Source organism: Vigna angularis, chromosome 7 (genome assembly GCF_016808095.1).
Source record: "Vigna angularis cultivar LongXiaoDou No.4 chromosome 7, ASM1680809v1, whole genome shotgun sequence".
NCBI classification, from domain to species: domain Eukaryota; kingdom Viridiplantae; phylum Streptophyta; class Magnoliopsida; order Fabales; family Fabaceae; genus Vigna; species Vigna angularis.
In genome coordinates, this window is record NC_068976.1 from 15403940 (window position 1) to 15547661 (window position 143722).

At 31.3% G+C, this 143722-nt stretch overlaps 13 protein-coding genes and 1 non-coding gene across 39 annotated transcripts; 8 read left to right on the forward strand and 6 right to left on the reverse strand.

Annotated features, from left to right (window-relative positions):
• Positions 1-4954: 4954 nt before the first annotated feature.
• LOC108337324 (heat stress transcription factor B-4) lies at positions 4955-6943 on the reverse strand. The gene is made up of 2 exons (XM_017573824.2): positions 6468-6943; positions 4955-5881 (listed from the first exon to the last, which is right to left on the reverse strand). The coding sequence occupies exons 1-2, from the start codon at positions 6798-6800 to the stop codon at positions 5069-5071; spliced, it is 1146 nt and encodes a 381-aa protein (XP_017429313.1). The 5' UTR covers positions 6801-6943; the 3' UTR covers positions 4955-5068.
• An 8549-nt stretch (positions 6944-15492) lies between these two features.
• Positions 15493-21027, forward strand: LOC108337535 (triacylglycerol lipase OBL1). Its single transcript, XM_017574089.1, has 5 exons — positions 15493-15875; positions 16078-16271; positions 16511-16544; positions 19884-20494; positions 20609-21027. The coding sequence occupies exons 1-5, from the start codon at positions 15569-15571 to the stop codon at positions 20885-20887; spliced, it is 1425 nt and encodes a 474-aa protein (XP_017429578.1). The 5' UTR covers positions 15493-15568; the 3' UTR covers positions 20888-21027.
• A 169-nt stretch (positions 21028-21196) lies between these two features.
• LOC108338684 (uncharacterized) lies at positions 21197-26131 on the reverse strand. The gene is made up of 9 exons (XM_017575718.2): positions 25984-26131; positions 25643-25878; positions 25382-25559; positions 25051-25149; positions 24247-24957; positions 23290-23653; positions 22694-22775; positions 21915-22160; positions 21197-21559 (listed from the first exon to the last, which is right to left on the reverse strand). The coding sequence occupies exons 2-8, from the start codon at positions 25841-25843 to the stop codon at positions 21954-21956; spliced, it is 1842 nt and encodes a 613-aa protein (XP_017431207.1). The 5' UTR covers positions 25844-25878; positions 25984-26131; the 3' UTR covers positions 21197-21559; positions 21915-21953.
• Positions 26132-29403: 3272 nt separating this feature from the next.
• Positions 29404-40348, reverse strand: LOC108338673 (uncharacterized). 9 transcript variants are annotated; one of them, XR_008250614.1, is made up of 12 exons: positions 40185-40348; positions 40040-40079; positions 39909-39945; positions 39736-39830; positions 36836-37890; positions 36147-36337; positions 35579-35810; positions 34576-34711; positions 33556-33650; positions 33306-33429; positions 31276-31543; positions 29413-29743 (listed from the first exon to the last, which is right to left on the reverse strand). XR_008250614.1 is itself a non-coding variant. In XM_052880565.1 (12 exons), exons 1-11 carry the CDS (start codon positions 40265-40267, stop codon positions 31481-31483), a joined length of 2151 nt encoding a protein of 716 aa, XP_052736525.1. In that variant the 5' UTR covers positions 40268-40348; the 3' UTR covers positions 31118-31362; positions 31477-31480. The 9 variants fall into 9 exon arrangements, 6 of the variants coding, with proteins under 6 accessions (XP_052736524.1, XP_052736525.1, XP_052736526.1 ...); XM_052880565.1 differs by lacking the exon at positions 29413-29743 and having other exon boundaries at positions 31118-31362; positions 31477-31543; XM_052880564.1 differs by having other exon boundaries at positions 29404-31543.
• Positions 40349-43158: 2810 nt separating this feature from the next.
• On the forward strand, positions 43159-46565 carry LOC108336320 (THO complex subunit 5B). Its single transcript, XM_017572735.2, has 5 exons — positions 43159-43534; positions 43613-43903; positions 44926-45262; positions 45627-45958; positions 46056-46565. The coding sequence occupies exons 1-5, from the start codon at positions 43259-43261 to the stop codon at positions 46326-46328; spliced, it is 1509 nt and encodes a 502-aa protein (XP_017428224.1). The 5' UTR covers positions 43159-43258; the 3' UTR covers positions 46329-46565.
• Positions 46566-46675: 110 nt separating this feature from the next.
• Positions 46676-52194, forward strand: LOC108337024 (glutamate receptor 3.2-like). The gene is made up of 7 exons (XM_017573461.2): positions 46676-46744; positions 46941-46997; positions 47329-47620; positions 49128-50413; positions 50512-50809; positions 51046-51443; positions 51717-52194. The coding sequence occupies exons 1-7, from the start codon at positions 46676-46678 to the stop codon at positions 52155-52157; spliced, it is 2841 nt and encodes a 946-aa protein (XP_017428950.2). The 3' UTR covers positions 52158-52194.
• A 1533-nt stretch (positions 52195-53727) lies between these two features.
• Positions 53728-61123, forward strand: LOC108338473 (uncharacterized). Its single transcript, XM_017575375.2, has 12 exons — positions 53728-54080; positions 54654-54828; positions 54905-54988; positions 55774-56015; positions 56544-56766; positions 57071-57235; positions 57317-57448; positions 57650-57763; positions 58823-58870; positions 59496-59574; positions 60354-60410; positions 60667-61123. Exons 1-12 carry the CDS (start codon positions 53893-53895, stop codon positions 60732-60734), a joined length of 1575 nt encoding a protein of 524 aa, XP_017430864.1. The 5' UTR covers positions 53728-53892; the 3' UTR covers positions 60735-61123.
• A 3267-nt stretch (positions 61124-64390) lies between these two features.
• On the forward strand, positions 64391-74938 carry LOC108337358 (cold-regulated protein 27). 13 transcript variants are annotated; one of them, XR_008250356.1, is made up of 8 exons: positions 64391-64760; positions 65710-65883; positions 66299-66581; positions 67418-67527; positions 67626-67669; positions 69541-69630; positions 74370-74443; positions 74540-74938. XR_008250356.1 is itself a non-coding variant. In XM_052880034.1 (6 exons), the coding sequence occupies exons 1-6, from the start codon at positions 64530-64532 to the stop codon at positions 69572-69574; spliced, it is 876 nt and encodes a 291-aa protein (XP_052735994.1). In that variant the 5' UTR covers positions 64391-64529; the 3' UTR covers positions 69575-70723. The 13 variants fall into 13 exon arrangements, 8 of the variants coding, with proteins under 8 accessions (XP_052735994.1, XP_052735990.1, XP_017429359.1 ...); XR_008250353.1 differs by lacking the exon at positions 74370-74443; XR_008250355.1 differs by lacking the exons at positions 74370-74443; positions 74540-74938 and adding an exon at positions 72894-73326.
• Positions 74939-92593: 17655 nt separating this feature from the next.
• Positions 92594-98766, forward strand: LOC108338691 (abscisic acid 8'-hydroxylase CYP707A1). Of its 3 annotated transcripts, none has more exons than XM_017575733.2 (9): positions 92594-93093; positions 93302-93623; positions 93860-94009; positions 94248-94496; positions 94616-94699; positions 95017-95095; positions 95282-95388; positions 95543-95661; positions 98504-98766. In XM_017575733.2, the coding sequence occupies exons 1-9, from the start codon at positions 92891-92893 to the stop codon at positions 98544-98546; spliced, it is 1356 nt and encodes a 451-aa protein (XP_017431222.1). In that variant the 5' UTR covers positions 92594-92890; the 3' UTR covers positions 98547-98766. The 3 variants fall into 3 exon arrangements, with proteins under 3 accessions (XP_017431222.1, XP_052736831.1, XP_017431220.1); XM_052880871.1 differs by lacking the exon at positions 98504-98766 and adding an exon at positions 97037-97586 and having other exon boundaries at positions 92595-93093; XM_017575731.2 differs by lacking the exon at positions 98504-98766 and adding an exon at positions 97593-97910 and having other exon boundaries at positions 92610-93093.
• Positions 98767-100797: 2031 nt separating this feature from the next.
• Positions 100798-101316, reverse strand: LOC108337025 (uncharacterized). The gene has a single exon (XM_017573462.1). The coding sequence runs from the start codon at positions 101314-101316 to the stop codon at positions 100798-100800; it is 519 nt and encodes a 172-aa protein (XP_017428951.1).
• Positions 101317-103246: 1930 nt separating this feature from the next.
• On the forward strand, positions 103247-105263 carry LOC108337450 (sterol carrier protein 2). Its single transcript, XM_017573982.2, has 4 exons — positions 103247-103503; positions 103594-103654; positions 104765-104867; positions 104970-105263. The coding sequence occupies exons 1-4, from the start codon at positions 103375-103377 to the stop codon at positions 105049-105051; spliced, it is 375 nt and encodes a 124-aa protein (XP_017429471.1). The 5' UTR covers positions 103247-103374; the 3' UTR covers positions 105052-105263.
• Positions 105264-109669: 4406 nt separating this feature from the next.
• Positions 109670-114311, reverse strand: LOC108336353 (protein WEAK CHLOROPLAST MOVEMENT UNDER BLUE LIGHT 1). 3 transcript variants are annotated; one of them, XM_052880965.1, is made up of 3 exons: positions 114247-114311; positions 112184-113322; positions 109670-111930 (listed from the first exon to the last, which is right to left on the reverse strand). In XM_052880965.1, exons 2-3 carry the CDS (start codon positions 113288-113290, stop codon positions 110047-110049), a joined length of 2991 nt encoding a protein of 996 aa, XP_052736925.1. In that variant the 5' UTR covers positions 113291-113322; positions 114247-114311; the 3' UTR covers positions 109670-110046. The 3 variants fall into 3 exon arrangements, with proteins under 3 accessions (XP_052736925.1, XP_017428267.1, XP_017428265.1); XM_017572778.2 differs by lacking the exon at positions 114247-114311 and adding an exon at positions 114069-114220; XM_017572776.2 differs by lacking the exon at positions 114247-114311 and adding an exon at positions 113685-114052.
• A 15164-nt stretch (positions 114312-129475) lies between these two features.
• LOC108337406 (UDP-glucuronate:xylan alpha-glucuronosyltransferase 2) lies at positions 129476-133556 on the reverse strand. 2 transcript variants are annotated; one of them, XM_052879791.1, is made up of 5 exons: positions 133206-133556; positions 132469-132860; positions 132145-132386; positions 130247-130769; positions 129476-130047 (listed from the first exon to the last, which is right to left on the reverse strand). In XM_052879791.1, exons 1-5 carry the CDS (start codon positions 133395-133397, stop codon positions 129612-129614), a joined length of 1785 nt encoding a protein of 594 aa, XP_052735751.1. In that variant the 5' UTR covers positions 133398-133556; the 3' UTR covers positions 129476-129611. The 2 variants fall into 2 exon arrangements, with proteins under 2 accessions (XP_052735751.1, XP_052735752.1); XM_052879792.1 differs by having other exon boundaries at positions 133201-133333.
• TRNAR-CCU (transfer RNA arginine (anticodon CCU)) lies at positions 131875-131947 on the forward strand. Its single transcript has one exon. It is a non-coding gene; the product is annotated as a tRNA-Arg (tRNA).
• Positions 133557-143722: the final 10166 nt, after the last annotated feature.

The following is a 143722-nucleotide window of genomic DNA, read 5'->3' on the forward strand; positions in this document are numbered from 1 at the left end:
TTTTGAGCTAACTTAAACGTTGTATGTACAACTTCCACTCATATTATGAAAGACGAGTATTAAGAGAAAGACAATGAACATTTTGAAGTCCAAAGGTTGAAGAAATTCGTAAAGTTGGAATTGAAATTTTTACACGGCACCTCTTTGACTTTGTAAAGAACATTATTTTTGTATAAGGCAAAGAAAAAAGATTTTACATAATGATTCGAAATTAATCAAAGATGAATTAAAAAAACAAGATATAAGTAGACACAGATTCATAAATTTAATGTTTTAATGTTTTAATTCAACATGGTATATTAATATTAATTTCATATGAAATTGTCCCATATTGTGAGATAATGAGACATTACTATATAATTATGTTCTATGTTGTAGTTGGGTTTTATAATTTGCTTTTCAAATTAAATTTATGTTATATAAAAATTAACCATACCGTAATATGTAGCATTCCTATATTATAGTGAGAGTGATGAAATAGTTAAAATAGTTGTGAACTGAATTTCTTTTCAGAAAAAAAGTGATGGATGCTTTGATTTTATTCCATTGTCCGTTATATGATACATTTTAAGAAAATTATGTTATAGATATTGACATTTATTTACTCACTAATAAAAGAAAGGTTTAATAGGTTCGGAGGTCCTTATATTTGTGGGTTCGTTTCAATTGGGTCCTCCAATTTTGAAAGTGATCAATTTGGTCCCTAATTTAACAAAATTGAGTCAATAATACCCTTTCCGTTAAATGCAATGGACGTCATTAACTTTTTAAACATGTGGTATGTTGAGGCATCCTTTTATTTGCAGGTGGCACAGTTTTATTTGAAGGATGTTTCAACATACCACATGTTTAAAAAGTTAATGACGTCTATTGCATTTAACGGAAAGGGTATTATTGACTCAATTTTGTTAAATTAGGGACCAAATTGATCACTTTCAAAATTGGAGGACCCAATTGAAACGAACCCACAAATATAGGGACCTCCGAACCTATTAAACCTAAAAGAAAAATATAATCAACCTCTAGTTTTTCTACTTTTTTATTTGATAAATCTTAATTTATTTTATATTTTAATTTTTTTTATGTTGAATAGATGTAAACAGATTGCGATGGTCGTATGTGATCACTCGTTAATAAGATCCATATTTAAGATTTTTCTTCAAAAAAAAAAATGAATGGATTTCTTTGTATTAGTACCAACTGGATATTTTTTGTTTTCATAATATCAAGTAGATGTTTGTTTTTTACCAAAAAGATAAAAACATACGAAAGTTAAACTTTTCATATAAAGGCAACCAAAATATTCCGATTATAATTAATATAAATATTTGCTAGTAAATTGTTTACACAAACAATAAGATATAAGTTAGTATATTGTAAACATTTTATTAATATTTAAAGACATAATAATCAGGTCATTAATTTATTATTATAATACTTAATTTTAATTATGATAAAAACAAATAAATAAATAATAAAGAAAAAATTTATTTTTTAACACATTTTATTTAATTTAAACTACTACATATTCCTTTTTTTTTATCTCCTAATTGAAACAAAATATCCTTTTATAACTGTTAATGAAAAGATCTTATACACTAATAAGTAAATCTTCGATCTATATTACTTTTAGGAGACTTCACTTTCATTTATATGTGTATTTATCTCTTATTATTTTCTAATGTATTAACTCTAATTTAAAATCTCATGATTATAAACTTGTGATTCTTTCTTTTTAATATGAGTCTCTTTATTTAATATGTAACTTTGAATTCATTAATTAAGGTCCTAATCATCTTAATCATCCTGTACTTACAAGATTGAGATTAGGGTGTATATAACAAAGACAAACTTTTGAGTTCAACTAAAACATAAACAGTTCTAACTAAAATCAAACATTTTAACTAAGTTATAATTTGGTGTAGCGAAGGTCATGTGATATGAGGTGATTTTTTTGAACTTTCTCTGCGTTCCAGAAATTAGAATAGAAGCTTCTTCATCTATGAAGTCTGCAGAGAGAGAGAGAGAGAGAGAGAGAGAGAGAGAGAGAGAGAGAGAGAGAGAGAGAGAGAGAGAGAGAGAGAGAGAGAGAGAGAGAGAGAGAGAGAGAGAGAGAGAGAGAGAGAGAGAGAGAGAGAGAGAGAGAGAGAGAGAGAGAGAGAGAGAGAGAGAGAGAGAGAGAGAGAGAGAGAGAGAGAGAGAGAGAGAGAGAGAGAGAGAGGAGAGAGAGAGAGAGAGAGAGAGAGAGAGAGAGAGAGAGAGAGAGAGAGAGAGAGAGAGAGAGAGAGAGAGAGAGAGAGAGAGAGAGAGAGAGAGAGAGAGAGAGAGAGAGAGAGAGAGAGAGAGAGAGAGAGAGAGAGAGAGAGAGAGAGAGAGAGAGAGAGAGAGAGAGAGAGAGAGAGAGAGAGAGAGAGAGAGAGAGAGAGAGAGAGAGAGAGAGAGAGAGAGAGAGAGAGAGAGAGAGAGAGAGAGAGAGAGAGAGAGAGAGAGAGAGAGAGAGAGAGAGAGAGAGAGAGAGAGAGAGAGAGAGAGAGAGAGAGAGAGAGAGAGAGAGAGAGAGAGAGAGAGAGAGAGAGAGAGAGAGAGAGAGAGAGAGAGAGAGAGAGAGAGAGAGAGAGAGAGAGAGAGAGAGAGAGAGAGAGAGAGAGAGAGAGAGAGAGAGAGAGAGAGAGAGAGAGAGAGAGAGAGAGAGAGAGAGAGAGGAGAGAGAGAGAGAGAGAGAGAGAGAGAGAGAGAGAGAGAGAGAGAGAGAGAGAGAGAGAGAGAGAGAGAGAGAGAGAGAGAGAGAGAGAGAGAGAGAGTTTTGTTTTTGGGTAAATTTTGGTAATGAGCACGACATGCATTGTGGAGTGAGGGCAGAGTATCTTTTTTTTTTATATTGATAAATTGGAATATTTTTAATTAATTTTTTATCAAAGAAAAACTAACAACTATAAATTTTTCAAATAATATATTGAAAAAATAATGTTATAAAACCTCAGTTAAAAATACTGCTAAAATTAATTAAACCGTTTTTTATAATGAGTCTCTCCAAAAATGGCAAACATATTCTCTTAATTTAATTTATTTATTTGTTAGTTTAAAAAAAAGTGAATATGGGTTCCAGTGAACGCGGCATAGCTGTAGATGGACCCACCTAATCTTAGGTTTATATGATCCATTCATGGTAACATAATTAGGTCTAAATCTGGTCTGGTAAAGCCAATCAACCAACCATAATACTCTGTGTAAAAGTTTGAAGATGCATACACACATTATTCACTGTCAAAACATCACACCAACCAATTTCTCTCTCTCTCCGGTTCTTCCTTTTACCCCCTATTTTTTCAAACATCATATTCAACCCTAGTTAAAGATAAATAATATATTAAATTATATATTTATGGTTTAGTTGATAATTGAGAAGAGTTGATGGGTAAAAAGAAAATAAGAATTCAGAAAGTGGGAACAGTGAGAGGCATGGAATGGAAGAAGAAAGGTATAAGCTGTGTTCCCATGTCAGACGCTGAAAGAAGACAGTAACATACCGCACAAGAAGCTGCCAAACCAAACAACGCTGTTATCTATTATGCCATTGCCAATTTCTTTTACTTTTATCTTATTCATCATTATTTATTAGCTTTTACCTTCAATTTTTTAAAATAACAGTACCATTTTCTATTTACTTCTACAAAACCATATTCAAAAGAGGGAATCATTTGTATAACCTTCTTAAATAGAAAATTTTCGTTTTATAATTATTTCTTAATAAACAATCTTATTTCAATACAAAGTTTTGTGTTACACAATATTATCTATTTAACAGATTCTAATATATGGACGTTAGATCAAATTTTGTAGTTAAACCAGTTAATCCGATCTCCATAACAAAATAAAAATAATATAAATATGTGATAAAAGTGAAATAAAGATAAAAAAATTAAAATTCACTTATTTGTAACTTTTATTCATCTTCCACCACTTTATTTGGTATTTATTTACAAACCTATTTTTCCCTTACTATCAAACTAGAAGTCAAACAAACTATTTCTTATCATAGGATGATTTGAAGGTAATATTTTTTATTTTTAAGGAAGAAACACGTATAACGATAAGAGAGAAAAAAACAACAACATCGGAAGTATCACACAACTATTTTTCTTTTTCTTTTCTTGAAATCATAGTACTATCTCTGATTGTTAATGAATTATTATTGTCTAATGTATAAATTAATGAGAGAACAATGATAGCATCCACAAACAAATCCTACTACCAATGGCATTTTTTATGAATATTTCTTTGTCATTTGCTGTCAGTTCCTTTATTAGTATAATAATAATAATAAATCTTTGTAACATCACCCGTCAGTGGATCAGTTTTTGAATTGCGATGCAAAGTGCTTCGTTTCGCGTACCTCACTTCGTAAACGGAAGCCATTAATGGGGCTTGGTCAAGAAAGCCCCAGAGAGAAAAATCGTGTCTTTTACTTCCGGCCAGCCTGTAACATTCTCAGTCCTCAGCTTTTTCCCCAAGAAAACTGTAAGCACCCTCTTTCTCATTAATGCAACTCATTCGTGCAACTCATAAAAGAAGAACTTCAACCGATGAAAGACAAAAATTCCCATCATACCAATGAGTTGCACCACAGTTCAGAGCATAAACTCAACTCCACCACCCACAGTTGTTGAAAACATTTATACTTTCCTTTAACTTCACATCTTTCCATCCAACCATCTCCATCAATTTTGATGCTTTTCAGTTTTCAATTTCAAATCCACAATAAAATTTAACTATTATATCTCTCCCTTCTTGTCATATCTATACTATACTCCATTAGTATTCCTTTTTAACAATCATTCTTCTTCATCATGACAATATTAGCCAAAATGATAGATACACAATATTCAATATAACCTCCACACACACGCGCGTCTCCATCAACATCAGTTGCCTTCTTCAAAACTTAAACCAGGGATCAAGGAAAAAAATTATATATATATATTTTCATATTTATACATACATATATGTGAAGCGTTTAAAAGGAAATGGCAAGATTCGTCTGAAGTTAAGAATTTGGGGAGGAGTGTGACTAACAGGTTGAAGGGGGCATGAGATTTAAGCCAAACAAATCATCATTTTCCACCACCAAACGCGCCTTATTGGTTTCTGAACTTTGAAGATTGTTAGATCCGTACTCGGAGTGCACCCTTTTCTTGGATTGAAGAGACACTCCGAAAAGCTTGGTCTTGCTGCTGTTACTGCTAGGTTCATCTTCCACGATGGTGATGGAGCTGTTAGTGGGAGAGTTCACAGCACGCGCTTGCTTACTGTTGTTGGAATAACACGCCACGAATTGTTTCACCCGTCTCTGAACTGTTGAAACGTTGTTTATGTGAGAGGGTTGCGATGATATGCTGTTGTTATTGCTGTTATTGCATAGTAGAAGAGAAGGGTAAGTGTTGCTTGGAGCCACGGGTTTGACATGGTTTTGAACAAAGTAGATGATGTCGTTGTAAAGCTTCTTCATGTGTGCGAGCTCTGACATGAGCATGTTGTTGCTTCTCCTCAGTCTTTCGTTGTCCTCAGAAAGTGCAGTGACAGTGTTGTAGCTGGTGGTGTTGTCGTTGATGATGTTGTTTCTACTTGCAACTCCTCTAGGGGGCGAGTCGAACCAATTGGCTAACTCGTCCGAGTCATGTGGAGGGGACACGCTGAGTCTGTTGTGGAAGGGAAAGAAAGGGGGAACATTGAGTCCAAACTGATGATGGTGCATGCCTTGCACCTGTTGCTGATGCTGCTGATGGGTTTTCCTTCTGTGGATCTCGCACAACAAGTGCTTCTCTCCTTTCTTGAAGAACTCATTAGCAAACTCCCATCTATCAGGCACAATCTTTCTGAAACCCTATTTCAAAACAATGTAAAACCGAGTTGGTTAATCAGAAGCATGAAAAAATGTAACATCTTTAAGCTACAGGGATTAAACCGGAACCAAGTCTGGCAGAAGGCCAGTCTCCTTGTGGTAAATCACAGTTTGAATATTCGCCGAAAAGCGCGTTTAGATTCATACAAAACTTATGTATGGCTATTGTAAATCACATTCTGATAGCTCATATTGATCTTCAATGTAAATTTTTGTCTATCGAGAAAGAATTTCAATTCCCTAATGATAGAACAACATAAAAGATACTGTTTTTAAAGATGTTTTATGAAGAGAAAAGAGAGAGAGAAAAAAACGGGTTGAAAAGAGCATTCCATAAAAAGTCATCTATCAGGTTTATTAATCAGATTTTCCATAAAGAATAATCATCACGCCAGAAACACAGAAAGAATAAAATAAAATAACACCAAAACCGGGTTAAAGAACTCTGGGTAAGTTTTGTCTGATATATTGAGTTTCAGGTGATGTTTTGAGAGATATAAAGAAGGTATATTGTATATAAAAAGAATGATGTGAGAAAGAAAAAAATGGAGTGAGTAGAGAGACATACATAGGTGTTGAGTTGGCGAACAAAGCTTGAGAAGTTGTTGTGTTTGAAGTAGTTGGGGAGAAGGTCTCTAGCAAACTCTGGGGGCCGCCAGACAACGAAGGTGGCGTCGTCCTCGCCCCAAGAGACGATGTGGTCGGTGGAGGGATCATCGACAAGTTGATATGTTTTGGTAAGAAAAGGTGCAGGAACTGATTTGTGTGTGTCCAAAGAGAGCAAAATGCTGTCACAGTTATCAAGTAGAAGAGCCATTGAGAAGAGAAGAAAAAGAGATGAGAGAGAAAGAGAGAGAGAGAGAGAGAGAGAGTGATAGTGTGTGAGTGAGTGAGCGAGCATGGGAAGGAATGAAGGAATGGTGCTATAAAGGAGGGGAGAGAGAAACGGATGTGGTTTTGGTAATGAGAAAGAATTAAAATAATATTACTGGTGAGAGGGTAAACTAAAAAATGATGGTGACAGAAAAAGTAGTATATAGACATAAACGTGTGGGAGAATAAGTGTCTGTAAGTAGGTGTGTGGAGGAGTGTGAAATAAGGGTATTTCAAGGCAAACCCGTGACTATATGTTTGTAGGTGTGTTTGTGATTTTATTGTGTTAGTGATGCAGAGAAAGAGTTCAGGTTTTTCTGACACTGATGGCGCGTATCCAATTAAAAGGAAGCACAAGAGAAAGAAGGTGCAGTCTTGGACCCTTCATTTCTTCTTTTCTGACTTTACATTTTTCACCATTCCAAACAATATCAGCTAAGTTGGTGGATTGAATTATTATGTAATCAACAAAGATATCTGCAATTTCAAACCAAATTACTATGTCCCTCGGTAACAGAGAGATTAAAGCACTGCTATATTTCTTCTATCAATAAAATCAATTTAAATATGTATGGAATCTTGTCAAAGAAGATAACATAAGTCTCCTCTTTACCTTTTGTACCTTCCCTTTCTTTCCCTGTTCATATCTCATTTTTCAATTTCTTCCACATTATCATACACTCACATTTATTATACTTCAATATTTACTTTCAATACTCATCAAAAATATTTATGTATTATTTCTATGTATTATTTCCTAGTGGGTTTCTGTGAAAAAAAAATGTATCTTTTCTCTCCTTCAAGATAAATATACAGAGAGCCATGCAAATATGCAAATTACAGATTTTTTTAGTTGAGTCATGACATTCCTCCCTCTTCTACATCTCTTTTTCTATTCCCTCCTTTATAAGAGTTTGTCTTTAATTAATTTAGTTTTTTTTTTCTTTAAATCATACTAATTTAATATAACATTGGTATTATTTTGTTATATCTTTATTCATATATTTATTAAGCATTCCATTTTTAAAAAAAAGTGTCGCATTGAAAATAAACTTATTTTAGTCTATAGTTATGATGATGGATGTTTTTGTTAACATGTGTACATTAAGCTATGATAACTGTAGCTTTAAAACAGAGAAAATGTTACTTTTAACACCCTCCACTTTAATAATAGGATCTTATTTTGTATATTTATTGTATTCTTTTTAAATTTGCAAATAAAAATATATAACAACTCAAAACAGCTATATACTTAATATATAGTTCAAATTATAAAAAAAATGATTTTTTTTTTCTTTATTGGCATTTCATCATAAAAAATTAAAACAAAGCATGTAACATAAAATATTTTTCTGACTCATGCCTTAACTAAAAACACATTCAAAAATACACATTTCATGATATTTTTTTATTAGTTAAAAAATGAATCAAGGTAAAAACTAATGTTTAATTTTGATAACATGGTATAACAAAAAAGACATTCATGCAAAGTTATAACCAAATTTCCCAAAAAAAAAAAACAATCATAATCACAAATGAAAATTCAAATTTTAGTAACAATCCTAAACAGCGAAAGCAATGAGATAAAAGTATTTTTCATTATATATTCATTACTAAAAAATAATACTTAATAAAAAAAGTACCATCAAACTACCGTCATATAATCACATTAGATGAATTCCCAGATTATAAGAGTGTTGTGACATGTTTGTCCATAAAGAGAGAAAAAAAAAGATAACCTATGAATATAAATATAAGAAAAAATTTATACAAACGATTGGACATAAAATTGTTCCACATTTTCAAAATAAGGTTACCTTACAATTTTTTACATATATTTTATTACTTCATACCTAAATAAAGTCACGACAAAGATCGTTTTTATATTAATGATAGTCAAAATAAGACATGTCTTAAATTCAATAAATTTCATTACACTTTGATACTTGGTAGGTAACTGGAATAATAAAAAGTAATAATAAGCACTTTATACTAAAGTGATTCTGGATATTGTTTACCTGGGAACTAATAATATTTACAGAAATAATTTAAAATGGTTATTGGTAAACTGAAACACAGAGTTTTGAAACTTGAACACGATGTGTCAGTGTGGTAATCACTTTTACTTACTATACCTAACTCTATAGCTGCTGCTGTTTCGCTTTCCCTTACTTTTACGTTTAGATTCCACGTTTGGCTTTTCTACAACGCTTAACCTCATTCTGCTCACGTGCCCAGGTGATTCAATTCAATTATTGACCCTCAAAAGTTCCCACCAAAATTTTTACTTACACCTTTTCCACCTCCTTTCTGCATCCCACACATTCACACACCAATAATACCTTTCTCTATACGGTTTTTTATTAAATTATAAAAAATTACAAAATTCTTTTTTTCATAACTTAAAAGGTTATATAAAAATGTATACAAATTAATTTTAATTTATAAGAAAATATTTCTATTTTAACACACCCACTCACTCACATTGTACTTTCTTTATCATCAATCTTTCTTTCATTGTATTGAAAAAGTTATACTAATTCAATTTCCCATACATTTTTTTAATAGATTTTAATATTGCCGTTAAGTACAGCTGTATTATTTGGTTTGTTAATTAGGAAGGCACATATATCATAATTTGGAAGGTCAAAAAGAGAAAAACTTAAAAGTTGCTTGAAGATTTCCTTAATATCTAAATGACAAAAGTGAAAAGCATATTTATTTATTTACTTATTTATTATTTGTAGTGGATGAAAGTGAAAAGAGTAGGGTGGTGCTGGGTAAAGTGCCAATGCAAAACAATAGGAAATTATGTTTTCTTATATAAAATCCAATATTTATCGCCCGTTTATTATTCAACATAATATCTTGTTGATAAATTTGAGACTTGCTATAAAAATCAAGTTTGAAAATTAAAATAGAAAATATGTTATTGTACCATATATGTTCAAGTATTTTTTTTTTATAATAATAACATAGAATCTTACCTTAGTCGAATAAATATCACTCTATTTGATCAATATATACTCAATCCACATCTACTCAATTAAGATAAAGTCATACAAATTATATAATTAATCTCATTAACATACAAGTTAAACTAAAAGATTTACAGTTAATTACGATAATTTAAGATTAAAAAATAATTAAATTATCTAACTTATATTTATTTAGATAATAAATTATAACCAATAAATACAAATAACATATTTTACGAAATACATTAACTACGTTATATAAGAATAATTACTAAATCAAGTTTTAAGAAATAAAGAAACTTATTAAAATTATTAAGCTTTTGCATACCAACCTTGAAGGTCAATAATATCCCAAAAAAGGTCAAAATTATCATTAAAAAATCACAACAAACACGATTGGGCTATAAATGACCATACTAAAGATAGCCCATTTTAAAGCATATATGAGGTCATTTCTTCTTACATATCTTATTTGACACGTACTTTCCTAAATTTTTGTATTTTGAAATTTACTAATCGACATATATTTGTATGTTATAAATAAATTGTACATTTCAGAATGCAAAATAAGAGATATATTATGAATTATATAATTCAGAATATAAATATATTTAATATTATTAATCTAAAATATATTTTTTGTATTTTAAGTTATATATTTTAGTATATAATTTGTTGTATTTCAAAATAAAAAATAAAAATTACATTTTTGATTGTATATTTTGAAATATAAAACCTACATTCCGAATAACACAATCTAGAATACATAAATTTATGAGAGTACAAGAACAAATACATTAAGATACAAAAAGAAACTAACATAATACCCACATTCTGGGCCGGATTAGTATAAGCCCAAATACTATCAGCATCGAAGACGAGGCTTGTGAGTATTTTGCTTCCATAATGTTGTTCAATTAATAAATATAATCAATAAATTATATGTAATCAAAGCTTTGTGTGCATTAGTTTAAAATTAATAGTGTTTTGAGTATTAATTGGTTTGGTTAACATGTATACAAATCTAATTTAAAATTTGTGGTGAAGATAGCAAGAACAATCCAGCTTCAAATCTCGTCCCTTCTCATTCTTCAATTTATTAGGTCTAAAATGTTGTAGTAGATGTCAACAATAGAATATAAAGTAACTATGACTAAATTTAAATTATATAGAATAAAGTGACCTTAAATTTTGTAGTCACTAATAGAAAATTAAATACATAATAGTTTTTAGCTGGACTGGATCTAATAAAATATAGTAAAAGTAGTTATACATAATATAAAAATAATAATTAAAGGTTTGCTTAGTTACTAATATTAATTATTAAAGTTTTGATTACTAAAAAAATTATTATCTAATTTTTCATTTATAATAATTATTTTAAAAATAATTAATTTTTAGTTTATAAATTAGTATCTAAATTAGTAGTAACTGATTAATTGTTTTTTGCCTTGATTATTATTTGAGGATTTTTTTAAGTGTTATAAACAAAATAAGATATTTATAAATGTTTAATTAAATTTAAAATGTTTCTTAATTGTTTATTTTAATTCAGAGTTTTAGATAGAAATCAAGAAATAAATTACCGATGATGGATTCTCAAATATGATCATTTTAATTTTTAGGAATAAAAATAAGTTACTTACAGGAAATAAATATGAAAAAATTTCTAAAATAGTTTTTCTAAACATTAAAATTAGTTTATCCATAACCTGATGTTATAGAAATTTTTACATAATTTCTCTAAAATTTTTATTTTTAACTTATTCACAAGTTAGTTTTAATCAATAGAAAAAATTATTTATTTTTCTCTCTTAAAGGTTTTTACAAAGAATTTTTCCGCATCACATTCCTTTTAAGAAATAAATTAAGCATAAATTATTTTAACAAAAACGTTTGGCAAAAAAATAAAAAAATCAGACCTCAAAATATATGGTAATGGTGTTTTAGTCTTTCAAATCAGAGTAATTAAAATAAATAATATTCTTTGATGACTACATCAATAAAATACTTTTCTTAAATGACAAGATTGAAGAATATGTTTATGTTTTAGTTTTAAGGGTTTGAGATCAAAGAGGATAAACACATTGTGTACGAGTTGAGAAAGGCTCTAAACGGACACAAACAAGCTCCAAGGGCTTGGAACCAACAAATTGATGTTTTTATAAGTAGTATCGGGTTTGAGAAGTGTGCTTCTAAACATGGTGTGTATGTAAAGTGTTGTTACAATAATGAGAAAACTAAGAAGCTAATAAAGTGCCTATATGTAAATGATTTGTTGGTCACAGGAAGCAGTGAGAATTTAATAGTATAATTCAAAGTTGAAATGTTGGATGAATTTTAGATGAGTGATTTGGGCAAACCAAGCTATTTTCTAGGAATAGAGTTCACTAAAACTGAAATTGGCATTATTATGTATTAATCATCTTCTACACAAGACATGTTGAAGAAATTCTAAATGCATAATAGCAACTCATCCAACAGACTAACTGAAGTTGGTTTGAGATTGGAAAAGGAACCACAAGAAGAAACAATTGATCCCAATGTCTATTAGAAAATAGTTGGGAGCTTAAAATACATGTGAAATTCACAACTTGATCTCAATTTCAGTGTTGGATTTGCCAAGAAGATCCTAGACAATCTCACTTAAATGTTGCTAAGAGAATCCTACACTATCTAAAGGCACATATAGTTTCGGAGTTTTATTTCCAAAGGGAAAGACATGCGTTGTTTTAAGTATTATTGCATATTCAGATGGAGATTGGTGTGGTGATAAGTGGAATAGGAAAAGAACAATTAGGTACATTTTCTTCCTTAAAAAATCTCCCATTCGTGTAGCTCAACAAAGGAGCCAGTGATTGCTTTATTCTCTTGTAAAGTAGAATATGTAGTTGCTTGTCAAGCAACTTTCCAAGCTATCTAACCGAATTCATTGATGAAAGGCTTGAAAATTGAACTAGCTTGCAAAATAAAAGTACATGCTGAAAACAAATTAAAAATTGATCTTGCTAGGCAACCAACTTCTCATGGTAAAAACAAACATATTAAGACCAAATTTCACTGTATATGTGAGTAAGTCAGCAATTAAAAGATGGATATTACACACTGTAGGTTAGAATTGCAGCTAGCATATGTGCTAACTAAGGCGTTGAAGTGTGACAGATTTAAGAGTTTGAGGAAGCTCGTTGGTGTTGTGAATTTAATGTGATTCGTCTTTAAGGTGGTTTGTTACAGTTAAGCCAAAAATATGACTGTTATGATAGTTACGGGTTTCATACTTATATAACTACATCTCTTTCTAATTTGTTTTGTTTATAGTGTGTTGTGTATTTAAGCTTGTTTGTTAAGCTTAATAAAAGTTAATGAGATTGAAATATTCCTTCTATATCTTTCACTCTCTCGTATTCCTATAATAATACCCAACGTAAACTTACATTTAGCCTTATAATACCCTGTGTTGTTGTTTTTAAAGGTAATTGTTTGACTTAAAAGCATAACCTAAAATATATAAAAGAATATATCATTTGTAATGACTTTGTTCTACCTATATAAAACACAAATGACCAAAATATGTAAAATGAAACATTCATACATTTTCGTGATTAAGATATCCTAAAACAACCATTGATATATAAAACGCACATCTCAATGATGTATAAAAACTTAAATGCAATAAGAGCAACCACCATGAAAAATCCATTAACAACAAAAGGAAACACTAGTTTCCCAATAACAAGTTTTCCAATAACAATCATAATTTCATTGTGAATTAGAGTTATAAGGTAGTTTAATAATATAGTTGGAAGGGAGGACAGAGGTTGTGGGTTCAGTTCTTCCATTAACATTTGGAAGTTATAAGGTTGGTTTGGTAGATTTGAAAGGGAGAGTGAAAGAGATTTTAGGTTCAACTCTCCCACTAACAAAATATTAACAATTAATATTTATCGATAAAAAAATGATTTCATTGTAAATAAATTAGAGATTTAGACAACTAACTTCGTGCAAGTATAAATGTAATAAGATAGAACGCTCTCTATATAAATCACCCACAAAAAATAAACAAATGAGTTGTTTTAATTTCCAATAAAGTTTCCACCTCACTGTATTTTTTTAAGTATGATTTTTTATAGTCAAACATAAATTATGTGACATAATTAACCCATTTTCACCAATAATTATATATTCTAGTTAACTTAATTAGATATTAAATTAATTTAAATTGTATAATTAGTACACCAAATTGCTTGGTATCAAAATCTATTTTAATGAAATTCATTAAGTTTAGATGTGTTGCTTTACATTGTAAGTAGTTATAGTTAAATTAATTTCTTTATAATATGCCAAGCTGAATTGTGCGCAAGCTTTGGGAAAACTTTATTATCCGCCAACCTCAAGCTGAATTTGTGCAAGCTTGGGAAAAATAATAAGACAAAATTAAAATATACCAACAATACAAGGAACCTTAGAGACACGCAATAGTTTTCCAATTATTTTTTTTTTGTTTTTTATGGATATGAAATTTGGTTTTATACAGTTTTTTTAAGTACCCATTATTTATCTAATTATTTATTAATAAAAATAAAAATATAAAAAAATGACATTATTAAGATTCTAATATAAAAGAAATAAATATTTTTAATGCTAAGTAAAATTAAGGAAACTAGAATTACATAAATTCTAAAATAATTTATAAGTTAAATTAGAATTATTTTAACAGTTTAAAATAAAAGAAGATGAATATACGTAAACACTCATTTTATTCTCATTTTCAGATTTTAAAATCAGGAATTGTTTATATCACTTTTTAGTCCATTCAAATATTTTCTATTGATATCGAAAAAAATTGAAGAATAGCACAGATTATTTTCATTCTTTTAACTTTTGGAGAAAGAAAAAACCTATCAATGGATTAAATCATAGTGTGTCATAACCCAGCAACTAGTATAGTGATGAAAAACCAGGTTTTTGGAATTGGTAAAAGTGTATGATTACGTGTATTCCATTCCAACTGGGCATTTTTCTCATTAGCATTCATTAAGAAAAAGACCACAAAAGAAAAACCCACTAAACCAAAGTGCTGGGTAAACCTCATTTAAGGGTTAAAACCAAAAAAACTCATTAATTCATTAATCACATACTTCTTTTACTCAACTTTATATTTAATACTACTATTTTTTTAATGTTTATCTTTTAATTTTTTTTAATATTATTGATACCAAATATTCATAAAGTATATACATTATAAGCTTTCGTTAGACAATTTGATTGCCCATTAAAATCTTTTTTTTTTCTACATTTTCTCCATTAACAAAATCCACCCAAAAAGAAAGAATTTACTAGAAAAAACCCAAAAAAAAATTATCAATTAAAAACTAACTCCTTGTTATTCATTAACCAATTACCATATAAAGCTATTTTTTTTCACATGCTACTCAATTCAATGATCTGTTTCTGTCTACGTTATTGTTACGAAAAGTTTACTTTATAAGTAATTAGTTTTTGGTAGATAACGCGTCTTACTAGGTTTCTATTTTTAATATCTTTTTCAAACACAGTTCTCAAATCTAGGGTTCCTTAAAATATTAAAATACTCAAAGTCGACAAAAAACACGTAGTTTTCTGTCTGTAACATCTAGCAATTAATAATGTATTAAATGTAAAACATGACATTAATTAACGTACGCTGTGAATGTATATAATAACTCAAATATGATATCCATTTGCTGCATTTTGCCTTGGACGTTGACACACACAACGCAACAACATTCATTCGAAAGAATCATTTTTTCTTGAGTTGGGAAAGGCGTTTCTTAAAGCAATGGAATCCAAAGAGCTATTTGGTAGCAATTACCTGCTGTTGAAGCCAGAAGAAGCAAGTGTCGTTGATCTTGGGAGGCTCTTGTTCTCTTCTAAGTTGAGCAACAGAAGATTCATAGAATGCAGAGAAGAGATTCAGGCAACAGATTTTCGACAAAGATGGCTCATCTTCATATCTGTTGTGGCACAGATTCTCCTTCTTGCCTCAAGAAACTCCTTGAAGAAGGTTGGAGACATCTTGGAGTTTTCGCTCAATCTTTTATCATGCAATGGAGGTTTCAAAGGACTCTTTTTCAACATTCTAAGAGGTAATTCATGATAATAATAACATCATTTTATTTCTCATCACTAATTTTCATTTGGGTATGAAGCTTTTCAATTTAAAACTTCAAAATATATTTGTTAAAGATTCTAGACAAAAACATTAGTGTTTGCATGGTATGAACATATATATATTATTGAAGTTATTTTTAAAGTGATATATGAGAAGTGTAAGAATTTGTGAAGCAGGAAAGGTGAAAAGACCAGAGAAATCATCTGCATCATATCTATCTGTGGTGGGCTTCGTTGACACACGACTTGATTTAGACAGAAACATTAAACAAAATGATGCCAAATACAAAGGATTCCTCTCGATGATGGCTTCAAAGATTTCCTACGAAAATGAAAATTTTCTTTGTAATGCAGTGCAAAATCATTGGAATGTAAGTTCTTATTCATTCCTAATTATTTAATTTTTTACTAACTTCACCAAGGGTTAATATTTAAAAAATAATAATTATTGATTAACTTCTACTAGTGTTGCCCATCTTAAGAACTTAAATCTGAGGTAATATGTTAATTAATTATTAGCTAATAAAAATGTTTTCAATTAGGTTTTAGTGTTGGTGATTTTGATGTAGGGTTTACCTTTTTTTGTTCTTCTGTTGTAATATGATTGCAGATGGAGTTTTTGGGGTTACACAGCTTCTGGAACGGTACGTAATTAAGAAACATCCCTTTTTTTCCTGTATATTTTGCTTAGAAGATACGAAAATTTGCAGATAGATAAAACATCTTTTCAGTACTGCTATATATATATATATATATATATATATATATATATATATATATATATATATATATATATATATATATATATATATATGTATGTATGTTTTGCTAAGCTGGTTTCTTATCAGAAAATTAAACTAGCAATATCAAAGTGTTTGGCATCATTATATATGAAGGACATAAACATTTAATGCATTAAATGTTGGTATGATTCCTCTATTATTATATATCATAATATACTAAGGTTACAATTATGGCGTAATTAGTTGAATTGCCCGTAAATTATTATAGTTTAGTTCATAGTTTTATAAATTTATTCATTTAGCTATATCAATGAGTTTGAGCTTAAAGTTAATAACACAAATTTTATAGTTCACAAATAATTCGGGTTTGTGTTACTTATACATGCATGATTAAAACTTTACACGTTAATTATATTTATTTGAAAATCATAGTTTTGTTTATTATCGCTTTATATGGCCATTTAATTTTAATTTTAAGTTTTTAGATTCATATATTTTAATAGATTATCATCACAGAAGATTAAGGAGATTAGCTAATGTAGACCCACTTATTTTTAGAAAAGTGTATTAAAAAATTATACCTACGATAAATCATAAAAATCATAGGTGTAGCTTGCTAACATGTTTTTTCTATAAAAAAAGGAAAACTGGTAACTATACATTAAAAACTGTTTATAGGATTTATTAAAATAACGTCTCTTATCTTTTAAAATGAGTATATGAACAAACTATAATTATGACAACTTTTAAATTCCACTAAAATATGTAACCTATACTAACATATTCTTTCAGAATTAAATTAAAATAAAATAAAATAGTGAGTGCACATTAATAAATCCTAAGATTATATGATCATTTTAGTTTTTTTTCTTTTAATTTTAATGTAATAATTTACAATTTTAATATATATATATATAAAAGTTGTTTTTATGTATCTAATAATTTCACATTAGAAGTAAAGACTTAATTATGTCACACTATAAGTCTTGGATTCAAACATCAACATTATATAACACCGATAACAAAGTTCTAAGATGAACCATCTTAACCCTTGAATTTTCAATTGAAGATGAATTATCATTTTCTTTAAATCTTAATTAGAGATTTATGTATTTATCATATTTGAGTTTTTAATTGGAGATGAATTATCATTTTCTTTAAATCTTAATTAGATATTTATGTACTTATCACATTTCATAATTTTATATAAGTGAATAATCGAATGACATTATTAGATGTTCCACAACTTATAGAAGGGATATTTTTTAAAATTAATATAATTCAGAAAATAAACATTTCAACCTAGTTGTGAAATATTTAATCAACTCAAGATCAAACTTTAGTTCAAATTTGACTGGCTCAAATGTACATGAAACTCGAACAACATCGTTCTTCTCCTAAAAGCTAAATTTGACTCTTAACATGGAATTTGAATTTGATACGTCCCAACTTTGAATTCTGAAAGTTTGTTTTTAGTCGTTCACAGTTAATCAAACTTGAACCTAACAAAGAGAAAAAAAGCAATGGGACATAGTTTACTCTGGACCACACTTAATTTCATGGAATGTTCCTTCTATTTACCAGTCACATTTTGCTTCCCATCTAACCTTTGATTATTTAGAATCTATTTAGAAGCACATATATACTTTAGAAAAACAAAATTAAAAGAAATATTTGAAAGAACTTAAGTTCTATATATTAATTAGAGATATCTTGCCAGAATATAATATATAAATTCTCAATTGATAACATTTATTTATTTTTTACTTAGGTTAACCGCTGTAGGGCATAATCTTTTTTACTTAAAAAGGTAAGTATTCTTAGTAACTTAACTTACATAATCCATGTCACACGATAATTAACGAACTCTGCAATAATTTTTCCTTAACAATTGTTCAAACTCATTATCACCTTCATTTTTATACTAATTGTTATGTCAACTACTGGAGATATTTATTGGGTCAGGTTATCCAATTACTCCACTCAACCTGATTGAGTCCAATTATATTAAATTGATTTTTATTTATGATTTAACCAAATCCAAACTATGGGTTGAATTAATTCAACTCAATCTGATGGTGGTTGTTTTATCCCACACCTCCAATTATTTCTGTACCTCCAAATTGTTTTAAAATTTTAAAACTATCCTTTGTAATTTAAAAACCTTATACCTTTTATGTTTCATCGAATTTTAAAATTCAATGAAAGATTTTTTCTTTATCAAACTTTTATTTTTGATGAAATTTTTTTCTAAACTTGAAGATTTTTTCTTTATGGAACTTTTACTTTTGACTAAGAATTTTTATCAAAGTTTCTCAAAATTTTATCAAGTTTCGAAATTTAATAAAAGAAATTTATTTTTTTATCCAATTTTGAAATTTATTGAAATCTTTTATACATTTTTTTGAATTTCGAAATCTGATAAAAAAATGTAATCTTTAATCATTTTTGGAAATTAAAGATACAGATGAAATATGATTGGAGGGACAAAGTAAATCAGCCTCTAATGTTTTTTTAGTGGATTGGATAAAGAGTTTATCCACGTCCTAGCCAACCCAATCTTCAAACACTTATCTTTAGGTCAAAATTATAAATAATAATTAATGTACAATTCTTCCTATTCAATAATGTAACAACATAAATATCATAATTCGAGTATCGCTATGATAAAATTAAATTATACTTCAATTATATTAAGAGACAATATCAAAATCATTGTACAACTATTAAGAGAATCACTCACCTGTTAACATTAGACAAACTCAATAATACATATATTAGAAAAAACATAAATCTCAAATCAACTAGAAATATTATATATATATATATATATATATATATATATATATATATATATATATATATATATATATATATATATATATATATATATATATATATATATATATATATATATATATATATATATATATACACACACACACACACACACACCAAGCACAACACTTTTGGACATGAAAGGGCTTATTGGAAAACCTAAGTCCTATAGACATTAGAGATACTGATTAGATCCAATATATAATTGGAGGTAATGCTTAGTCTATAAATTTTGTAAAGGTTAAATTAAGCTCAATCAATAAGCACTTTTTTTTTCAAATTGCAAAATTAAGTTGCTTTCTTCCATTTTAGAAAAGCAAAAGATAAATATTGGAAAATAGTGGAAATAAAAACGCCATTATGATTGTTTTGAGAGTAAAATTTCGAAATGATGGGATGCAGATTACCAAGAGCAGTGGTCGACACAAGCAATCATATTGCAAGATAAGAAGTGGGAACCGAAGTTGATAGTTGTTGCATTCAGGGGTACAGAGCCATTTGATGCGGATCAATGGAGAACGGATGTGGATATCTCTTGGTACCACTTGCCCAATGTGGGTAGAATACATGGTGGCTTCATGAAAGCTTTGGGCCTTCAGAAGAACAGTGGATGGCCCAGAGAGATTGACCAAACCACCCACCATTCTTACGCCTACTATTCAATCAGAGAGAAGCTCAGAACAATGTTGGAGGCAAATACGGATGCAAAATTCATAGTGACAGGGCACAGTTTGGGAGCAGCCTTGGCCATTCTCTTTGCTGCTCTTCTCACAATACATGAGGAGGCATGGCTGTTGGACAAGTTAGAAGGGGTTTATACATTTGGGCAGCCACGAGTTGGGGACTATGAGTTTGGGGAGTTCATGAAGGACAAGTTGAGAGAGTATGACGTGAGATACATGAGATATGTTTACTCCAATGATTTGGTGCCTAGGATCCCTTACGATGACAAAAACCTCTTCTTTAAACACTTTGGTCCTTGCCTCTACTTCAACAGCTTGTACCAGGGCCAGGTATGGGTTGTGGAATGTGAAGTCTATCATTTCTCATTTTGAGTTTCATTTTGCTCTTACCATACTAAACCTGATATACTCTGACTCTGTTTTTTGTAATGTATTGCCATCCAGGTTCTAGACGAGGAGCCAAACAAGAACTATTTTTCTTTGTTCTGGGTCCTGCCCAAGATACTAAACGCAGTCTGGGAGCTTATTAGAGGATTTCTTCTCCCCCTCGTTGTAGGTAAAAGCTATACTCAGACCTGGATCATGACGATAATCAGGTTCTTTGGATTGATGATTCCAGGAATAGCTGAACATCTTCCTACAGATTATGTCAATCTTACCAGGTTGGAATGTTTACCCGAACTTTTGGAACTTCAAAACTCGGAAGATTCCAAGGCTGACTGAGATCGAAGCATGTGTAGGCAGCAGCAACTAAATAAACACCCAATATTGGAATGTCATTGAACAATTACTCTAAAGATGTGTTCCACTAATTGTGGTGTAATCAGATTAATAATTCAAAATATGCTGGTACATACGACAAAATCAAGTCCATAAATTCTATTCATTCTCTTATCGAAATACGACAGACTACGAAATAGCAAATTTACTTGTTTTGTATCGGTGAGGCAAAATTAGCACGAATAGAAAGAACAAGAAACAAACATAAATCGGCCAAGGAACGAAGAACGAACTGAACCATGCGCGACTTCGTGAAGGAAAAAACTAAAAACTAGATTACAGATTTAAGGTTAATTTATCGTTCAACTATCTGCAGATAGATAAGAGATTACATTTGAACAGCAAACTGTCAAGGAGAGAAAAAAATAATGCAAAAGAATTTTATTCTAAAGTTTGGCCTAGGTACATACATAGATTATTTATAATTGAATTCAAATTCCGAAGGGTGAGGAGGGTACATGGAGATTTTGATTTAATCGGATATCTTTAGACGGTGTTGCTATTTCGTTCGTTCCAAAACCGCAACGACAGAAAGTGTCAGAATGCTGCTTCTCTTTCTTCCACCTTTCACTAGTTTAAGAGAAGTTACATATAAATCTTTCTAAACTCTGAAACCTGGTAAGACAAGTAACAACCTTTTATCAAAATACATAGGAATGAACAAGGATATAAACAGAGAAAATTTCCACGGTATGTAGATTAGGGATACGCCTGAGCCTACCAAAACTCTAGGGAAGCCGGGACTTAAACACAAAAGAACATTAGTTCTATACATCCTACTGCTAATTTTCTTACTTTTTATTTAAAACTTTCTTTACAAGATAGTAGAAGGATAAAAAGAGGGAAACAAAAGGAAGATATCTGTCTTGAAAAGTGTGTTGCTTTAAAGATTTCTTAAACCAAAATAAAACCAAATTAATCAAAGACTCAATTGACTTTTGAACTACTACAAGGCTACAGAAAAAATTACCCAAGCTTCATTTGAACAGAAAAAGAATGCGGACGAAGCTTAAAAGGCATGACATGTGAAACAACCACTCAAAGAGCCCATCTGAGTGGCTCTACTAAATAATATAGCCTTGTGAGGAGTTCTAGCAACTTGATGATCCTGGTTGGTGGAAACTGAACTTCTCATTTCTTGGGCTTTTTTCTGAGCCAATCTCAGCTTGTTCATAATCTTATCCATTGATGATGCTCGCTTCTTCTCCAACTTCATCTGAAACAGCAAAAATAATGATATCATGATCTGTTTGATTATGTTCTTCCTCTCTAATTCTCCTTCCTATTCTTTTATAAATTTTAGTAATAATTTGTTGGGCCACAGATCGAAAAGAATAACAAAAGAGGACTTTCTGTAGGACACAACATGCATGAAGAAGTTTTCTTTAGTACGTCAAGATCCTATCAGACAGCCAACATAGTTAAAAACTTGTCCATCGTTTTAAGACAAGATCACTAGGTTGTTGGATGTCCCAGATCACTGATCAGAACTACTATACTAATGGTAGCAAGTGTAAGCCATTAGGCTGAAATTTGGCAAAGAGAGGATAACCAGTAAGAAAAAAACAACCAAATACGAAGAATTAAAGGAAATTAGGAAAAAAATATTTACAATGAAGGGGCCCTAACAACTTGATGATTAAAGCATAAAATCAGTTCTTATTTTAATTTATAAATAATTGATGAATATTTTTAAGAGGAGTATCCTGTTAAAATTCTGCCAAGAAGAAAAAAACATGAGAAATTGACCTCTAGTTTCCGTATAGCAGCCTCAGCTTTTGCCTTTTGCAAGTTCTCCCATGCATTGATTTTGGCTTCCTCCCTTTTGGCCCTGGACATGTAAAAAAATGATGGAATTTCAGATACAATGTAAAGTTCACACAAATATTTCTTATAGAGTAAAGACCGAGCTTTCTCAAGGATAAAGTATTTCTTATATCAAATACTTCACATATATATTTTCTGGTTTGAATTGGATTACGATGGTCAATCTTTAAATGGTAATAAAGAGAGGTTGTTAACAAGACAACTCCTGTACACTAATCATTTTAATAAATAATTTCAATGCCAATAAGATAGCTAATTTAGCAAATCAATAACCATAAATTCCTCAAACTCCAATAGTTGTTGTGGTACCATCATGAACCATAATCTATAGCTAACACGTACCATTTTGGATAAAAGCCTAGTGAAAAATACAAGAGTATAAAGGGAAAATCTCACTTCTTACTTAATATCAAATTATTTATATGATCATTCGTTTGAGTTTAAAGTTGTCAAGAATAATTTTACTTTAGTTACCAGATAAATTTAAGGAAATCGATACAATACTAAGTTATACATACTTTGTCACAGTCTTTGAACCTTCAGTAATGTCCCAAGATGAAGATCGACTGCTTGTTTCTCTAATTTTCCAGCTGTCATCATTTTCTGAGCCTCTGCCAGAGAATAGGGCCCTGTGTTTCTTGGACCACCTTGTCATGGTTACACGTTCATCTACTGGTACATCTCTGACATCCATTTTAGAGAAAGGCAAACTCTTGAACTCTGATAGAGGAAGGGAAGGTGGAGTAGAGGCAGAGAAAGAAGGCCTCAAATTTGGAGGGGAGCATGAGCTATCCTCCGGGCTCATCTGGGTTGCCATGTCCCTCCTAGAAATAGCAGGTGATATATTGGTGCCTGCATCTTTGAAACCATCAAACTTCTCCCCTGTAAGTTAAAGCCAACATAAAAAAAATGACACATCATAAGCACAGAAGTACATTTACGATTACAAAAGTACATTTACGATTACATAAGACCACCATGTCATCATCAAGCAAAAACCTGTCGACTATCGACAAGCATCACTACTGGTGTTATCAACAGAAACAGTCTGTTCCATTCAAACCACCTAACAACAGCAATCTTTACAAAATATCACGGTAAGTACGAGGCGTTCACAGAATATAGAGGATTAACTACAAATCAGGAAATTAAAATTGTTTAGGGTCGCCCTTGAAATACATGGATCTAATAGCATTCAACACACGCACACCGTGATATTTCTCAAGCACAGCTTCACTGACAAATTAAGTCAACAAAATCATAATTCACCAAACCCAAAGCGAGATAAGGTTCAAACAATAAGATGGAAATAATTGTTGCTGCATCCCTTGATCACAGTTTCGGCCACATTGCCAAAGTTCTGACTCAATGCAACCACAATTATGGCTGCCTCAGCCACAATTGCCTGCATTGTGAAGGATCGTGCAATTTAAAACCTTGTAAAGAATATAGTATTGTATAATATGTATACAAACCTTGGGCAGGCAATGATGACTGACTCTGCATCTGAGAGCAACCATGGACACTAACTGAGCGTGCCATGCAAGGATCAGTCCTGGTGGGGACCTCCCCACAACTCCCACCGGAACTGGCCATCAACCCATCAGCAGCAGCTGAGACACTAACAGCAGCAGAAAATGGAGAAGCCGCCATGAAACTCCCTGAATTCCCACCGTCAAATAAAGGCGCCGCAGGGGAATACAAGGAATAGTAAGCAACTGCAGCAGCGCCAGGGGGGCCAAGTGGCCCACTCTTGGACTTGGGCCTTCTCTGAGGCGCTGGAAGCGAGGCCCTCCCAGTGCTGTCGCCAGAAACGGGGCTCAGAATCCACCTTTCAGCGTCATCCCATTTGGACGGCAAAGTCCGCCCGTTGTTGAAAGGCAACAGAGCAGAACCAACCTGCTTGCGGGCAGCACTCGTATGCAAAGGAACTCGCTCCGAACACCAACCCTTTTGCATAGCAGCACCTGCGTGAAGATAATTAGGCGTTCCAGGACTCGGAAAATTGGCAGAGCCAGAGCCAGACCTTCGAGAACAAACAGTGCTCTTCTTCATGGCCCCTAATCCCAAACGAGGTGAAGAAACATTGCCATTTCCAACGGCATTGTTCAGATCTAACGAAGCAGGCCTTCGCCGATCGTGCTTCTTCAATAACGCCTCAGATCTTGATCTCCTATCCTGACACTCTTTAAGCAACAAATAAAAAAATAAGAATAACATAAAATAAAATAAACCAAAATGCTTGAATTGGAAAGTTGAAATTCTAGTAGGTTTGGTACCTTTGAGAGCCAGAGAAAAAGAGTTCCTGGCAGAATCAAATTCCAAGGGCTGATTTCCGTCCTCAGTGTCACCACCGTCACTATCTTCTTCCTTTTGGACTTCAATACGGAAAGTACATCAACAAAACAACAGAGTCTGTGAGTCCACTTTATTTTCTTTTTCACTTTATTTTTTTTTTCTCTTTTCATTTTTAAACCAACAAAGCGCAAATGCATCTTAATGTAATAAGAATAATAATAACCACAACACTAACAATAATAACTATAATATAAATAACAAACTAATAATAATAATTAGAAATAAAAATAATAATAATAATTCCATTAACACCTTTTGCTTTCTCTCCTTTTCCATAGAAAGGATTTTGGTGACGCTTTCTGTGTAATGCATCCAAATCTGCATCGCACCGTCGTTGATGCTGTCGGTTATTCTGATCCAGATCCGGATCTGGACCGCTCCAGCTTTCGCTATGAGAAAAATCTCTGTCGTGCTCCTGCGCCGCCAAGTGCTACAACGAAACAGCTTGATTTCAGATTTCCGAATTTCAATTGACAACTAGTATCACAGAGCAAAAGCGTTGTGTTAGTTTACCAGGGAGATTTCGGAGGCTAAGGAGTCATGGTCGTGCGCGTCGGAGGCGAAGGAACATCGATCGACACTGGCGGAGGCGGAGGAGAAGAGGCTGAGGTTGGATTCGAGAGTGAAGATGACGGAGTCGGGGCTGGTGTCGCCGCCTATTCGCGAACCGGAGCGCCTCCACGAGCGTCGTTCCTGAAACCCTAACTCTCTCATTCTGATTGGAATGGCATTGGCATTGGCATTTGCATCTGGCAAAAAGAAAGAGAGAATAAGAGAAGCACAGTCTCACACTCTGACACTCACTCTCACTCACACACACTCGCGCTGCAGTAAATATGGCGGGTAATACTTACTGTTGGGAACGAAAAGGAAGGATTGTTTGGTGCGATTGTGTTTTAAGATGTCACTGTCATTTGACTCTGAGAAAGATAGTGACTTAATTACACAACCATTTCTTAAGGACACTATCTCCTGCGTCTTTGTCAAATCATACAAAGGGACACAAAATTTTTCTCAAGGGAAAATTTTGTTGCATGTTTTCTAAATCCATAATTAGTGGAGGTTTATCTTTTGATGCTAAATGACTTGACCATGGAATTTGTTTGACTGGTGGTGAAATTTACTGTAAAGTCCATTTACCTTTTGCTTCGGAAGTGCATACTCGAGTGTTGTTCGGAGTATTATTGACTTTTTGGATTCTACAATTAGAAGACCAAAAGTATGATAACCATGATTAGAGTTAAGTGCGGTTTGTCCTTATTAAGGCATTGGAGGTCCTACATGATTGTCACTATTTGAGTTAAAGTGGCACTACTTTTTGGGTGATTGCTTTATTCAACAATTTTCAAATTAAAGTTTAGCCAGAGGGGACCAAATTATTCTTGAAATTATTATTTAAAACATTTATTCGGTGCCTCATTATAATTAGCTTTAACATTTTTTTAACTAAATTACTTTACTTTAACAAAAATATCTTTCTTTTATTTGATCAATTCCGTAGTGTTATTTGTTATTGACTTCAATTATTATCTTTTTCTATACTATTATATAAAAAAATCACTCTTTTTATGTTCACTTTTTTCTAATTTTACTTTTAATAAAAAAAACTTTTTTAAAATAAAAAAAATTATTTACCATTTATATAATTTAATGAATTTTGTCAAATTTAATGGTTTTTATTTTATTTTTTTAAGCATTAAGTTTTTTAAATTAATAAAATAAATATTTATCTAAAAAATTATTTATAAAATAAAAAAAATGATCTATAATAAAATTATAAAAACTATTTATGTTTTTTTACAATTACATATTTATTATCTTTTATTAGGGACAAAATGTAGTGTATGTATTTTTAATAATTATCATTAATAGTTATAGGAGACTAATCCAATAAATTGCAAGAAGATTTAAATTTTAATAGTCTTTAGGAGTTATTTATGTGTAGATTCTGTCATCTAGCCTGTGTTTTGTGTTCTTTTTTTTAGAGTGTTGCACTGTTCACACGTTAATGTGACGATGGATTTGCCATTCTGTGAGCTGTGTCGGTGATGAGAAAAATAATACTTTCACAGTCTTGAAAAATTACAGCCATTTCACTACCTATTTAAAATAAAGTAAAATAAATTAAACATAATTAAAATATCATTATTTAAGTTATTAAATTAATTTTAATTGGTAGATAATTTAAATTGTAAATTATAAATTGTTAAATCGGTATATTTTGTTTGGTGGATGTGAAACATAGCACCACCATAGTATTTAAATAAATGTATTTAAATTTTTTTCCTACAATTCCTTTTTAATTTTAATTTTATCTTTTCAATTTTAATTTTTTTTAAGTATATATACCAATCTTAATTTAATTTTAATATCATTTCCATTAAAATTAAATTACATTTTTTTTTAAAATAAAATGATAATTATTTTATTTTTTTTTAATTTACCATGCTTTTTGTATCTACATTGAAATGTCTAAACAAACCCTTAATCTTTTCAATAAATGAAAATCATGGTATTCCATACTTTTTATTAAATTTATTTATAATATGAAACAGGTGGAGGCTATAACAAAATTCTAAATAGACGGTTCAATGTACATGTTTTGAATCACGAATATATTAATAACCGGCAGAAGTTACTTACTTCATATAAAATAGTTTCAAACAATTAAGTTTCGTAATAGTTATTTTATAATTAAAATAAATAAATTATTGAGTTAAAAATTGAATCCAGATTTATACTTTTATTCAGTCCCTTGTTTGTTTGTTTTTTTTTTCATTTCAGTTAACCATAAATTAATTTTATGATGGTATGACAAGTTTCTGAAAAAATATGTTTATTAGATGAACAATGTCTTTAACATGTGAACACAAAATATCTAACCAATGTACCATCATTTACAGTACTGAAAAAAATTGTCTTATAAATGCATAATAAGTTCACAAAAAACCATATAAAGTCACTGAATATTCTAATAAAGGTTATTGAAAAGAGAGATTGAAAATGACAATGAGAAAATAATGATGGAGGGAGTGGGAAAATAGGGTGGGTGGGGAGCATAATTTCATGCTCCCTAAAATGTAAATTTGGCATATTAGTAAGAAAAAGACAAAAAAAAAAGAAAAAAAGGAAAATTATTTAGTGTTGAGTTGGTGTCTCCATTGAAAACAACAGTGGAGTAAACAAGTGCCGACCATATCTTTCGGTTCCGACAAAATTTCAACCCTTACAATTAATTTTACTTGTTACTTTTTCTTAAAATAAAAGAATTTGCTTCCTAATGTTATGCAGCACAAATCGTTGCCCATGTGATGCAGACATATTTTTTCTCTCAAATCAAACAAAAATTTGATGTACTTTAGATCTCAAAATCATAAATTTATCATACTAATTACATTTATTAGTTGTGTGATTACAATCTTATGTTATAAAGTCACAATAGATGGTTAATTTTATCAGTAGCTATACACATGAAAGATTGAAGTAGTGGTAAGCAAAAGAGTATTTTTTATTTGTTATCGGTGAAACTTACGCATCAATTTGGTGATAATTAGAAACGTTAGTACACATCTAACATGGCTTAATTAATTATTAGCTGAAATAAAGAAATCCAGTTCGTAGGACTTAAATCCAACTACCAAAACTTGGTAACCTTGCTAATGCTGTTCTGGCCGATCTTCTTTATCAGAAAGTGTTGAAAATTTTAATTTTACCCTGTTGAGTACAATGTTAATTAATGTTTTTAAGGTTTAGAGTTAAATATATTAGTATAACTTTACATAAAAAAAACTGCTATCTATTAAGTTTGTAAATGAGGGTATTAAATGCTTTTGAAAGTGGAGTTTTTCATTAAGGGTTGAGAGGTATTAGTTACCTACCATAGGATGGTCATTTATTTTGCACACTGATCACTAAATGATTGAATCTACCATGCAAAATAAGAAAAGCTATCTGACAACTATTGTGACAATAACAAGACTAAATAGATAACTAATTATGGGTAAAGGTATTGAATTGGGTTAAAATTGTTGAACAGAAGTAGCAAAGATTCATAAGATGGAAAATTGTCCTCATTTGTGCTCTGGGTTGATCCTCCAATCAAACAGTCATGGAGAGAATGGATTTAGAAACGGATCCATTTTGCAAACCTAAAAAACTTAACTCAAAATAAAAATATTAATATATACAACAAACCAGATCAGTCCAGTTTATACCCATATTATGTTAATATATGTAACATCCCAAAAATACAGTATAAAAACTATATAAGGAAATAATCGCATATTAATAATATTCCAGATCAGTCTTACAAAAGATGAGACGTACGCTTATGGCCGAACGGCCTTACAATATAACGGGGAAATTAAAACTGTACAAATATGCAATCTAGACCGAACGGTTTACAGAAGACGTACCGAATAGTCATACAAAAGAAGAAAACAATAGATGACCGAACGGTTATCACACAAAGAAACTAACTACTGACCGAACGGCTCTACTGTTCGGTCTTAACTTCTACCTCGACCAAACTTTCTTCTTCCAACGTCTCTTCCAGCAAAGCTTCTCCTTCTGCTCACATCCACACGGATGATCATTGCAACAAAAGAACAACCACTGAACGTACAAACGGACAAGACAGGAAATAGGGTAAGCTTATGTAATTTAATTCAATTATCAACATATATCTCACTCAATCAATTTAAACAAGATAACTCATTCATGTAAAGCCTAATACTAGACTCTGACTGTCCGGACTGTATGAATTCTGTGTAGCTACGACGTTCGTGCACCCGGGTGATGTAGTAACTGGGATACCCTCAACAGCTGTCACCCGAGGTTAGTCCGTTCCGTCCAAATTAACCATAAGGACGAGGACCTCCTACTATTCCCACACATGACTTACCCTTCTTTACGTGAGAAACGAGTAATCACGGAATATCAGGATGAACCGCCAGCTTAGCGTGCCCACATTCATACTTTACCATTTCAATATCAAATCATGAGATATTCCTCCCCGGAACACTCTTTCATAACCAAAGTCATTTCATCCGATATTCTATCATCTTTCATTATTAAAACCTCAACTGAACCAATTTGAATAATGATCCCTTAGGATACCAAATACCGCATGTTAGTTTTTAATACAGAACAAGACCGAACACTTGGAGTGAGACCGAGATGTCTTCAACTCAAACATAATCAAATTGAGAGAGTTACTCACTAGTTGTGAAAAGGACCGAATATAATAATACTTCTCAGAGACTAATATAATCGAATGTTGTTTACCAAGTGAGCCAATTTAATGAACTGACTCTTGAGAGTTCAAACCGAACACCGTAAAGCCTAGGCCGAGTACTAGGACTCTAGGCCGAAACCAATTGAGACAGGTACTGTAGGACACCAAATAATAGTACTTGACGGAATCATATGACGAAACCGATCGCCAATAAATACTTAGCTTCTTAATGAGCTAAACCTCAAGGAAACCGAAGGTCAGTTGAAGACTGAGCACTATAGAGAGCGAACTCTGTGGAGTTTGGACGAACGCTCTTATTATAAAGATAGATTACGAAAACGAGAACGAGCGCCTGGTGTAAGACCGAGCACTTACTTAGTACGAGCGCTTGGTGTAAGACCGAGCGCTTGGTGTAAGATCGAGCACTACTAAACTTATAGAAGAAAGGCTTGATAAATATAATAAGATACCATTTAAATAGTGTTCACGAACGAACGAAATATACAAATACATATAGATATACTTAAGTTTACCATCAAACACCAAGGAACGAATATTCTTGGTTGAACGCTTATATACAGATATTACATAACAAAGACGCTCGGTCCTCAACTGGAATTCTTTCCAAATGAAAGAATCCAGTTCCAACCGAGTCCACAGGAAAACCCAACGGTCAAAGATCTTCAGTGACGGACATCAATTTTCACATAAAACTCTAGACTTAGAATTCATAATCTTATCAATACATTTCTCAACATCTATCTTCATACATTCATACAGCCGTATCATAGTAAATATTCACACTTCATACAGTCGAAACATATCAACAATCATACGTCATATTCATTCAGAAATCAACGACATCCATTCAAAACAAGAATCTTAATCAAATTATATAAGCTTCCCTTACCTCTAAGCGTGACCGAACGTTCACAGTTCAGAATACAGGTTCACCTTTACCAGAGACCTTAGCATTCTACAGTCACGCCTTAAGAAACTAAACCAAACAGAAATCCAGAAACTCTCAGAACAAGATGATTGACTCATGCAACCCATAAACTAGGTTTGCATGTACCAGGAAACCAACCGGCTGAATGAAGAGAGAACTTACCAACTTAGAACCCGGAACTGATCGGTTCAAACGAACGTCCTCGACACTGGAAATGCTCAGGTGTGGTCTGTTTGATGATCGGAAGAAAAAAAGAGTGAGATTTTGTAGAGAGAAGTAAGAGCTTTTTAGAGAAAAGGAGGAGAAAAATGGAGTTTCAGAAGATTGAAGAAGATGGTTGCATGCAGAGAGTGGCGTGAATTTTGAAAAACTAAGTTTTACTTCTACCCTCCAAAACCGAACGGCCACTCGACTGCTCACACCTATCTTCCACTTTCTAATTTTCAGTTCCCCTTGCTCGACATTTGTCTTCCACTCAAATGGGATTTTTAGTGTGTTTTTAATGGTTATGACAATATCAATCTCAATATTACATATAAATTATTGAACTAAGTGCATACATGATGATTTAGATGTATTTTGAAACAAATAATTAGAGGTGGAATATAAATATAAATGACATGGGTCTCCTTCCACTACAAACAACATTGATATAAATATAATAATATCATATACAAAATTATACACATTAACTCAAGAAATCTAATCATTAATGCAAGTATGAAAATATGTTGTAAAAGGCAACATTCCAACCAGGTTAAAATGACTCAATATTTAAATGCCTCCAAAACATGAGACCTAATTACAACTAGTATGAATAAACTTCATGATAAATACTTTATCACATTAATTTTTCTGAGTGATAAATCTTAACAAAATTTAATTTTAAATTAACAATGTTATTTTAATTTTTCTTATAAGAATTTTTACCAAAGGCCCTGGTAATCATTGAAATCACTGAAATGAGATGGATAATGAACATCTCCTAAGAAATCCCTCTTTATAACCTGTGGAGGGTACTATTCTCTTCCCCCCATCATTACACAATCAACAAACCTTTCCCAAATAACTTTATCTGTATATCTAGTGTTACAGAGGTCATATGTACAAGTTCATTTGGGAAAAGGGGTAAATACAGTATGCACAGCTTTTACAATGTAACTGAAACAAGAGTTATTTTGGTACATTGAAGATTGAGCTAAAAATTCCTCGAAAAAGTATCAATACTAGAAGCACAACTTCAAAACCACCTCATTGCTTTTTTCCCTTTGTCAATCTTTTTCTCCTCGCAGGGGATGAGTACCCTTAATTTAATATGCAGCAGAAGTTAGTGTGTTTAACTTAGCACCCTCCTACTGTTGTATCACTGAAATAAGCTGTGATGGCCTTCAATTTATTATTTAAATAAACTTTCTCCACCTAGAACCACCATAGACGAAGGGGTTAATTTTCAAGAGATAGATATTTAATAAGCCACCAAAGAATACAATGATATAAACCCCCTATTGGTTATATTATGCTTCACACAAGAACAGTGAAGATAATGCAGCATTGATAATCAATTATAACGTGGCTTGTTTCTTTTCCTAGTCAACCTATATACATGTGTCATTGTTAACATAGAAAAGTGGTCCTCAAACCAGCCTCTAACGAGTACACTAGGGAAATTGGACACCCTAAAACACTAGTTAACGGAAGACAATCAAAGAGTTACCACATTGTACACCCATATTCTTGTGTATTATGTTACACCACTTAGGCCTTTAAGAAATACAATAACCTAGTCATATAAAACATAACTTCGTCTCAATAGTTTACCGAACAGATACTCATCATCAAACTATCAACAATAAAAATACTCTCAACCCCGGTAAGACATTGTCTCACACTCTGCCCCTCGCTCTTTTTTTCCGTTTACCTTAAGAGGTAGGGGTTATTTATATATACACTTCAAACTAAAGCACATCAAACAGATAAGAAGTTGAAATTACCTCTAGTGACCATGGTGGACTGGATGACAGAGATAACTCAGCCAATTGGTTGAAATTTATATTTCTTGGAAGGAACATGACAATTCTGGAAGCAATCTCCTTTGCAGCACTAAACAGTGTATGACTACGCAGGAGCAGCTTTAAGTTAAAATGGGATTGTAAAAAGGTATGTATCTTTGCACCAAGAAAACAGAAATCTAAATGGGAGATAAAATTCAAAAGCTGCAACAGAAAGGAAGCAAGTACCTACCCATCATGAGGTCTAAGCATTGTCTTCATGTCATAAGTAGTAGCCTTGAGATAATCAGGTCCCCCCCATGGTGGAGATAAGAAAACGGTATCAGCCTGCAAGACAATATACTGTCAATTTGTCAAACTACCCCGAAGTATATTACTTCTAAAAGTTGACTAACTTCCAATCATATTACACTATCCATAATCTAGGATAAAATTTTATTTCTTTTGTCATCCATTTTCATATGAAATTGTAAAGGCAACACCATACCAAATCCAAGAGGATGTAAACCAGGGATTATACAGGTAAAGAAAGGAACACATATCACATACCTTTGAAGCATAGAAAAAGAACAAAATTATAATATTTAGAAGTAAAACTTTCTTAACCACACCCGTTTTGGTAGGCCAAGAAAGAACTGTGCCCAACCGCCCATCTGTGTTCCCCCTCTCACTTCTTACAAAGATTCACACCCAGGTGTTAATGATTTGATACACTATACATTGCACAAAAATTACAGTGATGATCTGATTTTTCAAGGAATTTTAACATCTTTGAGCAGCAAATTAACAAGTATAACATATCTGACAAACTATTAAAATACGAGCTACATGATAATTATGTTGAGGCTTTCTGGAATGTTTATAAGAAATACAGATTACAGGAACTTGTATGGCTTCGGCTAGACAAGGGTTTCAAATCTTACACATCTGTTATGGACCTCTAGTTCAAATCTTGAGCGAAAAAAACAGGAGATGAAAGCAGTCATCAGGGTACAGATTATGATAAAATATGTTCAATAAGCAAGATGGCAAAGCACAAGTATCACCATGTGTTGCTAAAGTACATTGGAAGGTGTAGGTTATAGAACACAATTACACAGGTAACATTAGTGTAAAAAAAAAAGTTTTACTCTAGCTTACGTTCAATGCTTTTATTATTCATTTTAAGAATCCAAAAAGAAGCATCCTAGCCATTACATATCAACAATGGCATTGACATCCCCCAAAGCAAGTAATATGAAAACTTCAATACCTTTAACTTTGGTGCCAAGAGGAAGAAATCACCAACTATAAAGTCAATTTGATCAACCACCCCATAAATAGCAGCATTATGCCTAGCATAGTCAATCTTCAACGAATCAATATCGATCCCAATTACATGCCCACAACTGTAATATCAAGTCATTGTCAATTACAGAGATCAAAACTTATATTTAAAGATTAGTTTTCTCAAAGTAAGTCATAATCATTTCACCAAATTTACAACATTATGACTGAATAGTGGAAGTTTAAACAAAACCATTGTTTCATAGTGGAACAAAACTAGCAATCAGGCCAGAATAACTTGATTGGACAAAAATGGTAAGAATCATTATGTCTTTATCCAGTTTAACAGTAAAAATGAAATGAATATTAACAATTTGTTGTTGGTAGTTACTAGACTATATAAATTGGATTACTAAGCACAAAATAAACCAAAGAGAGAAGAATAAGAACATATGTTAATCATCTAATATATGCTAAGTGAATGCCAACACCTATAACCATGCAATATATGCATTAACAAATTTTGCATGAGGGCAACACAATGTTCTTAGAGTTAAATATGGGATTCACTAGGTGGGAAGTCCAACTAGAAATGTATTATTTTGTGTCAGAGATGAAGTGTGATATTGCATCCATAAATTGACCCTTTTGAACATGAAGGCACTAAGAGGTAGGCTCACCAGATACATCACACAAATCCAAAGTAGCTTAGAACACAAGGAGGAAAGTGTGCATGAATGAGATAATAACAACAAACCCAAGGGCATGTTTAATGTCTTTCTTGTTCTAAGTTATATTAATGAAATTCATGTTGCTAAAAGAATATATTAATCATAATAAATGTTAATTTATTTTCTTTCTTTGGAAAAATACAGAACTTTTTTATGAGTTGTTGACAACCATTCCGCACACATTATCATCATAGCAGACAAAAATTAAAATTACTATAAAATATATCAACAAGTGAGTAATTCCTATTCAGTCCTCACCGTCGTGCAAATTGGATAGAGTTCCCACCAACACCAGTGAAGCAGTCAATTATCATGGCACTAGCACAACGTATTGCTTGATGCTGAGCAATAGCCTCTGGAGTGACAGAAAACCATCCTTCCTCGTCCATCTTTACACCATCATCAAATCTAGAGAACAAAGTATACCTCTGACACCAATATTTGGCAATTGTAGCAGAATATGATTCAGGCGTTTCTTGAAAGTGCATATCTGCAAAAATGAAAAAAAAAAAAAAAAAAAGCTTAACACAACAGCAAGATCTATCAATTTTTAATAACACGCTGCCTTTACTCAGCAAAATCTATACTTAGCATTAATATGTTCCATGATGACAGGAAAACAGTTTTTATCAATCAAAATCATACAAGCACCAATCCAGAATTTTAGGTCTTTGACTCAGAACAGAAAAGCTGTCACATAAGAATGTATCAAATGTTAACATAATTTACTCCTAGTAGAAAGTATTGTCATATCATTGGATCCAATTAGCTATGAGATTATTAGAATAGCAGCGACATTGCAAAGGCCAAAGAATAAAGCAGTTACCACGATTGAAGTGTTGGCACAATCCTTCAGCTTCATTACATAATTTCCTCTGCCTTTGCCTTCTTACTTTCTTCCCACATTTTAACGTGGAAGGTTCACATTTAGATTCCAATCCACACATATCAATTGCCGTGTTTTCCAAGGGTGTATGATTAACCTCTGGTGCTACTTGAATGCGTCGATCATTAGAGCTGCAAAGTGCATTGGTTGATAAAAGAATCAGAATAGCAAGTTAAGACATCCACACTCATAAAATTCTTGTGAGATATAAATCAGTCACAAGCCTCCACTTAGAAGCCCGATAGTGGTATTTTTATTCGTGTCATCCCTAATCATCTAATTAAAAAGATATAAGCTATGAGTGGACCTACGCTGCATGATTTAAGCCTGACTGTTTTACCTAACTTGAACTTTTGGAGAGCTAACCATTGACATTTTCTAACCACTTCTAGTTTTTTATTGAAAGGCCATCAACTTTGCAATTACATTATCTTTCTCGGAAAAAGCTATTAGACATATTTAGACGACAGAAAAACATAAGATAAAGGTTTAGCATTTATACAAGGTGCAAACAATTACCTAACATTGCAATGTGAAGAGCTTTAAACAGATAATTTTTTCAAAATGATTATATGATAGTTTATAGGATTTATTTCAATGGTTTGAATTAGAGCTAGAGCAAACATTACCAAATAATATGATCTGGCATACTTGATACTGAGCAGCATGAAATTCCACAATTGCAACTACATCTCTCAAGACACTCGTCTGAATGATCAAGAGATTGGTTTTCACTATTTGTAGTGATATCAGAGACCAAATTGTCTGCAGCAACTCCAATCTCAACAAGGCACTCTTCATGTTGCTTTCCTTCCATGTTCTCTTCAATCAAGGTTTCCTCAGGTGCTTTAGTGAAATTTTGTATTCCACACCCCTCTGAAGACTTAAGAGTTTCACTATCATCTGATTCAGTACACCCACCAATTACCAGATGTTCCATCCCTGACGGTATGTCCCACGTAGAAGTGCGTGTGCTGACATTGTAGAAGTACGTTCTCTTATAATAAGTATCCCAGAAGGCCATCCAGTCTCCAAGCACGGCATAATTATTTGAAACATCATTTCTGTCACATCCAATACCTTCTGAGCTCACAGGAAGCAACTCGGATTCAATAAGCTGTGGAAGACAAGTGGCATCACTGTCGTCATTGCAAATAGTCTCACAATCTGTACTTTTTCCAACAGTCGGTGAAACTTTTAAACATTCACTGTCCACCAAACACTCATCATATTCTGCCCCACAATAATTGACACCACCACCTGTCAAATGGCTTTCAGCAGAGACAGCAGAATCTGAAAAAGGTGTAGTTTTCAAATCAACATAATCATTACTGATTAAAAAGTCACCATCCTGAGCATCATTAGCCGCTACCTGATTTATATTATCATCATTTATCTCCCTGGACACACCACTAGCAGACCCCGTAGAGCAGGCTGAATTATCTACTTCACAAGAGGCATACTGCGTCATATCAATATCCATGGCACCCTCACAATAAGAAGATTCACTTTGGCCCAGCATTGATATACAAGATAAAGGAATACTAGTTTTTTCATGAAATTTTGCAGGAGACACAATCTCCTCCGCACTCGTTTCAAATAGGGTTTTATCTGCAGGGTTGTGATAAGTATCAGGATGCTTCGAACGTTTACCCTTTTTTTTTCCTTTTAATGGTCCTTTTTTCTAGAACAAGATAGACCAAAAATATCATCAATAGCAATCTAGAAAGTAATAATGGAATCATACAGCACAGGACATAAATGGTAGAGGAGTACCAGTAGGGATGCTATCATTTAAAAGAAAATTTGATATAAGAAAACTAAAATCATGTCCTTCATGGAACTTGTTCAGATCACCACTGTATCAACAACTATTGTTGAAATTATTACAAAGACAGATATCAACTATATAGCTTTAAACTTTTTTTTTTCTGTAATTCAATCTGGACATCACTATTTCTTAATCAGAACCAGAGCTGACAATGCGTGAACCAGCCAAATCTCTTCCACTACCGTGTTAATAAGTTAGGTTCACAAGCTGACAACTAAGTAAGCATTTGGTTTTATTGTGGCATCACTAAACTCATTAAAACTAAATATGTAAGAGAAAAGGTGAAGTTCATTGTGCAACAACAGTTCAAGCATGCCACGTAGCCTGATTTGTTGAGCCTAAAGGGTTTGCTTACCATAGAATTTGGGCTTGGTTAATTAAGCTCGTTATCAAACTCGAACACTAGTGAGCTTAGATTTCAAAATGAGTCAAGTTTGATGAGAAGACAAACGGACTTATTTTCTAATCCAACATTGAGCCTAAACTGTAATATTTTTTTATTGGGGGAAAAGCTTGAACAGTGGATTTTCACTACTGTAAAATGAGAGGTACACTTTAGAAGAAAAGAAGAGTATATACTTACAGTCATTAATTGGAAAGTTAATACAGAAGATTTTTTGTTACAAAAAATTAGGGAAAGAAGACGGGGTGCCAGTCCAAGGCCAAGGAAAGCTTCCAGATACTCACAAAAGTGGTTTTAAGATCAATAATTTTGTTTGGAAGAGAAAAAAACTCATTTTTTTTTCATTTACATAGGAAGCAAGGTTATCAAACTCGAGAGTTTACGTAAACTCGTGAGAGTCGAGTAAACTCGACTCGTAAATTCAACTCGTAAACTCGTAAGAGTTTACCTCAGATGAAAAAATATTATATAAATAATATCTTAATTCAAATAAGTCTACAAAATTATATAACTTTAAATAAATAAAATTTATAGATATATTGTTCATAAAAATAAATATTGTAAAACACAAATACTTAGATTATTGTCATTAATTTTGATGCATTTCATTAAGGAGGTGAGGTGATGGCATGACCATGGAGAGAGATAGAGGGGCGCGAGAGATAGTGACAATCAGGTCATGAAACCCTAAACCCCAAACCCCAAACGACCTCATTTTTTTTTATTTTTCTTCCTTTCAAGCTTGCAGAATCGCGAATCGCGATTCTACATGATCCTACCGATTTCACAGTCAATTATACCGAGTTTACACAGAAAAGAGTTTACTCTCGAGTTAACTCGGAAGCCATGTCTGGGAACGTAAATTCGTATGTTTACAAGTTAACTCGAGAGTTTGATAACTATGACAGGAAGAGAATGCAAAGGGTAAAAAAAAAAGCTATTTTTTGGTCCTGCCTAGGGGGTTTCCTTCATCCCTAAATACTAATGTCACTTGCTGAAATGTAAAAGGGAAAGAAAACTATTGTGCAACAATCACAAGCTACAAATTTTCATCATATACATCAAAGCTACTTATTTTCAGGGGGAAAAACTTAAAACAGATTTCAGCCATTATCTCGAATACACAGTTGAAATCCAAAAACAGCTAAAATCTCCCAAAAAAATAACCTTTCCCAAACACGATATCAGCAGTCGATTGTCCAAACAACGGCTATACCCCGAGTATTTTCCTCACTTGACAGAGAATCCAAAAACTACTAAAGCATTCAGCCAAAATAATTAATCTGTATGCATACCTCCCTCTTTGACTGGAAGGAAAGAGGAAGCCCCAATTCATCCAGCTGTTTGTTAAGCTCCAAATCCTCGGGTGTAACAAGGCCAGTAGATTCTTCTGCATAAAAAAAAGAAAAACAATAAATAAACTCCACCACGCACAAAAAATACCACACCGAGGTTGAGAAGAACTTGCCAGGAACAGGGTCAGAACCGTGATTGTCAGCCAATTTCTAACACGCATCAGAATTCCAAAAGAGATAAATGTTTCAGTAAAAAAAAAAATTAATAAAAAGAAACAGAGAAAGAGAGGGAAAATAACGTTACCAGATGTTCAACTGAGTAAGAAACCTGAATGCCATGGTCCCTACAAAAACCAGAAAGGGTAATAAAGTAAAACCTAGTTTTAAGAGTGCAAGAAGAACAAAGAAAGAGAGAGAATAGAAGAATGTGTGAGTGAGTGAGAACTAACCGGAGAAAGACTTGCGTGACCTTGAAGAGAGAACCAAGGGCTTCGATAGCGGGACCTTCGTAATCGGAATCCGCGATGATCATGTCTCTGTCCTCAAAGCTACAGAAGAGTCACGGCGGAGCGGTTACAGTGTCTTCTTCTTCAGTTGCTTCTTCTTTCGCAAACTATGCAACCCCTTTATATACTTCACAAATTTAAAATTAACTTTTGGCACATTTTGTCCAAAAAGAGCATATATAATTTTAATGTAATAATCTATAATATATATTATTATCAAACTAATTTTAATTTATATATTTAATGTTTATTTAATTTTGTGAAATATTTTTTCAATTATGATAATATATTCAATGAAATATTAATTATAACTTTCTTTAAAATATGAAAAATATATAATTGTATAATATAATGTGATATTTGTGATTGACTGAATTTAATTTATCCACGTGTAATTAATAATTTGAACTGTTTTATATGCGTGGATAACCATGGAAAATATTTCGCTTTATATCACCATTTTTTCGCTGCCTGTTATATTACATCAAAATTTAGTTTTATAAACTCTAAGTAATTATAACAAAAATAGATTTAATTATCTGAACATGTAAATTGAACTATCATAGATTCATCTTTATTCTATAATAACCACAGACAAAGCTTATAATCATCATGCTTTCAAAACTTTCCGAAATGCATAATAAATTTTGATCAAACTTACTCTATTTTCCATTAGAATTCCTAATGTAGACTCTTAGTAAAGAATAAACAAATCCTTCAAGAAAAAGTAAAGCAAAAATATCTTAGGGAGAAGGTAATTTTCTCTGTAATAAAATTTGAATGATTAATTTTTTTATTTGTAAATTTTATTTAAATAATAAAATAATCAATACCAGCTATGATGTTGGTTGAATACAGTGAGAAATTATATATGAAACTAATCTCCCTCGTGTTGAATATACACATAGGTCTTCTATATATAATACAAGAAATATGGACTAAGCCAAAATACAAATAAAAAATTAATAACAAACTAACTAAAGATAAATATAAAATAAAGATAATATATCTAACACTCCCCCTCAAGCTATACATAAGTACCATGTTACTAATATAATTTACCAAGGTCTTGGTGAAAATATCTCATTATGTACTCGAGTGATATCAAATTGCTAATGGTTTGCAAGACAACATAGAAGACGAAATACCAACCCAACCCCCCCTCCTGAGCAACAAATCTTGGAGGTTGCTCCATGTAAATCTATTCTTGCAAATCGCCGTTGAGGAATTCCACCCACGGATAAAGAGGTAATTGTTGGAGAGCCACCACACTATAAATAAACTAACAAAAACCACCTTTTCCATAGAAAAAAAAACATATATGGATGAGTCAAATGCAATGGTGACAAAAGAGAGCTCAAAAGAGACAGTAGCGGAAGAAACCATAAATGAACAGGAGACAGAAACTATAAAAATCATCAAAGATTCTCCAATTGAGGTACCTGAAAAGGAAAAAAGAGCAATCTCGGTGCTCTGAATAGTTGTTTGAGAGGAGACGAGACGTGCAATAACACACAATAAACCTGACTTTGATATCATGTTGAATATAGTGAAAAATTATATTTGGGATTAATCTCCCTTTTGTTGAATATACACATAAGATCCTCTATTTACAATACAAGAAATATGAGTTAAGTCCTAACAAAATAATTAAAGATAAAAGATAAATATAAAATAAAGATAATATATTCACAATACTAAACAATTAAATAAGTCATTACATAAAAGTCCAGTTCAATTAAAGAGGCCGGTTAATGTTTTTAGAAAATTTAAAATGCTTTATAATAAAATGTTATTTAGGTAAGATATTTAAAAAATAAATTAAAATTTTGGAATTTCATTTGAGTAATTAAATTACTTAAAAATAATAATTTAAAATTCTAATTAAAATTTGAAAATCCTTATATTCTGAATTTCATATTTTGAGAAAAGTTTGAATTTATATTTATTTAAGTGAATCTAATTCAATTTAACTTAAAATAGACTCAATTTGATCTAACGTTTGATTTATTCAACTTAATTTAATACAATTCCAATCAAATTAACATGACTTAGTCAAACATAACAATATTTGTCTCTTACATACCTGGATTCATCCCAATATGGACCCAACCAAATTTTATTTGACATTAGCTTAGTTCAACTAGATTAAACATAATTTTGTCTTGACTGAACTTGACTTATACTTGAGTCGACTCAACTTGACCTAGACTCAAGTTAGTTTGCTCTAACTTGTTGATGTTGACTAAGTTCGATTAAACGTAGACCGACTCTAATCAATCTAGGTCTAAAATGACTTAGTTTGATTTGGGATAGGATCTACTTAACTTGACTAGACTCGACTTAACCTGATTTTGATCAAGCTAAGCCTAATCAAGTCTTAACCGAATTAGAATCCAACTCAAATGAATGTGGGTCGATCCTAACTTAATCTAACATGAGCTCGAACCGATTTAGCTCGACCCATGACTAGTCGACTTAACTAGACTTTATTTGTTTAGATTTATTCTACTTTATTAGTCTCAAACTAACTCAACTCAACTTGAGTTTAAGTAAACTTTGCTCGACTCAAGTTGTTATAATCTTACTTAAATTAAACTAATTAAACTCAAAGTAAACTTAAGTCAATTTTATTTGACTATAATCTAGGTTGACTTTGACTCCAATTTAGGTTGACCTAATTCAACTTTACATTGAATCTAGGGGTTGTCTTATTTAGGTATCATCTCTTTTCCATAATTTGGAAATAATTTTGTTTAAAGTAAATTTAGAAAAAAAAATACAAAATTAAAATGATATAATATTCCACAATCATATTTTAAAATATTTTCAATCAAGTTTAAAATTAAGTAAAAATAATATAAACTTAACATGTTATATTAAAAAAGTACAAATCTTAATTTAGCGTAAAATTTTTAATTTACCTGTAAGAGTTCGTTAAATCACCCACAATTTCCCAGCGGAGACCCTCAAACACGCTCTCCACGGTGAAACAATTACCGGTGCAGAGAGTAATAATGGAAGACGGCGAAACGACGGAGGAGGTGGTTGCCGTTCCGGTTTCAAATAGCGAGGGCGTCGGTGACGAGCAAATGTTTCCGCATTCCCCTCGACAACGCGATTCGGACGAGGAGTCTCCGCAAAAATCGTTGCGTAAAACGAAAGCTTCAATAGAAAACATCGTCGCCGAGATTCTCGCTCTGAAGAAACAGGCCGAACCCAAACCACTCCTCACTCTCCGACTCAGAGAGCTCCTCACTCAAACGTTCCTTCATTTCGTCACTCTTCGCCAGGTTCCTCACGCGCTAGGGTTTTATCTTCGCAATGCGACGTCGTAACGGAACTAACTAACGCGCGTTTCGCTTTTTCAGGCCAATCGCTCCATCTTGTTGGAGGAGGAGCGTGCGAGAACGGAAACTGAGCGTGCGAAGGCGCCTCTGGAACTCACCACGCAGCAGCTTCAGAACCTGATCTACGAGAAGAGTCACTACGTGAAGGCAATAAAGGCGTGTAACGATTTCAAGTCCAAGTATCCTGATATTGAGCTGGTGTCGGAGGGAGAGTTTTTTCGTGACTCGCCGCAGGGTATGAAGGACTCCGTTTTGTGTAGTCACAGTGAACATAATCTCGTGCTGAAGAGACTCAATTTTGAGTTGTTTCAGGTGAGTAGCATTTGCTTATTTTATTTATTTATTTGTTTTTATTGAATCAGACATGGTTAAGAGTTGTTAAAGCCTTAGGAGTTGGAAATGTTTGAAGTTCTACTGTTTTGTTGCGTGTGGGATTTTGTGGATGAGTGCTGTCAATGTGGCCACAATTGCGGTATCGTTGTGTTCCTTGATACTGGGGATAAATACGGTGAATGTGACTATAACTGTAATCCTTGCTGTCACGAGCATCGTAAAAATCGTGACAATAATATTGAATCGTGCTGCACATAATTGTGGTTGTATTGCGGGCGAAACAATCTTAAAACCTTGACTATAATTTCGAAATTGCAGCTGCGGTTTAAAACCTTGTACGCACTCTGGAAAAATTTAATGTATGCTATGTTGAGCCTACACTTAATATATTGTGCTCTCAGGGTATTCGATTCTTCATATTAGATGTTTAATACGCTAAAGAAACTTTGTGATATTGTAGTTTGGCAAGTTCCAGGATTTACCTATGTCTTAGTATTATTATGGAATCTAGTTTTTGTCCAAAAAAGGAACCAAGAGAATGGAAATATTTGATTTTCAGATCTTGGTAAATGTTGAATTGTACTATTGTGGTCATGGATGGTTTTGCTTCCGGCACAAGTTTTGTATTGACAAGCTAACACGTTCTTTAAAAGAAGGATTGGAGGGTAAATAGATGGTGGCGCCCTGTGTCAACGTGTCTCTGTATTTGAGAGAGGTATACGGATTTATATAAATATAAATATGCAATAGATTGAAGATACCTGACTTGATACTTTGTGGATAAGCGGTTTGAGAGCAACATCTTTATGCATTTTCCCACTAAATGAGTGTGGAGATTTAGATTAGTCATTTAATAAGCATATATACCTACAATGTTAGACTTCAGGTTGGGAAGTTCATTGTCCCATTAATTTATATTTAAAGCTTGTAGTACTAAGTTGCATTTTCTTGCTAATGGTGAAATAAATGTGCTTGTACTTATATTTGCAATGTTGTATCAGCGCAAGGAGCTTTGCAAGCTTCATGACAAACTGGAGCAGAAAAAGAAAACTCTTTTGGAGACAATTGCAAACCGAAAGAAGTTCTTGTCTAGCCTCCCTTCACATCTCAAGTCTCTCAAGAAAGCATCCTTGCCAGTGCAAAATCAACTAGGAGTTCAGCATACTAAGAAACTAAAGCGGCATCACTCAGCAGAGTTGCTTCCACCACCTCTTTATGTGATTTACTCACAGCTGTTGGCTCAAAAGGAGGCGTTTGGAGAATCTATTGATGTGGAGATTGTAGGAAGTGTCAAAGATGCTCAATCTTTTGCCCACATTCAAGCTCACAAGGACACTGGTAATTGAGAGTTGATGTTTCAATTCTAGCATTTTATCGATTGGAATCTATGTTATCCATTATCCAGTACTATTAGCAGCTTCGGTGTATCTGCTGGTGCAGGACTATAAATTTCAATGTTTCAGTATCTTGTAGGTGATTCAATTCCAGTCCCCCGAATATCACTTATGTATTACTTGGAATTTAGCTGCTGTTTACAATAGGTTATTAAATAGTTTCAACACTAATCACTGGATAATGAGTAAACGAAACGAAGTTTATTGCTAGATTTAAAGTACCATTGTCATTACTAATGGTCTTCACTCATGTTACTTTTAATATTTTCCATATTTCTCAATTTGTTTGCTGTGGTTTCATCTCTCAGGCATTTCCACTACTGTAGCGAGTCCGAAATTGGAAAATGATGAACCTGATGAAGATGGTCAGAGACCGAGTAAAAGGCCAAGGAGGTTTCAAGGCAAGGAGAGCCTTGACCAAGTAGGAATATTTCAAGTTCACCCACTTACAGTCAATCTCCATATTTATGATGACGAAGTCTCTGATTTAGAGTCTGCAAACCTCGTTACTCTAAATTTTGAGTACATGATGCAGTTGAATATTATATGTGTCGGGATCAAAGCATCTATTGATGGTCCTGAGAATGACATCTTAAGCAATTTGTTCCCTGATGACACAGGTCTCGAGCTTCCTCACCAGGTTTGGGCATCTTGTTTACCTGTCTATCTGCAACTTTCGTTTTTTCTATCCCCGTTGCATTTATATGTCATTTGTTTTTGTTTGGATGGTGATGCAGTCGGCTATGCTCTATGTTGGGGATGCTGTAATGTTGTTTAATTGCGATAGAACTTCACGTCCTTACAAATGGGCTCAGCACCTGGCTGGTATTGATTTCTTGCCCGAGGTGGCTCCATTGCTGCTTGCTAGACGTGAAACTCCAGACGGTGGTGAAGGAGCCAAAGGTGAAGATTTCGTACCGAGCATTTCACAATATCGCCAGCATAACCGATTGCAGACAGTTCTGCAGAAAATTCGTTCAAGGATAAAAGCACGTTTGGTTCTTCAATAACAAGTCATTTTCTTATATTTTTACAGTTTTAGAATAGGAAGTATCCTCCTGGGTGTTCATTGAACTGAAAACAATGCAGTCTGAAAAGCTTGCTTTTGGTCTATGTTTTGGTTATATTATTGTAACTCACATCTTAGTTATTTGGTTTACCTGCTGTAAATACTTGTAACCTATATTTTTTAGGATTTTGTTTTTTTATCCCTTTGTTGAAATTACATTTTATTTTGGAGGTCCAAAGTATCATGCTTGTAACTGTGGCTTTTGATGGTTACTACTTCATGAAGAAAAAATATGAAATTTTTTTTTTCATAAGTTAAAATCAAAGATTACTTTTATTATAAACATTAATGTCAATATCAAATCCAAGAACAAGTGCTCAAGAGATTTTAGCTACTTCTACATGCACTGTCACCTTGGTAGAAAAAGACATTAACTAATTAAAAAGTACAACTAGTTTTCTTATTCAAAGTATAATCTTTAATATTTAATTTAAAATGATTTGAAAACTTCCTAAATGTATTTTCATACTATTTTCAAGGCATTTGTTAACAATTAAACCCCTACTAGTTACTTGTAATGGAATAAAGTTGATGATGACGATGCTCTTTTCAGTTTATGCACATTCCAGCCAAAGAAAGAAACAATGAGGAAGCAGAGTGGACAACAAAGGTTAACGACCAATTCTCTTGTCATGCAAAGTCAAATCTCCATAACAAAATGCTGAAGTTTTGGAATCCATATATTTATATACATTTTCTGGTAAAAGTCTACAATCGTGACCACACTCATACGCAATAATGTTTTCTTTATTAAGCAGATAATATCCAAAAGCATAAGACCTGGACTATCTGCATCATACGCATATAAATTTTAAATGTTATTTTCTACTCATGGCATTACTTAATTTGCTCCTCCATATATAGTTTGCAGACAGCTAGCCAAAGCAATATTTGTTAAACTTGTTCCAGCAAGTTCGAACAATTCTATGTCTCCATTTCAGTTATTGTTGGTAGTAGCAGTACTGCTTCTGTGGGTGTGGTCAGAGGCTACAGCTAATGCAAATGATGATGAGATAAAAAGGAGCAGCATAGAGAAGTGTTCAAGGTTGAAGTCGAAGAATGTTGTGAACATTGGAGCAGCCGTAGAGTTGAGTTCTCGAGTGGGAAAGGAAGAGAAGATAGCAATGGAAGTTGCAATTGAAGATGTGAATCGACAGAGCTGCTATGAGCTTGCCTTGAACTACAGTTATAACTTTCATCGCAACCCATCATCTCCCACCATCTTCGCTGCTGGTAATTTTCAGTTACTTCACATTCTTCTCAAACTCAACCTCAACCTCTACCTCTGTAACTAAATCATCTACTTCAACCTGAAAACAAATACTCCTACTTAATTAATTAACAATTATCCTAAATTAATTTTAATGTTATATATAATAGGTTTTTAGTACATGACTTTGAATTTCTCTCTGTTCAACGCCAATGATCTGTAAAAGTGGGATTGAAGTTCAATGTGTCTTGAGAAGTGGTTTGGCATAAAACAAACACACCCTATGTTAATAACGCTTACTAAAAGTATATAATTTTAGTGATACAAAATAATACTCAGTTCAATTTTGAAAGCAACTAGAGTTTAAATATTAGAAAAATAATTTTTTGTGTTTAACTACGTATAATTAAAATGATTATCATAAAGTAAGTATAAAATCACTGTACATGGAGTAGAGACCATTTTTATATGAAAATTAAACCAGTCATACTTTTGAAAAATCTGAACCATTCATTATCTAATACACGACAGTTCATCTTCTTTTTTTCAAGGTTTCTTATACTAAATTATACCTTACAAATATTTTATCAGATTGATGTTAATTGAACATATTATTAATTAACAAGGCGGTATTAAAAAAAGCTGTATCGTCTCAAACAGTTCGATATGTTTAAGTTTATTATTTATTTTTTTTATTTTTTAATTTCATGATTTTAAAAAGTAACTCATTTTCCTTTAAGTTAAAAGTTATAATAGAAGAATTATTAAAACACCTTGATAAATCACAAGAGAAGTTCACATGTCCCAGATACTACTAAAAAAACATTAAATAACAACCAATTCAAAAAATAAAAAATAGTTAAAACTTTAAATACCAATTTATAAATTAAAAATTATTTGTATATGACATAATAAATAAAAAATTATAATTAATTTATGAATTATAATATAAATTAATCTCTAATATTAATTATCAAATTTTAGTTACTGAAGAACTAGTATTTAAATTATTATTTAATTTATTATTAAAAATTAATTTTCATAGCTAATATTACAAACAAATTTAAATTTTAATTCACAAATTAATTATAATAAAAAAATATTTTAAATATTAATAATTTTTAATTTATAAATTTCTGTCTAAATTATTTACTAAAATAACTAATTATTCTTTATCTTTAAATTTAGTTGTTATTTAATATTTTTTTATAGTATTTTCATGTTTTTCTAAAAAAAAAGAGAGAAATTAAGTAGGATATATATCTTTCTCTTTTAAAAGAAAAGAAGAAATATATATTATAATCCTATTTTTTAACTTTCAGTTTAAGAAGTTCCTGGACATTTTTTTTATTTCATTTTATGATTGATATTCTAAAACATACTTTTTACATTTCTCATATTTTAAAATGAGAATGGATGATCCAAAATATATATAGAAACAAAAAGAAATATTCCAATTTTTTTTCCACCGAGAAAGCCTATAAGCACATTGTTCAGTATGTGTTCCATTTTTTTCATGCAACTACACAGATCTTGCAAACAACAAACAAGTGCAAGTTGTCGTAGGAACAAAACTCGATGCAGCAACATTATTCCTCTCCATTGACGAAAACTCAAAGGATGTTCCCATCATATCTCTAACCTCAACAGCTACTCCAGAAATAGCTTCAATCCCATTGCCACACTTCATCCAAATGGGCCATGAAGTCACCCTTCACATGCACTGCACTGCATCCATCATACACCAATTCCATTGGCGAAAGGTTACAGCAATTTACGAACACAACAATCTCTTTGCCTCTCATTCAGAGATACTGACAAGACTCTCTTACTCTCTGCGCCTGGTCAATGCTGAAATCGATCACCATGTAGCTTTTGCTTCAATGACCCTTCTCTCAAACCCAACAAAGATCATAGAACACGAGCTTACAAGGCTCAAGAGCAAGAGCAATAGGGTGTTCTTGCTTATTCAATCCTCCTTGGAGTTTGCCACTTTGCTTTTTCAGAAGGCAAAGCAAATGGGAATGATGGAAAAAGGGTCAGTGTGGATCATTGCAGATGATGTAGCCAACCACCTTGATTCCCTTGATCCTTCTGTCACTTTCAACATGCAAGGTGTCATGGGGTGCAAAACCAACTTCATGGAAGTGAGTGAAAGGTTCAAACGTTTCAAGTTCATGTTTAGGAGAAGGTTTGCACTGGAATACCCTGAGGAAGAAAGATTGCATCCGAGTGTCTTTGCTCTCAGGGCTTATGATGCTGTTTGGACCATTGCTAAAGCCTTGGAGAGCTCACAGGGAAACTTTTCCTTATCAGAAAATATTTTGCATAGTGATCACGAGGGCCTTAGTGGGAAGATAAGGTTCAAAGGAAGAATGTTATTGGAATCACCAACCTTTAAGATTGTCAATGTTGTTGGAAAAGGTTACAAAGAGTTAGCATATTGGTCAATGGAGTCTGGTTTGAGTGAGAGCCTTGTTGAGCATGAGGTGGTGAACACAACAACAACTAGTGCTGGTTCTGCTAGATTGCTTTTAAGTTCTGTGGATTGGCCTGGTGGGTTGAAAACAGTTCCAAAAGGTTGGGTGTATAATAGCAGTGAGGGAAAGCCTTTGAAAATTGGGGTTCCCGCTGTTGATCCATGTCCTCAGTTTGTGAATGTGAGCCATGATAAGAGACTGAATGAAACCCAATTCACTGGTTTCTCAATCAATGTCTTTGAATCAGTTGTGCAACGCCTGCCTTATCACCTGCCTTTTGTTTTTGTGCCATTTTATGGCTCTTACGATCAGATAGTTGAACAAGTGAACAATAAGGTAAAAATCATTATCCATGCTGATTAAGATCATCATGATCAGAAAAACTTCTCAATAATTGATATATAATGTTGGTATGATGTGTGTTTCTAATACAGTACCTTGATGCTGCTGTGGGGGATATACAAGTGGTGGAACATAGATATGCATTTGCTGAATTCAGTCATCCATATGTTGAATCTGGCATAGCCATGGTGGTGAAAGTAAAGCCAGATAGATCCAAAGAAACCTGGATGTTCATGGACGCTTTCACAAAAGAAATGTGGATGCTGATGGCAGCAATGCATCTGTTCATAGCATTTGTAATCTGGTTCATTGAAGGTGAAAACAATTCGGAGCTGAAGAGTCTTGGGGCCATTCTCTGGTTTTCTGTCACAACATTGTTCTTCATACACAGTAAGTCTCAGTAATGACACTCTAAACTCCTTTATATATCTCTTACAATTCATCAAATCGCCATTCATTACTTACATTTTTCATTCATCAAAATCCTTAATTTGTGTTAGCATTTAGAATATTGAACTTAATTAGAATAAAGGGAAAGTGTAAGAACTCCTTCATATCCTTTTCTAATAGCTATATATATTCACCATTTTTTGTCTCTCTCTATTATGAATGCTTGTGATATGTAGGAGAACCAGTAAATAGCAACTTGGCCAGAGTAGTGCTAGCACCTTGGTTATTTGCTATTCTGATTGTGACACAAAGTTTTACTGCGAGCCTTTCATCCATGATGACAGTGTCCCATCTTGAACCAGCTGTGCCTGATATACAAACACTGCTGAAGACAAATGCAATCATAGGGTGCAATAAGAACACTTTTTTGGTCCATTACTTAGTTGATGAACTCAAATTCCAGCCACAGAATATCAGGGTCTTTGACTCCATCCATGATTTCCCAAGAGCATTTGAGAACAAAGAAATTGTGGCTTCTTTCACCATTGCCCCTCATGCTGATGTCTTCCTAGCCACCTATTGCAAAGGCTACATCAAAGCAGGACCTACCTTGAAGCTTGGTGGATTAGGCTTCGTGAGTTTCTTTTCTCGTCATCTTCTATATACATGTATACGTTAGAAAATTCCACGTCAACAAGAAATAATACCAATTTATAATATATAATATCTTATAAGTCGGTCATGTGAAATTTTCGTGAGAGAGGTGCCCACGTCAGTTCTTTGTTCATTTCTTAACAGCATCATCCTACATTATATTCAAAACTTGCTACATTTATTTTCTTTTTAATAATTCAAATGTAAATACAATTCATTACTTTCTTATGTCCTTTCTCTTTGATTGATGAAGGCATTTCCAAAAGGTTCAAGTTTAGCAATTGACATATCCCGAGCAACCTTAAAGGCCATAGAAAGTGGAGAAGTGCAAAAGCTAGAAGAGAAAATGTTGTCTACAACGAATTGTGGATCTACAAACAACAAAATACAAAATGAACAACTTGGTCCTCAACCTTTCTTTGGCTTGTTTGGCATTTGTGGAAGCATTGCTGTCATAGGTTTATTGGCAACCATTGTTCACTTTGTTAAAAGGAAAGCACAAACATTTATGAATTACCTATTACTGTCACAGTTACAGAGAGGATTGCAGATAATCAAACTTTTTGCTCAAAAGCATCCATACAAGTACAGAAAGACTGCACCTGCCCAAGATGCAAATAGTAGAGAGAATGTATCTCAAAACAATGAGGTAGCTACACCAAGTATTGAGTTACCAATTAACTTCCACACATGACTCATCAACTATGAATTTGCATTCTCTGCTTAGTTTTTTGTGCTTAATAGATACTGAATTTTAGTGTTTTAAAATATACAGAAAAATGATATTATGACATACTTTTACATTTATTTGACACAGAATATAAGAATAAAATGGTCATAAAAGTGTAAAATTTTGTATTTTCTCAAGAAAAACGAGTAAAAGATAAATAAAGATAGTGTCAAATGAATGTAAAAAATTTAAATGTCTCAAATAATATTTTTCATACATAATAGAAGGAGTAGATTTACCTACTTACTTTTATATTGTAATTCTTTAATTCATGTATACTGGGGATATGTATAACTAATTTCGTTTATTAGTAAGGTGCATTCCCATCACAAAATTTATTAAAAAGTTGAAAAACATTAATTATAAAGTTTTGAAGTGATGCATTACTAAAATGTTGTTGGATGTTGTACGACCATTTAATCTCAGTTAGATGTTTAAATCAATAATCAGTATTGCCTTCATTAGCATCCATGAAATTACACCAAAAGCCCAACTTTTAGGAACATATCACCTCAATCCAATTATGTATGACAATGCATATTTGCTTTTAGGTTATTGCTTCTTACACCATATCAAATTTTTTCAGTAGTTAATTATTTATATAAATGAATACAAACCATATCATTTTTATCAGTTTTTAAATTAAGTTAAACTTAAAATTTATTATCAGAATTATAATTTAGAATGATTTTAATAAAATATATTATTTATTAAACATATTATTTTCCTCGTTATTTGAACATATCCATTATTATTATGTTCCATTCCTAAATTAACTATAATAAAATTGGGTCATGCTTTTTTGGTGGCCCATGTAACGTTTTTATGACTGAATGGTAAGCATGAGTTGTTGAATTAAAACGTTGAACATGTCCAAAAAAGCTTGAATATCGATGTATGACTAATAACTATTGAGATAGTGACTATATATACAAATTAACTTAAAATATTAAAGAGGGTTGAATAATTACTCAATTTTGTTTACATTTTCAACTTATTAATTTTCTATGGCATATTATTTTACCATTAAAAAAGCTAAAATGAGAAGAAAATAAAATTATTAGTAAATAGTAAGGGGAGGGTCCTTGTGAAGATTTGAAGAAAAGAAAAGAAGGGCTTGGAATGGATTAGGGTCCATCTAAAGGGTGGTGCAATGAATGCGTGAAATTCACGCAAACTTTCAAGAAGGTGAATCTCTTCTTTACGTTCTTTCTATTCTATTCCATTCCATATGCATATGGATCTCCGCCGACAATAGCGTTCTTTTTTTTTTTCTCTCTCCCAAAGTCAAAATCAGACTGTATAGTAATCATGGATGCACAATGCTTCCAAAAGATTCCAAAAGCTTACTTATATAAAATATATAACTATTTTTTAATTTTATTTAATATATGATCAAATAATAACAGTCCATTCATTAAATTCCGCAACATTTTGCTAAATTAAAATAAAAAAGAAAAGAAAAAGGGAAGAAGACGTGGAGAAGCGACAACTCATAGTTATAAGACAGCTTGCTACAGCTTAGAAGCATTTTTGCAAGTACTAGTTCATTTCATTGCCCACTCACACCAACAACACAAGCTACAGCACCGGCACTAGCATCCACCATAACCGTTGACGCGTGCGTGTATATTCTTCCTTGCTCCGCACGTCACATCGCTCGAGCGCGGCGTCGCAGATCTCGTGATCGCCGATCCGAATGGACGGTTACGACGGAACCGTGAGGCTCGGCGCCATTAACCTCAGGCACGATCGCGCTGATTTGGACTCCGGCCCCGACGTTTCCGTCTCCTCGCCGGTCACGCGGCAGAAAGCCGCCGCCGCCAAGCAGTTCATCGAGAATCATTACAAGAACTATCTCCAAGGATTGCAGGATCGCAAAGACAGGTTCTACTACTATTACTACGCTACCTACGTCACCTAACTCGCTCACCTACCTATTCATTCCTCATTCACTACTATGTTATATTTCTTTCTCTATTGCTTCATTTAATAATTCTGCACTGTCAGGATCGATTTCTCGTATTCGAATGTCCTTCACCGACAACGTTGTATGAGAGCTTTTTTTCGTTCTAATACTCTGTTTTTAGAGTAGAGTCTCGTAGCTCGTATCACAGGAATTCACATGTTTATACACACACGCACACACGCATCATTTAATAATTTTAACGTTGAATTGAATTTTCACAGATTTGGTCAAATATTTCTTGTTGAGTAGGAGAGTAAGTTTATGTTAATGATGATACTTTATTGAAGTACTACTATATTATTGTTAAAACCTTAAAAGTTAAGTTGATGTTGATCATTGTGATATTATTACTATGTATGTCTAATGATCTATCTAGAGTTTGGTATACATGATTACTACTAGTAAAGGTAATATGAGATGATTTGAATTGATCATGGTTTAAGTGGATACCTAATTGGATACCTTATGCATTTATGTTGTTTCTGTTTCAGACGCAGGGCGCTGCAGAGGAAAGTGCAAGAATCTCAGATACCGGTTGAGGAGAAGGAGGAAATGATGAGGAACTTGGAGCGCCGAGAAACTGAGTTCATGAGGATTCAGAGACGTAAAATTGGAATTGACGATTTCGAGCAATTGACGGTGATTGGGAAAGGTGCTTTTGGTGAGGTATGCAAAATATAATCTGCATAAACATTTGGTTCCTTCTGAAGGTGTGGTCACTGATACCTTTGAGAAAATATAGGTGAGGTTATGTCGTGCTAAAAGTACGGGAGAGATTTTTGCCATGAAGAAATTGAAGAAGTCAGAGATGCTTAGTCGCGGACAGGTACCCGTTGGCCAGACTTAGATGCATTGATTGATCTTGATAATTATACAAGTTATTGCATGAAACAAGCAAAATTCACAATCAAGGTTTTGGAAAATGGTCTGTCACTTTGGTTTCAACTGTTAGGACAAGGGGACTCTTTCTGAGAGCAATTGTGGCCATATTGTCAACATTTGTTTGCAATTTCTTGCCATGTTAGGGATCGCAACTGCAATTTAGAAAGCCTTGTTCGAATTTCACAATTCATTGGCGTTTTCCTCCATTTAATTGATTACATCAATTTTTTACCAATTAAACTGATTTTGTGTATGATGGTTTGACTCTATGGTAAAATTAGAATTTGAACACATTAAGTGACCTAGCTTGCATCATAGCAGCACTTATTTGTAATTTAGTTACTACAATATGAATGCTTTTATTTTATTTAATTTTTGGAATGGTTAACCTGTTTAGTTGGTAGGCAGAATTATTTGAACTTCATGTCTAGTGAAAAACAAAGTGGTGGTCAGATGTATCCACTTGACTGTCTCATTTTCCTTGGTTGAGAAGGCATTTTACAATGAAAACAACTTGCTTCTTCCGTATACCTTCCTGCTGTTTCCAGAAGCTGGTTACGTTTGTCATAATAGGGGGAAAATGGAATAAAAACATCCATTTTCTTTGAGCTTAGGGTTCAATTATGATTAAAAGTTCCAGTACAAGTAGACAAGAATCTTTAGAAGTTATTCTGACATTTGGCTCAATTTGTGTGCTTCTTTTGATATCATGATATTAATCTAATTTAGGTGGAACATGTTCGATCCGAGAGAAACTTGCTGGCAGAGGTTGATAGCAGATGCATAGTAAAACTCCATTATTCATTCCAAGATTCGGATTTCCTTTATCTCATCATGGAATATTTACCTGGTGGTGACATTATGACATTGTTAATGAGAGAAGATATTCTTTCTGAAGACGTTGCTCGCTTCTACATTGCTGAAAGCATTCTTGCTATTAACTCGATACATCAACACAACTATGTACATAGGTATGTGGCTATTATCACATGGTTCAGTTATTGCTCTATTGGCAGCCGATAGTATCCTCACCTAGTGGCATAAGGCTTTTGTTGGTGTTGTTGGCAGTTGATCTTGTAGCCTATGTATGCACAAGAGGCTGCAAGCAGTGGGGCCAAGAACACTTATATGGTTCAACATGGCTCATTGCTTGGTCTAACAAAGATATAACACACTGTCTGGTCTGAAATCATCAAAAAACAGTATTTTTAGTTGCATGCAACTTACTGCTCTTTACAAGGATGTGATGCAATTTATATTTATCTTTTCAGATCGCAAAAGACTATATTCAGTTGTAGTCCACTTTCATGCTATTGTGAATGATGAATATAAAACTATGGTACAGTGGATTGATTTGTCACTAATGTTAAGAAAATCTTGAGGTGATAAAAATATATAATGTTTCTGTAGAAGGATTTCAAATTTTCTGATTAAATAAATTTTCTCTAGTAAGATAAATAAATATAGTTATACTCAGTTCAGATATTCTACTTGTGTAGGGATATTAAACCAGATAACCTGATACTGGACAAAAATGGTCATTTGAAGCTTTCGGACTTTGGCTTATGTAAGCCTCTTGACGATAAGTATTCAACAATTTTATTGGAAAATGAAGATCTTACCAGTCAAGAATCAACCAGTGAAACTGAAGGATATTCTGCTTCTCCTTGGTTGATGCCAAAGGAGCAATTACAGCAGTGGAAACGTAATCGACGTGCATTGGTATGCCGCTACCCCATTTCACGTTCCTTAGTGGGTATTAACTATTTGTTGGCATAATAGACAAATAGTAAAAAATGTATGAAGTAATGATTATGTGTGTTGGATCAGTTTATTTGTGATCAAATCAGTTTATAATCAAAATATTTCTGGGAGCAATTAAAAAAGGCAACAACCAATTAAAAAATGCTCTAGATTAATATTTCATATTTATTATGTCACTAGCTTCTCTGAGGTGTAATATTAAGTGGTAGTTTTGTTTGATATATGAAATCTGTTAATTCTTATGAACTTGTACACCTGTCAGGCGTACTCAACTGTTGGAACTCTTGATTATATGGCACCTGAAGTTTTGCTCAAGAAGGGCTATGGAATAGAATGTGATTGGTGGTCTCTTGGGGCAATTATGTATGAGATGCTTATTGGGTATCCTCCATTTTGTTCTGATGATCCAAGGATGGCCTGCCGAAAGGTATTATGATTGATTGATTCTCTTATTTTCTTCATATCCAAATTTTTTTCATAATGACCCAGCGGTTCTGTATTGTGCCAGATTGTTAACTGGAAAACATGCCTGAAATTCCCAGAAGAACCTAAGATATCAGTAGAAGCAAAGGATTTGATCTTTCGCTTACTATGTGATGTGGACTCAAGACTAGGAACAAGAGGAGTAGAAGAAATAAAGGTGACAACTCTTATTGGTAGCCTGTGTTTTTTGACAATTCCTTCAAATACTGGAATAAACCTTATTTCTAACTTGGTTCTCCAGTCTCAGGCTATGTATTCTGGGAATGATTCAACGTTGTGCTTTGAAAATACCTGTCACTGTTATGCCCTGATAATCTGCATAAGTCCTCTCTTAACAAATCTGCACTTGATTTTTCAGGCTCATCCATGGTTCAAGGGTGTTCAGTGGGACATGCTTTATGAATTAGAGGCTGCTTATAAACCTACAGTCACTGGGGATTTAGATACTCAAAATTTTGAGAAGTTTCCTGAAGTAAGTATATATTACATAAAAGTTTATGCATTGAGAATGAGTGAAATTTATTCATAAACAATAATTTCTTGTAGGGTCCAAAATTATTTAATTACCAAAGATTCGATGAGTGTAAATGAAACATCATAATGCATGTGCAAGATAGTATCTCTTAGAAAGGGGATTTAGGCCTAATTCAACTCTACAAAATGGCTTGTAAGACAAATTTTGCACTTATATACTATAATTTGATCATATTTTTAGTTTATATGGGATCTCTAACACAAACCCTCATGTTGAGGCCTGAACATCTCAAGCATGATACTAAATATTTGTAGGTGGTGATAGTAAGTGACTCATAAGTCCAACAAATCTGATCAGGATATGCTATAATACCATCTTAGATAGTGGATTTAGGTCTAATTCGATTCTACAAAATCAGCTTCTAAGATAAGTTTGCACCTATATATGTAGTATCATTTGATAATTTGACAATATCTGTAGTCAATGGGAATATCCAATAGTATCCTTAATGATTTAATTATGAGCTCTCTCAATTTCTCATCATAAAGAAAAGCTATTCTTCTTTCTTCTGTTTATACCTTCTAAACAAGGGTTCTTGCCTGGACAAAGAGGTCTGCTATACCTAATGCCCAACATGAAATTCACATTTTTTTGGAAGGCTTGGTTTTATAGGGAACAAGCATACAACCCAACTGTCTCTTTCTATATAAATAGTTTAATATCAATATAAATTGACACCAGTGACAGTTGTAGACGGATTATTTAAAGTGGTGTTGTAAGAATTGACATGTTTTTAAAGTAACAAAATATATGCTGGCTATATAGTATTTAGTATTTTATTGAGAATTGTTTCCCTAATCTTTTAATAATTGTGGTTTTCCAAGATTGTTATTTGGCCGTCACACCTTCTGATTTTGTTATCATTTACAATGAGTCAATGATAGAGTAATTTTCAAATTTGAGCCGTAGAGGCTATTTATGTCTTCTGTTTTTTATACTTTCTAAAGTCGAATGACTCTAAAACACACCTAAACTAGTGATTTAAATCATTGACAGGTAGATGGCCCACCATCCGTAACAGCAACTGTTGGACCTTGGCGGAAGGTAATTTGTTTTCTTAAGCTTGTAATTTATCAAGTTTGTTAGCAAGAGCTTACGTGCTTCGTGCCAAACATAGGTATGTCATGTGTAAGAAAAATGCAAACATAAAAAAAAAAACTTCATTTCGTTGCACCATATCTTTAACTAATAACATTGATTGATTTCTTTTTTTGACTATGTCTGTGTCCTATTATATTTATAGATTCATAGGTTAGTGCACCACTTGTTTTGGGTTTGGAGGCAAAAATTTGTTTTAATGTTATTTTGGTTATGAGGAGTGTATACTCTGCTGGTTAAGTAAACTATGAAGTTTTATTCAAACAAAGTAAGGTCTCTGTTGAGTTAATGAAATATTTTAGTTTATTGTCTAGATTTTTTCTCTTGAAACTCGGCTTCAACGGTTTTTCAGATGTAGCATTGCTGCTGTTTTTCTTTAACTTTTCCATTGTAATTAGCGCATATGTTTTCAGATGCTAGGTGAACGTGCAAAGATAAAGAAAAAACTTCTTTTTTGTTTGAACAATATCTGTTGTCTTATGAATTTTCCAGCTTCTTTGATAAGTAATTTACTATTTATTTAAAATTGAAATGCTTATGGTATTTTGTTTTGTTTATGATGCTCTTGCAGATGCTGACATCCAAAGATAACAATTTCATTGGATATACTTTTAAGAAGTCAGACATTCTTACATCTCTTGAAAGTTCAGGTATGCAACTTATGGCAATTCATCCTCTTAGTGACTGCCTGGATTTAAACTTCTATGAAGTAAGAAAGCTGGTACAGTTCATGCTGAAATCCTAGGGTGAAACTTGAAAACATTTACATTATTTTTATGGTTAAGAGACAACATTTTTAGATGATGATTTAAGAATGATGACGTCTAAGAGCATGTTTGGGGAAGATATTTTTTTATGTTTTCAGCTGTTCTAGGATTTTTTTTGTATGTTTAGATAATAACTGAGATTTGTAAAAAAAAAAATTGTTTCTTTTAGGAATCTGATAATTCATAATTTATGATGAGTTTTGAACAATTTTTTCCCTTTTGAGTTTCATGATCCTTTTTCTTATGATTTGATTTATTTTGTTTCAATCAACCTAAATTAATTATGGTACAGCTACTTTTCATCAAACTTGTCCTAAAAAGGAAGAGTACAATATATTATAATAATAAATTATGTCAATAATTTATTTTTCCTAATTGCACGCCCGAAATCTACTTGATACTACGATAAAATCTGAGGAAGTAAATGACATTAATTTAGGCAAAGAAATATATTTTCCTATCTAGATAAACTTCGCCATTCAAAAGCATGAGATGAAATGGAATAATGATCCTCCATATCCATTTGTAGGCATAACCGAAGAAGATACTCCTAAAATAAACACCTTGGGATGACCAAGAACATGACAAATACTTTTTGACTAAAATCTGTCTTTTACAAGCATTCAAACATTAATCCTCAGATTTTACATAATATTCTGCAGATGTAGATATCAGAGAAAAGGGATCATCAAAAGCCCCTTCATTGATTACCTTGTTAGGTATGAATTCTTAATGCACATATGCAATGTATTGTTTACCTTGTTAGGTATGAATAGCTATTCTTAATGCGCATATGCAAGACATGCACGCATTTCTTTGGGCCCTTGGAGAATAAATATTCTTTGACAGATCAAGACTGCAGTATTTGTGTAGCTTTGGTTTTTTCCAGTCTGACCAATATTGACTGGTAGTTATAATCTGGTATATAAGGCTCATCTCTCACAGCTGATGGAACAATGTGCTGTGGTTATGCAGGTCGGATTGATTTGCAAGATACTGTCATACCAGAATCTGACCAAAGCCAGAAGCTTGAATCAAACTAACTTGTTTTACTTTTATTGGAACTTGTATTCTATTCTTTATGCTTGGCGTTTGAAGGTTGTAGATGACTGAATATTAGCAAGCAGGTTCATAATTCAATTATAGGGATCTGGATGATGGAGTAAGGTCATCATGGATCATGGCGGGGTTAATACCATGAGGCTCAGTTATACCGCACAAACATGATATTATCCTTGACATGAAGTCAGACCGTTGCTATACAACTCCTTTCCAGTTTCCTGAAATCCAAGCATTTAAGGTGTTGTTAAGTAATGAAAATTTTGTGTCTATTATTTTATTTTTTCTCTTTGTATACAAATATTTTGATCGAGTTTTTTTGCTACCAATATTGTGTTTAGTATATATAGATTGCCATACCCTTGACTTTATACATTCAACTGGAACTCATAAGGTTATATAGTTTGGAGCAAAGTGCAACATCAACACCTTGACTAACTCATTAGTTTCAGAAAAGAAAAGGAAAACCAAATTCTAGGAGTGTCAAAAACCTGTTTGAGCACATGGCTACGTCAAATAGCAGCACCGTAAGTGATGTGAATATAGTTTTTAACACTTCGATTCAAAATTGCCGACCAAAACATATGATTTCACCCTCACAAGTTTTTAAAGTTACCTTTTTTTAACTAAATTTCTAAATTCTAAAATTCTAAAATCATTTCTTGCCTTAAATCTGTCCTAAAATCGTAATATTTGGTTTCTGGATAAAAGAAAATTGGTAAAACTTTCAGTAACTTAAAAATTAGAAAATCAATTTTAAGAGAAAGTTGAGAGATTAAATTCATATATTGACTGTTCCAGATGATTAATATGTTATTAGTAATATTAATAAGTAGCCATTCTCTAATATTATTAATAGTATTATTCAGTAGCTATTCTCTAATATAGGGGTATTTAGAACTTTGTGCACGTTTTTTTTTACTTTGTGAAAGTTTTTTTGTTGTTGACAGAAGTACTTTGAAAAGTTATTCTTATTAAAGTGATTGAAAAGTTAAACCTAAAATATTCTGATATTTTCTTTGTTTTATTAATTTCTTGATATTTTTTATGTTTGAGAGTGCTATTTTTACATTATTTTCATTCGTACAAGCCATGAATAGATACATCGACTTTTTTTCTATGAAAATGTTGTTATCATAAAATTAAATTACTTTCATTCTCATGTTATATGATTTAAATTAAAGAGATTCTTGTCATTATAGGTTTATTTTTTGGAAGTATACCATTGAATTTATTTTCTTAACTCTTATATAGGTTTACTCTTTTAAAAATTACAAATAATAAGGTTAAGTTGGGTTAAGGTGGCACGACTTCGTTTTGAAGAAGTCGTGTTTAGTAGAGGTGATTTGTTCGAAAATTAATCAAGAACAAAGTCATACTTGAGGGTGGTGACTTTTAGGATTTTAGTTTATTGTGTATGATAAATAAATCATTTAACTGGATGAAGACTTTAATGGTTTTTTTTTAAGGTTTCACACGACTTTAATATTAAAATATTATATAATGAAAGAAAGAAAAGAATACTCCAATTAATAATAATAAGAGTGAAAGAATATATTTATTTTTAATTATTTTAGCTATGTATTTGCAAAATATTTTATGTCTCATAATACTAAACTAATGAAAGAAGCATTTACAACTTATTACGTCAAAATGAAAGAACCTTGGATAGGTTATTTGTTTCCCTAATAACGTTTTAGTTTTATTTTTCTTTTTTATTTATTTAAGCTTTCTTAGTCATTCCACCTCACAAATATTACTAATCCATTTTTTAAAAGAAATCTAACAACTATGTTCATCTTCTTTATTTGAAAAAAAGTTTGTAGAAAGCAAATTTAAATATTTGTATTAAATTAAACCACCTTAGGGTTGTTCCGTGGTGTGAATTACAATTAATTTGAAACAAAATTTCTACAAATCTAAAAGTTGAATTGATTAAAATGTGGATAACAATGTGAGCAGTTGGAAAGGTGATTTGAAATGTGAATTAGCAATGACACCTTATTTTGTCAAACTATCATTCTAACTCATTAAAAACATACAATTACATTTCCAAATTTTTTCTAAAACTCATAATATGCATATTAAAAATTAATTAAAAAACACGACACATAAATAATATTAAAATCATGTTATTATAATGAGACTTCAATATAAAAAAAATAAAAACAACTAAAGTCTTTAACGACTTGAGTTAAAATAAAAAACACTAAAAATGATTATAATATGAGACTTCAATCTTTATCAACTTTGAAAAAATCATGTTAAACATACATAACTTTAATTAGTGTTAATTAATTATAGTCGAATTTGTATTTCATAGTAATAATAACTTCACCATTTACACATAAATCGACTTAATTATATATATAAACACGACTTATTCAAATAAAATTATATATCTTCATATCCTATTCATAATTAAAAAAAAAACTACATAAATAATTATCTAAGCAAATTCATCCATATACATACAAAAAATCGTCATTACAACTTTGTTCACTTGAAGAAATTTGGAGAAGAGTGATTGAGGAGATTTGAGAAGATTTGAAGGTAATTTTTTTGTTGTTTATTTGAGTGAATTTGAAGGTAAATGAGAGTGAATGTGGAAGTAAATTTTTTTAATCTGTCATCTCAATCATATTCTACACTAATTCTCATAAACTTTACTTTCCAAATTCACTCTCATTTATCTCCAATTTCACTCAAATAAATAACAATAAAATTTATCTTTAAATCTTCTCAAATTTCCTCAATCACTTTTTTTTAAATCTATTCAAGTGAACAAGACTTACATTTGTAAGTAATCATAACAAGGAAGTGTTCTAGTTTTTTACGGAATGTATGACAGTGAGATATAGTTCTAATGGTTTACGTAGGTGCAAATATCTTAAAGACAATGAAACATGGTATAAGATATTTTTGTATGCATATGCCTTTTAAAAAAATTATTTAATTTAAATTAACAAACATATACTTTTTTTAATCAAAATCTGACATTTATTTTCTTTAGTAAAAAAAGGTATATTATATATTCTCGAAAAAGACATTTCTGAAAAACATAATCATGTATATCTTGAAACAAATCCAACCAAAGGCTTAAACCGGAAGAGCATATCATCATGTCTTCCTTCTTCTACGGACCCATTTTATATCTTTCTTCATCTTTCTCCATAATCTTCTTCATTTCTTCATGTTTTCAGCTATGAGTACCTGTGCTCCCATTGTTTTCTTACGGCCCACAGATATCTCCTTTGTCGTTACACCATTTATTTAATATCATATCTTTAATAATAATACAAATTTTAAATAATTTGACTTATGATAAATTATACGTCATCCAAATCCTACCAGTAGATTTTATTATTTTATTTATAAATTAAAAATTAAATAAAAGTAATTCTGATAGAAAAAGTCAAAGAAAAGCACATGACTCTTGTAAATAATGATCTTATTTGAAAAGGAAGAACAAGAAAATATCAGATTTCTTAGAAATGAAGTTTCCAAAAGAGGAAGCGTAGGCATAAAATATCTAAGATGGTGGAAGGAATAGAATAGAAAGAGAAGGGAGGTGGTAGATTTTTAAGTGCAACAATATAATAGAACTGTTGTTGATGTGAGTGATACATTCGTATTTTTTAAGAATTTATATTATGAAAATTTTGTTATAATAAGATAAACAATGTGAGGAAGGAAGATAACAGATATTTTTGATGGGCAGATGAAAATATCTCCCATGCTAATGTAGCCTGACGGTGACGTGGCCATGGACTGGCCCCATGACACGTGTAAAAGCGCAGACAACTGTATTCCCTTTTTGTTCACCATCACTGCCCCTTTCTCTCCTCTTATTCATTCATTTCCTTCACCTTCCAATTCCCATTGCGAACAAAAATATCACACACAAACATACATATAAGATGAACAACAATTTCAGAGTTACCAGAACGCCAGAAGAAACTCCAACCACTTCTTCCACCTTCCTCAACTCTCATAACAACCCGATTCAGGTATCTTCACTCTTCGTTAACTTTTCTTTTCTTTTTACTTTCTTAATTTCTTCTTCTTCATCTTCTTCTGAGAAACTCTTCTACGGTTAGGGTTACGGATGGGATGAAGGATGCTAATTTTCTTTTTTTTTTTTTGAAAAAGAGAAAATCTGTTCACGCTTTGCTTGCTTGATCTGCAATGGAGAATATTCTGATATTCGTAATAACTGTTTTTATTTTTTCTTTTCTTTTTAAGGCGAGATTTCGTAATCGTCTTTATTTAAATTCATTAATGATTTAAAGTCTTCCTGATATTAAATCAGAGACTTTGGAGGTATTGGCTATTGGTAAAAGTATTATTATTATTTTTTTCCTGAAATTTAAGTGGTTGTAATTAAGTGAAGTTTGGGTTTCAACTTGCATTACGCAATTCATAAATAAATATCGATCCAGAGTTTGTATATTTAATGTATGATTAGACAGGAGCTTGGTTTCATGTTATGTTTGCTTTATGAATTTAATTAATTAATTGGGTATTTTCAAAAGATATAAATCAAATAGGAAATTGATTGACGAACTTTGATCTTAAGTAACTCTGTCTGAAATCTTGCTTAAAGTTTTAATATCTGTGGAATTACAAACAACTGACTGCATATAATATAATTATTTTGTTGTGAATTAAATTAACAAATATTTTCTAACACACAAAGTTGGTATGACTTTACCAAAAAATTAATCGGTGGAGTAAGTTTCTTTTCTTAAAAGCGAAAGTTTTTATTTATTTTTTATTTTTTTATATATTTTATAATTTTAAAAATCTCATTCTCTTGAAAAATAAATTAAATCACTAAATGTAGAGAAATTTGTTTTCCTTTCCTTTCAACCGATAGTAATTTGTTTTTATTTGCAAATTAGTGGTATACTATGTATTCTGTTAACATGATTCTGGGGTTTGATATGTATGTATCAGGGCATTAGAGAGATAGATTCCACAATGGCTGCAGAGTGGACAGATGAGAAACACAGCATGTATATAAAGTCTATAGAAGCATCTTTTGTTAATCAGTTATATGATTCTAAGCAAATGAGAGCTTCCTTTCCCTGCAAAGGAACTTCCTGTGACCCTGCTACCACTTCTGGCCAGGTTTCCTTTTTAATTTTTTCTGCACTGACTTGTTTTATAATATGAACAAAAATTAAGAAATGGGTTTGGTTGTTATCATGAATGTCATCACTATAAATCTGTAAATGCAAAGATTTGTCAATCAGGAATTAACATAGACTCGACTTTTGAGTTTGTTATGATAAAAAATCAAACATCAATTTAAGTTATTACCTTAAACATCAATAATTAGCTTATCATGGAGCTATAAGATTAGCCTGGTAAAATTTGGAAGGGAGAGTTAACCAATTTGGAATTGAAAACTCGGTCTGTAACGTGAGGTTTTTGCCTTATAAAAGATTATATACACGGCCTATGATGATCTTAAATTAACTTGTATACCTTCCCTCTCTTCTTACACCTTAACAGGACTAAGTTATTTTTTTCTTTTGAACAGTTCAAGGTACTTCGTGGCGGGTGTTGGCAAAAGATCAATTTTGAGAGACCGCAAACGAGTAGGATTAACCAGTGTCATGATTTGACGGAAAATCCATGGATTCAGCACTATCGATCTTCAAGCAAACAGAGAAACACAGTTGCTCCATCCCTTCAAGAGAGTGTCAGTACCTCAAACAAAGTTGTTGATTTAGGACAAAGGAAAGGAATTCCCTCTGGGTCAGGACATCTTCATTTGTGTGAATCTCGTGTCTGCCATAAAGATATGCTTTCTAGTGACACAGGTGACCCAAAATCTTCTTCTCCTTTGAAAATATCATCTTCAAAATTGGCTTTACTGTCTGAGCTTTCCTGCATGGCATGCTTAGCATAACCCACATTGTTTTTTTCATTTCCTTTTCTTTTTGTTGTGTTATATTTTATGTTTAAGACCAAATATGATTAACAAATGTTATCTGGTGGCCCTCTATAAAGGGTATACTAGAATTCCACCTTTATAGAGTGTAATTAAGTGAATGTTTAGATACTTGATTTTATAGACTATGGTTAAAATTAATTTTGAAGTAAACTATGTTTTAATGTTTTTATGTTAATAACCAACAAAGTGAGCATATGATCGAAGTTCATTTTAATTTTTTTTTTAAAATAAAAATAAAATATTGACCTAATCCAAAAATGCACTATTTTTGGTAACATTATCTAACTACTTATAAAACTTTATCTAAATGATTTGAAAGATTAATGTGATACATTTAAGAATTAGAAGAATAAAAATGAACAAATTTAAAGAAAAAAACAAATTAAATTTTAAAAATGTTAGTGATACAAAACTTGTCTTGAGTACTTAACCTAAAACACATAAACACTTACTGAAATTACATCAGTATGTATTTTAAGTTGGTTTTGGATGATTCAACCTGAATCAAACCAGATACATAAGATTTCGATAGGTCTGGCATTTGCAGTGTGAAGATTATTGCTTCATGTGTGCATATTTCATCCATAACACAATAGTTTAGGTTACTGCTTTTTTGTATATCTACTCTCTGTTATGATTTATGGATTCCAAGTGTTATTCCATTTAATGAAGCATTTTAATTTGTCTGTCTGTTCCTTGCAGAGATGTCAGGCCAGAACTTTGTTGATGATGAAGTGAAAGGCAAAAAGCAGAATAAAAAAAGCAAAGTGAAACGACAGAGATCTTTAACTGATGCAAAAGACAATGATCAGGTAATATATAATTTTATATTATAACTATTTTTTGCCTGGGATCTTAGAATTTCATGTGCGTGGAGCTGAGTTATGACCATTTCAAATTGTTTTTTCAGATGGTACCTAACCGAAAATCTTCTTCTGGTGGAGATTTTATCACGTTAGTCTCAACTATGAAAAATATAATACTATTTTAATCCCTAAATTAAAAAATGTCGATCAATCCTAATTGATGATTACAAGAGCTGTATTATCATTGATTGACTTCCATTTTTCAAACATTAACATGTTATCAACACACTTTTTGATAAATACTTTTGATTTATTGTTATTTAAAATTCATAAAAAGACTACAAAAATTTTGTTGGTCTCTTGTTCAACAGAGTCTTGTTCATAATTTTGTAGTTTTCAAGGAATTTTAATTAACAGTAGACCAGTGTGTTAAAAAAAATGTGTTCTTATCATTTTTTTTTCAATGTGATTTTGGTTTTTTAGGACTAATGTGACTGGTCTCAAAATTTTCAGGGACAAAATAATAGTTTAGTCACTTAAAATTCGAGGAGTTATCACAAATGTGATTTGCTGTAACTTTTGTGGATGACACGTTCTTACTTAGCATTGGAGTTACCAGGGAATTATTACTACTATGATGAATTCCTGAGTCAAAAAGATTCTCTGCAGAAATTGCACATGCTAATATTGTACCCAGAAATTTAATATAAAATTAATACTTGTTTATGAACACCCATGCTTTAGGGTTTTCTAGAGATGTTGGTGTCTGTCATAAAAATGATTTTGTTTTCCCTTCATGAAATCTCTGTACATACATGAAAAACTAATTTCAGTATTTTTTTTTCCTTCTTTCCGATAGACTAAAAACTTGTTATCTTTTTTTATTTTTATTACTATCTATAAATTTAGATACATCACTAGTAATTTATTTCGATAAAAATAATTATAACACAATGTTAAAATGTTTCCTTTTACTTAGTTATCATTTTTAATTGTGAAACATGTATGATGTTTATGATTATTAATGCACCCATCTACTGAGAAAAATATCATTAACATATACTAAAAACAACAAAGAACATATAAGATATTTAAATGTGACAAGGGATTATGGAAAAAGTTAATTGATGCACAACATTAAAGAAATTGGGATAATAAATGTCCTATTTATTGACTCACATTAATAAATTGCACAAATAAATTCTAATCTAATTACTTGTCTCAAATGTCATGAAATTGTTGTAAAAATATAAATTTACACGTTTTTTTTTTATATATAAAACACATGAACACATTTGTATTCATAAAATAATATACGTGCTAGAAATTGGGTCTTAAAAAAGATTAACATAATCAATTTGTTTTAAAAAAACCAAGCTTTAACACGAAACCTTGTTGAGTTAGAAAAAAATGGGAAACTTTTTACATTAGATTACTAACAAATATAATTCATTTTCACTCAAAAATGTATGTCACTTACAAACAAATTATCCATAATATTATTATTATTAATTAATATTAATAATCATAATCATCTTTATTCCACTATTTTTGTGAAGTTAACTTTACTATTATATTTCTTCACTGTTTTTGTAAAGTTAATTAAACATGCATAATTTTTTATTGTAAAATGAGTTAGAAAATGAATTTTGATCAAGAAAAAAAAAGTTAATAATCCTAATTCATTATCCTGTCGATCTTTTATCACATCTAAACTATTAATTGATATTTTCTTACGAAGTACCTTGAAGTTATTGTATATTTCCTGTTTTTTATTATGTAAATTTTAATTTTTATATAAAAGTAACCTTTTGATTTAAAGAATAAAATAAAATAAAATTATAGTTAAAGTAACAAACAAATATATAAAATCAAACCATTTGAATCAAATTATCTAAAACCAAGTCAGTATAATAATGAAATTAACTAAAATAGAGCCGTTGGTTGCCTCAGTCATCAGTTATCTTTTTCATATCCGTAAAATCCCTAATTAGGTTTCAATTCCCATTTTTTTTGCAGCTTCGACCCTTCGCACAATTGCACAATCGATTAGCTCTACAAACAGGACGTATAACCCTTCTGCGTCAGAACTTACATTTCCTCTGACTTGTAAGTATCATTGTTTAATTATTGGCTATTCCTCTTTCGCAGTGTGTCACTATTTATTTAATATGCATAATTCTGATCTCTTCTTATATTTATATAGTAATTAGCTTTACTTCTAAAGTTTTCTTCCGGGTCAAGATTCTTTATTTATGGTATTTACATGATTATAAAAATGCCAAAGAATTTGAAGGATCTAAGCATCTTAACAAACAAAAAAGCATTGTATTTTTAGGATTTTAGGTAGGAGAGGAAAAAAAGAGAATAAGCTAATGGATAATCTGAAATTGAAATTGCTGTTGATTCGATGATTAAGGGCAACTTATAAAACACCAATCCCTATTTATACCATTATTAATTAGATTGGGATATATATTTAAACATAGTGAAACACAGAAGTCATTCTAAAGGTGATCATATATGATACTCTTCAATATTCTAAAATGCAATAATGATATTATTATTAGGTACATTTAACACCCTCTTCGAGATGAAGCTCACTAAGCATTTGGTTAGAAGTAAACACATAAAAAGGGAAAGTAATTCATGTCTATAGTATACATGGCTAGCAGGACCATTTGAATAATATGATTATTGCCTGAAAAGCAGGTTGGAGTATTGCTAGATCAGGGAGAAAGAAACTTCAATGGAACAATGGTTAGTGAAAATTTACTGACAAACAGTAATACACAACCAATGGTTTGGGCTGGTGTGAATCATAACCGGTCTCTACTTGATTAGAAACCAATAGGCAGAGAAGTTGCCATAATAAAAAAATTAGAGAGACCCTAATTGTTAGAACTAAGAATGTTTCTTACCATCTTATTAGTTACATTCCATCAAAGCTAATATGTGAATAACCCTATCAATCTTCAAATCGTTGGTCAGAAAGGAAAGGAGGAAAATAGATCAAACAAGTGATTAACTGTTAGTAGATTATCCAGTGTTCAAGTTTTTTCAACTGTATTGTTTCCTACAATGATTAATATATGATGATCAGTATCTGGATTTGAGAAAATAAACTAGTGATCAATTTGAATTTGAGATGGAACTTTTAGCATTAATGAGTGTTTATGGGCCCTTTATATAGTTTGGTTGTACTCTGTTGGCAGAGAGTTTTACACTCTATAGTGTAATGTACAACTTTTAGTATCTGTTGGAAGTGTTTAAGCTCTTTTGGTGTACAACTTCTATTATTATCTGAGAACGTTTGAAGTTTTTATAGTTTTTTTATGCGAATTTGATTACAACTTTTAGATTTTTAAGTGGTTTGGTGTATAGCTTTTAGTATGTGTTGGGAACTTTTAGGCTCTTTATATATACGGTTTGACATAAACTTTTAGTATGCACTAAGAGTTTTATACTCTTAAATAGTTCGTGTACAACTTTTAGTTCATCGTAAGAGTTTTCAGAGTTTGATGTATAACTTACCGGAGAGTGATTGACCTCTGTAATTGACCTCTATAAAATGGTGTACAACATTTAATACAACTTAGAGTAATTAAACTCTTACAATAAAATGTTGTACAACTTTTAGTAGAATAGAACGATTAAATCTTTTATATAACAACTTTTAGTACAATAAAACAATTAAATTTTTTGTATAACGATTTGTATAGCTTAGAGGCTAAACTTTTAATATATAATATGTATCAATGTACAAGTTTTAGTATAACTTAGAGTGATTAATTAAGGTTTCAATATAGATCATTGTTCAACTTTTAATATAACTTAGAGTTATTAAACTTTTTATATAAAGGTTTGCTCATATTTTAACACAACTTAGAATGACTAAGATTTTAATATAGAAGGTTGTACAACTTTTAGTACTAATTTAGAACAGTTTATTAATTATTGCATGTCTTTTAACATAACTTAGAGATTTATAACTTTTAGTGCAAGTGATTAATATCTTAGATCGATGTACAACTTTTATATCACTAACGTAATATATTTCATCTAAGACATATTTCAAATTCAACAATATCAAAAGTAAGTCTACAGAGTTATGGTTGTTCGCATATAAGTGTGAAAGATACATTCATAAAAAAAATCTCAGCAGAATTTCAACCATAGGTTTGTGACTGCAAATAGATGTGATAAGCGTTGTGTGAACATTGTACTTAATTTCAACCATAAGTATGAGCCACGAAAGAAATAAATCAATAAAAAAAATATTGTTCAAGTTTTTCAAAGTTGTCAAATAAAGATAATTATAAATAAAAATAATTATAATTTGGCTGATAAACTATGATTTATTGATTACCAAATGATAACATAAAAATAAAAATAATTGTAATTAAGTAGTTAATCTATAATTTTTCAATTAATGCAAAATATATATTATTGAATAATAATTGAATTGTTATTTGTAATTTATAGTTATTAATATAATTAATAAAATTATTAATGATAAATATTCTCCACATGCTTGAATGTGGTAGTTACCAGTTTATTTACCAATTATGTTATATTTTAGTTGTAAACTAAAGGAAATGTAAATAAAAATAATATCGAAGGCTATTACCTTTTTGTGTCTGGTATTTAGAATTTGTGATTAAGGAAAGTTTTGGGATAAAATTAATTTTGTATAAAAAGTTTTTATGTAAACGGCAACAACAAAATGGATTCTTTTGAAAAAAACAAATTAAATAATTAAAAGTGGTTTGATAATAATATTTTCATGAATCCATAGTTGCGACGTGCCCTTAGGGATAATTATATATCTTAAAATTTTCGAAAAATACACCACACAAGAAAATTATTAAATATTAACTAATTTTAAAGATAAAAAATAATTAACAATTTATAATAATAATAATTAATTTAGACGTTTATTTACAAATTAAAAATTTATTAATATTTAAAGTAGTCTGAATAAAATTTTTAATTAATTTGTAAACTAAAACTTAAATTAATTTTTAATATTAGATACTAAGTTTTAACCATTAATATTTTAAATATTAATATCTTTTAATTTATAAATTAGTATTTAAATTAGTTATTATAATAAATAATTATTTTTTATTTTTAAGTTATTGTTTAATAATTTTTTTTGTAGTGATATTACGGGATAAAGTTATAATCTCATATATCAACTAAGTCAAATAAAATTAAGTTTGGAAAATCTACACCACATCTTATTAGTTTTTGGGGTTTCATATATAAGTGGATTGAGACTATGGTGCATAATTGTAATTTGTGGCCCAATTGCAACATTTATTTTGAGACTGTGAATAATGAGTTATTGTATGCATTTTGGAAAGTAGCATACGGAGATCAATGGAGGCCATCTTACAGAGAATGATTAAATGGACTCTTACATGTAAAGGAACTCAAATCATAGTACAGCTAACCTAGACTGAGTAAAGAAGAAGCATGAATACTAGAATGTCGTGTCTATGGACCGAGTAATTATGTTTATTTGATTTGTCATGCATAGAATATTTATTTACCTTATTATTTTAGTTACTTTCAAGGTACTATTTTTGTAATGGTTGTATTTATTTAATAACTTTTTCAATAGTATAATGACATTTTATTTGATTGAGTCACTTGTGAAATTGTTTAATTTGTGACTTGTAAAGGCAAGTGATAAACACAATCTTTTTAAAAATTGTAATGGCTGATAATATGAATCGCCACTCATTTTTTATATATATTTTAATCATCTACAACAAGAATACCACAATGACATTTAATTCATAATAATTGTGAAAAGACTTGCTTCAACCAATATAAAATGATGAACACAACTTAATCTTGTATGAGACAATTATATTTTAATTTGATTTGCATAATATTTTCATGCATATGAATAAGTAATGAAGTTAATATTTTGAATAAAAAATCAAATTTACATACGATTTTCTTTATTGTTGTTGATATGTTGTATAAGACCTTAGTATTAAAAAAAGAAAAGAAAAATCCAAATTTAAATGCTATCCTGTATGTTGAAATATGTCATCTCACATATCAAATATCAAATGCCTTATACAAATATAGAACATTGAGACATGTCAGGAATTTCATCAATACCAATCAGCTTATATCAACTTTGTCTAATATTTTATCATAAACTTTACGAACCATTTAATATATTCATCCCAACAAATTTATAAGCACACTGTCATTTTAGCACAATCATAATGTGAAACAAATTTGTACTATAAATTGTATAATTTAAAAGATAATTTTGCATTCGAGATTGACATATCCTATACAATGTATGAGAAGGTCATTTATTGGTTGGACTTTTCTTGGTAACATCTTGCTTATGTTTTTTTTTTTGTAATGGATTAGGAATATTTCTTTTTGTGGAATATAGTGAATCAAAGTTATGCACTTCCTAGTATCATGATTATAGATTCTATAGAATTTGAATCAAGCATTATACTATAGGTCTAAACTTTTGGTCATTTTTGTTGGAAATTGAAGTAACTTGGTTGTGTTGATATCTTTTAGTAACTCTCTCTACGAGGTACTAGGAGGGGTTGGTTTGAAATTTATAATTGGATGATATCCATTGTATGGTTAATAACTTCAATCATATGATTTGTAATGTGAAAAATCTTTTATTTCTAGGTCATTCTTATTATCATAGTTGAGGGATCATTTATCATTGTTCAAGTCTTTTTTCTTTTGTACAACCTTTTTTTTTTAAGTCATCACCTTCTCAACTTTCATATGAAAAGCAACTCGTGATTGGACCTTCACCACAATGTTCACTCTTTTTTGTATGATAGATTCATTGAATGGATTGGATTTTTTTAATGAAAGCATCTACAAACATCTTCTATTAGGTTGAAAGATCATGATGGTAATGCTACAAGAATATGACTTGTAATACTTTCTCCATATATTTGCTTTACATCGAACAAACCACCAAATTTGGCCAATTTTATTTTATTTGTAGAAAATTGTGTCATGAACAAGGTTGAAGGCTCTTCGAAAGAGGAAAAGATTCATCAGGTAGGTCATTGAATTAATCTAAGGAATTTTTTGCTAGTGTTATGATGAACATTTGCATCTATCTCACAAGAGATCATCATTAGGGATAAACTGCTTTAAGGTGATATATTGAGTCTTGGGATCCTATAAATAAATTAATTTTAGAACCATGTAATGTTTAGTTACTAGTTCTTTATCACAATGTGAGGGATTGAAAGTCTCGTTACTCCATTGTCGACTCAATTATTTTATATTTTCGGACATTTGTTCTTTAAGGGTCAGCTAGAGTTTATCACTTTTTTGTTACATTTGATTGTGGGCCCATAAAGCTTCTTCAATATGTTTGATGATATGTTTTTACTTCTTTATACAAGATCTTTTATACTTGTTGCAAACTTATGACTTTTATCTATCTTCTCTATTTTATTGTTCTACATCCTTCTTACTTAAAAGGACTCACATTCAATATGCTTATCTACAAGAAGGTTACTTGCTACCATAAACTATATGAGGACCATTGATAAGTGTTAAGAATACGTTATTTACATATAAATTTAACACTTATCATTCTTTAATTGATTATATTTTGTAATAAACAACCCCTTTTATCTTATAATTACATAATGAGGTACTAAGAAGTAAAAAAGAAAAGGAAATTGATGAATTTTGGATGATTTGCAATAGTTTCTCAAAGAATTAAAGGATGATGTATCTTAGTCCAAATATTTGCTTTTGAGTGCTAGTAAGGCTTCCAAAGAAAGATTTATAATGCGACTTTTGCAGTTAAACCACAAAAACATAATTTTGAGCATTAGTAAGGTAGTTAAAAAAGATATAGAATGTGACTTTTGTAGTTGAGCCACAAGAAAATAACATTAAGCACTAAAGAGAGTTAATCAAAGGAGGAGCACAACTTAAGTAGCAAGAAAATGGCACTGAACACTTAGGACGAAAAAAAGAAAGAAGAAAACCTTTCATAGAAGGAAATCTTTGTGGCGAAGCGCCAAAGGTTGAAGTTGAGCACTGATAAAAATTTCTATAAATAAAGACCTCATGTCTTAGTTTTAAGCATTGAGTGAAGATGTAATATAATAGTAGTATAATATGAATACGATATTAGAGGCTAGAGATAGATGCTTTTATTGTAAATTCTAGGTCTAAATGTTGTTGGAATTGCATTGTAATATTTTATGAGTAATTGAACCATCAATTTTTATTCTTTGTACTCCTACTTCTGTAGAAGAGGATGAGATGAAATTCAATCATAGTTTTCATTCCACTCAACCTATATAATATATATTACTATCAATATTTTCATACAAAAATCCCAAAATAAATCATCAATATATTTGTTAAATATTTGTGAATACGATAACTCTCACTGTAATTTGTGGTTACTCATTTTCTAAATCCTATCCCTATGAGGAGAAGTAGTATTTGAAACATCATTGATTATTTATTTTTGTCCTTAGTGTATGCGTAATAGCATAATTAAAATGAACAATGTTATGTAACATCTTTACTAAAGTAATGATCTATAAAGTCATAGAGTTGAATAACTATTGCAATTAATGTGGACTAAAATTGATGTTTGTGATCAGCCTATAGATTAATTGGTCAAGTTAGGGCATGCTTTTGTATCAGCATGCAACTATAGAATTAAAAGGAAGCTAAGAATTCATGGCTGCTTGGCTTGGACTTTAGCTGTCTTATATGGATTCAAGTTGTAAAGCACACTTACCATCTTCTTTTTCATATTCTCTGCATAAAAGTAGCCGCAAAAACAAGATAACAATGTTTACCATGGTCGACGTAAATAACAGATCAACCTCTTACTCTTCATTCATTTTCAATAATATCTCACCTTTCAAAACACTCTTCACCTCAACCCTAACATCATCTTTATTGCTTTTTTTTTCTACAAAAAGAAAACAGCACAATGCTCATAATGGTATAAATTCTCTTCCAGTTAGATACTTATCTAGATATAGTTTGTTATAAATTAGTTATCTGTTGATAGTGCTCCATGATTAATATAAATAAAAGTACTATGTATCAATATTTTGTGTATCTTTTATTCTTTATTACAGTAAGTTGTTTTGTGTGGTCACATCAAATGGATATAGCTTGCATCTCCTATATAAAAAATGGGATAATGATTCTATCATGCAATCACAAAATATCATTATAAAGACTTGATTATGATGACTGAATAACTTTTTTTTTCTTCAAAGAAAAAAAGTAATGTTTTATAATGATTATGAGTTATCCAAATGACCATTACCAGCAAATTGTGTTCGAATGATACTTAAGATTTGATATTCTTAAGAAAGATTTTGTATTTAAGTTTTATGGATGAAAAAGTTAATTAAAAGAAAAGAATTATAAAGATGGTCAATCATACCCTTAGATAGAGATTAGTAGATTTTCCGTATCAATATGGTGATTAAAAAATCATACAAAAACTATAATGGTAAAGTTTGAAATTATTTTGGAAAAATAATATATGTTATGTATAGGATTAAGGAAATTGTAGTTTATATGGTTATATATATCTTGGCATAAAGGTGGAGTTTTAAAATAATTGCAAACCTTTAAGACCAACACTTATGGAAGATTGTTAAAGTAACTGGCAAAAGATGAAATAGCAAGTGGAGTAATTCGAAACATTATGCATTAAACTATAATTAAAGACTATAATTTGGGCTTATAATTAAGATTTTTCTGTTAAAAGTATACTTGTATAGCATAAAAGTTAAGATTCAGCATAGTATAAGAATAAAATATTATTTAGAGGAAGAGAAATACAAGTAATTTATCTATAATGATGGAAACTTCTTCCATATATTGATAAGTTTGCTAATTTTGAAGATAACATAAAAGTAGTTTTCAAATGGTTTGAATATCTTCTTGCTATTACTGGTTTGATTCTTTTTCTATAATATATTTCAGCTCTCTATATGTTTCATGTTTCAGCTCTCAATATACACGTTGTTTTTCTTTCTTTTGTTCTTATTTATTTTGTGAATTTAAATAATTATACTTATCATAAGTATTTTTCTTTAAATATTTTTCTATCTAGAAAATATATATTTCTGCCAACAATAAAAAAAAACATTAATGAAAATATAGGTCTTATAAAAGTAAAGTAAAAACTAAAAACAATTGAGATGTGAAACATACACAAAATTAAATGAAAATGCTCTTATAGGGTTGATGTCATATGAACAAGCCACCAAATACTTTTAATATACTAATAAAAAAAAAATTATATTTTGAAGGAATTCTTTGGAACATATTTCATAGTTTTTTTTTACAAAATTTACAGAAGAATTTGTAGAAAGTTAAATTTCTTACAAAATTTTATAAAAGAAATGTAAGAATCAAACGAAATATGAAAGTTTCTATTAATAGTAGCCTAAAATACTTTAAATTTCACATACATACATATAAGCAGTCCTATAGTTTTGGAATTATGTGTCTCTAAAAAGCAATTTCTGTAGTGTACTACTCTATTCAAACAGTCCTTCTAATCTAAACATCTCATACAAAAAGGTAATAGAATTTGAGATAACTCAATCGAGAAATCTAAACACATGTCATCCTTCATTAAATTGAAATATTTGAATGAAGAAAAATACTATTTATAAGCTGATGACCGACATGAATGAACATAATTAAAAGGTAATGAAGTCCATTTTGAAGAACAGGAGAACCACAGAATGTTGTAAAGAGTGACGTAAAATGTATGAAGACAATGTGGTTGGATTTTTTGATCTGAATTCTCAACTATTGGTGGCTGCCATGGTAATGTCGTGTTCTTCTTCTTCTCCTTTTTCATGGGATTGAATCAATAATTCATGAACTTTAGAAGATGCCTCCTTCCAGCTGGAAAAAATGGTGATGTGCGATAATTTTGAATAGAGATGTGGTTCGTGGCATATGCTACATTCTTTATCACAAGCAATTGGGTCCCTTTGATATATCTTTCTCCTTTTCTGATGGCTCTATCGACCACAACACAATCTTTTTACAATTATGAAATATATCTTTCTCATATTACTAATTGGTGGAAGCGACATCATCATGCTCTCAATTCCAAACTCTCATCTCAATAGATACTTGTTAAGTTCATCACTTCACAAATATTACAAAATCATTCACCAAAAGAGAAATAAATAAATAAATACACATCACAAAGTTACAAGACTATATAGAATTTGTCCCTTGATTTTGTCATTTTCATTCCTTTATTGTTTTTTCATCCAACATTCCTTTTATTTCCTTTTGATATAGCTTTTTCACTCTCTTTTTTGCCAAAAACAAAAAGTCAACAAATTTATGTAAAATGAGTGAAATTTGGTTTTAATATCTTACTTTTTTTTTTAATTTTATTTCTATAGTTTAGCTCATAGCCATCCAAATCATGATTTTTAATTCATTGTCTAAATTATAAATAACGTATAAGTTATAATTTTCCATTATTAGTTAATTTTTTTAATCTAAAATTAGTCTGAGATTTCTCTATATGCTAATTTCTTTATATCTATTTAGAGTTTAATTCACAAATCAATTATAATTTTTTATTTATAATAAAGACTATGTTAGATACTAATAATTTTTACTTTATAAATTGGTATATAAATTAGTTATTATAATGATAATTATTTTTTATCTCTAAAATTAATTAATATTTATTGATTTTCTAGTAGGAGGGATAACACATTATCAACAAATATTAATAAAGTTCTAAAGGACTTTTTTTTGTTTTTCTTGATATATTAGTAAAGTGAGCAACTATAAGAAAGTAATGTTAAATCTCTTATATGAGTTAGGTTAAAATCTTATTTGTAGTGTACTTTTTTTATTAAATTTTTCTTAAGAGATTCATTAGTTTTAGTGCAAAGGAATATTTAAGATAAAATTTTTGATTCTCTTAGATATTCTTATCCATTGACGATAAAAGGTCATCGAAAGGTAACCTAATCAAAAGTTGAAAATAAATTAAAAAACAAGTTAGAACATACACAACAACAAAATTGTTTAATTATTGATAAAATTTACTGACAGATTTTAAAATTTTAATTATTAACAAAAATATTCATCAATAATAAATCTCTTGAAAATTAAAACTTTTATTACTAACAAAAATATCTATTGCAATTGGATTCGTCAATAAATTTTGTTGAAAAAATCTTTTGATAATTTAGAATTTTTACTACCAACAAATATTCATGAATAAATTTCATCGGTAAAATGGATCTCAATGTTCTTGCCTCGAGTTTTGACCATTTCGTGATTAAATTCGTTGGTAATTGAACTTTTTAAAGAATTCGTCGATGATTTTTTTAATACATATTAATAAATCAGTTAGTAATTGAATTTTTTAAAGATTTGTTAATAATCTCTTTAGTCAATCTATATAAGTTTTTCATCAAATTCAACAAAATATTTGCTATAAGTTAATTATAAATGAGTAAGAAGATGAAGAGAAGAAAGAGGAGGAGGTGGAAAAGGAGCCAAAGGCGACATAGGTGATAACGATAGTGACAATGGCAAACTCGAAGGAGTCAAAGAAAGAAGAAAAACATTTATGTGACAGATGATTATTTACGGTCCAAATCCAACAATATTTATAATAGTTATCGTCAAAATATGTTAATATTTCCTAGTTTAGCAAACATCTATCTTAGAGTTAATATTAAAGATTGACTATAATTAAGAATGGAAAAAAGGGCCAAACCCACCTGGTTGACCAAAAAAGGTAGACTGAGACAACATTTTCAATCTAGAAACTCAAACCACCCTAACCTGCCAAGCCCAGCAACCCAGCAGGCCAGTTTGTTGGTCAAGTCGAGCTAGCTCAATAACCCGATTTCACTAAAAAGAATTAGAACCCTCGCTGCGACACATCATATTAACACAACCTGACTTCATTAACAACTCAACCAAGGTCTAATACAACTCAAACAACATCTAAAACAATCTGGATGACAACCCTTTTAATCTCGTTTCAACCTTTTTTAGCTTGAAATTAGCCCGACAACCTATTTTTAACCATTTTTCATGTAAAAAATAAAAAAAATTAAGTATGTTTGCATGTGATATTATATTTTCGGTGATAGAAAAAAAAAAAAGGCAGGCTAGCTCGCTAGCCAGGCAGCTTGACAATTCAGCATACTAGGTTGTAAAGTTTAACTCGTTTTCAATTGGCAGTCGAGCCCAACTCGTCTCGTTTTTGGCAGATCAATATTAGGTTGAGCTTAAACGAATCAGATTGGTCTGTTTTGCCACGCCTAACTATAATGATTTGAAAATATGAAAGAATAAAATTCAAAGAAAAATAATTTATAAGAATTAAAATAACTTTTTCAAATTTTATAAGAATTTAAATCAGAAAACTTTTTATAATGACAAAAATTAGAGATCGTTAATTTTGTAATAACTAAGTATGTTTAACTTTTATTTTCTTCACATTATTAAATATGGATAGTTAAAACAATTACTAAATTGTATTATATTAGTGGACTTGAACATGGTATAGAGTAGGGATGATAATAAGGCGGGGTGAGGTAATGACATATTTTATTATTTCAAAGTAAATTTCAATGACATATTATTTTCATTTTCAAAGTAAATTGGTATATAATTTTTGTTCTATCACATTTTCACCAAGTAATAGATATACATGTACTCATGTTTATACCAATTTTTTTTTTACTTTTTTCAAAATTAATTAATTAATTTTTATAAAAAAGAGTCACACAAAGAAAACATAATATTATCAAATATCCATAGGATAAATATATTTCTTGTTTTTAAAGTATTACATAAAATTGGAAATGGTTCATAATCGAAACTTTGACACCGTTTAGTCTTGTACCACTAGTGCAGTAAAGGGAAACGACAACGATTATTTTTGCCTATCCGCAACGGTTCCGCAACCGAGGTATATACAGACGAGGTAAAAAGTCTACCACTTTTTGTCTCGGTTCTGAACCGAGGCAAAAAGGTGTATGCTTTTGACTCGGTTCATATACAACCGAGGCAGTAGAGGGTATTCATTTTCTACTCTCTTTCTTCGCCAGACTTTTGGTCTCAGTTTGGAGTTGAACCGAGACAGTAGAAGGTTTTTTCTTTTCGTCAACCTTTCTGCAATATAGGCTACAATAGAGAGGTTTAAGACCTAATTAAACCAACAATCAGTATCATCATGTACCAAAACTCCAAGCTGCCACAATCTTCATTTCAGAATTCAAATTTATCACCAAACATAATCAAGTTCAATGCAGAAAAGGAAGCAGTTTCACCTATTTTGAAACATTCTATGAAGAAAAAAACCCATCTAGAATAAAGTAAATAAAAGAAGTGGAAATACAAGAAACTGGGCATCTAAATTGGGCATCCAAGAATTGGAAAAAAATCATCCAGAATAAAAGAAGCTTGGAAACCAAACTCTTGAGATCAATCTTATGAGCTCTTAGATGCCAACAAGAACCCAATCCCAACAATCCATCGCTCAAACTTTGTTAGAGGAGCAATTTTGAAGGGTAAAGCCATCGTTGTGACCCCTACAGATGCAACCAGCACTGCAGCTTTCTCCCTACAATATCACCGGACAGTCACTGCGACAAAAGCACCACCACGACAGCAGATCGCGAGACAGAGGGATCACTAAATTCCTCCTTTGCCGCGAGTGTGCCACTGCTGCAAGAGCTTCGCCGTCGCGCCCGTCGCTTGAGCCTCTACTAGATTACGCCATTATCACGACGCTAGGGAAATATATTGCAGATATATACGCGGGTGTTCCCTAAAATGTGGAAGAGAGATAGAGAGACAAGCCGCCATCCGGTTAAAGGGACAACTGACACAGTTGGGAGAAGAAGCCCCGCCACTGCCTGCAAACCTCCATCCACCGTCGTCGTTGCCCTTAAAGCCCTCTTCCGCCCACCCGTCCTCCCGGAGCTACGCCGCACAAAGTCCTTTTCCACCTCCAAAAACGAACCTTTCTCTACCTCCTTCGAACCACAGCGCAAATCCTTCGCCGCCGTAGCCGTTGGGCTTTGCGATGACAGTAGACAGGCCGCCATACATGACAACGGAGCTTCGTGAAGATGGCCATGGAAGATGAAAAAGGGGAAATATGCTTCGAAGAGAACCCTAAGAGAGGTGGGAAATATGCTTCGAAGAGAACCCTAAGAGAGGTGGGAAATATGCTTCAAAGAATAGGGTTTGCACGAAGAGAAACCTCGAGAAACCGTGAATGAAGATGTGGGAGGAAAGTCTCGAGAGATAACCCGTATTGACCTATATGCCTCGATTAAAAGGCAAACCGAAACATAAATGCCCAATGATATCGGTTCGTAGAAGACTGAAGTAGTAGAGCTTTGTCATAAAGGGTTTTATGCTTCGGTTTCGTAAATAACCAAGGCAGTAGAATGCATAGGTTTCGGTTCCCATTGAATCGAGACGTATAAGTTCTCCTTAATTAAAAAAATGTCACCGCATTTTAATATGCTTCGGTTTTGTGAAAACCTAAACGTATTAAGCACGTTAAAAGACTGTTTTTTTTACTAGTATACTTTTTAAACATTGACTTTAGTTCTTATTTTTCAATGACATTAAAGTTTATCTTACCTGAAAAACAATGTTCCAATTCAACATCAAAGATGTTGGCACTTGTGATATTTATTATTTTATAAATTAGCATTTAAATTAGTTTTTATAGTATTAATTATTTTTGGTTTGTAAAATTAGTGAATATAATGTATTATTAATTCTTGAAGTGACGTGAATAAAAAAATTGTGAGAAGAAACATAAATTATATATAAAGTGAAAAAATTGTTCAAAGTTTTGGAGAAGAAAAAATATATTGGCAGGCAGGTTGTAGATGGTACAAATGTTAGTGAAACTTAGAATGAAAAAATGTTTGAAGACAGAGTTAAGTTCATAAGAATGTGATGTTTGTGTCCAGATGAAGCGTTTCATGGAGACAAAATGAATGAAGGTGGATCCTCTTTCAAGACAAAGGGGGCAATGTACGATGACACTGCTCTTCCCTCTCATAGCACGCAACATGCCAGCCACCATGAAATGAACACACTAACTCTCATTTCAACTTTCAAAATAATAATCCTTTCTTTTCTTTAATTTCCCAGATGCTAAATATAGACCAAATCTTTAGCTAACAACTTTCCTGCTTTGGAATCAAATTAATCAATAACGACAAAGCTAACAACAATAATACACATCTCCCATATCATCATCTTTATCTTTGTCTATGAGCTCATTTCGATTATGAGTGATCTTCATTAATATTTTCAATACAATTTTATAATGTCTCCAACCAAAACAATATTAGTGTGTGATTAAGAGTGATTTGACCGACCAACATACTGTAATGTTACCTCTTATTCAATTACACCTTGTTTATGCATGCAAAAAGGCAAAATTTAGCATTGGTGTCGAGTTTGAATGAATGTTTAGTTTTTTCTTTTTCATGTTTTGGTTTCCTTCGTACAGTCTCATAATCAACATCGTTGAAGGAATTTATATTTTGTTTTTCTACCACTAGTCCACCAGTTATCATTTGTTTTAAAAATTCCTACTTTTATGATGGTAATCCCAAAAGCTTCATATAAGTTTAATTCAAATTTATTGTTTCTAACGTATTCAATAGTATGGTAAGTATAATTTAAGACAGTTTAAATATTATTTTTCTTTTTTCATCATTTGATGTATTTTTTAAGAATAAAATTTTAATTATACAGTATGATTACCCATTCAGTTATGAATCGAGCGGTCAACAACTTTTAAAAATTTCTAAGTTAAATCATTATTGTTTGGATTGTGATTAGGCCACTGCTAATCACGAGTTCATCTCAAAATCATTTTTACTACACATTTATTTCTAGAATATTCGGATAAACAATAACTTTAGCATTAAAGTACTTTTTATAAATAACACTCAGTTCGAGTGAATAATAGAAAAATGACTAAAAACATAATCTAAACCTAATATTGAAAATTATTTATAAAAAAGAAATTAACCTCAACCCCTTCAACCAAAAGAGTAATGAAACTTCATATTTCAAAGAAAAATAATACATTGTAGAAAAATTCTTAAAAGAGAGTAAATCTACAAACATCCAAAAGTTCATTAAATTTGTGTTTTCGTAAGCTTCTACACAGTATTGACTTAGAAAACTAAGAATTTATTTTGAATGTCTAAATTTGTTATATAAGATATGCAGAGACATTGATAATTGATATTGAGAGAAATGTTGTTCATGTTGTTGTTGGTGTGGTGCAAGATGAGTGTGAGAGGAGGTCCCACGTACGAAATTGCTTCATTAGTTGAGGTATATCCATGCAAGTGATGGAACACTTTTTCTTGTTTTGAACGTATCATGTTGAATGAAACATACCAAAAGAGGGAGTGGGGGAAATTAGTGGCATGACAGTGGTACGTGCAGGTGGATGGTGACCACGCCCTCATCGCAAGATTTGAGAAGGTGACAAGTGTTCCTTGTAATTGATACCTCAGTATCTCCATAGATTACCCTGTCACGTTGATCCATTCTCCCTTTAACACGTTCAAACCATGAGAAAAAGATGAGGAATCTAAACCTGACACCTATGTGAATCATTCCATCACCATCACCATGCATCATTCTGCACGTTCAACTTACAATGAACTTATACATTAACCTTCCAAAGTATAATCTTAACTTGAGCAAACTCTTCAAAACCATGCCAAACTCGATTAATTCAAACTTTTACGTATCGTGCTTACGGTCATACAATCACCCCATAAAGCCAGCCGAACGGCCTTGAAAAGCAGATAGCTAAACAGTGATCGAACATGACAGAACCAGTAAGCAAAATCGGACGACCCGGAACAAAACGTCTGTTCTAAGGAGAAAGACAGGATTTTCCTACAATAATTAAGGTAAACGGTATTTAGAGATATTCGATTAAGATTGGGCCGTGATTAAGGTTTCACTAATGTCAAACTCACGTTGAAAACTATAAATATAGGTCAAAGATAAGAGATAGGTGATTGCATTTATTGTGCATTTTTTATTGTGTATTTAATACTTATACTGAACATTCGTATGGACAGTTCACTGACTTAAGCAGAAAACCTTTAACAGGTACACCTCCGAACAGTGGAACGAAGACAGGAACCAGAAGAACAATTATCGGACGACACTTCAAGAGAAATTGTGTAAGTGTTTGGAATAACTCGACCTCATACCCAAAACAAAACTGTTTGAACCTTCTCTCAAACGATATTTAACCCAAGAACAATCCAAACCCAGAGAATACAACATTTTCCAACATCTAGCCAGAATTATACCTCGTTGAAAACATTTAAACAATGTTATTCTTAAACATACAATCACACTAATAGACTACAAACTAGTATTCTCATTCTAGACTTAAAAATATTATCATATCTTCATCTTTCATATTATTTATACCTTATTACATCTCTTTATCTAAATTGAAACTTGCTTTTGTACAACAACTCCTTAAGAATCATTCAAACAATCTATGTAAGTTTTCAAACTCAAACCTATATCGACAGCAGTTGCCTTTAAACCAACCATTCAAGAAGGAAAGAAAAAAGATTTCAACTTAAAATGTAATATAATAAATAAAACATAAGAGAATTATTTCTTTTAAATTTATTTCTCTTTTAATTTTAATTTTATTTCTTTTGGATCAAATAATAATTTATATTTTTCAATTTATTTATGACACATCTTTTACATACATATTGACTCATGATTTCTCTTATATCTATTAAACACAAAGATAGTGTTCTGTAGTAACTCGAACATTTTTTTAAGGAAATATATGTATGCAAAATTATTAAATATAAAGAGCTTGCACATTATTTTCACTTTAATTATTAAGCAAATCATGGCTGTAATTTAATAGGAATTAAAATGTTCAATAAAGATTATATTTAATTCGTTAAATAGTAAAAAATATATCATAATAAAATTTTAGAAATCGTAGTGATCGTTTCTTATGTATAGTAGTGCTCTGTGGTTTGAGTTAATCGTTTTAGGAAAAAAAATCATTTTACATAAATAGTAAAGTAAACTATGATTTAATTAATATCAATCTGGTGCATAATATTTAAACTGATTTTATTTAAAATCAATTTAAACTGTTTTAAGATGTTTTTCTTATTAAATATTTGTTTATTACTTTGTTAATGTTATTATATTCCTTCAATAATGATGTAATGGCGTATTAATTAACTTTGATTCACCCTGCTACATCATGGGTAAAATATAATAATATTATAATAAAGTAATTATTTAATTTAGGGATGAAAAATGGATTTCATCAGGGGTATTGTTTGACATCGAAACGATTTCACGGAGAATCTTGGATGAATTAGATGCAATATAAGTACTAATAATATTTTTTTTAATTTAAATATATAAATATATCCATGTTCTTCTTGTTTTAATACTTATTTTTGTCTTCTTATTCTCATTTGAATTATTAAAACACTTTTAAGTTATTAAATAATATAAAAGGATATATTACATTTTTTATTCTTAATTTAGTAACTTATTTCTCAGACATATTTGATCATATTTATTTTCTATTCTTATTTAACATTTATATAATTATAATTTATTTGTTGATCTTTGATATTAATATATATATATATATATATATATATATATATATATATATATATATATAATATCACGTCTTTTATTTGTATGTAAAAAATTATTTAATTAACATTTTAAAGAGAAAAAGGGTATGAATAAATCTGGTCTAAGATGGGGATACAAATGAAAAAAAAAATTATATGCATTAGACACAGGACGAAATCAATTTTATTTTGAAAGTAAGAATTAGACAATCAAATCTCTATCTATCCGCTCGTTGTCATTTTTAATTTTATTAGGAACTAGATAATAATTTGTTTTATAAAAATAGTTTTATTTTTAATTTAAAATAAAATTAAGATTAATTTTTAAAATCATTTAAGCTGTTCAAAATAATTGTATACTAAGTCTAAATAAATCCTCATATTTATGTACCTTTTAGAAAGACTACAGACAAAAGCGTTGACGGTTTATTTAGAAGAATATAATAACGATCTTACATCACATAATTAAGAAGCAAAGAATTAAAAAGCCTTGTGTTTTTTCTCATTAAATTACGTTTTCTTATTTAATATTTTATATTCTACAGAAAATAGATGGTTTTTAATGATTTTTAACTTGGACAAATACGTAAATCGTATTACTTTTTCTTTTTATTTCAAAAAAATTACATTTCTCTCTTAATATACCCATATGTATTAGTTAAGTTAATTTCGATATAAACAAAATTACTTATATCGGTAAATAAGTATAATGGGCATTCAAGATTTTTTTTATAGACAAAATGAATTACATTGTTAAAAGTGAATTACACTAAATTGCATTAGAATTTATTAGAATTTATTTTCAACTTTGAAACACAATATAATTGGTCTGATCAAATTTAATATTCACATTCACAACACTGAGTAAGTTTTAACCAAAATTTAGTCGAGTTCATCTCACTAAAAATCGTTCAAATTTGATAAAAACAATCATTGTTGAAACTCAATTGAATTGGTCTTGATTGAAATTTGGTTGATTCCGTCCTGGTTGAAAATTAGTGAAATTTGATTGTGATGACCTTGGTTAAGATGGTCCTCACTGTAAATCAATCGAGTCAATCTCAATCGAAAATTGATAGAATTCGATTGAGTCGGGGTACGGTTGAAACTCAATCAAGTCACTCTTAATCAAAATTCGACCAAGTCAGTTTTTATCGAAAATTGACTGAATTCGTCAAGTCAACTTCAACAAAAAATGACCAAATTTGAGTGGATCAACCCTGACCAAAGTTTGATAATAGTCAAACTAAATTACAATACTAAACATTCTCAAATAAGTAAAAATAAAAATAAAAATTTAAGTTAATAAATATAACTGAAATATAATTTCATAAGTTTAATTTTTTAAAACTGAATTAACTGAATTATAAGACATTACAATTTAGTTTTTATTGTATAATTTATTTTTTTGGATTCAAAATAGTTGATTTTGCGCATTTTTATTCTCATAAACTTGTAGAGTTATAATTAAGAGTAACAGATTTTTCGAAGGACAATATAAATTTATATTATTTAGTTATAAATCAGTATATTTAATAAGTTTAATAATATATACTAATCGATCGATGGTGTATCTTTTTTACATTTACATTTCACTGAAATTAGTTTATACAATTGATTATGGACTTTATAAAATGATATTTTGAAGACAAATTCAAAAAACAAAATGTGGTACCAATACTGATACATAGTGGAAAAACTACCGTAAAAATTAACTTTTTATATTGCGTCTCAAATTATGAAAACATTTGAAATAATACAACCATTATATTTAGAAAAATATATAAAGTTTGTGGGGGCAGTTACCCCAAAACTCCACCAAATAGATTCTTCTCTGGTCTGAACGTTCAAACTTCAATCAGAATCTACATTTCTTTTTACATTTTATAATAAGGATTAAAAAATTGTCAAAGATATTGAAAGTCATGAAAAACTAAAGATATATAAGTTTATATTTAAGTAAAAGTAATAAAAAGTGTTAAGATAGAACATTTATAAAAAAGATTAATAGAGGAAAATATTTTGAACATAAAGACGATTAAAAGAAAAAGATTAATATTTTTTTTAATAATAAGAAATAGTAAGATGATGTGGAGTTTGTCAGGTAGAGTAGTGGAAAAATGCTTTATTTTAGTTGAAAGCAGAGATGGTGATAAAGGACCCTATCCAGAAGAGCACAAAGATCAACACGTTGCGGTGGTGGGCTTCACTTCCAACAACCATGATTGATCAAGTACACATAACACTATAATAATGTTTCCTCTCATTGGGTGTAAAGTTTTGTCTGTTACAAACTAGTAGTAATGCTAAATTTTCCAAAACCATTATTATATTCTAAATCTTTTTTTTTCCTATTTTAATTAATTTTATGTGCTTTAATTCATTTTACGTATATTATACTTATATTTATTAAGAGATAATACAAAAAATAATTACAATCTTCCCTACAAAATTATGTAATATATTTAAATACAAAAGATTGATTTTCGTATTTAATGTGGGTGATTATTCCATTAAAAAAATTAAATTAAACTTTGACCCACGATATAAAATGGTCATTCAACAAAACAAATGAAAAAACAATTTATCATTAGTCAAAATTAGGTGGTAATTATAAATGAATTCTATAGGTTAGTAAAAATCATTAATAAAAATTACGATTTTGTCTTTTTTATTTTCAGTTTTGTCTTTTTTCTTCTTTTCATCTTTTTTTTTCTTTATCTTTCATTATTGTTGTCGTTGTTGTATCCATTATACCTGTTGTTGTTAAGTTCATCATCGTTGTTGTTATCAAGTCTCTATCGTCATTTTTGTCGAGAATGTCATCATCACTATTATGGAGTTCGTCATTACCATCATTTTTTACTATTTTTGGATCTTCTTTCTCTTTTTCATCTTCCTCCTCGTGTATCTCTTTGTCTTTCTTTGGTCTTCATCCTCTCTTCTTCTTTTTCTTCTTTTCTAATTATTGTAGCCACCACCTTCACCTATGTTGTTGGTACTGTCTCCTCTCTTCCTCTTCCTCTTCCTTCTTCTCTTATTCTTTTTCTCATCTAACTCTAATTAGTTTATAATACATATTTCATTAAATTTAATAAAAATATTGACATTTATTTTAACTGTGAATTTACCAGTAAAATTTTTGACATATTTTATAAAAATAAAATTATCAAAAAATTTACCAACAAAATTTCCAAAAAGTGGATTATCAACCTATTTATCAATAAATTTTAAAAAAAATTGAATTACCAACAAATTTATCGATAGATTTAAAAAAATCATTATCGATGAATTTATTAACAAATTTGAAAAATTTCATTACTAACGAATTTAGTAATGGATTTTAAAATATGAATGAAGTACAAAACAAAATATTTGGTGTCATTTTAACGACACAATTTACTGAAAAAAAATATTTATTAATAATGAAAATTAAAAATTATCACCTAATTTTATCAATAAATTTATTTTAACAAATTCTTTTTGTTGATAATAAAAATTATAATTTACTGATAGATATTATTAATGTATTCATTACTAAACTTTTTTTTATTGATAACTAAAATTTAAAAATCTAAAAATGAAATCTGTCAATAAAATCTATCAAAACAAATTCTATTTTATAATATTATCGATCAAATCTCTATCTATCTTCCGTTTATATTTGGCAATAGAAAAAAATATTTATTATTTTAATATTGAATCATTGTATCTATTGTAACTTTTAATTATAAAAAGAATTATAAATTAATATTTAGAATAATATGGAAGCGGATTCAGGTATATTGAGACCTAATAAGATGAATGAGATACAAATCTCAATAATATTAACAAGAGTGTTCACAATAAAATCAATAACTAAAATTTATGAATTTGAATTTCTTTTCATGATGAAGTAATTTGGTTCGACTTTTTGTTTAACACTTTAAAAATCAAACTAAAATTAATTATTTAAATATTATTTATTCATATACATGATTGTAGGAGAAGAAAACCTAGAGTGCCTAACAAAATTAGTGCCTTAAAAAATCTAAGACAAAGGAATAACATAATATATTTAAATATATGGATGACGTATAAGAAGAATTGTCCTAATAAAAATATCATATTATTATTATTATTATGAAGATTTGAATTTGTTTTATAAGAATAAATATTTTTAAACTGAGGTTTGTTGAGTCACATTGTTTAAAATGCATTTGAGATATTGGCCATTATAGAAACTCTAGTTTCATCTCATTAAAAAGCATTTTGGAGGATAAAAGAAAGAAGAAATATTTAAACTATGCTTGATGTTGATTCTTTAGTGATGTAAGACTTGAATGTGATAGGAACATATAAGTCCTTAGTTGAGGTTTAAAGGAAATGACTCATTATCCCAATGAAGGGTTTAAGTGATCGAATGTTCCATTATCGGTTCTAAGGTGAGTGTTCATGTTCTGATCCCAAGTCTGTCATTAACAAATCTATCAAGTGACATCGTTGGAGTCAATCACTATGCATTTAAAATATTGTCAGTTTTGGAGTATATGCTCTATCCTTAAAAAATGTATGGAAGATTGAAAAAGTATTTAAATTGTATTTGACCTTCACCCCTAAGTGATGTGGGACTATTAAGTATGATAAGAACAACAATATATCATAAAAATTAATTAAGTTTGGTTTAATTTTTTTTAAGGTTGAAAGTAAAGAAATCAAACTACGTGTTTTTATATTTGGCTGAAATAATATTTCAACAAATATTCAAAAAATGGATACTAACAAGTTTGACGTGAAGAAGAGTGTTTTAATATTTTTGTTTATGTAGGATTTTAATTGATAAAAAAAGAAAAAAGAGATGAAAAATAGAGAGAAGTTTGAAATGAGAGGAGTGAGCGTGATTTGAGTGAAGAAGAAAGTGGGTCCGAGAAGGATCATAGGTGGGGACAGTGAGGGTGATAGAAGTAGAAGGCAGTGAAGTGGAGCCTCGGAGATCTTAAGAATTCCATATCTGGTTCCTTAGCTGGATGCCACTCCCCCTGGCTCACCACCAACCAAGACTCCACTCCCTCTTTTTCATCTTCTCACTATCTTCAAACAACAACATAAAAAACATTCAACTTTTTATGCCATTTTCCTATATTACAAATTCTATCTTGTCATATCAACTCTCTTTCTTTCCAGTTTTTAAATCTTCATCCTAATCAAACCTTCACATTCTCACCTAAACAATCATTCAACTTAAAACATACCTATTTCTTCATTACTCTTCTCATTAAATTATTAGATTCTACAAGTTGATATAACAGAAAGAGTATATACATGATCCACCTATGACTCACGAACCTGATACAAAATAATCTATTCATTTCCAACCTAATGATTTATGTTAACATTAGAGGTTTCATACACATTTGTCTCACTTCTAGCTTGATAAAGTTAACTCCTTACTTTGTCGGTCCCACATGAACACGAAGGATGAGAATGTGCTGTTATTGTTCTATATAAGGTTGCTTCTCCCCCCCCTTATGACTCCATATTAGCAGAGCTCAAATTATTCTGCAATTCTTATTTCTTTTTCCCTTTTTTATATGAAAAGCCTAACATTTTGACTTTCCAAAGAAGAGAGTCCAGTAACACCCTCAATGGATGCAATTTTCGCTTACATCATTGTCATTTTGCTTACCTTATTTTCATTCATCTTCTTACCAAAACTAAACAGAAGAAAACCTCAGAACCAAACAACCGCAAAGCTCCCTCCAGGTTCAATGGGATGGCCGTACATAGGAGAAACCCTCCAACTCTACTCCCAAGACCCAAATGTCTACTTTTCCACCAAACACAAAAGGTCTCTTCTCACTCTCATACTTCCACTTCATACATGCATATAATATATTATATTATATCACACTACATAAACGTGTTCGTTTTTCAACTCAGATGTGATTTTTCATGTTTTGAATATAACTTTAAGGAGTTAATATAGTTATATTTGTTCACATTTTAATGCACACGACAGAAGTTGTGAATGTAATTGCCAACATGTTTGATTTTAGGTTTGGTGAAATATTTAAGACCAACATCCTGGGTTGTCCCTGTGTGATGCTGATCAGCCCTGAGGCTGCACGCTTTGTTCTAGTGACTCAAGCTCACTTGTTCAAACCAACTTACCCGAAAAGCAAAGAGCGTTTGATTGGTCCTTTTGCTTTGTTTTTCCATCAGGGAGACTACCACACTCGTCTGAGGAAGCTTGTTCAGAGGTCACTTTCTTTTGAAGCACTTCGCAACTTGGTGCCCCATATTGAAGCCTTAGTGTTATCTGGCATGAACTCTTGGGGTGATGGCCAAATCATTAACATGTTTAAGGAAATGAAAAGGGTAGCTTCACTTTTCCTGCAACATTATATATATGTACTGTTCTTTTTATATTATATTAAACTAGTTCCCTGACATTGAACGAATGATTGGATCGATTATTATATTATTATTCATATTCAAGCACTTGTGAGTCTCGCATTTTCTGCATTTTTTTATGTATACTTTTGCTGTAAGTGTGCCATGGTGTAATAAGGGTCAATAACTTAAGTGGTCCACCGTTGAATGCTTGCGTGCAGATTTCTTTTGAAGTTGGAATCCTCACAACTTTTGGCCATCTAGAGCCACGTTCGAGGGAGGAGCTAAAGAAGAATTACCGTATTGTGGATGCTGGTTACAATTCCTTCCCAACTTGCATTCCAGGAACACAGTACAAAAAAGCACTGCTGGTAAGTAATACTGATCGTCTTCAACAAATTCATGTCTTAATTACTGTGTTTAGTAGGTTTTAAAAGACATGTTGTTGAGACATGTTTTTTACTACAACTTCAAGGTTTTCTATAAGGATCACATCAGTTGCATTTGTTCAAAATTTCTCTCAGCATCAAGAATATTGTAATTGGTTTGAATGGAAGTATGAAAAGCTACTCACACACACAAACACACACGTGTATATATTCTTTGTAGGCTAGAAAGAGACTCGGGAAGATTATAAGTGAGATTATCTGTGAGAGGAAGGAGAAGAAGTTGGTCGAAAGGGATCTTTTGAGTTGTCTATTGAATTGGAAAGGTGAAGGAGGAGAAGTGTTATCTGATGACCAAATTGCAGATAACATTATTGGGGTGCTTTTTGCTGCTCAGGACACCACAGCTAGTGCCATGACATGGGTTGTAAAGTACCTGCATGATGAACCGAAACTTCTGGAGTCAGTAAAGGTATATAAAGAAAGGAAACTTTAACTTGAGCTTATCTTCTTTGTGAGAAAAAGGTTTGTAGTATTTGATGTTCATGTTAGTAATAATGAATATGGTTTGTGGTAATGTTGGCTTTGCAGGCAGAGCAGAAGGCTATTCAAAAGTCTAATGACGGTAATCCACTTAGTTGGGATCAGACTAGAAACATGAGAATTACTCACAAGGTAGGTTCAGTAAACTGTCTTTCAATTCAGAATTTTCGTTTTCTTTTCATTAACTAAATGATATCATTGATTTACATGAGCTGAAATAATCGTTTATCTTGATTTAAATAAACTAAAACAGTTTTCTTTCATAACTTAAAAGCAGCCAGCCATATATTTCACTTTTGGAAAAGTTCTTTCATCTTATATATCCATAATTGGTTCAACAAAACAAAAAGTAAACGTGTTATAAGTCCGTGGTGATTCCTGTTGTTTAAGTAAGTGTTGAGTGAGTTTGTTGCAAGTGACTAATAATGGGAAACTGTGACCTTGGTCAGGTTGTGTTAGAGAGTTTGAGAATGGCAAGCATTATTTCATTCCCTTTCAGAGAGGCAATAGCTGATGTGGAGTACAAGGGTAAGAAGAATATTTATCATATATGCAAGATTTCAAACTTTTTCATGGGGTCCAAAAATGCACCATGCAAAGTGACTAATATTATGAGCTCTTAAAACCACATTCTGCAAAGGCCTAAAGTGAAACCATATTTGTTTGAAAACTATGGTCTTATAAATAAATGACTGACATGAAATTTGACCACAGGATTCTTAATACCAAAAGGGTGGAAAGCCATGCCTCTATTCAGAAATATTCACCACAATCCTGAGTTTTTTCCAGAGCCTCAGAAATTCAACCCTTCAAGGTTTGAGGTATGATGGAATGAGAAAAGAAAGAAAAAAAGTAATGGTTTATGCATGGATAAGGCTAATTAATCAATCTTATATCACTGTGTACGGCAAAAGACATTTCATCATTTTGAAACAGGCAAGAACAACTGTTTATGTTTGTTGTTTGTTTGCATAGGTGGCACCAAAGCCCAATACTTTCATGCCATTTGGTAGTGGAGTGCATGCCTGCCCTGGCAATGAGCTTGCCAAGCTGGAGACACTGATTATGATCCATCATTTGGTCACCAAATTTAGGTACTGTTGTTTAATTAGTAGAGAAGAATATGCCAAAAACAGAGAAAAAGAGAAGAATGATCATACGGATTATTATTATTAACACCTAGGAGAGACAGCTTAAAAGCATCTATAGCAGTACATACTAACTGATGAAAAATAATGACTAAAAGGGCCCATATAAACTGACAGCCAAAATCAATTTCAGTATCACTTACACATACAAGTATGTTTTCTAAATTATATTATCACTAATTTTTAATTGGCTAACTGTTATTTCATTCTCTTGATTTCCAAAATTTGGCATATAAAATTATGCTTTTTTTTATAACACATTCAAAAGTTTTATGTTGGAGACCAATACTGATATATAAATTTTTGGGGAAACACTCTTATTGTTGATTTACTTTTTATACTGAGTTTCAAGTTATGAAGACATTTGTATTTACACATAAACATTACAATAAGAAAAAAAAAGCAAGTTTGTGCCCAAAGCTCCACGAAATAGATTTCTCTCTGCATTGAACGTTCAAACTATCATTTTCAAACATCACACGGAATTTTCATTTTATTTTCTAGAGACAAATAACGTTGAAAGTGGAGGGAGAAAACTTGAAATGAAGGAAAGTGCAATTTTAAAAATACAAAAAGATATAGATAATTTATATTGATTATAATTATAAATTTGTTACTTTTAGTTATAAACATATATAGCCAAGTCTTATACTTAAGCATTTACAATGATCTGCAAACAAGTCATGAAAATTTTGGTTGAATAGAGAATGTGTGGTTAGTTTTGTTTATTTATTTATTTCAATTTTTCATAAAAAGAGTTATTTCAAATACTTTATTCCTTGCATAATAAAAAAAGCGAAGATGCTACTATTATTAGAATAATAGCTGTTTCAAAATAATGGAAATATTAATATAAGGGCCTTGATAATTTTCCTAATTAATATGCAACTCTTGAGCCTACTTCAGTATTTAAAAGTTTAGGGATAATATACTAATAATTTTGCTAATATAATGAAAATCGATTATTACTTTCGAAATCTTAAAAATGTGATGAATATGAAAATATAAAGTCTGTGCATGATATGCATTCATATTAAGACGGTAAAGAGAATATATCTATTACTTTTAAAATAGTTATTATATATACTGTAACAAAAAAAAGCATAAATATTAGATTTTTAAAAAATTGAAGAATAAGAACGATGAGAGAATCTGAGTGTGCCGAAGTAGAAATATACCTTTTTCTTGAAGGCAAACATGGTGATATGACCCTACTGGAAAGAGCTCAAAAATGAACACGTTTCTCTGGTAGGGTTGAGTTACATGAGACCTGTTTGAAGAATTACAAGTATCATCGTAATAATGTTTCCTCACATGACAGAACTGGGCGTCATTGGGTGTAAAGTATGTCTGTCAGAAAAGAGTAATGCTGAATTATCTAAAACAACATCGGTACGATTTTATAAAAACTAAAAGGTACGATTTTATATATACTAATTATTTTGTATTTTAATTAATTCAGTTATTATGAAGAATGAAACGAGAGTAAAAAAAGTACCGATATAACAGGTTTACATGCATCAATATATTACAACAATGGACAAGGTTTTATACACATCAAACACACTGTTATTAATTACATGTTGCAATATTGAAGAACTAAAGAAAAGCGTGTGGTTTCTGTTTTTGGAAATGAATCAAGTGGTGAATAAAGCAGAAGCATAAGTGTTAATTTGGACATATACCCCAATAGGGTTGAATAGTTGAAAATGAATTCTACCAAGATTGAAAACAAAAGAAGATGAGTATGTTATGCATAAAAGCATGTATAAGTTGGAGAAAGTTAGAAAAGGTAGATCTTTTATGGAAAGGATTGTGACCATGGTAGTATAAATTTGATATGTGATTACCGAAAGGGTTCGTGTTTGTATGAACAGGTGGGAAGTGGTAGGATCCAAGGGTGGAATTCAGTATGGTCCATTCCCCTTGCCACTGAATGGACTCCCAGCTAGATGTTGGAGAGAATCTACCAGCTAGAGAAAAAGTAGAGCATGGGAAGAACAAGCAACCCACTTTTCGAAGTCACAAAAACCTTTTTTCTTTTCTTTTCTAGTTTGACTCTTTGATTTTTATTTTTCCATGGTGGGGCTCTTCAATTGTTACCCCTCTATCCTTAATCATTTTCCACCCCTCAAACAAACAAGAAAAAGAGGGTGCTGCTGTATTTCTCTCTTCAAGCATATCAGTTTCAATTATCTTTTTCTGTCAAAACACTTTTTATATGTTTCTGTTGTTACATATAAGTTATGTATCAAAATTGGGAGCAATAATGCAACAAATTAAGGAAGAAAAAAATTGTATCCAACAACTCATGTACATAAGACGTGTGTGTTTTTATCACATGACAAGAAATCGACATGGAACATAATCTGGCTTTGGCCCTATAATCAACCTTCTGTCACGTTCATCATGAATGTAGCAGATAGATGCTGCAAGAATGCCACGTATAGGTGGAGTGGTTGGTGGTTGCAGATTATTCAAAGATGTCATTTTAAAAGGGTCATTTCAGAGTTAATATAAAGAACCTACCACATTAAATGAACTCTTGTTTTGTTATCTTTACATGATAAATGATTTCTTTATCATGAAAAAGTATGTTAGATCGATCACTAATCTAATCACTTCTATTTCTTGAAATCAATGAATGGTAATACAGAGATATATACCTTTTGAAGACTTGATATAATATGGTTTTGTGAATGAAGTTATTAAAGTAAATAATAAAAGGATGGTGTGTTGATATTTTGTTTTGTTTTCACCTAACATGTGCAACACATAGTTATTGCAGTACTTGTGCTGGTGAAGGAGCTTGGCAGGACTTAGCTACATGAGATTGTTGGCAGCCTTATGAAGGCTTCTCCTTGTACTGTCTCTTCTGGCAATGTTTTGATATTTTGTTAATGGGGACCAGTGTTCTAACATTGTTATGAGACTTATAAGGACCACTCTCCCAAATAATATGGGGTGGACCTCAACCTGCCCTTGTCATTGATTTGATTCCCCCATTGTTTATATTACTTGTTTTCTTTGAGCCAGGTTTTGGTGCTCTCAATATGAAATATTGTCTCCTCCTCTTTTTCATATTCTTTTCTTCTTTCTTTCTTTATGGTTCTAAATTACAGAAACTGATATTGCATTCAAAAATGCTGAATGAGAGGTCGGCAATGACACCACTGTCAATCTTATCCTCTGCATTGTTTTTATACATTTTTCTAAGTTATTTTATACATTTCGGTAAGTTATTGTGTTAACTTTAAAGTATTATACTCCATAGTTCTAAAGTGCATTTATGATAGTCTGGTTTCTGACAAACAATTCACCTACACACCTAGATCAGATGAGGAAAGGGAGATAAAGTTCACAACATTTCATAAAGAAAACAAAACTATCAATTATTAAGAGAAGTAGAACATTCTATATATATAATAGTTGTAAAAAAACTCAACAAAAAAAATTTGAAAGCATACACACAACATAAGGGTATAAAGGAAATTGAAATGAATTAGGATGATACCTAAAAGTAGAAGAATAGATGGAATAAAGGAGAAAAAAAATTAATGATGTTCATTACAAGTACTGAAATCAGATCAATTTCATTATGATTGTCCACCCTGCAAAGTCATGAAAATATAAATAAATAAATAAATTGGAATTAACTACTTACTTAACATTAGACTTGTCAATTGGTTTGGTTTCTATCTTGGAATTAAAAAAATTTACCTGATCGTCTTATTAAAATAGTATACGAATTCTTTTTTAATAAAAAATATTTTTGAATAATAAAAAAGATATAATTAATTTTGAATTTTTTAATATATACAAATATATTTATCAGGCTAACTAGACTTTATAAGAAGTTACTTTATAAGAAGTTTCAATAAATTTAGTTGTTTGCTTATATAAAAAAATTACACAACAAAAAATTTAAATTTTTAATTGACTAAACATATTTAATTTTTTTTAACTAACTAAACATATATTTAAAGCATATAAATTACACTACAATTACTACCTACGTTATATACTTAGCATATATTTGACATGATATATATAACTAAACATATATTTAGCATGATAAACTATGCATGTTCCTAAGAACAATCAAAATAACTATACCTTTTATTTTAAATTATACTACAATTACTATACACGTAAAAGATGCAAAGATGTGAATGAGATTCTTTGACTCTTTGACCACACATGGGAGGGGTGCCTGATGAATTTAAAAAGCCATCATGTTATGGTTGGGAGGTATGTGTTGCATTTAATATAACTTTCAAACGTGCACTTGTGTAAGAGTGTTGTCGTCCTGATGCTAGAGGAGAAGGAGTTGTGTTGACTTCTCAAGGTGCAATTGGTAGAAGAGAAAGTGCAGTGTTCTCAGTCCACACACAAGGTTCTTCAGGTGAGAAAACTTTTCAAAATCAATTTTTCCCCATTTAGAAGTTCATGTAAACATTATGGGTGTTGATGGAATCATTATAGGGTTGTATGAATCAAATTCCAAACCCTTGGAATCCATTATGTGTTTGGCTTGATCAATTATATGCCAAGGAAGATGATGAAATTGATTATAATGCATGTGGTTCTAGTTATGAAATAAAATGGTGTTATAAATGCAAGTGGAATCAATTTTTGATAAATATTTGAATTAAATATGTTTTTAGTTTCTAAACTATTAAACGAATTTGTTTTTAGTTTCTCTTTTAAACTAAGCTACATTTTGATCATTCTCCTTAAGGAAACCATAATTTTTCGTCCTCCAAAATTAACGGCGTTAAAAATAAGTTGAGGTGGCTAACAATGGTATGACAGGTCGTTTTTTTTTTCTAACACCATAGCCACCTCCGGCGCCACCTCGAACATCTCCGGCGCCACCATCAACCTTGAAATCCCCATGTGCAACTACTCTCCACCACGCTCACCTCCATAGCTAACGTAAAACCTCCATCTCCACTGCTCAGAAAATCCCCAAATCGCGTATCAGTTCATCTCCTCCCACCATCATAGAGACCCAAATCAGAAAACTAAAACCACCCAAACCTTCATCACGGCAACGCCCCCCACCCACCCACCGCCTCATCAGCCCAACATCGCTTCCACCCGCTGCCGCTTCCTCAAATTTCTCGTCGTGTCTCTCACCGCAACACCTTCCAAAAATACCACCACAGCCACTGCCCTCAACACCCTACCCCTAAGCCCCCACAACTTCGCGTCTCCCCAATCCCTCTCCGATTGGCTCAAACCCCGCCTCTCCTCCGAGTCCTTCGCCTCGTTGAGCGTCAAGCCCGACACCAAAAACGTGCACAACCTCTGGCTCAAACTCTCCCAGGGAGAAACCTCCCTCACCGATTCCAGTCCTCCTATTCGGACAGTCCACATCGTCCTCGTGTGTGTCACCGCCAAACACGGCAAGGTCCTCGTCGAGTCGCACCAGGAGTTGTCCGATGGCAACATCCGGAAGCGCCACAGGCCCTTATCGAAGAAGATGAAGCCCAACGAGGACCCCGAGTCCGCCGCCGTCAGAGGCATTTTTGAAGAGCTTGGCTCTGCGATTGTTGGTGCAGGACCCAATCCCGAAATGGTTGACATTGTCACCATCGATCCCAATTCGTACGAGATGCGGGTCGAGGAGCGCGATTCAGGTTCGTATCCGGGTTTGCCCAATTGGGTGTTTTGTTGTTTCCTTCTTGAATGCCAATTACTTCATTTTGTTCAAATGAATTCAGAAATAGGAGTGGTAATCAGATAATGGATTGAATGAGTTGTTATTAAGTTATAGCTAATGAATTCAGCTTGTGTTGGTATTTGTGATGCAGAAGGGAGGGGAGGGTCGTCGGTGGCTGAGGAGGCGGTGGGAACATCCATGGTGGGGGAATGGAGTTGGGTTGGTGGAACGGGAGAAAATCTGGAAAGATTGATGTCAGAAAAAAAAATGATGTGGTACTCCACCGTCAACTAGCTCAACAATTTTTTAAAGTTGTTAGTTTTGGAGGACGAAAAATTATGGTTTCCTTAAGGAGAAGGATCAAAATGTAGCTTAGTTTGAAAAGGAACTAAAAACAAATTCGCTTGATAGTTTAGGGACTAAAAACATATTTAACCCTAAATATTTTTCTATAATTAAAATTATTTTTACAAATAAAATTTAAATAAATTAATAAATTAACATATAAATAAAAGAGTACTAAAATATCAATAGTTAATAGTGAAAAAATAATATAGTATGAAAAATTTATGATAATTATTTTCTCATAAATAAAATTATTTTTACAAATATAATTTAAATGAATAAATTAGTTAATTAAAACAAAAATGAAATATCAATAACTAATAAAAAAAATGCACAATTAAAAACATTAAAATCACTTTTGGTAATAATCATTTTAAATTATTGACGGATTTAAGTAAGGATGGCAAAAATATCAATGTTCGCAGGTATTCACATATGAAATTTGTAAGTAATATTTGCGGATATTTATTATCCATAAGTAGTAGGTAGCGAATATTTTAATACCCATTTATATATCTCTTTGAGGTGGACCTGAGTTATGATAGCCTCATTGGATTGAGATATAGTCATTACTTTGATATAAAAACATTGTCTAAATTGGACATTGTTAATGTTGATGACATTTGACAATATGAAAGAGTTGAGAGTGAGAATGATGATGATGAGATGAAGACACTCCAAATATTGGAAAAGTTGTTGCTAACATTGGACCACAACCCTAATGAAATAAATGGGTGTGCAATTAGATGAAGTTCTGGCTTAATATGATAGATTTACACAAATGATGTGCAAAATTGATAACATCCAGGATAGCCTTTACAACTAGACATTGATTTTACGACAAAGATTCGACAACATTTACATTATATTACAAGATTTAGAAAATTGAATTAATGCACTTATTAAATTTATTGGATTTATATTAACGAATTGTACCGTGTGTTCAAAAATTATTTCAATTTATAAATGGACAATTTTTATTTTGCCATGTCAAATTTAATATATTTTTTATTAAAAATAATTTAAATAATAATATACAAATTAAAATAAGAAAATATATTTGAAATTTATTCCTACAAATCTTTAATAAATTTTTTCTTTTATTTTTACCGTTATTTTTTTTATCATTAACGATTTCAATTTTATTTTAATATAATTTCTACTATTTAAATTTATATTTATATTAAATTTCTAAGAAAAAATAAATTAAAAATAATCTATTTTTATCAATTAAAATATGTTTTTAATCTATTACAATATATAATAATATTTATTAACATAAAGCATTTTTATAATAACATTTTAGTTTAAATTAAAAAATTATAATATATAAAAAAGGAATATATAATAAAAGCAGAGTATGGATCTATCTGATCCACATTGAAATCCGTGAGCTAAATGGGCCTAATCCTGAACCCATTCTTATCCTTTTCTCACAACAGAGTCCAAAACTGTTCAACGCTCTTCCATCTAATCATTTCAATACGTAACACCGTAACGTAACGAAACAGGGAGAGGAGTATAAATACAGAAGTTACGGGAAAGCTGAAATCAGATGGTGCTGGTCCCACTCCTCCAACCAACACACCCGAACTTAAACCAAACTCGAACTGGTAGGTTTCGTGTGATTGTTGCGTCGCGAAGCCATGGCGGATTCTTCGAACCTGAAATCCGACGCGATTATGGAGCAGATGAAGCAGCACTTCGCCACTGACGCTGGCAAAAAGCTCACGGAAAAAATTGGACTAGTTTATCAATTTCACATTGCTCCGAAGGTAACCTTCCTTCTCCCTTCTTCTCACTCTTCGTTTAACCTAATTGTTGTGAATTACATTACCGTCTCATTGAATGGCTTGGATTTGTAGAAACTTGGATTTGATGAGGTCGTCTACACCGTTGATCTCAAGAAAGGAGAGGTCACCAAAGGTTAGCATGTTTCCTTTCTTTCGTTTTCACTTTTCAATTGTTTTTGTTTATACTTAGGTTTTCGATATGAATTGCAATCGGAGACGAGCACGTGTTTCGTGAATCATGATGATGAACCTTTGGATTCACTCTCCGACCCGAAGTAAAATGTTGCTGCTATGCATGCAATGTATTGTGATCTCAATGATAAACAATATACAGTATTCACCGTACTGATTATGGTGAGACGAGGTGCTTAACAAATTATAAAAAGTTGAGAAATATAAGAAGAAAATGAAAAGAGATTCTCCAGAAGTTAAATTAAATTTTACACAAACTAAGAGAAAACTTCTACAAATTAATTTATGCAGAAACTCATTTTAATTTAAGTAGAAACTAATTTCGGTTTGTCTTTTTATTTTTCTATTTGAAATTCTTCGAGAAACTCGTTCAAACGCACTGTTTCACCTTTACACTATGGCACTGTGTGTTACAGAGGTAGATCAGGATTGTAGAATTTTCCTCCCATCTTTTGTGATGAGTATCAAGGCTTGAAGCCATATCTTGTGATAAGTAGCAAGAGCAGACAGAACTTAATATACTATCTTAACTTGTGAGCGTTAAACTTTTGTTTGAGTAAATAGTCTATTCCAGTGTAAATTTTATAGACGAATTGTTATATACAATTTGTTGTGTTAACTACCTTAAAAGTCACACCTATCATTGATTAGTAAATTGACTGTGTAGTTTCATCGTTATAGAGTTTAATTGGTAAACTGTCATTGTGAATTTTTTGAAATGAATTTATTATGCGAATTATGGAAACAGTACTTAAATTTTAATTAGGTATAGAATTGAAAATATTTTAAACACTACGTTTAAATTGTCTAAAGGTAACTAAATAGCTTTTCTACCCTGGCCTTTTCAATGTACGCTAAACTGATTTCAATCTTTTTATTAAGGTTGGTTTTCTTGACACCAGAGATTAATCAATAATTTCTACAATTTTTCTGGAAATCAGATGGTTTTTAGAACTGTAGTTCGACAATTCTACTTGATTTGACTAAATTTTATTGCGTTCTCTGACAATAATATACTGTATGAGTATTTATTGGGTTTGTGTGTATTCAGGGCTATACGAAGGAGGAAAACCCGATGCATCCTTTTCATTTAAGGACGAGGACTTTGTTAAGATTGCCTTGGGAAAGATGAATCCGCAGATTGCTTTCATGAGGTTCAACTTTTCAATGGATATTTTCCTTCCAATTTACTTTTCGTTGTTTTTTCTTCTTTGTTGATGCATTCATGTGCTTGATGTGGTGGTGAATGAATGTAGGGGTGCGATGAAGATTAAGGGGAGTTTGAGTGCTGCTCAGAAATTTACTCCGGATATCTTCCCAAAGCCTTCCAAGCTGTGAGCTGAGATGCTTTCAACTACTTAAGATTGCAAGAATTATCGTTTGATGCACTCAACCAAAATAGATAGCATCAACATTTCAGGAATATAATTATATATCTTTAGGTAATACATGATTTTAATTTAGCGCTGTCCTGCAAATCTGTCATATCTTTATTGCATTGTAATGGGATGTTTTATGTATGAAAATAGTATATCATACATTGTTTACAACCACTTTTCTATTTTTTATTTATAAATTCTCGGACCAATACATGGTTTTCTGACTATTTGTTGGATTTTTCAGCATGTGTCTACACCCTGCATAAGCGATCACTATCTTTGCTAATGCTATTTTTATCAACCAAAATTGCTAATGTTTTCTTTATCAATCTTTATATTATTTCAGTAGCATATATCACTGTTAAGTTTTCTTCAAATGACATTCCAGTGTCAACATCTACACAGTTGTTATTGTAATCTATTGTGACCTAGGTTGTGCTGAAAAATACTAACTAGTATTATTCTCAGTCATTTTCCTGTTGGGAGTGAAACCATTAGAACCTTTATAGAAATATGATTTTATTGTTTAAGGAGTGAGGGTTCATATATTCATGGTTCATTTTAATTCAGATATATTATATCTCTTACGGTTTATCTTTATATACTAAGAAAATCTCCATCTCCTTATGTCGCACATCATACACCCTATCGATATTAATAAGGGTGTCACTGCTTATCAGGCAATAAGAGTTTCAAATCTATTTTGTACACATTTTTGGGGCTGAGGGGCTCGAAATTTGCTATGTTGTCGTCACAGCGAAAAGCTTTAACTGGGTTGGGTGTTGTGAAACTTGTCCTTCTCATCCTATAGTTAAATTGATTTTATTGTCAATTTGATCATTATCTTGTACTGTTCCTTTCTTCATTACTCACGCATTTGTTTCTTATTCAAACTGCTATCTTCTACTCAATTTACATGCGTTGAACAGTAAAGCTTACTTCTTGTTTTGAACCCTTAGAGCCAATAAAGGCAAATATGATTAAGTTCAAATCGCAGTGAGAATGATCACAAAACATTGATGTCGTGCATGCTAGAAAGGTAGGAAAGTTTGCACCAAAATTATTGAAATGGACAAAATTTTATAATTTTTTTTCATATGAATAAATCGCGTTTACATTGTCTAGTCATGCAAGTATGAATTTAGAGTTTTCAGAGTGAAGTGATAGTCTAATACGACTTTTATCGACTTTTATGATTGGAAAAGTTATGTAGATAAAACACGATTTTAATTTGTTTTAATATCCATTTTTTTTACTTGAACTGAAATTGTACAAGATAGCGTGACTCCAATCTATTTTGTTTTGAATTGAAATCGTTTCAACATGTACGATTTCAATTCATTGTATCACTCTTCCATGATTTTAATTAAAGTAAAAGTTAAAGTTACTCAAAGTCATGTTTGATCTGCACGATCCCTGTATTTATATAAAAGTTGTGTTAGGCGGGTGAATTCACTTTAAGCACTCGAGTCATGCTTCCATAACACGGCTTGTTTTTAAATAAAGTCATGTCATATAACTTGTCTATACTCAAATTTTTGTCAATTTTAGTAATTTTTGTATCAAAGTATGATAAATTTGTCATTAGTTGTATTTATATGGTTTAAACTTTCAGTTGGTCCTCGTATTTGTTTAAAAATCTTAATTTAATCTTTAGATTTTGAGTTATCTTAATTGATTTTTTTTAATATCTAACAAATAGATCTAAATCGTACTGAAGGTATATGTGAATTTTGTTAATATAGAATTTAATTTTTGATATTGGCAAAGCTTTGTCAACAAAATTAAGGATTTTGATACATTATGAACACCGATTGAAAGAGTAGGAAAGGAGATTTTGAGCAAAAATTGAGCATTAGTTCGTGATCGAAGATTGTCGAGATGAGTTTGATTTTGTGGGTGGTTGCTAGTCATTTTAGTTTATTTATTGTTTGTTATGGTGATTGTGTATGACGTTTTCGTTTTGGAACGTGAATGTTATGTTATGTTGTAGTGGTAGAAATTTTTATTTTTAATGCATTGTCAATTGTGATGTGTTCATGGTCAACTTGGGTTAACTAAGTAATTAGAGGATGATTAGATTGAGTGTAATAGTAAAGGTAAAAAAAATTAGAGAAAAGGGATCAGTTAGAGTTTGATAGTAAACTTAGGTTCAAAGATCTAAAATAGGGCGGGGTGATGGTGAAGTTGAAAAACAGGTGGAGGAAGGGGGCAGTTAAAGGGTGATGGTGAAGGTGAATTTTGCAAGTTTTCGAATAATAGAAAGAATTTGACAAGTCAGAAAAACTTGACAAAATTGCCAAGCAACAAAGAGAACTCGATAAGACAGTCAAGTAGAATGGATAAGATGATAAGACACCCTGATATATTAGTGGTGCAATTGGATAAGCCCATATTGTGTATGGAGAGCTCGAAGAAGCATATGAAAAGCTCGATGAGTAAAAGGAACTCAACAAGATTGCTGAGTGGTGCGGTGAACTCAACAGAATGGCTAGATAGATCGGTTAAATAATTGAGTAGCCTGAAAAAAGGCAAGGAAAACTTGGAAAGTCTGAAGAGGGGCAAGGAAGGCTCGAACAACCCCATGGAGGTGTCTTGCCAACTCGTTAGAGAGCTCTATGGAAAGCTTAGTAAAGAGCTCAGTGGAGAGCTCGATGGACGTTGTCGTCAACTCAGAAGAGCATGAGGCTAGTTCGGTTAGCTTGATTTTAGGTTTGCATAGCTCACTTAGTTCGGTTGAGCCTGAGGTCAACTCATTTAACTTGCTGAACAAGCAAGTGGAGGAGAATGTGATTATATTTTTGAATGAGGGTGACGAAGAGTACAACTCCAAGGATAAAGCTGACGACGTTGAAGACGATGAAGACAATGACGAGGATGATGATGACCATGACGATGATGACCATGACGATGATGACATCAATGATCCGATACTTGTAGCGACGAAGGCTCCCTCCTCAAATGACGTCTTCGTCGGGAAATTATGGGAGGTTCTTGAAGAACTCGATTAGGAGTGTCGAATGTGCATTGCCAATGAAAGTGTAGATGACCAATACATTGAGGAATCCATGACGAGGATAGTAGAGTTGTAACAAGAGTGTGATGAATTAGTAAACGAAAAACAGTGAGGAAGAAGAAGATCAAGAAGCTAAAGGCAGAGCTTGACAATTTGCAAAGAAACAACACAACGAGTAGTAAAAAGATCGAGGAGATGCATTGAGAGGTGATGCAATTGCTTGAGTGGCAAAGGTGGTTGAGGTCATGAGGGCAACCTCATAATTATTTTTTCTTATTCTTAGGGGTTCTAGCAGTTCTTAAGAATGTATTGTTACTATAGAATGCATTGTCACTATAGTAGTAAATGGGTTTTACATCTAACCTCCTCGCCATACCACCATGAAAAGACACACTACCACTTTCAATCTCCATTTCATGTGCAAGACTAATAAGAATGAGAGAGAGACATAACTCAATTGAACGATAATGAAAAAGACTATCACTTCTTTTGAAACATATATCTTTAAATGTTAGACAAAGAAAACAATATCTTAAAAAGGTGCATTAAATATGTCAACTCCGCGAATTATTAAACCATGTGACATGTAATTCATTCAATATTACAACTTATCAAGTCCGAATGTTGTTTCAGTAAAATTATCATAAAAGACTTATTTGTTATATATTTAAAAAAATAGAACATTCAATTGAGACGACTCAAAATCTGATACCCAATTGAGAATTTATAACAATTACAACAACTAAGAGTTTAAATCTATTTATTATTACATGTTTGAATTAAAGTTTAAAGTTTGCAAATTTAAATTAGAAATAAAAATAAATTACAAACTGAATTTGCAACAGGAATTTACAAACTGCGTTTTAGTTTACAGTTGTTAAAGCGGTTGATTGGCTTTATCCACTTAATTGCGTGATAATTGAAGTCCACCATTATGTTTTCAATTAAGCCAAATTTCATCAACACCATTTACTTCTGTGTACATTTTATTCCTTTTTTTGGATTAAAACATGCGAAATTAGGCAAATTACAGTTTGTTTAGAGAAACAAGTTAGAAAGTGCAACCATTTCTCATTCAGTTTATGTTACGGTAGTAACTTTTTTTGTTTTGTTTTTATATCACTTATAAACCAAGAGTAGAGGGTAATTTTTTAAACGCTTTCTTTGTAAAAATTAACTTGTTTCTAAAAAAAGCATTTCAACATTCAAACCAGTCTTAAAAATTAACAAAATGAATGAGACAACCAAAAATAGTTTGGTGAACGAGGAAAAACATTTGTCACTTTCAAAGGATTAATCTCCAATAATTAAATAATTCTTCAACGGAACGGGGAATCCCGACACCGGAGATGATTGGTGATGTGGACCACACCAATCTAACGGTGCAGAAAGAGCTATCACATTGGATGAAAGCTGGGTTTTCAGGCTCACCAGAATCTACATAGACCAAACCTCACCTGATTTTGCCGTAGGTGAGTTAAAAATGTGAACTTTTCCAAGAGACATGGAAACACTGTCTCCTTGATAGACTGAATATAACACTTTAAATGACATGTTTGAATGAAATGTTTCCAATATGCACACACTAAATGTGCCATTGATATTCAAATCTCAAACTCAAAATTCTTGATTTGATCAAATCTGATACATAACTTTACAAAAGCCGAGGTTCAAAATATCAGAAGCCTGTACACAATACAGAATGATCTTATTTTTTCTTTTCTCACCATTGATGAAGAGCTTAATTTCATGTTGTCATAAATCGGTGAGTTGGAGACCATTCACAGTCCTCTCTGAGTGAGATGGAGTATGATGCAATCAACCATACATACAGCAATGACTAACATGTACAAGTGTGATATAGTTTTGAATAATCTCCAGAAGGATGACATGTTGAGATAGGTGGAGCATGACAATGCATGTATTTTCCATGATGGATTACCCTGAATGTGTTGTGTGAGACTTTTTCTTCCCAAAGAACATCAAAACCCATGGGAAGAATGACTTCTTCTTCTTCTTTCCGGTCTTCGCATCCGATGATGACACAGATCCACTGTTAGAATGGACGTATGACTTTGAACTGGAAAAGTAACGAAGAGGAACAGGTAAACGATGAGATTTGTCAAAACTGTTTGATCCTTTGTGTCTTTCAAGAGCAGCGTCTGAACTTTTACTACTTTGATGCTTAACCAATTCTTTGCCTACTGAACCAGCCTTTCTTCGTTGCCCATGATCAGCCCTCCATTTTCTTAGTTCTTGTTCTACACCTAATTTTCCCTCCCTGGCCTTTTCAGCTTTCTCCATGGCCATCTTCAGAGATTCTCTTCTCAAACCCATCTCTCTACTCACACTATTCAACTTCTCCAAGGTTCTCAATTCAGATTCCTTCGCTGCATTAATTTTAGAATTAGCTGTTGCAACCCTCATGTTGGCTTCTTTTTCTGCATCATGTGCTTGTTTGCTGAGATTATAGTACTCCTCCACTGAAAGTGTCACCCAATTGGATGAATCCACTTCGGTGTTGCTCTTAGGTGACTGACTCTCTTGCAATGCTTTAGTTGCTGCTATTGCCAACCTTTCAGATGCCCTGGCAGCTTCTATCTCCATTTCAGCTGCTAGTAATTTGCTCTGCAATGTGCTTGCACTGCCCTTTAATACTTCAGCCTCCTCCTCTACTCTCTGCAACTCTTCACGAGCTTCTTGAGCAAGCAATTTGGCCTGATTATTCTCTTCAACTGCTTGCTGTAGCTTCTTTGGTAGCACGGCAATTTTCTCTCTGGCTTCCTTTTCCTTCATCTGAACCAAAACCGTTTCTGATATAGTGTTCTCCAGTTCACCTTCAAGAGATGCAGCTGTGATGGAGGCCATTCCCTCTCTTTGCTTCATGGAGGCAAAGGATAGTTTCTCATTTTCAAGTTCTGTTTTCAAGGAGGCTACGGCCACCTTCAAGTAATTTACCTCAGTGGTGGCTTTCTCTATGTTAAGCTTTACTTCCTCAAGTTCCTTTTTGGCAGATGCAACTGCTTCTTGTATTTCACTGTGTGTCTTCTTCTCTGGTTTCTCTGGCCCTTCTTTGGAGATTCCTTCCTCATCACCTTCTGGGTCAGGCTTTGATTCCATATAAACACTTAATTCAGCTTTCAAATCAACCAGCAAAGATGAGGCTGCTTGCAATTTAGATTTGAGATCCTTAGCAGACAAAATTTTCTGGTTGAGACTCTGGAGTTCTTCTTCTGCCTGTTTAAGTTCCTTCTCCCAAAGGAGACAGTCCTGATCTTTTGCCATGACTGTTCCTATTCTCTGTTCCTCTGCTTCCATGTGTGCAGCATGTGCACTTTCCAGTGCCTCCTTTGTTGCAATCAGCTCAATGGTCAAGTCTTCCATTGTCTTCTCCACTTGCTTTGATGAAGCAATAGCCTCTTCAGATTTCTTGACAGCTTCATCTTTTTCAACAACTAAGGAGGCATATTCTCCACGCAATGAATCCAACTCTTCTTTTATAGATGTTAACTCTATGACAGCTGATGAATACCTAGCTCTAGCTACCTCAAGCTGTGCCTTTGCTGCAACACTGGAGTCATCTGCAATGCCTTGCTCCATCTCTTCCACTCTCAGCTTTGCAAGTTCTGAGTCTTGTCTTGCCTGACGCTCTTCTGTTTGAGCCCTCTCTAGGTTGAGTTTAAGCTCTTCTATTAGTCTCTTAGTGGTATCCAGCTCCTGCAGTACTCTCATTTTTTCTTTCTCTGCAGCCTCGGCTTTTTTTCTATATTCTGGGATCAGCTGCTGTGCCTTTTCATGTTCATGCTCTACATGTTTGCGTCTCTGTATATCAGAAAAACTGAAGTTAAAAGCGATTTTACTAAGCTGATGAAGCTACCATAGTCATTACTCATTAGTATAAATAAATTATCTTCCAGCTTTGAAGAAATTATTTGGTTTTTGACTTAGTATAATGGTGATGAATCAATAATATATCTTTTGTTTATCTTTAAAAGGCAAGAAAACATCCAATGGAACTCTTTCCTCAAGAACACGTTATGGAGTTGCAAAATAAGTAAATGAGAGACATATATACCTCCACTGTCTGGATTCTATGAGCCTTCCAATCCACAATGCCTCCAAATTTGGAAACAGCTTCCTTGACAGATTCAAATGGAGCAGCTGTATCAATAAGGCCTCTTCTTGCAGCCATCTGCTTGGCATAACTAGGTGAGTCAGCGGCTCCCACAGTAGTATCAGTAACATTGATTTGAGATGGATCTGTCTTCTGTTCTTTCTGGTCATTCTGCAACTCTGTTTTTTCAGAAGAGGAATCCAAGAGTTTTATCTGACTATCATCACTGGCAGATGGTGAATCATCAGCTCTCAAAGCAACATCAGTAACATTGTCTTGAGACGGATCTGTCTTCTGTTCTTTCTGATCATTCTGCAACTCTATCTGTTCAGAAGAGGAAGTCATCTGATCACTGGCAGCAGGTGGATCAACAGCTCCCACAACAACATCAGTATCAATTGTTTGAGGTATATCAATCTTTAGTTTTTTGTGATCATTCTGCAACTCTTTTTCCTTGAAAAAGGAAGTTGACAATTCCATCTGATTATCAGCATCACTGCCATCACAGAAAGTAGAACCACCACCCTGTTGCCTATTTGACATATCTTCTAATTCTCCAGCTTCAGAATCTGCAGGCATGGCTCCTTGGTTGCTTTGTTCCCTTACGTGAACAGCATCTTTTGAGGTTGAAGCTGAATTATCTACTGCAAAATCAGCAACCATGGTTTGAGGTGAGTCTGTTATTAGTTCTACGGGGCCAGTCTGCAACTCTTTTGCTTCAGAAGATGATGTTGAGGGATTCATCAGATTATCAACATCACTGCTAGCAGTGACAGCAGAAACACCTTCCTTCTGCCTGTTAAAGTTATTTTCATCTAGGTGGCTTTCTTCTGTTGCATGAATTGTAGCTTCAGGAATAGAAGCTGAATCACCTGTGGGAAGATGTTCAACTTGTGCAATAGTTTTATCGTTAGAAGTATTTAGGGACACTTCTAAGTCAGAGAACTCTCTGGGAAAACCAGTGCCAGCCATCACTTCACTGTTTTCTTCAGGGGTTTCTGCCAGCGGCTTCTGCTCAGCCATTATTACAGAGGTTTCTGGGGGTGGCTTGTCTTCAACGTCCTCCATTTGTAAGAAGCAATTGGAAGAGTTAAAGGCATCTAAAAGAAAATGATAAAGAATTAATCAGTGAAAAAAAAATGAGAGTTCTTGTTGGCTGATTAACCATTTCAGTAAATTCAATCAGATTCAGAATAAAATATGATCATGCAGAGGTTTCAAATTTAAGGGTGATGACAGCGTCTAGAAAAGCAGTACAACGATAATTGATTCCCATATGTAACCTTTAATTGCTTGAACATCAACCAATGATAAAAATACAGAATCTTATGATGCATGAAAAGCCGAAAGATCCTCCCGTTTCAGAGACGTTGACATTGAAATCAAGATTACAAACACGTGAAGAAAGTTATAAGAAAGACAACCTAGTTACACAAAAACTAACATTTCAGGTAGTAATTACCATGCATCCGACATAAGTTGGCCAATTTTTAACTGGGCTGATGAAATTTGTAAATTCTTCTGGTACATGTATATCTCAATGGATAGAAAGAAACAAAAACAAAAATCTTATGGAAAAGGCAATAGATATGAAGAAAATTGTATTGGAAACAATTATATCCAGCCCCAGATAAAGAAAAACATTAATCCAAACTTTGCAAACCAAAAAAGTTATTATAATAAAGATGGTTTTTTGTAACAGTGATGATGGGGAGGAATTGAAGGGCGAAAGAGGGTATGAGGAAAATGAAGAAAACAGATTAAGCAAATAAGATGGTGGTTTGAAAAAGAAGAAAGAAGCAAAAACAGAAGAGAAAGAAGAGAAAAGAGAAGGAGAGGAAAATACCCGGATTAAGCAGAAACAAAACTGATGATTGAGAATAGAGACATATTAATGATCAATGAAAAATTATGAGGAGGAAAGGCAATGTAGAAATTAAAATTAGATTGAGAAATAGTTGGAGCTAAAATTAGAACAAGTAAGGAAAACAAGAAGAAAGGGTCAAGAAGGATGAACAGTTTACCTTGTCACATAAACTAAACATAAAAGGTCCACTCTGTACTCTCTCTTTTCATTTTTTTTTTTTAATTTCAAACATGACTTGTCATCTACAATAGGACACCTGTTTTACAACTTCAAACAAATAATATTATGGTTGCTTACATACTTCATTTTCATACATGAAAAAAAGAAGTTTATAATTATTTATTTTTCCATTTAAAATAGGATTTGAAGTGGTCAAATAAACAATATTAGATAAAAATAGTATTAAATGTTAATGATATTAATATCTTTATGTTTATGTATTAATATTTTAACTTTTCTTTTAAATATGGTAACGATTTTAACTTAATGCATTTGTATTAAGTAAGTAAATAATAATATTTTGATAAATAAAAGTGATAATAAAATATTGATAATAATGAGTAATTATTTAATTTATATAATTTCTACTATACCACATATCTTTATTTATATATATAAAAGAAGGTTGTTGGAACATTTTGCAAAGTAAAGGTAAAATTGATGTTTTAATGTAAAGTATTTATTATGTTCACGTAAATAATTATTTTCTTATGATAAAAAATTAATATCTCTTGATAAAAATAATAATGAAATTTAAAAATTATGTGAAATATTACTTCAATAAAAATAATTATTTTAAATTACATAGTTATTTAACTAACGTATATTTTAAGGATTAAATATTTGAATTGAACATATTTTATTTATCTAAATCGTAATAATTAAAAATTTTAAAACATAAATTTGTGAGATATGTAATTATTTTGTTTAAATCAAAATATTTTTTCACAGAAAAATTAAAAAATATATAACAAGTTTAATAAAATATTAACAACACAATAAATGTAAGATAATTTTCAACTTTTATAATAAATAATTAAATATCTTTTTTCTATAACACATATTATAAATGTAATAAATTAATTAAAACACTAAATTTTCAAATATATTATTTATATTATTTACGAAAATGATACTAATTATCGAGACTTCAAAATTATATATATAGAGAGAAGAGAAAAGGATGACGAGAAAAAAGTAAGAATATTTTAAATTAATTTTTTATGATGATATCATAAATTACAATTAATAGTTATTACTTTTAACTTATACTATATTTTTTATTTAAAATAAATATTTATATTTTTTAAATAAATTATCAAATAATAATTACATAAATATAAATTAATTATAAAAATAGTAAAGAATTATACATGATTAAATTTTTACATAACTACAAAATGTATTTTTTTAAAGATTAGATTCAATGAAAATAATGATTTATTTCTAAATGAAACTTAACTGACAACAATGATAATAAGAAAAATAAATTGATTACATTTTCTAATATATATAATAATTATTTTATTATTTAAAACAAAAATAAAGACTAAACAAATATATACAATACAATCTTGTCTTTGCGCGTATTTGATTGTTTTAAAAAAGAAGTTATTATCCATATCTTATTAATATGAATATTTCTATTATAATTAAGACCATTTGGATTCATAATGATCTTATTTGTTATGAAGGTTATTTTTACTTCCATTTTTTTTATAAATGAAAAAACATAATTCCAACATTTTAAAATTATGTTATTTCTTTATGCAAGAAAATTGTTCCCTAATTTATTTTTTGTAATGTCAGCACGTGGTTTTTTTTATCTCATTATTTTATTTTTGTAATATCCGATGTAAAAGTGTTGATCAATTAAAGGACAATGAATATTGCATATTGATTATTAGGTGTGTACGTGTGGCAATGTCAAATAATGCGATATCAGGACACAAAATCAAACGTCAGAATCAACACGTCATAACCAATACTATAATGTTGTGTTGTAGTCCAAGTTTTCAATTTCTCATCTTTGTACTCAATGGAGGTTTAAAACAAAATACTTATTTTAGTTTTACTTTTTTTACATAACGTTATTTTATTAAAAAGATAAATTAAAATAAAGAAGTTGAATACTCTAATTTTTAATTAAGAGTACCTACAAAATCCAATTCAAATGATAAAGATCTGTTTTCTAATTATGCATATAAATAATTTATTAAAAATTAAAACTCGTTTTAGTAATTCCTAACCAGAAGATAAGAAATCAGAGAAAAACCAATGGTAGCATGACATGGCATGGTTTCGTGTGGTGCACGTAGCATGAATGTGATTTTCCAGTTGGGCCCACTGACCCAATGGTATGAAAGAGTCCAACTCACATGAGACAAAATGTCATCCGTTGGATTGGATCCATCCATGCGTACAAGGAGCACCGTCCGATGAAACCCTTTCAAGCTTCAATACTGTAATTTTGTTATTAACGCGATTAAGACTGTTAGGTACAGTATAATGCGATTAAGACTTTTTTTTTTTCTTTTTTTATAACTATTATTGTTTCTTAAAGTTCTTTTATTACATAAATTCACAAAAATAATTGATATACTATCTTTTATTTTTTTAATCTGTGATGAGTGAATTTATTCTTTCTAGAAAACTAAAATTATAGTTGTTATGAGAGGAAACGAGTGAATTATTTTTCAATTTATTAAATAAACACATTCTGTATTCACACGCTAAGGAAAAACTATGTAGTTTGAAACATCTTAAATAAATTTATTAAATATTTTTTTAAAAATTTATTAAATAATTGCATACGGTGAAGCTTTCATGAGGGTCCTTTTCTTGCATACACTTAAATTGAAGTTTGACATTATTCAGAAGTTATGCATGAAATTGATTAGCGTTACTATAAGGATGTATTGCTTTATTAGTTTCAAATGTAAAAATTTGTATTTATATGTTGCTTTTTCTTATAAATAAATTGGGTATATTTTTTAACTTTGATGTAGGTTTCTTTACCTTTTAATGTTATTTTTTGCATCCGAGTCCTAATAGCATTAAGGGCATTGCTCTTTGTTACTATAGAAAACAGCACGAAATCCATGGAGTCTCAACACATTTTAATTAAATATTAAAAGGTGAAAAATAGGATGTAACAATGGATAACAAAAGAAACCTATTAGGATGGGCTTAACGGAGTTTAATAAGTATACATAGTTGTAAACTCAATTTTTCTTGTCATTATTATATATACAATAAAATAATGAAAAACAAAAGCTTTGTGAATTTTCTGAAAGGAGTTTCTGATAGAAGTTTCATTACATGGAATTTCTTTATATGTTGTCAAATATAGTATTATTTTATAAGGTTAAATATGTTTTTAATTTTTAAATTTTGAATGTGAAATTAAAATTTATTTTTGTTCCAAATTTTGATATATTTTAATTTTTAAATTTTAAGAATGAATAAATATAATATTTTTAACAATATATTAGATTAATATTCAAATTAAAATTTATCAAAATAATGTAAACAAAACTATTTTGGTATGGTCAAACTAAAGCATTAAAGATTAATTGCAATCACATGTATTAATATTGTTTTGGTTCTTTTAAAACTGAGATGATACAAGAATCCAATATCCAAATTTAAATCACATGTATTTTTTAAGTATGGGAATGTTGTCCTTAAACCTTTGAAGAAAAGATTTTGTGAGGTGGTTATATTCATTGCCGTGCATTATATTATAAAACGTCAAACATGGATGCAAGGTTATTTTGAAATTATTCATGTGATCCTAGCCGTGGTAGGATGCAAGGGTATCGATTTTAAATGTGTATTTAAACTTGTAAAGAATTTAAGAGTGTATTTGAAATCATCGACGTGTTTCTTCAGAATTCATGTGTTGACAAATACATGCAAAAAATGTTTTTATTGTGTTTTAGTGAGACATTTATACTGGAAGTGCATTAATTTTACATTAATGCTGATGAGGTTGGTTTTGTTTAACTGATGCTACAATATGTTGAAAAACTTATTCAGGACCATATTAGTGAGATTAAGAATCCTATAAGGACATGCATAGTGAGTTGAGGTATGGTTTTTATACCTTTTTAGTGACTCGCCATGACCAAACTATTGTCGTCTTTTATTTCGTTATGATTTTATAATACAATCACATGTTTTTGCAGGAATTTTGTAAGAGCAAAAGCGAGAAAATTAGTCAGATATGATCTTACAATATCATGCATAGCAACACTGATTTGGATATATTTCGTGACTCTTGCCGTGGAAAAAGAAAAGAAGGGTAGGGTGCAAGTTATGCTTCATCGCATCCAGTTCCTATTACAGGATTAAGGACTTTGTGTAGTTTTTTGAATTTTCTAAAAGGTTGGTGTTTTTGTTTCATTACATAGGAATTTCTTAAAAAATGTTGTCATCTGTAATATTACTTTATAAGGTTAAATATGTTTTTATTTTTTAAATTTTAGATGTAAAATTAAAATTTGCTTTATTGAATTTACTTTTATTTTAAATTTTGATATATTTTAATTTCTAAATTTTAAGATTGAATAATTATAATTTTTTTAATAATATACTATTTTATAGGAGATCATCTTCAGCTTCTAATGTTGAATTACAAGCTCAGGTTAATGAATATTTTATCAATTACTTGGTTTGTTTCTTTTATGATTAACTTCTTAGATATCATTTTTCTTACTTTTTAAATAATTTCATCGGTTAAGGTATCTTCATTGAAAGCACAAGTCAATGAAATGAAGACATTGATATCATTATTGCTGCAAAATTATCCGGGTCAATTGCCTTCATAATTTGCTACATTTCAACCATCATTGGTAATAATTGTTAAATTTATTTGTATGATCTTTTTTTAAATATATAACCGACTAACTATTATGTTATATTGTAGGTATATGATCAAGAAAGTGTGCCAAATGATGGATGTAACGAAGAAGAAGAACCTTAGACATCTTTGTCTTTAATTTAGTATTGAACATCGTTGTTTTTAATTTTTATAGTATTTAACATCTTTGTCTTTAATAATGTATGTTGAACAATATAAATTACTTTATATAATAATATTCAATTTTAGATTATATTATTTGATTGTCTATATTAATATTAAAACCAGATTTATCATAATCCCATTTCAACACAATAAAAAAAATTATCTAGATGCATTTTCGGCGATTTTGGATAAAACCTTTGGAAATAGGGGCATTTCTTTCGAACACAGCTACTTCCGACGGTTTCGTAGAACCCCGGTTAGTTCTGGTGCTTTTCCAAAAATCCCTGAAAATAGAGGCGGTTCAGTAGAACCTCGGTTAGTTCCAACAGTTTTCCAGAAATCCCTAAAAATAAGGGCGGTTTCGCAGAATCCCGGTTAGTTTTGACGGTTCCAGAAACCCCTTGAAATAGCCGCCAGTAATGTTGACGCTGCGAAAACGTATTTTTCAGGGGTTAAAGATCCCATTAATGCTAAAAATAATCCCTAAAAAAATTACAAATTTTTGTAGTATATATTGATTTTTCAATTAAAATTTATCAAAATAATATACAATTCAAAAGTCCTCTTTAAATGATATATGAACTATATTTATTTATTTCAAAAATTTAAAATCACACTGGTTTAAAACATAAACAATCTAAGAACATATTTAATCTGATTTTTTATATATGATTTAAGTTGTATTCACAAATGGTAAAATTCTAAGGTTGTACTCAAATAAAAATTAAGATATAAAACTAACTGATATTAGTCTACACCCAATTAACTAAAAGTATGAAAGATTAAAAAAACGATGTTAAAATTCAATATATTAAACTCTATTAATATGAAATTCCAACAAATTATTTCAGATACTGATAAATCAAAATACATATTCAATACATTAGTGTCTTTGATTTGATGACTCATCACAAAACCACAATGGATAATGACGTGGAGTTAATTTTTCTGTGGTAACACAGTTACTTTTTTTATTTACGAGGATAAATTACTTTTCTTCTAATTAACCATAATGTAGATTATATTTACATGCGTAACACAATTTTATAAAGGTTGGAATTTGATTTTTAGAAAACTGAATTCTCATGTTTTTGGCTGTTTTTTTACAAAAAGAAAGGTATGGTTAAAATGGGTTTGTTTTTCATAAATTTTTACAAACAAATACGTTAGAATTTGATTATTATTATCATTAATATTTGGATTATTTATTATTATTATTTGTTTAACATCCTATTTTAATAGTATAAATTACTAAAATAAAACGTTATATAGTTAAAACTTACAAAAGATTTCTAAAGAAAGATATTATATACTTGAAGAATGAACCTATCTACATTGATGCTTTATCTTTCTCTTCACGTTGAAACGACCAAAGAGATATCCCCTCTAAAGTTTTTGGAGTCAATGCTCGTTCTCAGTGGATAATCTTCAGCTACTCCTTCTAATGAAGAATTACAAACTTAGGTTAATGAATATTTTATCAATTACTTGATTTGTTCCTTTTATAATTAACTCTTGTTAGGTATAATTTTTCTTACTTTTTAAGTAATTTCATTTGTTACAGGTATCTTCATTGACATCACAAGTCAATGAAATGAAGGAAATGATAGCCTTTATATTGCAAAATTATCAGGGTCAATTGCCTTCAAAGTTTGTCCTATTCCAACCTTCGGTAATAATTGCTAAATTTATTTGTAATATATAATCGACTAACTATTATGTTATATTGTGGATATCTGATCAAGGAAGTGTGCCAAACGAAGATGAAAAAAATTAAACATACTTTTCTTTAATTTTTAGTATTGAACACTATTATTGAACATCTTTCTATTTAGTTTTTATGTATGAACAATTAATTGTATGAACAATTAGTTATATATGTTGAACAATATAGTTTATTTTATATAATATGCAATTTTAAATTACTTTTTTTGTAAACTTTTAGATCTCTAGATAACTTCCATATCATCAAGCTCATAAGAGAATGATGATTTTAGATCCATGTAATCCATAATGTAGATTATATTTACATGCGTAACACGATTTTATAAAGGTTGGAATTTGATTTTCAGAAAACTGAATTCTCATTTTGTTTTTGACTGCTTCTTACGAAAAATGTATGGTTAAAACCAAATTTTAAGTTTGTTTTTCATATATTTTTATGAACAAAATACATTAGAATTTGGTTATTATTATTATTATCATTATTATTTGAATTATTTATTATTATTGTTTGTATAACATTCCATTTTAATAGTATAAACTACTAAAATAAAACGTTACATAGTTAAAACTTACAAAAGATTTCTAAAGAAGGAGATTATACACTTGAAAAATGAACTTATCTACACTCATGCTTTATCTTCCTCTTCACGTTGAAAGGATAAAAGAGATGTCCCCTCCCTAATCTCCCACCAAAGTGATCATCGCAAAAGAGAAATATACATAATGACAAACAATACAAAAGTAATGGTAAGCTAGATACAAGACAAGTCATATAACATTAATAACATAGTATACATGAATCATTTATATGACATGCATCAACCCAAATATTGTGTAGAATGTCGAGTTACAGATGTTCCTGCACCTGTGTGGTGGAACAACTGGACTACCCCAAGTTACCACACAAGGTTGTTCCTTTAAATGCCATTTGCCAACTGGAGATATATAGGCCCCCAGGCTAGGATCTCTTGTTATTCTCACGCATGACTCATTACTCTCTAATTGAGCATAGATAATCATTAGAATGTCAGGATAAATCCTAGCTAACTCCGACCATCCATTTCAGAACCCACATTAAACCATTTCACTTAATCAATCACATACTCATCATCTTCATCATATATTATACATAATCATAGACATAATCTTATTTCCATTTAAACATATGTTCTTCACATTTCCATAGATCATACAACAAATTAGTATATCCTTTAAAACCATACACAAAGCCAATTTTGCTCGCCCAGCTAGATTCAAAACATCAAACTCCTTAAGTTAAGTGAGTTGGCTCGCCCAATTAGTCAATTCTGCTCGCATAGCTAGACTGCATAATTCTGTAGCACTAAAAACTGCAAAATTAGCACTTTTAAACCACCCATTACCTCTTTTAACCAATTTTACAACCTTCTAACACTCCTAGATTGGATTATAAACTATTTTAGAATTAAACAAAAGTGTATAACCTATCTTAAATATATGAATACATATTAAATTATAATTAATATAATAATAGTAATAGTAATAATACAAATAATAATAATAAAAATAATTCAAATAATAATAAGAATAATAATAAACTAATATAGTTAGAAAAATCTAATTCTCCTCTCATTTTAAAATACTATTCCTTAAATTTGTTATGTTAATTTTTTATTTTCAAAAACTAATCGTCTTGTTTACAAGAAATAAATTTATCTTGTTTAACACTAAAAATTTATTATGTAGCTTAATTTTAATTAGATACATGAATTGGAATCCAACCCACTAAGATAATTGAGTTGAACTTAGTTGGATAGGTTTGAAAATAAACTCCAATTAATTTACATCATCCATTAAAAGTTTACATTGTGAATTAGATAATTTTTTTAGCACATCACAATTACCAAACCATAATGGAAGATCTACAAATGATGAACTAAAGATAGCAGAAAGATTAAGTTAGATTCGGTTAAAAAGCTTTAGGAATAAAATGTCGAAAAGAATAAATAAAGAGTGAAAACTAAAAAAATGTAATGGATCCAATTAGGGCTTTTACTTCTTGCAACCTATAATTAGGGCGTCTACTCAGAGGGCGAGAAAATGCTCGCCTATCCAAGGCATCGTTCACCTCTCCCCTTACCTTCTACTTCAATTTTATTTTTCAACCTATAATTAGGGCTTGAATCGTTATTCAATTTTACCTATAACACAATATATGTTTGAATCGTGGTACTTTATTTAAAAGAACTAAAATTTATTCTTAATTTTTATTTAAATTGCTTTTGTTTATTATACGATGATAAGACAATCGAAAACATAGTTATATGTGCACATATTGTAGTTGTATTCTAATGGAAAAAATTGATTATAAATACTCAAACATTAAAACAATAAATAAAATTATTACACTATAATAGAAAGTTTCATCTTCAAAAGTTTGATTGAACCAAGGAGGGTTTTCAAACTGTTCTTAAAATTCCAAACCATAACGATATACAAGTACTGTCGTTAAAAAGTAGATTAAGTAAAAAAAGTGAAAAATTCAAAAATGCATAAAATATATAAAAGTAATGAGAAAATTTCCACAGTTAAATATATACTTGAAAATTAACTTAAAATGTATTCAAAGAGTAAAATATATGAAATATATATTATAATTTATGTATTAATCAATTAATAATTTTTTTTTTCATATTATCTAATTGAATAATTTAAAATTTAATGAATTATTACCAGTATAATCTTCATTATTTTTCATATAAAATTCAAATTAAATAAAAGTTACACAAATCAATATATTAAATTTTAAACGAAAAATTGAGAATCACTCAATAAAAGTATGCAATAAATAAAAAATAATAAATAATAATTTTCAGCGTCGGATACTCTTAGACTTAATACTAAACACATTTTAATTAAACAAAGTTTCTAAAAACTCAATACCAACAAGGAGGGAGAAAAAAATTGTGTGCACATGGACACGTTGTAAGGAAATCACTTTGGGTCATTTCCATGAATTCATGCTGACAAGGAGGAACTGTGGGACCCGTGTAGGAACTCCTGCATTAAATATGGAATGGTGGAATTGTGCAGCCACTTGCAAATGAAAACTCAGCCTATATATATTGAAACTCTAGAAAGGAAGGGGAGGAACAATGCAAAGAACAAAAGGGAGCTGAATGAGAGCTTGCAGTTTGTCTTGGAAATTAAAGGAAAATGCTGGAAAAGAGGTACTTGGGGGTTGATTTTTTTCTTTGTGCATGATAATTATATGTTTTAGGATGAAAAATATCAATATTTGATATAGGAGTATGTTGGGTTTTAGTAAGAGGAGCTATCCCTTTCACTTATGGACTTTTGATTTTTTTTGTCTATATTTTTTGTGTTTCTATTTTTTGAGTTATTTTTATAAAATCTCAATTCTTTTTTCGTTTACAGTTAGATTAACCTAAAATTTTTATATATACTTCATAAAACCTATTAATTAACTTTACTTGCTTAGATTATTAATTGGATGTATGTACTCAAAAAAATTAATTTTTCATTTTTGAAGGAGCTTATCACCCTTTTATTTTTATTTCTAAGTTATCTTGGTAAAATCTCAATTCTCACCTCGTTAACCATTGTATTAACTTGAAATTTTGATATAATGTTCCTAAGAAATATTAATTTACAGCGAGTTCTAGATATATCATTATTTACTTTGATTGACCATATTTGTAATTGGAGTCCTGTAGGTAGAATAATATTTCAGTAGTTTAAGTTGTTATTAACTTTGACCTTTGTTGTTTGTTTGGTACATAATGTTTTTCACACTTATTTAATTGAGTTGATTCTTTTAGCACTGGGTTATCCATTCAATTGCATTTAATTTGAATGCAAGAACATACATTTTTTAGTTTTTTGGAAGCTGCAATTGCTTTTCTAAAGTCCTAAAGAGTTCATACATATATTGTTAAGTTGTTGTGCAATATACTTAAGAAAGTGGTATTAGAATCTATGATGAATGTATTTTATTTTATGAGTTTGGGTAGGGATATTGTGGATAAATTTTGTTGTGATAATTCATTAATGTACATGTTGATTGGTCATTCTGGTGTTTGAGGTTATCATGACACTTTAATAACTATTCAATCTCAAGTAGAGAATGATGTGGTATGTGGTGAAAAGAGCAAGAGGTCCTAGTTTATGGGCCTTGCATTAACCATAGACTTTAGCAGCCTAATCTTGTGGATGACATGATGTATTGCATTAGCAAAGGCAAGAGTAGTGGATGCCACCAGAAGTGCACGACTCACCCTTGCTTTTGTTTGTTCTTTTGTTTGTGGGTTAATTTGTTTGCAATGATCACTTTAGTGATGTAAACAGACGAGGATGTGACAACTAATCCAATGCAAAAATATAGAACCTTTTAAATTATTGCAGTTATACTTTGAATAGGTGTAATAACTTTATATTCATGAATTATTTGTTCTTAGTATTGATTGTGTAATATTTTGTGTGAAAAACAAGATGTTACACAACACACACTGCAAAAATGTTCAATTTTACCAAGGGTTTAATTTGACATTATCTATGATTTTAAACCCACCTAAATTCATAGTGTCGATAATTAATTTCCAACGGTTTTTTGAAAAACCGTTGCTATTTCTGGGGATTTCGTGAACTGCCACTATTTCTAGAGGTTTTCCAAAACTGCTGGTAATTACTGGAGTTTCTAGTACTATTGCTACTTTTGGGGCTTTCTGGAACCGTCACAACTTCTGGAGGTTTCCAAAACCACCAAGACTAGTTATGGTTAACAAAACCGTCAGAACTAATTGGGGTTAACAAAACCATCGGGGACTAGTTGGGTTAACAAACCCGTCGAGACTAAAAATCTTTTTTTTTATTATGGAAATTATTTGATTACCATAAAAGAACTTTAATAATAAAAGACACATTCAAATAATTTGATACTAAATTAAATATTATTATATAAAAAAAATATAGTATAAATATTGTTCAATACGACTAATTGTTTAACATAAAAAATGACATTATTCAACCATACAAATTAAAAAAAGTTAACAAATTAATTTTGTTCTTCTTATTATATTCTGAAACACTGCCTTGATAATATATCTATAATATAAAATATTAGTTAGTCAATATGCTTCAATTTTTCCTACCTACAACATTTCACAAAATATGCTTCAATTTTTCCTACCTACAACATTTCACAAAAAATTTGTGAAATTGTCTATTTTACAAGCTATAATAACATAGAAGAAAAGTAAAAAAAACAATTTCACAAGCTATAATAACATAGAAGAAAAGTAAAAGAAAAAAAAATTAGAGAAAACAATAAATAATATTCTGGAGTTTTGTTCCAAGGTCCCAAAAAGGTGTGAGAGAATGTAAGGAAATGGATACCAAACACTGCACAATTAGGGGTACTTTCTTTAAGGAATTTCGGAGCTTGCAAAGATTGATCCAACTTGGGGAGGGAATTATGCAGGAACTAGATAAATGGTTTATTCCTATAAAAAAACCAATGGGTTGGTAGGGTGGAATAAATTTGAATGATCTAACAAGAAATGGTGTGGGAGAAATTTCTAACTTCACTCAACCTTGGAAAGATCAAGAATGTCATTTATAAGTTAAAGAACCAAATCCCCTGAAGATATAATTTCAAAGTTTGTCCAAAGATCAAACAAAATTTTATTCTTCAAAGCACCAAGAGTCATTTTCAAAGATACCTTGAGCACTTAGTTTCATATAGCTCAAAGCTTCATCAGCTTCCTTTAAATCAACAATCCCACCATCTTTTTGCAATATAATTCATGATTTATAATAATCACCATTAAAACATATTTAAATAGGAGCAAAAAATAATTATTATAGCTTCTCACTGTCGTCATTTTGATTCAGTATACTATTTCACTCGGTACAAAATGAACTTTAAACTATATCAACACAAGGCAGCACCTTTTCAATATAAAAATATGACTGTAGCTTCAATGTATCTTAATTAAAAACATTACCTGATTAAAAAAAAACAGAAAATTTCAGAACATTAAAATTATATACATAGGTACATGAAACAAATTAAAATTGAAAAATATTAGTATATTGCACGTGAGAAATCATATTAACTTAATGTTTAACACTGAAAACCTTTTCTTTTATGCATGCTTACTCTACGAAGTTTGCGGTTTGGATGTCTGTTATTTTCTTGAGTTGCACCTTTGCCCAGTGCAGTCTATTTCTTTTGAGAAAAACCAAACTTTGATACCCATTCAAACATAAAATACTCTTTTAACTTACCCATTTTAATAATTAATAATAATATTCATATTTCTAAATATTAAGTGACTTTTCTTCTTGAATGTGAAAATACAACCACCCTTCTTTGACTACGAAAAAAAAAGTAACAGAGTTAAAATATTTTACCATACATAAATTTATATCACCATCCTACCTTTAGTTTATTGATGTTTTATTCAATATTTTAATTTATATTTCATTAAATTGCTTAAATTAATATTTTATTATTATTTAGAGTTCTTAAAATGTTGTTAAACAAATATTCCAACACAAAATAGATTTTTTTCCGCATCAATGCCGTGGATTTGCTTAACCAAACTCTCATTGGACAAACCCTTCATATCATATAAATAATTTTTTTTTTATATGTTAACAATTTTTTTATAACAACCTTTTTATCTCATGTCGTTTGGATTTATTTTTAAAAAATTACTTGTCAAAATATTATTTTTTTAAAAAGTTGTTAAAAATATTTTATATAAATAAAATAAAAAATTTATGTTTTAGAAAATGTGTTACTAACTATAATTATAGTTGAATATAAAAGCAAAAATATTTTTCCATAAAAATATGATTTCATCATTTTAGAGATTCTTATTCTTTTATTCGAATCTTAAATTAGTAGTTGAATTTTTTCTTTTATTTCAATTTTCTAATCTTAAAAAATTAGAGATAATTATAGTTAGATTGACTTTGACATGACATATTGATATAAATTTTTTAAATATGAAGCATGCTATATGAAATTTCGTTTTTTTTATTTAAAAATTTAATACAAAATTTGAAAAAATTTAATACAAAACCGAGTGGTGAGGAACGTTCTTCGTGAACTAAAAAGTTGATGCCGAAAAGCGAGAGATAGATCCCTCTCGCCAGAATGTTGAAGTCAAAGACCGAGCGGTAAATCCCTCTCGATCGAGAGGTAAATCCCTCTTGAGGATGTTGAATTCCGAGAGGTAAACCCCTCTCAGCCGAGAGGTAAACCCCTCTCCCTAGGAAGTTATCTAGGAACTCCTAGTGCAAAGCCGAACGGTAAATTTCGTTCCCTAGGAAGAACTCCTAGGTCAAAGTCACAAAGCCGAGAGGTAAAGTCCTTTCACGAGGAAGTTCTCCAGGAACTCCTGGGTCGAAAACCAAGAGTTGAGGAACAGTCATTCTCAACCGAGCGTCTTCAATAAAGCACTCTCGCACGCTTGGTCATTCAACCTTATAAAATGGGTTAGTCTAATTATTTACATTCTTTTGACACTTCAAATTCGATCGTTATTTTTCTTTAGAAAAGAAAAACAAGTTCTAAAATGAACTCCCATCATATGTTGCTCGGCCTATTGAAAAGTTCAAAAGAGAAGTTATAAAGTCCACCGTTTCGGCAGCAGCGAGCAACGACTAAAAACAACCTCCCTCAAACTCATAAGTTCTATAGTTAACCACGACTAAAGTCGAATGCTTAACTCGGACTTGGGGGCATAATGTATCATACCTAGTGGAGAGTGAACAATTAACATTTGGCACCGTTCAATCCATCCATTCAAGATCGTTCGGTTCATCCACTACAGTCAATCAGGTCAAAGATTGGCCGCAATTAGGCCAGCGTTTAAGTTATTGGGCCAATAGTCTAGCAGATGAAAAATAATCAAGAATATCTAATTAAAGATATTGATAAGCAGGTTATAAACAACCAACCAGATTCTTAGGTAATATGTTTATATCTTATTCTGTTTATATATTTTATTGGGCTTATGTCAGCTTAAGGTCCATAAGACAACTTATAAATAGAGAGCCAAGGCCACCAAGTACGTTCAACTCACACTTCATGACACCCAAACATTCAATAGTGATAACCCTTCACTAAATAATCAACTAAGAATCAAAGTTCTTCAAATTCACGCCTACCTTGAGCGTTAGAGTATCTTTTGCAAGTACCTCCCCCATGAGCACGAAGGCAACTGATCGACCAAGACTGACGTGATCGAATGGCCTGATCGACCAAGACTGACGTGATCGAATGGCCCAGATGGAAGTTAACCGAACGACTCAGATAGAAGAAAGGCAAGCAGCTCAGACGATCTCCGCTTTCGAAAAAAAGGAAAACGCGTCGGAACAGGTTAGTCTCTCGATCCCACAAAATTCCTACGAAACAACCGAGTAAAATTTGTTTTATTGATAATTCTTTTTCACGATGATTTCAATTTTTTTTATTATGTATATTTTTGTTATGCAACACTTATTTTATCTCTACCCTGTATCCTCTTAAAAAATTACATTAAACAGGATAAAAGTGCGATGAAATTTTGTTATAATGTATGTTTCCATTATTGAGTGACTACTAAATAAATAAATAGCATGAAAAACAAAAAACAAAAATCTCTGCACAAGTAAGATGACGAAGTACACTTGCAGAAAACAAAAACAAAAAACAAAAGAATGAAAATTGGAAAATGTGGTATAATTATACAACTATAACCTAATTTAGGTATAACCTAATCAATCAAAAGCGAGCCTTGTCTTCTGGGATCTGTGACATTGATCTTCCAGTGCATGTCCGGCAGCCCAAGCTTCCCTGCCTTTCGCCTCTCCCAGTTGAGCTCCGTCCTTCTCTTTCGGGTCAACCGGCAGAGGCTCTGCAGCCGCAAGTCCATGGCGTCGTGAACCTTCCACCACCGTCGATGCGCCACGTCGCTGGCGTAGACCCTCTGATCTTCCACATCCCAGTTGCAGTCGTAGTCCCTGTAACAGTGCCAGGGCTTCAGACCCAGGTAATGGATCGCGTAGAGTCTCGGAGGGTCCGCGCCGAACATCGCGTTCTTCACACTCGCCTCCAGCGTCGTGTTCGCCCAGAAGTTCTTCAGAAAGTTCACGCGCCGAGGAAGCCTGTGCCACCACACGAATATCTCGTTCAGGAAACCCTGGTCGCCCCTACAATCAACATACGAAAGCCATGCATGTTACAAATTGTTCATAAACTATAACTAGTAAATACTTATTGTATATATAATGTTTCTTTTAAAAATGAGTAATTAAATATTTAACAATAATTAACTTTAAAAAGATAAAGGGTAAATAAGTAATTAAAAAATGTGAATTTTTAGATTTACGAGGGAAAATAACTTCGTACCCGTTGTACGAGACGACATCGTGGCGGCGCGACATGAGAACATCGAAGGTGCAGTTGGAAGGTTCGAGAACCATGATGCCGGAGTTGAAGATGGACTGGTCATTACCGGTAGCGGACATCTGAGGGAAATTGAAGAGGATGTCGAGGTTGCGGAGGATGATGATGTCGGCGTCGATGAAGATCACTCTCTCGTACTCCGTCAACTGCCACAACCTGAACTTGCTGTAGTTGTACTCATTGTAGGTGCCGTTCTCGGCCAGCGGGTTCCGGATCCGGGAGATGAGTCGGATCTTCCAGCCGGAGAGCTCGAGGGCGCGGCGCTTGACGGCGGAGATGGAGCTGTCGAGGAGGAGCACGAGGTCGCGTTTGGTTCCCGTCCGGAGAAGCGTCTGCGCCAGCGTTATTGCGCCGCAAACGTAGCCTTCCGACGAGTGAAGAACCGTTGCGTAGGCCTCGCGTTTCGCTCGAGCTTCGCTTTGAACGTTCTGTTCCAGTTTTGACGTGTCGTACACCTTGTCGATTCCTAAAAATTGCAACAAAAATTCACAAGGTAAAATAAAGATAAAAGATATGTTTTTAAAAAATATTTGTTAATTATAATTCATTTTCCATGCGTACGAAAAAGTATTGTGTTTTAAGAAACCCTTTCCCTGCATTACAATCAAAGTTGGTTACCCTTTAGCTTTCAACTTTCCATAAACAAAATACATTACTTTTTAGAAGAAATTAAAACTCCGGTAGCCATCGTAGTTGTTAGTGATGTCTAATAAAATTATTTAGTGATAGAAGTTGATAAGTACAAAATAAAATATGGTTTAGACAGCAAAAAGGAAATTTTCCAGAAGAAGCTGCATGCAATATGATTAAGGGTTGGACTGTGCATTTCACAGGAAGATTGCTAATGATGACTTAGATTAACTGAGAGAGAGCTTCTTCGCCTTTAACATATACTTATTAGCAAAGTCACCAAAAGTATATATTCGAACTTTTTAAAGTTCCATGCAAACTCCTCAAACGTATAAAACTTTATTTATTTGCTTTCAGAAAACTTGATTTTACACTATTTTTTATAATTTTCCTTCTCCGATGAATTTTTATCATGTATTTCAGTAAAAAAAAATGTTGTGCACCTCTTTTCAACATGTCTTTTATGCATAAATTGGTACCAACTTACCAAAAAAAAGAAAACAAAGCAAACAGAAAAAAAGGTCTCTATAATTTTGATCCCAGTATGGGGTAAATTGAGAAAGAAAGGGGAAAGATACAAGAAGAAAAAAAGTAAAATAAAATTATGTATAAAGAAAGAAAGAAATAAATAAATAAAATAAATGGAATAAAAATGTTTATAAAATACTATAAATTGTATCTTCATTTTGTAACAGAAATGCTACCATAAAACAATCTTGCTTTATGAGAAAAAGAAATAAAAATAATTGGCAAAAGTTATAGTTGATGGTCTTTGTTGTTCTTCATGTCTTCAAAAACAATTTTAAGCCGTTAGCTATGTTTGATGTGAGATATCACCCAACTCAAAAACCTTCAACTACAATGTTATATAGTCACACAAAAAAAAATTAAAAACACAAAACTAAGATTTTATAACATATTTTTCTTAAGGTTTCAACCCAGCGCCTGTAGCTCAGTGGATAGAGCGTCTGTTTCCTAAGCAGAAAGTCGTAGGTTCGACCCCTACCTGGCGCGATCATTTAAACTTTCATTTTTTTTGTTTATTTAATTTTTTTAATGTTTGCTTATTTTTCAATGCACCTAACTTATCATTATTACACATGTAAATCCAGAACTTTTTTGCCTGGTAGCTTAATTAATACTCATTACTTTTGATTAGCTTATGAATTAATTCCTACCCACTTGATGAATATGTAGGCAATTAAGCATACCTTGTTCCCACAGAGGCAGAGCCAAATTGCAAGAACCAACAGGCAAAGACACCTTCTGCTCCAACCACTTTACATCAACCTCATAATACCACCACTCATTTTCCTGCTTAACCAAATCGTTGCACCTAAACACCTCCATCATTGGCCTACACTTGCTCCACAACACCACCTTTGTCTTCCAATTCCAATCCTTCTTCCCTTTCTTCACCACCAAATTCCCCACAATCATATGAACTTGTAACCTGAAAAACAAAAATTAGAATTATATACAAATAAATAAATATAACTATGTCAACTAGGTTTGCTTGAAACTATAGATAATACCTGAAAACATCCCTTGCCCACCCTTCTTCAGGGTACTTGCATGGCAACTTGGCTATGATCACGTCCATGTTTTCATATGCTGCAAACTCTGGCATTGGTATCTCCGGGCATGATGGAACATCACTCTCTTCCTCTTCATCTATCCATTCCGGAAATAAATCTGTCCAATTGAAAAACTCTGACACCCTTTCGAAATAAACCTCTGTTGTTTCTCCAAGGTTGTTCCATTCACTCACATCATCTTCATGCATGTTCACCATTCCCATCTTCAATCCCTTCCCCATTTCACCAAAGAACCTAGGCACCTCTATCTTACTCGCATTCTGCTTTCGCATTCTAGTTTTGAATTCTGGTTCCTCCAACACTGCTTTCATCTTCATGCTTTTTTCTTCCTACAAGTTTCAATATCATATACAAGAAGTTATGTATACACATTTTCATATTTATAACTTATGAAAACACTTACAGAAAGTGACATGGATCAAGCTTCATTTAATGTGAAAACACTGTTTTTTATGCTTTAAATGATGAGTTGAATCATTGAAAAAACATGAGTTCAATCTACGGTTGATGTCATCTCTAACTCAAAACCTTTTACCATAAATTTATACTCTTACTTAAATAACCTAACAGTAAAAAGTTCATTTAATAGGAAGAGATTTAGTCTATAAAAGAAGCACAACACACAGAAAAAAGAAGAAAAAGAAAGGAATGCCATCAGAGTAGGCTCACCTTACCTTGTGATGGCATTCCCTCAAGGAGCACCTAACAAGGGAGGCTGCATTTTCAAAGTAGACTGAGGAAGATGGTTGGAGAAGAAGGGTTGCATAAACGACAAGAAAGATGGCAAGACAGACCAAGTTGATTCTGATGACCAATGCTTTAGAAGGTGCTGTCTTGAACAACTTTTGAAGACTTGAAACTTCCATATCCCTCGAGCAGCAACGTTAATTAGAGGCAGCAACAGTGGGTTTTAAATGGAGGGGACCTATGAACTATGAACTATATATGCAAATATAGATGTAGTAGTTGTGGATGATTAATTTGGAAGGAGTTGTTGGAGGATTATATACATGAGTAAATCTCAAAGCAAGAAAGACCCTTTATGAAGCTCCATTTGTACTTCCTTGAAGATTAATTTCCTTTTGTGCAAGATTAGAGAATGTAAGTAAAAATTGTTTGCTTAAATTTGAGGTTTAGTTGACACATGTGAACAATTTATTTTCTAGACAAAGTTCCAAAATGACAAAAATGTGTCATGTTCCATAATCATTGACAGCAAGAGGGAAAGGATAGAGTAGTAAAACAGCAATCTCAATTATTCATTGGAGCATGGAAATATGAAATTGGAAGAAAAGATTTTGAGGGCAGTTGAGCAGACTCACCAACACCTAATCGGTTGCCCTGTCAATTTTTTATCATAAAGTTCAAAGTGTTATTTGTTCACAAAACTATATGCTGTGAAACTAGCTCCTCTAATTCCTCATATATCATTGTAAAAGTGCTTTTGGTTTTACGTCATCATCCAAAATTGTTTCAAAAAAGAAAAATATTTTGCAGGAGAACAACAATATGAGAATGGTGAACCATCACATTTTTGTTGGGACATAATGATTTTATACGATTGGACTAACTGGGTAGGTCCTACCCAACCAATCATCCTTCCCAATCTCAGCAACAAATACAACACATTAGGTCAACTATGACTTTTATAGGACCATCATATACATTACTTTATTTACTCTCTTACCACTTAAAAGGTCTTCACTTTTTTTTTTCAATTCATAAAACTTGCAAGGAGAGTGGATCAGTGCATAAATAATTTATCTTCACAACTAATAAAATAATTTATTTTTATTTATATATTATAATTTCACTTTTTCTTTATATAACTTGTAATTTTTAACAAATCTAATAGATAAGTGAGGACGTTACTTTACATGACCTACTTTATGAATTCATGGTCTTACTTACTACAAACTTTTATAGGAAACGATTTCATTCTAGCAATAAATTGGTAGTATGTGATTGACATAACATGTAAAAGTTACAAACAGTGGAGGCAAATTCTCATGGGCAATAATAATAATTTTAAAATATCTTAAAAGAATACTTGCATTTAGGGAACAATTACGTGATTCTTGCTTGTATTATGACGTAAATAATTTTGAGTAGATTGAGGAAAAACTAATAACACTTAATAAAATAATTTATATTTGTAATCCTTACTAAATATGTTATATTATTTTATTTTAAAATAGGTATAAATTTAAAAATTTGAAAAATAAAAAATACTGTTTTAAACTGGTATTCTGTATTGCATTTGTGCAAGTTTGACTGGTTTGTATGGTTTCTGAAAATCCTTAAGTTTTTTGGAGTTAACATACATTTTCAATCCACAGATTTATTGGATTTCTTTATTGAATAATAGACCAATCCGATCTAATCTATACATTCATTTTTACTTATTTTTGGTGTCATTTTTTATTAAGTTATTTTACTATTTAAATATAGTTAACTGAATCAGCTTAAAATTATATTTTCTTTTATATACGATAACTCGCATATACGAAAAAGCTCTGCATAACAATAACTTTAAGTCGCTTTCCAGCTAAACATTCTGATATCCAACCAACTTACAATGCTCAATTGCCAAAATTGCACTAATGAGTTCAACATAAGTGTATTCACCTTAACCATGAATGAAAACCAGTTATTATAATAGTAGTAACAAGCTGAATACACCCATCATAATGAGAAATTTTCTTTTCAAAGATGCCGATTTGGTTCTAATTTTATCCCCTCAAGGTGGTAAAAAATTAGATTTTAGCACAACAATAAAGATAGAAATACCAAGATACAAAAAAGGAATTGAGCCTCTATTGCAAGTCAACACATACTTAATCCACCTAACAAGGATTGTCATCAACAAAAAAGAAATGAATCTTCAAATGATTTATCTTTTGAGTAAAGGAAAAACGCATAAAGACATAAATTTCACGAGATTAGAAAACCAAAACGTCATTTGCATATATGAGAAATATAAGAGCAATCTTTAAAATATGGGTGTCTAAGTGTATTAATCTAACTCACACCGCAACTCAACCTATCACAAGTTGATGGGTCAGTGGGTTACCTAAGAAATATTTTGTTTTTATAATTTATTTTGTATATTTATTACAATACAATGAAAGTGGCTAATTATTTTTGTTACAGTAGTAAAATCATATTGTTTACCCAATTCTTCAAATATTACTATAAAGATAATAGTTGAAAATTAGAATATCAACCTATATAATTTAACAAACAAATAAATTAAACATTCAAATTATTCAAACATTATTGAATAATTAACTTTCTAGTATTTAAACCGATAAAATGGTGAACCTATATAATTAAAAGTAGTAAATAATTATAATAAAAAATTATAAAAAATATAAAATAAACTAATAAAGTGTTGTTATTGATGAGTTATGAGTTAAATCACCTTTAATCGGACTTGAATATGCGAGTTAAGTAAATTGAATCCAATTTCACCTACATTTAAAAAAACTGAAATTTTCTCAATCCAATCCAATTCAAACCCATTTTTACACCTTTACTTTAAAATCAATCATTAACAACATTTTTCTTATAATAATCAACAAAAAAAACGACGACTTAAGACTTTTTTACAATAGAAAAAAGCAAAGGAAAAGTGGATTTCCTTGTTTAATACCTGTACTAGAGGAGAGATAAACAACTAGGTTACCATTGACTCCTAAGGAAAGCATGAATTCTAAACTGATTATGAACTCCAAAAAAAATTATGTTCCTAAATAAGAAAAGAAAAAAAAAGGAATTCTAATACGTAAAGGAAATTCAATATCAATGAGTTATATAAAAAGTCATAACACTATTTTCGGTTAAAACTTTAAACATTGTGAATATTTTTGCTTTATATGTTAGTCAATTTTTGTTGTTTTTATTTAATATGAAACTTTCGATTTATATTGAAATTCCTATCCATAGTAGTACACAATCAAACATTTTTATAAATCTTGTTCCAGTGTAGATCTAACCAAACCGGAAATTGACTTAAAATGAAGAGTAATAAAAAAAATTATCCAATTTTGTAAGATGTTATTTCTTTTTACTTAGATTATATTTTGTCACACTTTTTATACTTTTTATTCTAATTTAAACATCTTATAAAAGGCCTACCCTAATAAGTTTTATTTGTGCTTTAATTTTTTAAAACTGAAGATTTTATTCTTATAAATCTTATTTAATATCTAAGATTTTAAATTTAATGTTCAGTCAACATTAAAGTGTCATAAAAGACCTAATATTTAGCTTAATTTTTTTTATGGAGAACATACATACATAAATGAAAAACTTAGAGCAAAGTAGCTGAATTTAACATTGAAATAGACCTATTAGATTAGAAAACATCCTTAACTTGAGTAAAATAAAGTCTTAGATTATAATTTTATAAATGAAAGAAGTTTTAGGTTTACTCCAAATCCAACATAAAAGCCAAAAATATTGTAAATAAACCACAATCCAACATTTTACTACACATAATATGATTGAATCAATCTCTTTTATGTTAGCAGTTAAGTCCTCTTTCCTACATCTAAATTGCATCATTGCATTGTATCCAGTGAGGATCTTAAAACACTGTCTCCATAGAAATCATTTATGTCATTAGACAAGGAAAAGGAATACACAACAACTATAAATAAGTCCGAGGTTATGACATCTTACCATTTATCGACTTACATGTTACAACAACAATATCGAAGTTTCTTGTGGAAACCTGCATTAAAAACCATGGTAGCTTAACTTTAAATTCTGGGAATCTAGCATTGCTTTATTTTCTTTCGTGTCGAAAGTGAACTTTTTCTTGGGGGAATAAAATTAAAATTTCATAAACAATAAATTGGATATTCCCATATTTAACGGACCTGATCCAAAAATTTGGTTGTCTAAATTTTAAAGCTATTCTACATTATGATTGTATACTACGATATTCTTCAGGCTAATAAGTAGGAGTGGAAAAAAGATAATTTAAATTTATTTATTTATATATATATATATATATATATATATATATATATATATATATATATATATATATATATATATATATATATATAGTTAATTATCTTTAAAATTGAAACAATTTCATAAAAAAAATTTATTTCTTATAAGAGGTATTTTTTTTATAAAAAAAGTTATAAGAACAAGACCAGGGCATGCATTAACTTAGTCCATTTTATTTTATTTGAAAAGAATATTGTTGATTTAGTGAATATATTAGATTCTATTAGAGATAATTAGGTCTTGGATAGATAATGACTTGCACTAAGGGAGATGCTTTCAATTTTCAAATTGGTGTTCTTGCTTTTTAGAATATTGCACCTCTATGTGTGCTTAGATTTTTTTTTTCATTTTCTTCATGTATGATGATTATTTGAGTTCAGAGTACCTTTTGTATAATATAACTATTTGCCTGTAAAAAAATTACATTTTTTTTCTACGTAGAGATATTAAATTTAAGTAGGATGTGCAATTATTTCATGTATACGTGATAGTCAAGGAACAATCATAATGTTTTAGCCCAAAAAGTTTATGTACAAAAAATGTAAACATTGATAAACACAAAATGTAAATACCCTCTTACTTAATATAGATATACATTATCCTGTTGGGATGATATTGTAATTGTGATATAAGTGCATGAATTTATGAAAGAAGAAAGACATTCTAAATCTACTTATAGTTTAAATTTAAGGATGGGAATGTGGATCAATATGTTCCATTTTGATTCGTCCTAGTTTGATCCATAGAAAGTCGGACCATTCCATCTCATCCTCTAAAAGAAATGCAGGCTAATTTTCTTGGTTCAACCTGTATAAATATTTGGTCAACGAGTTTGGAGTTAGCATGCAACTCGCATAAAAAAAATTATGTGTTTTATAATTTTTTTTCTTCTGTAAAATACTATGATAAAATTTTAATATTTTTATTTAATTAAATTAGTAAAAATAGTAAATTTATAAACTTATTTATTAAAATAAATAATATTTATAATTTTATAATTCATAATTTTTAAGTATCGGTTAAAATAGAAATGTCTCTAAACTGAATTGAAATAAGAGAATACACGTGAATGAGGAATTTACTTCTCAATAAATTGAAATGAGTAAAATAGATTACAAAAAATTTAAATGAACACGTTACTTATTAGAAACATATAACTTGTTGTAGTAATGTTATTGGATTTTAGAAATTTAATCAATACAAACTATGCAAGCTAATATGGATCTACCTGTCATTAGTCCACACGAGTTATGTCATTAGTCCACACGAGTTATGAGTTATCTGGAACGAATCTAAACAAGCTAAAATACTCAACGTGTCTTATATTAACATTCTTATTTAAATGATGGAAATTATCATATATAATTTGGAAACAAAGATTTTAAGAATAAAGAAACACTTACATAAGAAGTGTATAAAAAGTTAAAATAAAATTATTAATATTACTTTTAATAAATCAAAATATTACTTTTAATGAATCAAATATCAATCTCCAGTTAAATATATTTATCAGAGTTATTTCTAACACCATCAAATCAATCTCCAGTTAAATATATTTATAAGAGTTATTTCTAAAACCATCAAATTTTTAGAGAAATTATTCTACAATTATAATATATAACATTTAAATATTTTTATGAAAATCATTTGATAATGGATGTTAATTAATATGATAATTCTTTGAATTGAGAATATACATAGAAATAATAGTTAGTTTAGTTGTTTAAATAAGAATGTATGTAATTTCATATTATATATTATATATCATAGCATATTTTGTTTAAAATTAATTACTTTTGTATTATGTTATAATTATACTTATTAGAAAAAGTGGATAATATTCCAAACAAACTACATTTTATATTTGCATTCTTAAATTTTGAAAAATGGAAACTTTGACATTCCACGATAATAATATATATATATATATATATATATATATATATATATATATATATATATATATATATATATATATATATATATATATATATATATATATATATATATATATATATATATATATATATATATATATATATATATATATATATATATATATATATATGTATGTATGTAAAATATTTAACTAGTTTGAATTGAAATAAAAATGACCTTATATAATTTCTTTTAGCGGAACTTAAAATGATTTCATCATATAGGTTTTTCTTTCTATATATTTTCTTCATCGGAACTTGTTGGAATAAAACAAAAATGGGACCCTCCACTTTCTCTCTACCACTCCACCGAAAGTTGAAGCCAAAATGAAGTTGTCTCCCACCTTGCTTTTCCGTAAAATGCTCCAAGCCACCAATCTTCAATTTGGACTCTTGCACCTTCTTTGCTTCTTAAATGGAGAAGCTAAGGCAGCAAGATGGACAGACCAACAGAGAAGAAAAATACCACCGTGAAGAAAAGAGAGCCACGGTGAAGGAGAGAAATAGAGTTTTTTGTGTGTGAGAGAAATACCGAGAGGTGTAGACACAGTACAATAGAAGATACTGTGAGTGTGAAAGTGAGAGTTTTGTATACCATCCGAAAGGGTGAGATTTATTGAGAGATCCTCAGAGAGTGAGAGAAACACTGTAATCCTACTTTTATAGTGGAGATATTTTTCTGGACTAGGTCCCGTGGTTTTTTCCGAGAGGATTTTCCACGTTAAAATTTCCAGTGTTAATTTTCTCTTTTCCTACGCTTTCATTTTTTACGCTTCCGCATAGTGCCCATTTTGGGGTTCACAGAGGAGGGAACAAGTACCGCTGTTTCCCAACAGTGGTATCAGAGCTACCGGTTCGAAAAGTCACGGTCCTGTGAAACTCAAGATGGAAGGAGACATGTTCAAGCTAACTGCGGATAATTATTCCTACTGGAAGCCGATGATGGAAGATCATCTATACTGCAAGGATTTGTATGAGCCGATCACAAATTCGGAAATTCCGGAAGGGAAGGCCGAAAAAGACTGGGAGATTCTGAATCGTAAAACAGTGGCTATGATTCGGAAATACATCGACAGAAGTCTCTTTGAGCATGTATCGACTTATACTAATGCGTATGAGTTATGGACAAAGCTTGAATCAATGATTCAAAAGAAGACTCCCAGGAACAAAGCTCACCTAGTCAGACGACTCGTAAAGTTGGAGTACACTGACGACCAGAATATGATCGAGCACCTCAACACCTTCAAAGGTATTGTGAATCAATTAATGAAGGCGAATATGAAGATTGATGACGAGCTACAAGCTCTTCTACTCCTTAGTTCTCTACCGGAGAGTTGGGACACGTTGGTGGTCACTCTCAGTAACTCAGCACCAGATGGAAAGCTCAGTCTGGATAACATCACAGACAGTTTACTGAATGAAGAATCCAGAAGGAAAGAAAGGGGATCGAGTAGTCACTCAGAAGCCAATGTTGTTGAGAATAGAGGAAGGAGTGAAAACAGAAGCAAAGGAAAACGTGAAAAGTCACGAGGAAGATTCAAGTCTCGTTCCAAAGGTTTAACATGCTTTTATTGTGGAAAAGATGGCCACAAGAAGCAAGAATGTAGATTCCTAAAAAGAGATCAGAAGAATGGAACTATACACCCTGATGTGGTAGATCCCAAAAAGAAGTTGGAGGAAAAGACCACAACAGCGGTGGTATCAAATGATGAGAATGTGTTCCTTATCACTGAGGTAAACTATCTAAATATTGCTTTCGATGATTGCACTTGGATAGTAGATACCGGAGCATCTTTCCATGTTACTCCTCATGAGGAATTCTTCTCATCCTATCAAAAAGGAGATTTTGGAACAGTGAAGATGGGAAATCATGTCACAAGCAAAATTGTGGGCATAGGAGAAGTGACTTTGACGACAGAAAATGGAAACAAACTTGTGCTGAAGGAGGTAAGACATGTACTAGAGATACGTCTAAACCTTATCTCAGTTGGCAAATTAGATGATGCTGGAATGAACAACCAATTCAGCGATGGAAGATGGAAACTCTGTCAAGGAAGCATGATTGTTGCTCGAGGCAAGAAGGAAGGCTCCTTGTACTGCATGCAAGGAAAAATATACAAAGGAGAGACGAATGTTGCTCAAGAAGAAAGTAAGGAGTTGTGGCACAAAAGACTGGGCCACATGAGCGAGAAAGGATTAGAGATCCTTGCGAAAGATCATCTCCAGAGTATAAAAGGACAATCACTTGAATTATGTGAAGACTGCCTAGCAGGTAAGCAGCGTAGAGTGTCCTTCCGTAGATCTGAAAGTGGAAGAAGAAAAGAGCATATTTTGGATCTTGTACACTGAGATGTTTGTTCAACATCTGAAAAATCCCTTGGTGGTGCTCAATATTTTGTTACCTTCATTGATGACCACTCCAGAAAATTGTGGGTCTATCCATTGAAGAGAAAAGATGAAGTTCTACGAATCTTCAAAGAGTTTCACGCCTCAGTTGAACGTGAAACTGGTAGAAAGTTGAAATGTTTGAGAAGTGATAATGGTGGAGAGTACAGAGGTCCGTTCGAGCACTATTGCAAGACTCATGGGATCAAACATGAGAAAGTACCTCCCAAGACACCTCAGATGAATGGAGTAGCTGAAAGATTCAACAGAACGATTGCCGAGAAGGTCAGAAGCATGTTGTCTCACGCAAAACTTCCCAAGTCATTCTGGGGGGAAGCAGTGGTGACAGCAGCTGATTTGATCAACTTATCACCGTCAAGACCATTAAACGGTAAGATACCAGAAGAAGTATGGTCCGGTAAAAAGGCCTCATATCGCAACTTGAAAGTCTTCGGATGTAAGGCATCAGTTCACATTCCGAAAGATGAAAGAGCAAAGCTCGATGCTAAGGCGAAAGAGTGCATATACCTTGGTTCTCCAAGAGATGAATTTGGTTTCAGATTATGGGATCCTGCAAACAGAAAGATTGTTCGAAGCAGAGATGTGGTGTTCTTTGAAGATCAGACAATCCAAGACATCAAGAAAGTGGAGAAACCAACACTTAAGCTGATAAGTGATCAAAGCCCTATTGTAATGAACAACTCAGGGGGAGAGACTCATCAAGCCGAACCAGAGTTACAACTTGATGAAATGGCTGAAGAAACAGATCAACCTAATCTGACGGAAGAAGATCAACCAATTGAGGATGCTCCGCAAGAACCCCAATTGAGGCGATCAACAAGGCAGAAGCAACCGTCAAGAAGGTATTTTTCAGATGAATATGTTAATTTTACTGATGAAGGTGAACCTCAAAGCTTTGTAGAAGCAATGGAGACGAAAGACAAAGACAAATGGTTGCAAGCCATGGAAGAGGAGATGCAATCCTTAAAGGAAAATCAGACTTATGATTTGGTAGAATTACCAAAAGAAAGGAGAGCATTGCAAAACAAATGGGTGTTCAAGCTCAAGAATGAAGAGAACAACCCAAGCCCAAGGTACAAAGCACGAATTGTCGTGAAGGGGTGCAACCAGAAGAAAGGAATAGACTTTGATGAAATATTCTCACCAGTGGTGAAGATGACATCCATTAGAGCAATTCTCGGTCTAGCAACAACACTAGACCTGGAGATTGAACAACTGGACGTCAAAACAACATTCTTACATGGAGACCTAGAAGAAGAAATTTACATGAAGCAACCAGAGGGTTTTGAAGAACCAGGCAAAGAACACTTGGTGTGTCGTCTGAAGAAAAGTCTCTATGGTCTGAAGCAAGCTCCAAGACAATGGTACAAGAAATTTGATTCCTTCATGATCCAACATAATTTCAAGAAGACCTCCGCAGACCACTGCGTGTTTGTGAAGCATTATGAAAATGGTGAGTCCATCATACTTCTCTTGTATGTTGATGATATGTTGATTGTAGGGAAGGACAAAATTAAAATAGCTGCTCTCAAGAAGGCATTGAGCAAGTCTTTTGCCATGAAAGACCTGGGTGCAGTAAAGAAGATACTTGGAATGAAAATCTCCAGAGATCGTTCTAGAAGAATGCTATGGGTATCTCAAGAAGATTACATTGAGAAGATTCTCAAAAGGTTCAACATGCACAATGCCAAATCTGCTCGTGTTCCAATTGCTGGACATTTCAAACTTAGCAAGTCGCAATGTCCAAAGAATGAAGAAGAAAAAGAAGAAATGAGCAAGGTACCCTACTCTTCTGCCGTGGGTAGCCTTATGTATGCAATGGT

What these genes read in the sequence shown, in the direction of transcription:
- LOC108337324 (XM_017573824.2), bottom strand. Translation starts at nt 6,800, where the DNA reads ATGCTCGCTCACTCACTCACACACTATCACTCTCTCTCTCTCTCTCTC. An exon ending in TTCGCCAACTCAACACCTAT is followed by an intron (nt 5,882 to 6,467) that starts GTATGTCTCTCT and finishes GTTTTGAAATAG; the next exon opens with GGTTTCAGAAAGATTGTGCC.
- LOC108337535 (XM_017574089.1), top strand. Translation starts at nt 15,569, where the DNA reads ATGGAATCCAAAGAGCTATTTGGTAGCAATTACCTGCTGTTGAAGCCA. An exon ending in CTTTTTCAACATTCTAAGAG is followed by an intron (nt 15,876 to 16,077) that starts GTAATTCATGAT and finishes TTTGTGAAGCAG; the next exon opens with GAAAGGTGAAAAGACCAGAG. An exon ending in CAGTGCAAAATCATTGGAAT is followed by an intron (nt 16,272 to 16,510) that starts GTAAGTTCTTAT and finishes ATATGATTGCAG; the next exon opens with ATGGAGTTTTTGGGGTTACA.
- LOC108338684 (XM_017575718.2), bottom strand. Translation starts at nt 25,843, where the DNA reads ATGAGAGAGTTAGGGTTTCAGGAACGACGCTCGTGGAGGCGCTCCGGT. An exon ending in AAAAGGAGAGAAAGCAAAAG is followed by an intron (nt 25,150 to 25,381) that starts GTGTTAATGGAA and finishes TCCGTATTGAAG; the next exon opens with TCCAAAAGGAAGAAGATAGT. An exon ending in CTGCTATACGGAAACTAGAG is followed by an intron (nt 22,161 to 22,693) that starts GTCAATTTCTCA and finishes TTGCTGTTTCAG; the next exon opens with ATGAAGTTGGAGAAGAAGCG.
- LOC108338673 (XM_017575702.2), bottom strand. Translation starts at nt 40,267, where the DNA reads ATGATCATCGCGGATTCCGATTACGAAGGTCCCGCTATCGAAGCCCTT. An exon ending in CTTACTCAGTTGAACATCTG is followed by an intron (nt 39,946 to 40,039) that starts GTAACGTTATTT and finishes GATGCGTGTTAG; the next exon opens with AAATTGGCTGACAATCACGG. An exon ending in ATGCTTAGACCTCATGATGG is followed by an intron (nt 33,430 to 33,555) that starts GTAGGTACTTGC and finishes GCTCCTGCGTAG; the next exon opens with TCATACACTGTTTAGTGCTG.
- LOC108336320 (XM_017572735.2), top strand. Translation starts at nt 43,259, where the DNA reads ATGGAAGACGGCGAAACGACGGAGGAGGTGGTTGCCGTTCCGGTTTCA. An exon ending in ATTTCGTCACTCTTCGCCAG is followed by an intron (nt 43,535 to 43,612) that starts GTTCCTCACGCG and finishes TCGCTTTTTCAG; the next exon opens with GCCAATCGCTCCATCTTGTT. An exon ending in TCAATTTTGAGTTGTTTCAG is followed by an intron (nt 43,904 to 44,925) that starts GTGAGTAGCATT and finishes ATGTTGTATCAG; the next exon opens with CGCAAGGAGCTTTGCAAGCT.
- LOC108337024 (XM_017573461.2), top strand. Translation starts at nt 46,676, where the DNA reads ATGTCAATATCAAATCCAAGAACAAGTGCTCAAGAGATTTTAGCTACT. An exon ending in AAGCAGAGTGGACAACAAAG is followed by an intron (nt 46,998 to 47,328) that starts GTTAACGACCAA and finishes TCTCCATTTCAG; the next exon opens with TTATTGTTGGTAGTAGCAGT. An exon ending in AACATTGTTCTTCATACACA is followed by an intron (nt 50,810 to 51,045) that starts GTAAGTCTCAGT and finishes TGTGATATGTAG; the next exon opens with GAGAACCAGTAAATAGCAAC.
- LOC108338473 (XM_017575375.2), top strand. Translation starts at nt 53,893, where the DNA reads ATGGACGGTTACGACGGAACCGTGAGGCTCGGCGCCATTAACCTCAGG. An exon ending in GAGGAGTAGAAGAAATAAAG is followed by an intron (nt 57,449 to 57,649) that starts GTGACAACTCTT and finishes TTGATTTTTCAG; the next exon opens with GCTCATCCATGGTTCAAGGG. An exon ending in TTCATTGATTACCTTGTTAG is followed by an intron (nt 60,411 to 60,666) that starts GTATGAATTCTT and finishes GTGGTTATGCAG; the next exon opens with GTCGGATTGATTTGCAAGAT.
- LOC108337358 (XM_052880030.1), top strand. Translation starts at nt 64,530, where the DNA reads ATGACACGTGTAAAAGCGCAGACAACTGTATTCCCTTTTTGTTCACCA. An exon ending in CTCATAACAACCCGATTCAG is followed by an intron (nt 64,761 to 65,709) that starts GTATCTTCACTC and finishes TGTATGTATCAG; the next exon opens with GGCATTAGAGAGATAGATTC. An exon ending in TATGCTTTCTAGTGACACAG is followed by an intron (nt 66,582 to 67,417) that starts GTGACCCAAAAT and finishes TGTTCCTTGCAG; the next exon opens with AGATGTCAGGCCAGAACTTT.
- LOC108338691 (XM_017575731.2), top strand. Translation starts at nt 92,891, where the DNA reads ATGGATGCAATTTTCGCTTACATCATTGTCATTTTGCTTACCTTATTT. An exon ending in TGTTTAAGGAAATGAAAAGG is followed by an intron (nt 93,624 to 93,859) that starts GTAGCTTCACTT and finishes GCTTGCGTGCAG; the next exon opens with ATTTCTTTTGAAGTTGGAAT. An exon ending in CATTTGGTCACCAAATTTAG is followed by an intron (nt 95,662 to 97,592) that starts GTACTGTTGTTT and finishes TTGTATGAACAG; the next exon opens with GTGGGAAGTGGTAGGATCCA.
- LOC108337025 (XM_017573462.1), bottom strand. Translation starts at nt 101,316, where the DNA reads ATGGTGACAATGTCAACCATTTCGGGATTGGGTCCTGCACCAACAATC.
- LOC108337450 (XM_017573982.2), top strand. Translation starts at nt 103,375, where the DNA reads ATGGCGGATTCTTCGAACCTGAAATCCGACGCGATTATGGAGCAGATG. An exon ending in AATTTCACATTGCTCCGAAG is followed by an intron (nt 103,504 to 103,593) that starts GTAACCTTCCTT and finishes TTGGATTTGTAG; the next exon opens with AAACTTGGATTTGATGAGGT. An exon ending in GAAAGGAGAGGTCACCAAAG is followed by an intron (nt 103,655 to 104,764) that starts GTTAGCATGTTT and finishes GTGTGTATTCAG; the next exon opens with GGCTATACGAAGGAGGAAAA.
- LOC108336353 (XM_017572776.2), bottom strand. An exon ending in ATAGAATCCAGACAGTGGAG is followed by an intron (nt 111,931 to 112,183) that starts GTATATATGTCT and finishes TCTGATATACAG; the next exon opens with AGACGCAAACATGTAGAGCA.
- LOC108337406 (XM_052879791.1), bottom strand. Translation starts at nt 133,397, where the DNA reads ATGGAAGTTTCAAGTCTTCAAAAGTTGTTCAAGACAGCACCTTCTAAA. An exon ending in TGAGGGAATGCCATCACAAG is followed by an intron (nt 132,861 to 133,205) that starts GTAAGGTGAGCC and finishes TGAAACTTGTAG; the next exon opens with GAAGAAAAAAGCATGAAGAT. An exon ending in GATGTCGTCTCGTACAACGG is followed by an intron (nt 130,048 to 130,246) that starts GTACGAAGTTAT and finishes TGTTGATTGTAG; the next exon opens with GGGCGACCAGGGTTTCCTGA.